Raw genomic sequence first — 118,589 nt, 5'->3', positions numbered from 1 at the left:
GATGCTTCCCACGCAGTCGTTTAGCGTACCCTACTAAGGTAGAAAAGCAGTGGAGCAGGTTCCGCCGTGTACATACAGTACACTACATACAAACGCGTGAACATGCGATGCACTAATTCTTTTTTTTTTTCCTCTTTTTTTCTCGAAGTCCATTATTGCGGAGATGCCCAAACAACTGACGTCCTCATGACCAGGGAATGACCGTCAAGAACACAATGATCATCTAGACACCCACTTGGGCGGCGACACATCCCTGCTCGACTCGAGCTCCGGGTCCGCCTTTCAACCCGATCTGCCCAGGCCTCAAAGCTCGGTGGCATCCTGGGAGTGGGCTGAAAGCGCGAGATGCGCCCAGCCAAATGCGAACGTGAACGTAGCTTGCGAGCTTGGTGCAAGGAAAACAATGAGAAACAAAAAGCAAGAACCGGAATACCCACCCTCTCCCATCATGGTTCGATGGGCCGGTCAAGCGTGCTCAATTGATTTGTCGGCCAAGAAGGTTGGCAAGCTTGGTGAGGAAACGGTACGGTGGGGTACTTGGCGGTACATGAGGTACCTTGGGTACGAAGGTATGGAGTAACCCAGGTACTCCGCATCGGGCTTTGGGGCGCGCAAAGGCCGACCGAACAGCGACCTGAGTAAGCTCTGTTCACAGGCCATTTCTGCTACCCCCATTAACCAGCAGTCCCTCGTCTGCAACCCAACGCTGCAGCGAAGCATCGCCCCTTCGGGGTCAAAGTAGTTCTTCGTTCAACCCGCACTCTTCGCGATGAGCAGGGACTATTCCGCCTTGATGGATGAGCAATTCTTTATCCGAAGCGACAGGCATAAAGCAGAATTGAAATTGATAATGCCTCCCACCACCCCCTCCTTTTGGTGATGATTCATGTGATAAAGCGAGACCAAGAATTGATTGTCGGACTCAGTGGCGGGCTGTTGCCGAATCCCGACTGATGAAATGATGAAAGAGGAGGGGCAGGGTTCAGGTTGGCAAAAATTAGAGCGAAAATGGGTTCGATATTGGAGGTCACAGGTAAAACTGGGGATCGAAAAGCTCGACCGACCCCACTTATTAGGCAATCCTGCGCGAGGAAGGTACCCGTATCGTGCAACGCTACTTTTTTTACCCCATCCTACTACTTTAGTGTAGTAGCGAAAAGGCCAGGACGTCATCGACCACTCAAAGAGCCAACACCGCATCGGAATTCCGCAGAGCCGACCGCTTCCACCCTGCGTCTTTCTCTCAGGCGAAACTTGCGATCTCTGGGCAACGGTCAGCAAACCACAGATCCGATGCCTGCAAACTGGACAATGTCGCCATTGCCAGGTCCCTTGTAATCCGCACTTACCTTTCCAACCTGGAGCAGGACCTAGCGTCCGATGCTCTCCGAATCGGGGCTACGTAACAAATATGATTATACGGAGGACAGAGGACCTGTCGCTGTTCGCCGAAAGCACGATGCACGCGACACCAACGGGGATATTCCGGATTTTGTCCGCTACCCGCAAAACCTTGCTCCGCGGAGTATTATACATACCTTGGTGCGGATATACCCCTGGTAGATGGCGCGCCCAAGGGTAGCAGGCTACTGGGGATGTCATGCGGACCGAGTTGATGCCGCCAAGTAAGTCCCTCACTGCGTATGAGAGATAAATCGCGTCAAAAGGCGCGAGGCATGTATAGTACTAGTACAGCGTAGCGTCCATCCGCACCGGTGCATCTCGCACACAGAATGGGGTGTACGGATAATCTCTAGTTATTCGGTTACGCAGTGCCGAGTTAAGGGCGCCCAGCAGCAGTTCAGGGCTGATGCGCCATGGCTTCCTTGGTCAAGGCGCTCTCATACGACATGCGGCGGATGTCGCTCACGATATAATTTATTCCGCTACGTATCCGGAAAATATGCTGTGCACCTCGCCTCGCCCACGTCGACATTGTTCGGCCCATGGATCCGCCTTAGTACCACGGCAGAAGCCCGATTGCGGTGCAGAACTTGGCACCTCCTTGCCGGCTTCTAGAAGGATTCGCGGGACACCCGCACCCACAATTGAGACGGGGCAAGGCTGAGGTGGGGAGGGTACCTGTACCTGCTCACAGTGTATGCAGTAGTAGGTTGTTTTAGAGAACTGGAAACCAGGATCCTTGGTTGTCTACGAGATACTACGACCGCATCGTCGGTGTGGGCAGCATCTTGCCCGGTTCTTCCCGTTCACTACTCCGTAAACACGCGCGATTTTTGGAACGCCGGCATGGAGGGATCATGCGCAGACAGCATCGTCTACGCAGGACGGCCTCGCGCAGTCGAACCAGCTGTTATCGGATCGAGCTGTCGAGCATTGGCACTACCTCTCGAGGGTCCAGTGCTTCGGTATGTGGCCCCAAACCGGCACACGATGCCGAGCGGGCGTCTCCACACATCGTCAGATTCGAGCATGGACAGAATATTATTCAGATGCCGGAGTTGCAAAATCATGCTGAAGAGCTAACTATCCTGATGGCAGCGCGGGAACTCCAACCTTCTCATCGGCCCCGAGTTGGCATTAACGTATGCTGTTTGCTCCAACTTGTCCCGCGTGCGGGACGATGGCGATGCCGAAAATTGGTTCTAGTCCAGGGTTGGTCTCGAACGTTAAGGGCTGGCGCGTGACGCCGAACAGCGAGACTCGATGTCACGGTTGGTCCCCGGATTCCACTTGGAGAGGTCTAACGTCGGCGATCGCAGGTTCGGCATCCTTTATTAAAGTTGAGGGCGGGCCGGATGTGGAGCCAGACCAATGAACCTCGTCCCGCGAACGCGGTTTGGGGCGCGAGTTCAATGGTACATACGCGGCTTGGGGCATCGGGCCCCCTTCCTGATGAATAGGGTTGATAAACCTTGAAAGAATGGGGAGAGGGGGAGAGGGCAAGGTTCGGCGCTTCCCTCGTGATAAGAAAGCTCAAGCCGGGATGCTAGTGGATGGCCTGGAGTGAGGTGAGATTGAAGGTTCAGGTTTTGACCTCGGCTGAGGTCACACCTTTTGCGGCCTTTTGCGGCCTTCTCGCAACTTTGGCGCAGCCTGGGAGTGATGGATGTGCGGCGCATGCCTGACCTTCAGAATTGGAAGGTCCAAGCGCTACTACACGTTGTCACCACTTTCCTCCCCAGTCCCTTCCCTACCCCTCCCTCCATGAGCGGCCGACTTTGAGATCGCGTTCATCCATCAGTTTGGTATTATTATTTTTTCTTTTCTTTTCTTTTCTTTTTTTTCTTTTTTTTTCACACAGCCGGAGACTCTTGAGAAATCAGCCAGCTCACAGAACGTCGCCAGAGATCTAGGAAGCTTTCTTGGAGGCGCACAACCTTTTTGAACTCCTTCCTGACCCGTCTTCATGCTCATGCAGAGGCAGTATGACCGATTGCATGACGAGGCCGCCCATTCCCGTGTGGCGCCTGCTAAATAGCGGTCGATCTTGAGGCGCATGTGTGGGTGGTATGTATGGAAGAAGGCTCAGGCGAGGCTGCCCGAGCTACCTGAATTGGACACGGGAGTGAGGCGTGCTCTTCGCGAAGCGCCCGCCAAGAGCTGTTGGTTGCGGGAAGGGTCACATGCGATGCTCTGTGAAGCTGGAGGACGCACTACAGAGATACTAATTTATCACGATTCCCTAGGGCCTCCGTGATGATGAAACACTGATTGTATCGCCGTTGCTCGAATAGCACCCGCACCGCACCGCAAGGGGGGCGGTCGCGGCGAGGATCTCGAAGCCGATATTTACAGAATTCTCTTGACGCAACATTTGCACAACTATCGAATATGAACCACCTGGCCGTGCCTCCTCATCTGCGGGTTGCCCACGGCGGCAGCATCCAACAACACGGCTGGTCGCCAGACACGACCACGCCCACGCCCACGCCCACCGGGTCTGACGAGTCAATCACGACAACAACACTCGACCTAGAAGCCACCTTGGCCGCCACCTCAACCCCCCTCTTTTCGACGGGCAGCCCCACGGGCAGTAGTCCCCAGGTCCGCCGTCCTTCAACACCACCGGAAGCCCCCGAGTACATCAACCACGAGATCGCCACCCTTCTCCGCAACCCGGCCGGGCTCTCCCCCAGCCAAATCGAATGGGGCTACGTCTACCTTCTTACAACCTCCCACGACGGCACGCCCCTCGTCAAGATCGGTTCTACCAAGGGCAGCCCGGACGCCCGCAAGCAGAAACACCGGTTGCAGTGCGGCGCCACCCTCGGCGACCTCGAGACCTTCGGCAACCCGCACGTCGTCTGCCGCTACCCCAGGCACGTCGAGCGGCTCGCCCACGCCGAGCTCCGGGACCGCCAATACCCCTTCGGCTGCGCCTGCGGCATCCGCAACCACCGCGAGTACTTCGCCGTCGACCCCCACGTTGCCCGGCGCGTCGTCGAGCGCTGGATCCGCTTCTGCGACCAGGAGCCGTGGCACTTCCCCGGTCGTGCTGCTTCTTCCCCCACCACGGACGGCGGTTTCCCCTGCGATCATGATCCCGCGGGCGGTCCGCGGTGGTGCCGGTCACCCGGCCGGTCACCTAGGCAGGGCGCGTGCCGCGGCAGGCTGGAGAGGGAGTGGGTGAACCGGCTGGAGCGGTATAAGGACCGGATCGCCGCGCCGACTCCTCAGGAAGACCTGGAGGCGAGGATGGAGCTGTGGGACGAATTCGTGGGCGCCGTGGCGTGGGACTGGGTCTGGGACGACGCCATGTGCGCGGGGGCGGCGCTGAGGCGGTACCGGCGGACCATTGGCATCGTGGTCCTCCTGGTCATCTGCGTGGTCTTGTGCCTGAGAGTGGGCAGGGGGCTCCTGGCGGGGCTGCCGATGGGCGCTCTCGTGCTCGTGCTTGCGGCCACCGCGGTGACGGTCTCGAAGGACCGCGGGTGGGGCGAGCCGCTGCGGCACCGGTTGCAGCGGCTCGGCTTCACCGGCTCGTTGGTCCTTCTCACCATTCTCGGCTTCTCGCTGGGCTGGGTCCGTTTCACCTGGATGCTGATGTGGATGCTAGTGGCTGACCTGCTCTCCTCGGTCCTGGAGCTTTTAGAGGCCAGGTGCGCGACTGTGGAGCATTTGCTGAGGCTCTTGAGAGCCAGTAGCCGGTCTCGGTCCCTCTAGCGCCCCCATCGTCATCAGCTTACGGTGCGCTGACATATCTTGCAAGGGTTGGTTTAGTGAATCAGCATGCGGTTGGGCGACAACACAGAAGTGGCGGGACAATTCCGAGCATCAAGGTAAGCTCTTTTACGGTCAAAGAATCTTCTGCTGTCCTTTTCTGTTTTCCTTTTTTTTTTCCGGAGCGTATCTTCATTCGGCTGAGTAACTTCTGAGTCGAAGTTGCTCGAAATGGGTCATGGGTATTGTTTGCCCTCTGTGTACATTATCTAGACATTATCTGGAAGCAACTTCGGGACCACGGGCCATCAGGGTGTATGTACAGGCAGCATGGTATAGACATTCAATACACTGTTTTCGCCAAGCTTAGGATGTGGTGTGTTAGATACAGGAATTGGGACTCCGTCCACCGAGGAAGTACTTGGAGCCTAAGGTAATGCCCATCAGTCACTTTGTTCCAGGGTTGTATCTACATATATATATATATATATATATTTGTGGTATTCCCATATAGCTGTACTGGATTCATAGCGTTGGTCACATGGTACGTACAGTTGGGTCATTGAGTTTGGGTACCTTTTTAGGGGAAAGGGGAAGGGTATTAACTATTATCTACAGTTTGGTGTGTATGTACATACATACACGCCAGCCGTATCAACACCTAAAAATACAAGCTCTCTTACACAGCGGAGGGAAGCAGGCCTCCCCCAACCTGGTAAAAATCAGGGTCTTGCCTCTCCTTCCACCCTTGTGTTCTTCCCATTGTTTTCCCCCTCACATGCCTATATACATGTCCGCTGGCCCCCTTTCCCCCTTTCCATCTTGCTGTTTGTTTTTTTTCGCGCCTCCTTCAAAAGAATTAGAAAGGCAAGCCACACCACACGAGATGAAAAAAAAAATGGAAAAAATTGAAAATGAAAAAGATACAACAAAGATGTTTGTGTGCCACAATAACCATGGAAGACAACCAACCCCTTTCCCTCTCGGTTGACCGCCTGCGTGCGTGCATGATGCCGGACATGATTCCCGGGGAAAAAAAGATGTGTCGTACTTGTGTGTGTTCATAAGGAACGTGAGAATCGGACTGGTTTCCCTGTCTTATATAAGGACGGGATGATATTATGAGAGAAAGGAGGGACCAGCTGGGGAATTATCCTCGGTTCCTTTACTTTAGAGAGCAAGGGCGAAGAAAGCAAGGGCGGCAGCCAGGCCGAAGCTGGCGGTGACGCGGCCGCTGCCAGCGACGACGACGGTGCTGTCGGTGGGGCGGGGCGAGCTGGTGAAGCTCGGGGTGGTGATGCCGGTGAAGGTGCCGTTGGCGGTGACGACGGCGCCGGGGCCGGCGGGGCTGCTGGAGCCCGAGTCACCGGCAGGCAGGGCGGAGGTGGTGACGGCAGGCGGGGCGGAGGTGACGGGGATGACGTCGACGTCGGACGAGCCCGAGGTGAAGCCGACCTGGGGCACCGTCAGGCTGGTGCTGACGGTGACGGTGGTGCTGGAGCTCGGGATGACCTCGCCGGCGTCGTTGGTGCAGGGGACGACGGTGGTGACGTCGACGGTGACGGTGGTGTAGACGGGCGCGACGGTGGGCGTGGCCGTCACGGTGATGTAGGTGGTGATGGTGGCGCCGGTCGCGATGGCCGGGTTCTGGCCGGCCCAGTTGCCGCAGATGCCCTGGAAGTAGGCGATGGCCTCGGCGATGATGGCGTCGCTCTCGCCGTGGGCGTAGAGGCAGTCGTACACGTTCTTGACGAAGGTGGCATCCGGGCAGTAGCAGGCGGCATCGGTGTTGTCGGAGCAGCCGACGCTGAAGAGGAACGTGTTCAGGCAGGACGGGACGATGGCCGGGCAGGGGAGGGTCTCGACGGGCGAGACGGAGCTGACCGCGCTGCTGACCGCGCTGCTGCTGCTGCTGCTGCTGTCGCCGCCGCCAGACACACGGGTGGACGTGGTGCCGGCACCGGGAACCGCCGAGGTAACGCCCGAGGGGACGACGCCCGACGGGGAGCCAGGGGTGGAGTCAGACGGGACGCCCGAGGGAGCCGAGGGAGCCGAGCCGGTGGGAGCAACGCCGCTGACGGTAGGCTGGCTCTCGACGGTGGTGCGAGTCTCGGTGACGGGGCAGACGGTGGTCGAGATGGCAATGGTGACGACCGTAGTGGAGACCGAGTTGGCCGGGCACTCCGCGGACTTCTCAGGCGCGCACGACGTGATGGTCTGGATGGAGGTGGTGAAGATGGTCGACGTGCTGTCGAAGCTGGTCGTGATGGTCTTGGTCACGGGAGGCACGATGACGATGCTGCTATCAGAGCTCTCGCTCGCCGGGGGGTTGACGATGCTGCTGCTGCTGCCCGTCTCCTCGCCGGGGGAAACACTGCTTGTGCTGGTGACCTCGGGGACGGAGACGGTGGTGCTGCTTCCCGGAACAACCTCAGTGCTCGTCTGGGCCGGGGGGGCGCCAGTCTCGGCGGTGGAGGTAGACGAAGCCTCGACCTCAGAGGTAGTAGTAGTAGTAGTGGCGTCGGCGGGAGGAGTGGAAGTGCCGGGAGTCTCGGTCGTCTTCGTCTTCGTCTTGGGAGGCTGGGTGCTGGAAGCGGTGCTGCAGTCGAAGGAGATGGTGGGCACCTGGATGCTGCAGCTGGGCTTCGGCTTGTTCGGCTGCGGGGGGTAGACGATGGTGACGTTCTTGGCACCACCGCACTGGGTGTTGTGGACGGTGGTACCCGACTTGCTGCAGGGGCTGCGGTGCTTGCAGATGGAACCGTCAGGCATGTCGTAGTGGAACTCGAGGTCGCAGTCGAACTCGGGCTTGACGTGGATGGAGCCTAGAGAGAACTTGTCGACGTTGGGGCCGCATCCGAACGAGGGCGACTGGCTCTTGTCCGAGTGGCATGTGCCGCCGATGGCCTTCTTGAAGGTGCGAGGAGCGAAGCGGCCCCTCTTCTCGCTGGCATCCTCGCACTTCCAGCCGCGGAAGTGGAAGCCGCCATAGTCGAAAAAGTCACCAAAATCCAAATCATCCCAGCTGAACCCGGGCTTCTGCTTGTCGGTGCATTGGTTGTCCGTGTTGGCCGGGCAGGTGAAGGGAGGGGCATGGATGAACTATATGCGCAGCGGCGGCGTCTAAGTGAGTGCCGATCAAGAGCAGCCGAGATGGGAAGGGAGAAAGTGGAAACTTACAGTAGCCGACACGCCAGCGGCGAGGGCCACGAAAGGGACAAATGTCTTCATGTCGTAGAAGTGTTGCTGCTGCTGCTGCTGCTGCTGCTCTGGACTGACGTGAAGATGAACGATAGACGGGGGCTACGTTGCTTCAAGAAAAAAAAGGGCCTGATATGGCCGTGGCCTTCTCGCCAACGAGAGTATGAACAATCAAGTGCGAAGAAAGAAGAGAACAGGGCAAAGAAACGAATGACTTTGCCTCAGTTGGCCGCACAAAGAACAAGACGAAGAAAGGAGGACAGCAAGGTTGAAGATGAGGCAAAAGGAAGATGCGAGAATAAGGGAGAAGGGGTTAGCAGTTATTGATATAGGCATAGCAACAACGTGGGCCCGGACATGCCATGCCACTTCGCCCTTGCAGGTCACTCGACATGGTGAGAGCCGAACAGAGGACGGTGGACCATGGCCGGCGGCCGGGGGGATCCAGGGTGACAAGGGGGGGAGGGGGGTGCGGGCGTGCGGTTTGCACACGCGCGAACATACAAATTACACTAATTAGTGTATGTACATACAGTACACACGATACTGTAAAAACATTCACTATAGTGTACGGACTATAGGGGAGCTAATGATGTGTCAATGTTTCTTTCGGCGGCGTCCCAAGGCACTGCCACCAAAGGCGTCCCGGAGGCCCAAAGAGCAGACTCGGCAGCCGACGGGCGTACCCGTCGCGGCAACGCTCGACATTGTAGGGTGTCATGTCTCGCAGAGTCAGATAGGGGAGTGGTTGTCGAGTCTCCTTTCTGCGGGCGGGCGCAGTTTGGGCACAACGGACTGAGTGGCGAGCACTGGGTTGACGATGTTTACGGATTACTGTGTCTCCGTCCTAGTAGCGTACTATGTACTCGTACACTATGTGCTTGGGCTTTCCTGATTCGGTGGCGCGCGGCTCTGGCAAGCGGCGTGTGTGGTTGGCTGACAGGATTGGCGGGTAAGGGGTAGTTATTTCGTCAGGGGTGCGCTCGAGATCTGGCCCAGTCGAGGCCGACCAGCACGCGGCCAACCGTTAGTTACTCCGTACTAGTACACAGTTGACGCCAAGCTTCGGAAAGTATTGTCTTAGCTCAGGGAGGCCATACACTATTGACCAGCAGATGGGTCAAATAAGCTTTGAAATGAGGGCCTGAATCGAGAGGCCTGTCCTTGGGAGGTGTCCTTTCGAAAAAAAAAAAAGAAAAAGAAAAAAAAAACCGGCCAATCCGTTGTGGCCATGGCCAGCCAAGGGAACTTGGACAATGTTGCAACTTCGTTATGCCAAGGGAATGTTTGTAATTTGTATGTTTCTGCAGAGCACGGATTAGTGTAGACTGGACGTCTGCGTACTGCAAGTAGTCGTATGTTCGGTACGTACTATATGTAGGTACATACATACCTGACACAGGTCTATACATACAGTATAACTACTGTTGTATCGCGTGTTGAAAGAACTAATCCGTCTAGTGTAGAATTTGCGTCGAGCGAGCGGTGTTGCTTTTGAAACAAACGGCGACATTGCTCAGCCACGCCGACGGCACTACCACACTGTTGTACGCTAGTGTGCTCGACGACTTTAGGGTGCGAGTGTAGTGTAGTGTAGTAGTGTACGCAGTAACAGTTTTGGCTCCTGCAGGAACCGAGTGTGCATCCTGCTACGGAGTAGTTACTGCCGAAAAGCGAGCATTGGCATGCTTGTTTGTTCCTGGATCTCGCGTGGGTCCCGAATGTACTGTACTAATAATGGCCGATGCCAAGCCTCGGGTTCAGTCATCCCTGCTGCCTGTCCCCTTCTGGGCCTTCCCCGCAGCGCAGGGAAAGGGAACGATTCCCAAAGAAAACAGAAGCATCGGAGCGAATTCCTCGAACCGTCAAGCGAACCCTACTGTGTACATCATGCGCTCATAGGTTCTCCCCGTGGTGTAAGTCCTGTTTTTTTAGTGTATAAGTAGCGCTTCTTGATGGATCAAAAGTGCATTCTTACCATAAAAGCCCCGCCACGTTTGGCTGGCTGCTTTGTCTCGTTTCTCTTCGAATATCAACCGGCGGCGCTTGGAGTGCCAGAGCCAGCTGAGAAAAGCAAGGACTCCCGCTTCCGCCGAGTCTAGACGTTTGGATGTTCGCGTTCCAGGCTGCGGTCCAGCGGCTGCCCGCTCGATCCAGTGTCGTGTTTCACATTGGTCTTTGCAACCGGCGCCTGGGAGCTTCATGTTTCAGGTGCGTGCGCGCCCAGAAGAGCGAGCCTTGGCGTTACACTAGGTACCGCCACAACCTTTACACAGTACACTACGGAGTAGGTGGGTCAATCAAGCGGCGGCTTCCAGTTCTGGCAATGGCAGCGACTCTTTGATCGAATTGATTCCTGGCCAAAGTGTTCCGGAATGCTTACAAGTTGGTTGAGGTTGACAACTCGGGTCAAAAAAGGCAAATGTCAACCAAAAGCACCACGGATGCGACGATGGCATGGGATAACACGCTGCTCGAACTTGGCCGGCCCGTGCCAAAAGTCCGCCACATCACACACACAGCAACGTATTCCATACCGTATGTACACGAATGCTACAGCATTACTGCACTGCAAAGTCCCCCTCTCCCCCCCTTTTTCTTTTTTCAAGAGTTTTCAAGCGCCTCTTTTGGCTTTAGCAACCTAACTCGCACTTGCCAAGCCTCAGACTGGGAAGTCTATCCACCTAGGATGTAAGTTTGTCCTTGTCAGTTTGCAAATACTGTACACACCAAACACAGCACAAAACTGTAGAGAAGACATGGCAGTTAATCCGTGCTTGCATACCAGATACTGTCTTCCGCACAGCACGCTTCGTGCTTGTGTGTAGCGTATGAGATTACACTTCCGCTTACACTCGAATTGTCGTCTCGTGTCAAGCCGAAAGAGATGAACCGTGATCCACACAGAACCGTTTTTAGCTCCACCTCGCTCTCCCTGACGGCACGAGCGGCAGACCTGGAACGCTCGAGATCTACGGAGAATTCTCCTAGTACTGTAAGCGAGTGCAGCTGTGGACCCACCCCGGATATGGGGCTGGCGAATCGCCACTGTCATCCTGATGATTTTCCTTTTTCGCCTGTCAGTAATCGGAAATCTGCAATGATCAGCGGAGCTTCTTTTTCAGCCTTTTTTTGACTTTTGACGACAACCGCCGCCTCTGCCGCCGGCCCACATTCGATATTTCTACACTATTGACGGGCCGCATTTTATTTGTCTGGAAACATGGAAATTGAAATAAACCAAACAAAGCTGCGCAAAAGCCGCCATTTTCAATAGCAGGTCTCAGATTGACTCGGGAGCAGGAAAAAGGAGGGAATTACCACCGTAACCGCTTGGCACAATCCTTTTGGCCGTTGCTTCCGCGATGGGACCGACAACCGAGCGCACAGATGCCGACTAAGCGGTTAAACATACGACTCAGTACTTCGTACAGTGGCCGTGTATGGATTACAAGTGGCGTGAGCCTGTACGGATTACACACAGTACATACGGAGTAGTGTAATCTGTTCCTTCGTACTAGTCCATCGATAGTCGGGGGCAGCGCGGACACGCCGGGGTGCGCTCGGGCTCCGGAAGCAACTCCACCATACCACTCGCTTGGCAAGCAATGCAACGCCCAGAACAGTCAAGACTCAGGGGCAGCAAGTTAAGTTACCCTCGTCTAGCAAGTGATGCAGCCATCAACCCATCCGGTGGGCAGCCGCTCCTCCCCGCCCTCGCCCCAGGGTTTCGGCTGTTGGTTAGTCTGATCTCAGCGAGCTCGTATCGTGATGCTGCGACACGCCGGCCCACGTCCTCAGATGCTCCGACCTCCACCACCACCACTGTCCTCTGCCAGATCTGCCGACATCGTGGCTGTGTCTCCTCCTTGTCATTTGTTTGGGGGGAAGAGGGCCCCGGGTTCCGGCAATCTGGGAGTTGTGTCCGGCCCACTCGGGATGCGGACACGACTCGCTCCGCCAGGAACATGTAGTTGTACGAGTAGTCCGTAGTGGTGCACCTGGCTACTCGGGAGAAGTTTCCCTGTCTTCCAGCTGCACTACGCTTAATGTTACGGCGTACACTTGTGTGTCCTGTTGGTCCTCCTCATGATCCACATTGCCCCGAAACGACATTATTACCACCGCACCAGCAAACGGCGAGGGGCCCCTTGCCGCCCAATCTCGAAATACAACATGCCTTCCAGACAGTTGAGACCACCTCCAGCGCCACAGTGTCTGAGAAGCCGCAAGCAACAAGTGACTTGAAACTTGCCAACAAACATCCCAACCGACGCGCTTTCGAAGAATATCTCCTTTTTTCCCCACCTCTCACGGGAAAAGCGGCGTGCCAAAGTAGCCACCCAATCGCCCATGGCCGTTGCTACATGCTAGTTAGTTCGTGGCCTAATACAATAGTCCCCGAATATTGATCCCTGGGTGGCACAGCGCCACGAAATGGTGAACCAACTCAATTGACACAAGTACTGCACGCCGTGGTAGGAATGAGGCGCACAGATGCAGTGTAAAAAATAAGGCAAGAGATGGTCCAGGAACCAATAACTAAGTTACTTAGATCCTCGTCCTCGGTCCCTGCAGAATATTGTTTACCAATTAATTGTAGGACCGCCGTGGTGTGTTGCACACAGGGGCACGGGTTACACACAGGCAGCTCTCTATATCTCTCTGCTTTCATCTTGTTTACTTTGTTCTTCTTTCTTTTGTTTTGAACCATGGTTGGCGGCATTAACTAGTAACTTGCCCACTCTTTCCCGCAAGTTGTCACAAAACACCGAGGGAGATCCGAATCTCGGACTTCAGGCCACACGACACAATCCACACGCCTGCGATTTCCCACTCTCAAAAAAAAGGCCGGGAACACTATCGTGTGGCCATCAATGCTCTTACGCAGTAGTCCTCTGGGGAACCAGTACAGCACCCGTCACCGCCCTTCACTCGGTTTTGAAGTCCCGCCCGGGTCCGCCCTCCCCCGCGGCCGAGTGGGTCCCTGTCGGTCCCCGGTAAGGACCCCCTCCGATCCGATCCTCCCGTGCATGCAAAACTCGGCCGACCCCACCGGCCGACCCGGCCCGGCCTCGACCCCGACCCATCCGTTCGATCGTTCGTTCGGCCACCTGCTGGCTGAGAAGGCTGCCCTGCCCGCCTTTGTCAACTTTGACGACTCTCACCAAAAAAAATTTCTTCCTGCCTATTTCGAGTAGGATTGGTGTCGATATTTAATACTGTCCCTGATCACTACTCCTTACGCCTCAACAAACAACGAACAGTCCTCAGTCCTCAGGAGTAAAAAGTACAGAGTAGAAGGCGTCTCTGGAGCAAAGCTGCCGTTCTTGCTGGGTTCTCGAGTAGGCCAGGGGAAATGTGCCCCGTTGAGTGCCCTTGTAGCTCTACGACCCCGTAGATCTTATAAGGCCGGAGAAACAAGCTGGCGCAGCTCCACTTCGAGACCCTCATCCGTGGGATATACTTCGCTTGCCAGGTGACGTGCTGAGATGCCATAACGGAGCTACAGGTTCGGATAGCCTCCCGACCTTGGGGCGATGAAGCATAGTAGTTAGTAGTGGTAGGCTACGATGGCTGGACAGGTGCAAACCATGCGTGCAATTTTATTATTAGGGCATGCAAGCGTGTGTGTATGTATATGTAGCCATCTACTTATGCACCTGCGCGCGACCTGCCGACCAGCTTTCCCCGAGTTAACACCCACCCTCCCTCCTCTCTCCTCCCCTCTCCTCCCCTCCCCTCTGTCCTCTCTCACACACACACGCAAAAAAAAAAAAAAAAAAAAAAAAAAAAAAAAAAAAGCTTACCCGCCCGCCTTCATCCGCCTGATCCTCTCCTCGGCCGCTCTCGCCCTGCGCTCCCGCTCCAGCCGCATCCTCTGCTCGGGCGTCAGGCCCCTGGCCTCCTCGGCCCTCCTCTCCTCTGCCGTCTTGGGCGGCCCGCCCAGGAGGCTGCCGCCGCCCTTGGACGACGAGGACGACGACGAGGACGACTTCTTGTTGTTGTTGTTGTTGGCGTCGGGGATCTTGGGGCCCTCGACCTTGAGGCGCTCCTCCTCGGCCCTCCGACGGAGCTGCTCGTCCCTCTCGAGCGCGCTGCGCTCCCGCTCGGCCCGCTGCTCGGCCTCCGCCCGCCGGAGCGGCGCCGGCACCCGCGCGGCGTCCCAGTCCCAGGCGGCCTCGCCCAGCTCGGCGCGGGCGACCCGGAAGGCGTCGCGCGTCGCGCGGTCGCCGGCCAGGTCGAACGGCGTCTTGCCCTCGGGGCTGAGCACCGTCGGGTCGGCCCCGGCGCGCGTGAGCAGGCCGGCGACGAGCGGGGCCGAGTTCTGCGCGGCGGCGAGGTGCAGCGGGGTCGGCGCGTGGCGGTTCTGCTGCGAGTCGGCCGGCTGGAAGACGAAGTCCGGCGGGAGGTTGTTGGTGGTGAGGTAGGAGAGGAGCGCGGGGAGCTTGGAGCGGCGGATCGTGGCTTGGAGTTGGGTGGTGTGGAAGATGGCGGCCTCTTCTTCGTCGCTACGTTTTCGGGTTGCCGGTTTGGCGTCGGCTTTCGGTTTGGAGGCTTTGTTGGATGTCTCACCCGCGGGCGCCGGGGGCGCTTCGGGCCGGATCTCTCTGACTTTGAGGCGCGTGAGTTCGATGAAGGAACGCATGAGCTCGCTCTGTGTTGCTCTTCGCGTGCTGAAGGGGAAGCCCCTGATGCGGGGGTCGTTGGGGCGGAGGACCTGGCCGTCGTACGGCCCGAACAAGGTCCGCCTGTTCGTGGCGCCCGTTGCCCGGATGAAGAGCAGATCCGAGGTATCGATCAGGGCTTTCCAATCCCTGAGCAGCCCCCGGACGTCATCGACGAGGGCCTGCTCGTTGTACCGGCGGAGTGAGGCGCCGGCGGAGTGCGCTGCCCCCTTGGCATTGTCGTTGGCGGACTGCGAGCCACCCTGCTTCCGCCGGGTTGTGTACCGGTGGAAGGTCTTGTGCGCCAGCACGACGGCCTCCCTATTGAGCGGCCCGGTAGAGCCGTGCTTGTTCTGCTTCGGGGCCAAGCAGACTACCATGGCGGCGAAGTGGCCGCCTCCCATCATGCAGAGAAAGATGTGTCTGCCATTGTAGGCTGGGGGCACCGAAGTCCCGTCCTTGGGAGCCTTGGGCATGGATATCGGCGGCAACTGTCTTTGCCGGATCGCCTCCACGATGGCATCCTCCTTGTCCAACTCCTCGGGCGTGAACATCGCGCGGTATATCCCAAAGTAGTGATGATCCGGCAACTTTGGCGAAGTGAACCAGAGTAACGGCGGCTTTCCCGTGCCCCTCCTTTTCGCCTTCGGCTCGTCATCTTGGTCCCCATCGTCTGGCCTGCGTTTCTCCGCCAGCGACGCTTGTTTTTTCAGCAGTGCCGAAAGCGTCGACTCCTTGCGGGATGACTCGTCGTCGTCGTCGTCGTCGTCGTCTTCGTTATCCGACGTCTCGGAACCCGATATGCTTACGTCGTTCTCTTCCACGAGCTTCTCGAACTCGGTCTCCGACACAGGCTTGAGACCGTTCATTTTCTGTTTGAGGTTGTAATAATGGAGGTCGGTCTTGAGGTGTTCCTTCTGCTCCTGGACGGTGACAAAGGCCATGCCACAGAGGGAGCAAGCCTGCGACCCGAGGACGTTTTCGGTACTACCGGCCGGGCTAGGGATCGGCTCCCCCGACGAGGTCGTCTTGGTGGGCGCATCGTCTTCGGCTAGGGCAGGCAGTCCCGCGTCCGGCTTGGGAGCGAGCGAATCGAGGATTTCTAGAGGCAAGTCAAAGAGATAGAGGGGCCGCCGCAGCAGCGCGTCTTGTGTCTTGTCCATTCTCACCCAGGCCGGCGCTATGCAAGAAAGTTTGGCGGCTAATCCGATTGCCAGGATGCTAGCACGACGAAGCAACGGTGCCTGCCCTGCTTTGGAGCCTTCGAGCACGATAGCGGGGTGGCGGGGTGCTTTATCAGGGTAGGTACGGAGTACTGTACAGCACCTAACTAACTAATCGCTTTGGCCGATTCGACTCATTCGGTCAGCCAGGGAACCTTAACACCCTAACCCTGTTCGAAAGCGCTCAGTGGGAGACACGGAGACGGTGGAGAGGAAGAGAGCGACAACATCGCATCATGCTGGCCGAGATTGCACTTCTGATGTCTCTCAAGTTTATATTTAAATTTTTTTCTTCAGGATGGGGAAGGTTTAAATTTTATAACATAGATATCTTGACACGTCTTCTCAAATCCTATATAGACATAACTCGAACTACTACGTCCTATCACTACGAATCGTAATACTCACACTCGCCTTTCCATCGACTGCTTCTGCACACATCGTAACAGGAGAGATAAGCCCAAACGGTCGTGCAAACGGTTTTCCAAAGTCAACACCAGAGTCATCCGCAGCCATGGGCTTCCGGGATGAACCCGATACGGGCTAGGCTGGAGAGGAGGTTAGGCTAGCTAAGGCGAGGCAAATTTCGGTGCCGGCTCACCATAGGTAGCCAGCAGCAGAAATACGATCCTCTTGCGCCTCCTTCGCCTCTGACGCCTAATGTTCTCTCTCCGGTGCCGAGGGCGCGTCGGTGCCATCCGAGGAGGCCACCACCTCTTAGGGCGGCGGACTGACGCTTCTCAGACCAGCCAGTTCTGCTGCCTCGTCCGGGTCCAGGTCGGAAATGGAGAAATGGCTGGTCATGCTGGGCTCGTCCTCGTTGATGACCAAGACAATCTTCAAGGGTGCGCCGTCGAGGATGACACCCACCAACTCTTTGTCGAGGGCGTTAGGATCTGGCTGTGGAAATGGCACCGGTTCATCGGTTGGAGAGTCTCGGGTTGGCTCAGCGGAGACGTCGAAGCTAGTCGATCTTAGCACCCGGTAATTTGCTGGTGCGGGTGCTTCGGGGATGCTGATGCCGTCGATGTCACTGGAGACAGGTCCGCAACCATCGCCGCGGGGTTTCTGGTTAGTTGTTTCGACTCCAGTCGGGCCATTATTATGACCAGTAGCCTCCTGCTGCTTGGCCGGCGCCGTCAAACTGCGAGACGGCGGCCCATCGAACGGGAGAGGAATCTGCTTGGCGCTATGACCCATTTCATGCCCGGTCTGCGACGGCGTTGGGGACGCCGGAGGGATACCCGATTGTCCTGGGTCAGTAGTTGTAGTTGTAGGCTCCTGCGTTTCCCCCGACTGGGGCATGATCCTTTGGGGAACCTCACCGCACAGCCTCGCAAGTGTCTCGGGGTGATGATACGGAGGCTTCCCTGTTTTGCGCGAAGCAGTAACCCTCGTAGCGGGTTCTTGCTCCTCGCCGTGTTCGGTTATCGAACTGAGCACATGGGCATGTGGGTAGGCCGACATGGGAGACGCTGCTTGTGGCTGTACGCGCACCACATGTTCAACAACAGGCTCGCGGGTCTCATGGCTAGCCGTCACGGTACTCCACCTGCCGGCCAGATCCAGCGTGACTGATCTGGCCTTCTCGAGCCTCCCGAAGCCAGTCCCGCCGTCTCTCGAACGGCTGTTGCGGCCATACCCGGTCAAGCGCAAGCAGTTCGCACCTAGGTCTGGCGAAGCCGTCGGTGACAGGCATGAGCCCCGCGAGAACCTCGCCGGGGACGGCTTGGGGAGAGACGCTGTATGAGAAGCCGTGGAGGGTCTTGTAAGCCCAGTAGTTCAGGATGGCATCCACGCTATTGGTGTCGTATCCTCTGTAGTGCTCGCGGCACTCGGGGCAGAACCAATACTTGAGCTTGGCCAGCTCACAGGGACGGCAGCTCCGGAGGGCTAGCTGGATGTTAGCACAAAAACCGCTGTATTCTAACTGCCTGACCAGGGCTCTCTGCCGACCACACTCAACCAGGTCTCCAACACCGGTGTGAGCACACACCGTGTAAACGTTCTTCTCAATGTAGCACATGCTGAATGGATGTGCTGATTTTGTTCCAGACCCGGGCTGTTGTTGTGTTGGCCAACCCTCCGGGATGTGAGAAGCCGTGGGCGACGAAGTCGGATGGAATGCGCAACGGAGATTGACGGAGGCAACTGATGAGGCCTGCGACTAGCAGCAGAATAAATACAAGCCATGCTGAATGCGTGTACTCGCAAAGTCATTGTAGTGTCTTATTGTCTGGACACACAAGGCTGTAATATAAGGGCCAAACAATGGCAAAGCGAGTCTTCGTTCGCCGGACAAAGAAGGGGAACATTGCACCACCAAAATAACCCTCAAGAGAACAACCTTCGAGGGAATTGAACCACTTGTGTCGTCTCCAGGACCCGCCACAGGAGCAAGATAATGGAGCTCGAAAAGAGCTACAAAGTTTTCGAGTTTGGCTTTGTCAGAGCCAGGTCAGTGACTTTTCCTTTTCTTCTTTTTTTTTCCTCTTTTTCTTCAAGCATGTGAACACTTAGGAGCTAGATGCGAACTGCGCAACGGTGATAATGCGCGGTGATGTTTTGTTGCGTTGGTGGAGCTCGAAGATCAAAGAATTGGAAAACCTAAAAGTTAGGTATGTACCAGTACTGTACAGTACAGCATTCCATTCTGTGTGAAGGTTGTGGAGGCCAGAAATCATTGAAAGCATGAGGTAATCATCCGTCAGCACTCTGGCAGGCCAGGCTCCACTTTGCCGTCGCCCGATCCTCGAATGGGTCACGATGTGGATGGATGTTCACTAAAGTAAGGCAAATATGGTCTGTAGAACTTAGTTTGAAATGCTTAGCATATCATGAATGATAATACCAATGAGTCCACCGACTGCTTCGTCCTTCTCCTAAGCTGGATTCTCTGTGATACAAAAAGCTCTCGAGCCTGGGCTCTCCTGAAAAAGAAGTGATGTCAAGAATCATCAACTGATCCCATTCAAGAAATAATAATAATAAAAAAACCTTAATCGACGAGAAACACTTATTACCCATCATCGCCGGACGGGCGTATGTACATGTCAAACTCAATAAGAACCGCCATGTCGAGCACGCTTCGCCACGCCAAAATCACACCGCACCGGTCTGCTGCCCGGGGCCACGCCAACCACGGCTGGCTCGACACCTACCACTCCTTCAGCTTCGCCAACTGGTACAACCCCAACTTCACCCAGTTCGGCTCGTTGCGGGTGCTCAACGAGGACCGGGTCAAGCCCAATTCGGGCTTCCCGACCCATCCGCACCGCGACTTTGAGATCTTTAGCTACATCCTCTCGGGCGAGCTGACGCACACTGATTCAACACAACAACATAAGAGGACGAAGAACAGCAGCAGCAGCCGCAGTGAACAAGGAGAACAGGAGGAGTCCGACCTCTTCTGCAGGGTCCGGCGGGGCGACATCCAGTTCACGACGGCCGGCACGGGTGTCACGCACGCCGAGTTCAACTACCACCGCGAGGAGCCGGTGCACTTTTTGCAGATCTGGGTCATCCCCTGGAAGCGCGGGCTGGCACCGCGGTACGACCGGGCCCGCTTCGCCGACGACGACAAGCGCAGGGGCTTCGTCCCGCTGCTGAGCCCGCTCCGGGGCGGCGTCGACGCGACACCCGCGCAGGAGCGCGCCGCCGAGCCCGTGATCCCGGGCACCATCGCCATCCACGCCGACTTCGTCATGGCGGCCGGCATCATCGCGCCGGGCGGCCGCTTCGAGTACACGGTGGGCGCCAACGCGACCGACGCGGCCAGGCGGAAGGTCTACGTGCATCTGCCCATGACCAAGGGCGGGAGAGCCAGGATCAGGCTGGACGGCAGGGAGGAGGATGAGGGGGGCGTGCTTGCTGAGGGAGACGGCGCCTTTGTTGAGGGAGTCAATGCCGGAGACAAGCTTGTCGTGGAGAGCGTGGGCGACGCCGAGGCCGAAGTCATCATTCTGGATACCGCTTAGGGCCTACTAAAAGCGTGAGGAAAATGAAAAAGAACAATTGTCGAAAGAGAACAAAAATACGTACCATATTGCTTGATAGTGTAGGAGCGAGCTCTGCATTAATAACATGCTGTCGTTGTTCCCTGCAGTCCGCCGCGGTCATCGCGACGAAACCCAAACCTTCCTCGCCTCGTCCCTCATGGGCCGATGGAAATGAAGGAAAATGTTAAAATTCCTGCAGAGAGGAAGATGTTCCAAAAATTCCCTGCCAGGTCGAAACCCAACAGGAGCGGTCAGGTTGTAGTTTTCAACTAGCAAAAACGTGATCTCGGACGAATCCTCACTGATACACGTAAAACCCCTGCACTCGGATGGGGAAAGAAAGAGAGAAAAAGTCGAAGTTCGTGGAAGATCGCCGGCGGTTTTTATAGACTTGCGCGTGGTCTGTGCACAACTGCAGTTGACCGGGCCCACTTTTCAGGCCCTCCACGTTCTGAGCCGCTTCAGGCACGAGAGGCTGCAGTGGCTTGTTGTCAACGGATTAGAGTGCTGCAGTGACCCAATCGGTACCTAGAACCCATCTGTGTGGCCTCGGTTCCAATCGCTGCATTGAATTCTCCTCCCCCTCAACCAAGTACGGCAACCACGGAGCGCTACATACATCGGGTTGACTAGACTCAATCCTTAATATCTGGTACCTAGAAAACCACTCTCGCCGAGATACTTTTGTCAACACTTAAAATGCCCAGGTTGCAACGAATGGTAGATCTTGCGCATATTCTGCAAGGCAACCTCTGGGAGGGGGACCACCCATTTCGCACTCGTGATGTCATTATACCGCTCGATGAACCCAGCTCTTGTAATCCGTAAACAATTTAGCAAGAGCAAAACTTCATCTTACTTGACCCAACGAAGGGTTGAAGCTTTCATTCACTGACGATCTTCACACTTCGTGTCTCAATTGATAACTAATAAACCTCATCATTCAAAATACACTGCCTGCTTGTTCATCGAGTCGCCCATAATGTCTCTATCGCGCCAGGTAAGTAGACTTTTTGTCACTGATCCTTTTATTTCTCTCTTCCTTTCTATTATGGAGGAGGTAAAAGGAAAAAAGAAAAGAAACAAAGGGGGAATGGGTGACGTCGAACCAGAGTTGTCTAACAAGTCCCGCCAGGTCGATCCGGAGGAGATCATTCAGCACTTCCAAGACCTGCGCACGCCCTCGACGAGCCCCAGCTCCCTAGGAGGAGGAAGAGGAGAACATCTGACCCCCTTCTCGACCCCCTACGCCAGCCAGCGCGACATCCCCAAGTACCAGATCCCGCAGGACGGCGCGCCGGGCGACACGGTGTACGAGATGATCAAGGACGAGCTGGACCTCGACGGCAGGCCGAACCTCAACCTGGCCAGCTTCGTCGACACGTACCTCGAGGGCAACGCGCAGCGGCTCATGGTCGAGAACCTGAGCAAGAACCTGGCCGACAACGACGAGTACCCGGCCATGCTGGCCATCTCGAACCGGTGCGTCTCCATCCTGGCGCACCTGTGGGGGGTGCGCAAGGGCGAGAGGGCCGTCGGCGCCCCCACCGTCGGCTCCTCCGAGGCCATCCACCTCGGCGGCCTGGCCATGAAGCGCCGCTGGCAGGAGCGGCGGCGGGCCCAGGGCAGGGACACGGCGCGCCCCAACATCGTCATGGGCGCCAACGCCCAGGTCGCCCTGCTCAAGTTCGCGAGGTACTTCGAGGTGGAGGAGCGGGTGCTGCCCGTGTCGGCCAAGAGCAGGTACTGCCTGGACCCGGACCTGGTCAGGGAGAACATCGACGAGAACACGATCGGCGTCTTTGTGATCCTGGGGAGCACGTACACGGGGCATTACGAGCCCGTCGAGGAGATCAGCCGGATCCTGGACCAGTTCCAGGAGAAGACCGGGGTCGACATCCCCATCCACGTGGACGCGGCCAGCGGTGGTTTCGTAGCCCCGTTTACCCACGCAGGGGCCGGCGGGCGGAAGTGGTGAGTTGGTTTTTTTTTTTTTTTTTTTTTTTTTTTTTTTTTTTTGGCGAGAGGAGATCATTCTTAGTCTGTCTGCTTACAACTAAATCGCAGGAACTTTGAGCTCCCCCGGGTAGTCTCCATCAACAGCTCAGGTCACAAGTATGGTCTAGTAACGGCCGGAGTCGGCTGGATCATCTGGCGCGACCAGTCCTACCTCTCCCGGGACCTCATCTTTGAGTTGCACTACCTCGGCGGGACCGAGGAGTCCTTCACCCTCAACTTCTCCCGCCCGGGCTCGCAGGTGATCGTGCAGTACTACAACCTCATCCACCTCGGCTTCTCGGGCTACCGCGAGATCATGGAGAACTGCCTGGCCAACGCCCGCATCCTCTCCCAGAGCCTCGAGGCCACCGGTTGGTACACCTGCATCAGCGAGATCCACCGGCCGTTGGCGCCGCCCAGCCCCGCCGCTGGGGCAGGGCCTGGGCCTCGGGGCCGCCGCCGTCGCGTCAAGGGGGCCGTCACGGGCCAACCCGCCGCGCCGGACGGGGAGGGGACGACGGGGACGACGACGACGACGACGACCGAGACGTCGGCGGGTTACGTCGCCGGGCTGCCCGTCGTCTCTTTCCGGCTGACGGACGAGTTCCGGCGCGAGTACCCGCACGTCCGGCAGGAGACCATCTCGCTCCTGCTGCGGGCGCGCCAGTGGATCGTGCCCAACTACGCGCTCCCGCCCGGCGAGGACGGCACCGAGATCCTGCGCGTCGTCGTCCGCGTCAGCATGAGCTTCGACCTGCTCGACCGCCTGGTGACCGACATCGTGCAGGTGACCGAGACGCTGATGGAGCGGGACGAGGTGGACCTGTCGGTGCTGCCCGCGCAGCACGTGGGCCCGCGGCCGCGGGTGAAGAAGCGGGAGGGGGAGAGGCTGAAGGACGTCGGGAGGGAGGCCGGGAAGAAGAGGATGACGGGCGGGATCCATCGGTCCGTCTGCTGAGCTCAGTCTATGCAATCATGGCTACTGCGATGAATAATGACATGCCCACATGGGTGCGGCCCCTAAGTGTTGGATATCGGGAGATGGGAACAAAAACCGAATTTGTCGCCGGAGAGGGTTGGACTTAAGGGGCCATACTCGGGCTAGAATATGACAACGTTACTTCACTCCTATTTGACATGCCTCACTCACATGGTAGTAGCAGCTTGACTCTTTTGTATGTGAGCTTGTTTCGAAAACAGCGGCTCCCTGGTAGTAGGAGGCAGCGCGCCGACCAAACCAAAAAAATGACACCAGCCGCAGCAGACACGCTAACGCACAAACAGAAAACATCATCATAAGTGATCGCACACACATTACGAGGACCTATCACCCGGAACCCCGAGAAACAGGTCAGAGCTTGGCCCCCTTGGCCCTCCTGGCTTCCCTCTCCTTGTCCCTTAGCAGCCGCCGCAGGATCTTGCCGCTCGGGCTCTTGGGGACGGCGTCGATGAACTCGATGCCGCCCTTGAGCCACTTGTAGTGCGCCTTGTGGTCCCGGACGTGCTTGATGATCTCGGCCGCCACCTCCTCCTTGTTACGCGACGCCATCGAGGCCGGCGTCACGACGAAGGCCTTGGGCACCTCGCCGTCGCGCTCGTCGGGCACCGCGATGACGGCGCAGTCGTCGACGGCCGGGTGGGTCAGCAGGTGGGCTTCCAGCTCGGCGGGAGCGACTTGGTGACCCTGTGGTTGAGCAAGGATGGTAATATTAGCCTTTGTTTCGCGTCTCTTGTTGCGGGGGGAAGGGGGGGGAAGACGGGAAATGAAATATGTCTGTCTGCCATACCTTGACCTTGATCAACTCCTTCAGGCGGTCGACGATGGTGATGTGCTCGTACCCGCTGTCCGCCTTGGTCACGATGACCTCGTCGCCGGTGCGAAGCCACCGCCCGTCCTCGTCCCAGATGAAAGCCTCGGCCGTAGCCTTCTCATTGTTTAGGTAGCCCAGCGTGACCGACGGGGACTGGACGAGCAGCTCGCCGGGCTTTCCGTACTCGGTGATCTCCTTGCCGTCTTGGTCAATGACCTTGGCCCGCGTGCCCGGTACCAGAGAGCCCGATGTACCGGGGCAGATGTCGTGCTCGCTGGTCGAGCAGACCACCGTTGACGACTCGGTCATGCCTGTGCGCGGGTCAGTCGACCTTTTCTCGTAGACGCTCGGCCAGAAGGGACGTTTAAGGGTCTAGACGTACCGTAACCCTGACCAAGGCGCCAGTTTGGATACAGCCGGACGACTTCTTCGGCCGTCTCCTTGCCCAGCGGTGCGGCCCCTGTAAAGATCATGCGCACGCTGCTGAGGTCGTACTTCTTGAGCAAGTCCTTGCTGCTCAACATGCGGACGACAATCGGGGGAACCTGGATCGTTTTAGCTGGAGAACGACGGGCCTGCAGGCATCGGCTGACTTACGAGAAGAAGATGGTTGATCTTGAACCGTTCGATGGCCCGGAGATACTCGGTGAGCTCGAACTTGGGCAGAACAATGACCTCGTCACCGCGCCACGTTGCCGAGTGCGCCACTACCACCAGACCGTAAATGTGGCTGAACGGAAGCAACCCAAGTGTCACCTGGGTATCGATGCCGAATTTCTTCCTAGAGACGTCCTCGAAGAGGCAGTACTGCATCGTGTTGGCGATGACGTTTCGATGCGAGATCATGACGGCTTTCTGTTCTTGGTCAGAAAAAAAAACAGAAAAGAGAAAAGGGCGGCAAGCATTAGCGGATTGTGAATGGCGAACTCACGGGTAAGCCAGAGGTGCCACTAGAATAACACAGGAAGGCCACCTGACGGGCGCCCTGTCCCTTGACCCATCTCAGGGGCTCGAGGTCCGGAAGGGACCGCCCTAGCTCAACCAGGTCATCGACCGTTTTGAAAGGAGGTTTCTGAGTTTGGTTGGGCAGATCCATGATGAAGACCTTGTCCTCGGGTATCCCCACTGCTTTGGCGGCCTGGAGAGCCGTCTCCAACACTGGGACGCAGGTAAAGAGGGCCTTGGCTCCCGAGGACCTGAGCTGGTGCGCCAGCTCGCTTGCTGAGTATGCAACATTGGCAGGCGTGGCGATGCCGGATAGGCGATGGACGGCATGCAGGACCGAAAGGTAGTCGATCTGTGAACACGCATTTATGTATATGTATGAGAATACCATTGCCTGCTAGCTTGTACCACCAGGGATCCTCACCGTGTTGAAGGAGAAAACAGCGATCACCTTGTCCCAGGGCGAGTCGGCATTGGGCTGCCAACCCATGATCTTAGACAAGGCCTTCGCAATCTCATCGGAACGCTGGTACGACTCGATGGCTGTGTATGTCTTGCCCGTGAGGCCGCAGGTGAAGGGATTCCGGCTCTTGGAAATTGGACGACGGCCGTAAATCTCGTTCCGCATGAATTCCCCAATCGTGACCGAGTCGGGCGGGTCTGTGTGAGTGGAAGTTAGCATATGAGTGAGCCGATCCAGACACTCAGACCTACCGAACGGGAGCTTCGGAACCCATGGCGGAGGATAGAAGACCATCTTGCTGAGGCTACTGTGTGCCGAAGTGCTTCAAAAGTTTTTGGAACGGTGTTCGAGCTTGGTTTCTCTCGCGCGATTGACGGGTTAAATCTCAGATCCAGAAGAGCGAGGAAAATGTAAGAACCTCAAAACGCTTGAAACAAGGTTTGCGCAAGGGCACACTGCTTGGCAAAAGGAAGTCACTGTGTTTTGGCGACCGAGGAATTGAACATTTCAAAAAGGTGGGAGGGTAAAACGGCGAGGGAACCCGAGTAATCCGTACTTGACACCTCCGGGAGACCAAGCCCCAATCTCACCGCCGTGCCGGCTCCCCCATACCCGTTGATCATGCTCTTTATGTACTCGGGTAGGGGTTAATGTACGTATCTAGTGTGTGGAGAGTGTGGATTCCACGTGGAATCCACACTACACCTCTTCCAGCATTATTAATCCTAGTGCGATACATGCCCCACAACTAACGCAAATCAGAAAAGTAGCCAAGAAGTCTAGGTACAACTAACACAATACAAATTTCTATAAGACAGAAGTATCAATACCCAGTTTCTCCCTCCGAGTTTTCAAGCCGTCGGGGCATTGAGCGTGCCAGGCACTGAAGAAACTCGGGGGGCACTGCCTCCCACGCCTCTAGAACAGCCAGTCGAAGCCCTGTAAGGCTCAGCGATTGAACATCGTAGCGATGTTTAAGCCAATCCTTCATCCAGTGCCATACATTATAAATAGGGCTCAAATCTGAGCTTCGAGCCGGCCACTATAGGACCTGGATTCCTATACTCGAAAGGATATCCCTTGCTAACTTGGCTGTCAACCTAGGGATTTTATCTGTAAGTACCTTTATATAGAAAATTATAAGGAGAGTGACATGGTGTGAGAATTGTGTAAGTGGCTTGCAAAAGAATTGAAAAAGTGGGGCAGGTATCGCACTAGGATTAATAATGCTGGAAGAGGTGTAGTGTAGAAAAACAAGCATCGCGAACAGCACATTGCAACAAGGGGGCCCCTCGACCAACCAAGCACGCTGGGGAAGAAGTGTACCAATCCAGGCGTGTGACCGCCTAGTGTGCTCCACTTCCCCACGCCTCCTCGGGCCAATTTGATGCCAAGCCAGATACCCCGCAGTCCCCAACTCCTCGACCGTGAGGGGGCTCAGCACGCTACCTCCCGAATCTCAATACCGGGTCCGCTTTCAACGACCATGGAGACGGTTTCATCCAATAGAGGAAGCCTGGAAACCTCGGCTTCTCGCCTGCTCGAGTCGTTCCGGGCCTGCTGGGCGTTCCTCGGCTATCAGCGAGCGAGGCCTGACTGAATTCCACACGCTTTGTGTATGGCGTTCGTTCCTTGTTGATTACGAATCTACCTGCCAATGAAAGTGGCTCCAAAAGGACTCGGCGTTGTCCCGCCCACCGACAAAGCTAATCAGCCCCTGAATGCCGTAAACAGACGACGTCGTCACACACGGATGACAGACCCGCCTCACCTCACCCTGCTTGTTTGCTTCTCCTGAGTCACTTTTCTGCAACTCACTTTGGCCGAGCACACATATAGCGCAGAGATATCAGATCGTCTTATACAACGGCAGAGGGCGCATACCATCAATCAGGCTGTTGGCTGACTCTACGGCGGCTAGAGGGTTGATGTGCGTGCTAAACCACATCTTTGTCACGCGTAACTTGCACCATCCTTCACATCACCGCAACTCAACTGAGCTGGATGGGGAGGAGGGCAGCTATCACTTTCCTTTCGTGAATACAATTCCATGTGGCAATGGCCCTCTTACTTGCTTCTTGTTGGGAGCCAACATCGAGGGGCATGCCTCTCAACCAACCCCAGACGGGTTTGGAGTCGTCGAGCTCTAATATCCTGCACATCCAGAGTTGTCTGGTCAGGGCTCATTCACCCACACGTGACCTTCTCACATGCCTCCCATTGCTGTATCGCATCAGTCTGCTGCAGCCTTCAGCATTCAGCATGCAGTGCTCTGTTTAGGGGGCCTGTGCGGTCCTTCAAGGCCTCTTGACTGTCGCACCTTCCTTGACACCCAACCATCACCAATCAATCAAAGGAGGAAGGCACCAAGTTGCAAACCATTCCATACCTAGGGAGTTTCGCTCGCTTGCCACCCGATCTCGTTTGCATCCAGATTCATCCACTATATTCCAACCCTTCGTGTCTCCAATCAACTAGTTCATCGCACTCTGGCATCCCTACTGGAGGTCACAAGGGGACCATCGGCCGACCCGATTACGCGTAATCCTCCAGCCATTCCACATCCAGGCTGTTGACTGAGAGTCCTTCTCCTCGTTCACCCTCTCTTACCAAGTCATTTGTCCTCTGAACTCTATCGGCCTCTCACCCCTTCACGATCGCGGCAAAGACGCACTTTGCGTACACAACTTCGGCAATTATCGAGTCATCCTAGGCTGCCGCGCACCCACCATCGCAATTCTGGTCATAACGTCGGTAACCTTAGCTGGCCTTTCTCATCATAAACCGAGGTTGTTTGGGACTGCCAGGAGAATAGGCTGCCCTACCGCCCGATAACGCTATTACTGGTTTGTATATCGAACGAGGGAAAATGACTGCAAACTCTAGCACAATTGGCCATCTCCGCAAACATTTGCGATGATCTCTTGGTTCCTGTGTCAAGGTAGCTCAGCTACTAACGTCTTCAACAGGGAGTTAGTCCTTCGTCAACCCCTTCTTCGCACGCTTTGATTCTCCCATGACAGTTACCGAGCTCCTCCAGCATCGTCTCGACAAGATCCCGGCACTTTCAGGCGCTCAAAGGTACGCTCGAATCTTCAACCAAGTCGATCTCCCGAACCAGGCAGTCCTAGGAAACCAATGCCTACTTCATTAATCTATATTGCCAGGGGCATTTCCATTTTCATGCCAATGATAAGCATCATGAGGCTCTCATATCGATCAGCCTAGGCGTTCTCTGCCCGGCTTCCGCTTTTCGGGACGAGGCATTAGGACAGTTCAGACGGCTGGTCAGACGGCGAGTGAAGGGGTCACACTGCAGATTCAAGCTCACTGCTTCTCAAACATAAGAGCAAACATTGCTTCCGCCTCTTTACTCTCCTCCTCTCCCCTGTCCACCCATCCAAGCATCTTCCATAAATTCTACCCTTCGCTCCCAGACTGCCTTCCCAGACCCTACAGAGATCAGCTACTTACCCATACGGGCATTTGATTTCTGCTGCTACCAAGCTCTTTCACAGCTCTCAACTGAATTGCCTCCCTATCTTCCCCCTTCGATTCATCGATTGCAGTTTTCGTTTGCCGTGAACCACTTTCTCGATACTACCTCCGAAGCTTCCTCCACTTGGACCTTGCTCCTCATCCTCTTAAGCAGTCACGGATTTGCATACTTGATTCAATACTCTCAGCTTCTTTCCTTCAATCAATGTCCTCCCCAATTCAGTAGGGGAAGCGGATACCCTTTCACGTTTGTCCTTCCCTTCACAATGAGAGTGGTGAAAACTCAAACCTTTCATGGCAAACTAATGATGACATAACTGACAATTTGCTCCTACATACACACAGTCACGGTTTGAAGCAACTTACATATATATATCTTGACGATTGAACCTCTAAGGAGCGTTCCTGGCCCTCACGACCGCGTCCCCAAGACCAGAAACAATCAGGTAAGCAACCATGATTGGGGGACCAGTCCTATGTTTAGCATCTTTCATCAGCAGCCGCGCGAGAGCCTTAAAAAGACAGAGAGATATTCGAAAATTGAATATCCGGAAACGTGCCTCTCTTCGCAGGGTCTAGATCAGAATTCGAAACTCAAGAGTTCTCAGTTTCATGTACCAACATGCTCTCTGCCTTGCACAGGACTCCAGTTTGCATACTGTTTTTCACATCTTTCAAAGCAGATAGCTTCCTAACAACGAAGATGCTTGATTGGATTGCTGACAAGTCGGTAGCTGAAACTATAGCACAAGGATATATATTACTCACAAAGCCTGCCGACATGAGTAACATCACCAACAAAGTGATTTCCCAGACGCTGTCCCCCGTGGACGTACCGCCAAAGACGTTCACCAGTTCAGACACTACGAAGAGGTCTGGTGACGGCGACAAGATTGACCTTATTGTTACGCTACGGACGTCTAGTCGATTGGCTGCCCAGCGCCTGAGAATTGCAACCAAGAGAGCCGCAGCGGACCTGGAAGACAGCACGTCGGCGAACCCCGAGAAACGTATCCGCCTTGATGCTAGCGAGGGCGGGGAGTCTTCAGAGTCTAATCTTGCACAACGTACTACGGACAGGAATGACGGCGACAAACCCAATGATTCCTCGAAACCCATCATCGGGTCTAGAACGGATGCCAGTGAAGAGGCATCTTTCACACAGCATCAAGTCATCCAACCCATATCCAATCGTTCACCGGCAGCGGGCAGGCCCTTGGTGTGGGCAAACGGACGTGGAAGTCTGTGCGAAGCACTGCCCTACTTTAGAGCGTTCAAAGGCAGTCTTCATTCGGCAGATCTGGTCTGCCAGGGGTTTCTGATAGACCAAGAAGCCGACCAGCGGGATGTCTTTGGTTCCCAAGTCATCATTTCCTCTGTGTAAGTCCGAGACAATTCCTCGATCAACTAACTAGCCTCTCATGTCTTCTTCGCATTATGCTTATCACCCTCCAAATTCAAGGGGCGGCGGTCGTACCAAAGACCCAGGCACAGGCAGCATGATACGGTCTAAGGATGCCTCCGATACTGCGAGCAACATCAAGGCAATCATGAATGCCTACCACAATAAGTCTCTTGTAGCAGTAATTGCCGGTAAGGCCCTTAAACTTCCAAAGAAGTTTCCATGAGTTTTTGCTTATTGACCTTTGCAGGTGAGGGTCATCCCTTGTATCCGTGCCAGCCACCATGTACCTACGCTGTCCTTGCATACTTCCACATCACCGACGTCTGGAAGGAGAAGCAGATTCCGATTGGGGGGAGTAAGGACGTCACGGTTTGGCGCATGCGCTTTGAGAAAGCCGATCTAACCGAGCCTTCCTGGTGGGTTCCCAAAGGCGAAGATGCCACAATGCCCGCCGCCTCTCTCAACACCGACGTGAAGGCACCAGTCGCAATCTGCAAGCAGTGCAACACTCCAAGTAAGGAGATTTTTACCGCTGGCTGGTTCTGCCTCAACCACAAGTGCGAGAACTACTTCGTGCTTCCAACAGGCATGGCTGTTGATGCAGCAAGCCTCGCATACAGTGACACGTTCCTCAATGAGCGGAGTCCTTTTATGGGCGCTATTCCCTCCGTGAAGCCCGCGGTCCACGACTTTGAAGGTTTTCACGGCACAGAACTTGCTCTACGCCGGGGGTTTGTGTGTCCAGATTGCGGTTGCTGCAATCGCCGTGTCTACTGGAACCGCTGGGTGTGCGAGAATAAGGAGTGCCAGTACGCCCGCGATGCACTCATGCTTCCGTATCCAGAGGCCCTGTTGAGGAAAGAGAACAAAGAGTTCGATGGCCGCATGCAGAGACGGAGTATCAGATACGGCGTTAACGAAAACACGCTTCACCAGGAGGACTATCTACATGACCCATTTGCGACCATCTACCAACGCGGCTATCTGCAGTTCTCCCAAACACTTACGCTTGGAGGGTTTGAAGTTCGCCAATACTTCCTTCCAAATTCCCAGGGTCGGATTCTGGGGTCGTTTAGCATCTTTTCGGCTAGCAAAGAGATCACCAGCAAGCCCAATGGCCCAGATGACCTCTTTAGGACACTTGAGCTCACCGACATTGGTCTTCGCCGGAACCCAGCTGCCGTGGTCGGCCGTAAGTGATTCACCTTTGAGATTCCCAAAGAGTACAAAAGTTAACGTATTACTCAGATAAGCTTGAGGGATACACCCGGCATTTCCAGCAGAACTTTGTAAGTCGCCTCTTTACTTTGTAAAAAGCGTCCTGCTGATCTGTATAGGGGGCAAGGTACAAGTTTGGCGTAACCGTTCAGTCGAAGGGCTTCTCTGAGGCACCCGATATAATCCTTCGCGCTCTTCAACGCCTCATCTGGGCAAAGCAGGTCGCAGTAGAGCATTCCAATGCCTTCATCAAAGCCCTGGATCCGAAACACGTTGGGAAGCACGCTGTCGTCTCTAACAGCGGGGATTTCAACGAACTGCTGGCCCTGGGATATATGGAGCAAGATAAGATCAATGTGAGTGTCTTGATATTTCTGGTACCTTTTTTCTTTCTCGGTTTCTCGATTGCTGACATGTTCAACACTAGTACCATGACGACGGCGAACGCGAGCTTGGTCCCGTCGTTGCAGCTCTTTCGCTGGGCTCCCCTTCGACTATGCGATTCCGGCCCAAGCGCAACACCCAGTTCTTCCTTCCTACGCAACAAGTACAAGGAAAGACTTGCTACAAGGAGGTACTAGAGGTCACCATGAAACATGGTGACATGATGGTCATGATCGGGACGGAGATCCAGAAGGTCTATGAGGTGAGTCCCAGGCACTTGAAAGCTGAGGCGTGATGCAACTGACAAGGCTCAGCACACCGTCGAGCCATACGGAAAGCGCCGCTTCTCACTGACCGCCCGATATATCGATCCGGAGAAGATGGAGTCGCAGGAAGACCGGGACGATGCCGCAGTAAAAGGCGCTATCCCCAAACACGCCCAGGCCTTTTCCTATGATGGCTTCTGAACCCCCTCACTCAATCCTTGTACCCTTAATTATCTTCACAGCATTGCTTCTTTCCATTTACGCTTTCATTTTCGACTGTCTTGTTTGCACATACAAGACTACGTTGCAAGGAGGATGCACATTTTGCAATTTGCTCAAAAGATCTGAACGTCATCTTATGTAGTCCACCCAATTACTAGACTCGATTTGGGGTCCCATTTACACTTATGCAGTTCTGGCAAAGGAGTATGGGGAACAAGGGGCACAAACAAAGCACGAAGCATTGGCCTGGGATGAGCATGGAGTCCTTGCTATAACTTGACTATGTGACTGTTTTACCGTCTGCATTTTTTTTGTTCGTTCTGCTAGCTTCGTGACGACGGAGTTGTATCAAGGGTAGATATGCGCTGAGCTAAGTGCAGTGCAAGCTTGCATACTGCTTGCGCCCAAAGGTGAGCGCTAGGTGACTTGCTGCTGCTATGTCTGGGCGAGTCGTGGTGGATTGTTCAAAGCACGTTCGCGTTCGAATCAGGAGAGCTACAGTTAATTAGGTTCGCCGGAAATGGATCGAATTGATTATACAGGAATGTACAGACACGCGCCCAAAGCTTGCGGAATGCCGTGGCGTGGTGGTGGAGCGTGGCGTGGCGATGAATCAGTTGTCGGCCTCGTCTGCCCGTCAAGTTCCAACTCAGCTGGTGCTCGTATTGGAGGAGGAGGACGCCTTCCCGGTGCCCGAGACAAGCAGGACCACGCTTCCCAGCTGACGTCGCAGGTCCTCCCTGTCAACATCATGCGTGTCGTCCACCTCGCCCCACTGCTGGGTCTGCCAGTCGACCTCGAGGCTCACCGCGCGCGCGGCCTCCTCGACGCCGAACCGCTCGTCGGACGTCTCCCCAGGCTGTTGTTGCTCGGCGGCCGCCGCCGGCGGAGAGCGGGACTCCCGGGCGCCGGCGCCCTCCTCGCTCCACTCGGCCACCAGCCGGGCGGCGGCCAGCAGGCTCTTTCCGGCGAGGGTGGCGCGCTCGAGACCGGCCAGCTCGAAGGGCGAGAGGGCGAGGATCCAGCCCTGGACGACCTCGCGGGTGCCGGGGGGCTGCTGGCGCGGGAGGATGGAGTCGCCGTCGAGGACGGGCACGATGGAGATGCCCGGCCAGAGGCGGGCGGTCAGGTAGCGCACCGTCGAGGCGTAGGCGCGCTCCTGGGCGGCGCGGAGCGAGGCGCTGCCGTCGTCTCGGCCCTCCTCCTCCTCCGGGGGCGGGGAGAAGCAGAGGAGCGAGTCGGTGTCGAGGTAGCGGAGCACGGTGGCGGCGATGCCGGCGCGCAGCGAGGGGTCGGCGGCGATGTCGAGGGCGCGGCAGGTCAGCGACGTCAGCGGGATCAGGTGCTGCTTGGTCGCCTGCTGCGCCGACGTCAGCCCGTCCCACTCGATCGCGAGCGCGTGCGCCAGGTCCGGCTTGGAGGCGGGCAGCCGGATGACGGCCTTGGTGGTCGGGTGCCGGAGCGGGCGGGAGTCGAGGTGGATCTCGAGGGCGCCTGTTTTTTTGTTTTTGTTGTTGTTGTTATTATTGTTGTTGTTTTTGTGAGTATTCTGCTTTTCCATCCATCCATCCACACACACACACACACACACACATACACACACACACACCAGATTTGATTTGGGGGAACAAGGTTTTTTTTTTGTTGTAATAACGTACCATTGACCTCTCTCACATAAACATCCTTCCAGAACCGGCGCTTGAGCGTCCTGGGCTTCTCGTTCTGGTTCTGGTTCTGGCGCGAGACCCTGACGTCGCCGGCGTGCCTGAGCAGCTCGGCCTGGCGCTTCCTCCGTGCCAGCCGTTCCTGACGCTCGGCCTGCTCCTCGGCGGCTAGCTCGGGGCTGGGCTGCGGCGGCTCGGGCGGCGGGCCGGTGCCGTATACCGGGACGACCTTGGCGGGCTGCGCCGGGTGGGTGTGGATCGCGCGTGCGGCCGCGCATGTGGTGGCAGTGATTCGGCGACGACTGCTCCGGACTGCTGCTGCTGCTGCTGCTCCTGCTGCTGCTCCGGCTGCTGCTCCGGCTGCTGCTCCGGCCGTTACTCCTGTTCCCGCAGCTGCGACGGCGGGACGCAGAGGGAGGAGGAGACATAATCTCGTCGCGGGCGCCATTATTTCGAAGCCTCCGACCGTGGAGGTCAGGCGCGGTAGGGAGAAAAACTCGGAACTAAAAAAGAAATCCAGGTGCCTGGTATGCGCGCCGCGAGACGGGATACATCCATACATCAACACGATGCGCGGGAGAAATTTTGGGGCTGATCCCGTGATGAATAGTTTCACACAGGGATGAAGCAACTTTCTGGCCGCCGCAAAAAGTTCTCGGCCTTTGGGGCGGAGGAGCAGGGGTGAAGAAGCGCTAACCAAGGGTAACTAGCTCTTTCGTGCTGCGGGTGCAATTTCGCCGATTGGAGGGCGTGTGGCTGACGTCACTGCTGGTGCTCTCTCAATCCGGGGTCTCAAGAAAATCCGTTGTTTCCTCACATCGCAATGAATAATCTAATGTCTGTTTCAAGAGACTTCACACTGCGGAGTATGTGTACCGTGCATGAAATCACTTCTCCTTGAGGGAACGTCAGAGATTGGAACAGGAAAATCCATGCATCTATTCTCTCTCTGGCCAGTGAGTGTAGTCCACGAGATTTTATCTTCCCCTATGTGTCATAAGGGCCTGCCGGACCATCTCTAAAGCAGAAGAAGGATCGGAGTGCTACGGATTACCGAGTGCGGAGTAGCGTATGAACAAAGAACAAAAAAAATGAAGAACCCTCTAGTTGGGTAAAGGGAAAGAGCGAAAGAACTCTCCTCGAGGCCTCACACCACCGGCACATTATTACCAACTTCAGAGGCCCCGACCGTAATATCCAGTTCCAGTGTATATATATGCTAAACAATATCCCCAACTCTCAAAACCCCCTCGCCGCCCAGAAACGTAGTATATACTACAGCCAAGCAACCGCCCGCCGCCCAATCTGGCAATTTTGCTGAGACAGAACACAACCTCCCACCCCCCCCCCCCTCTTCCCCCCCAAACCGGGCTGAGAATTACACCCTTCTAACAACCGCTCTTCTGCTGCGAGTTTGGGCGTGGAAGGGTGGGCAGAGCAAACCTTAGTACGGCGGCCTGGTGACCGCTCCCAGCCCTTGCCCTCCCGCCTCTCCCTCCCCAACGCGCGCATCGATGCCCCTCAGCAGCGCATCCAGGTCCATCCTGGGCACCGGCGGCGCCCTGTCGTCGGCCGATGCCCAGGAACCCGACAGCGCGCGGTGCTCGCCGCCGCCGCCGCCACCCCCTCTGCTCTTGACGCTCCGCCTGGACGTCGACGGACGACGCAGCGTGGCCGCGCGGTCCTGCTGTGCTGCTGTCTTGGTCGACGCCGACCGCCCGACTCTCTCCACCCCTACCAGGCCCGTCGGGAGGGGCGGCACGGGAGGGACGTCGTCGTCTCCGCCGCCACTCTCGGAGTTCCCGTTACCAAGTCTCCCGTCTTCATCGTCATCCCTGCCAACTTCTTGCGTCTTGCGTTCGCGGGAAACGGGTCGCTGTTGGCGCTGTTGGCCTAGTCGGTCTGTTGCGCCAAGCTGCTGCTCCTCCTGCCCGAAGTCGTTTCCGTCGCCGTGGCCGTTGCCGGGAAGGGTGGCTGGGTTGAACGAGAGCTCGCTCGGGGTCATGTCGTAGCTGACGAGGCTGTCGCTGCTCGAGTCGTCGTGCTGGAAGCTGGGCCCGCCGTGCATCGTCGGCGGCGGCGGCGGCTGCAGGTGGCCGGAGAGGACGAGCTTGAGCCGCTCGACCGAGGCGACGACTTGTTCCTTGGCCTCGCCGTTGCCTGCCGGTGCCGGTATGCGGTGGCCGCCGCTGCGGAGGCTTGCCTTGCCAGCCGCGTCCCCTGCCGGCGAGGTGGACGGGCGCAGGTTTGCCCGGCTGCCCTGGGGCGATGACCTGTCCGCTCGGGCGTTGTACCCGTTCGGCGCCAGCCCGCCGCTCTGAGTGTTGAGCCGGTTGGTGCCCGTGGTCCCCGACCGGGACCCGTTGAGGGATTCGGATTTGCTGGCCGTCTGCACGGCGGCCAGCACGGCATCGCGGCTCCATTCGCTCAGCATCTGCTCGCGGAAGCTGGCGGGTATCTCCTGGTCCGTCTCGACGTTCGGCATGTTGTTGGTCGCGGCCGAGCCCATGACGGGGTGCGAGAAGCCCCGGCCGGGACTAGCGGCCGGACTCTGCGACGGAGAAACGGTCTGCTCCTGATACGCCGCGCACAGGCACTCCACCAGGCCCAGCCGCTCGTCGAAGGGGAGCAGCGCTTCCGATTCGATCTCCTCCGTAGGCAGCCTCGGTTGACGCCCGACCGTGCCCGGCGTCCCCATCAGGTCGATGAGAGGCGGCGGCATGCTGATGCCCTCGACCCAGAAGTTCTTGCTGCGGCGCCGGACAATCTCGTTATGAATCGCCCTGCCGATGACGGAGCCCTCAAAGTCGAACTTCTCGGTCAGGATCCAAAAGTACCCATGCACGAGACTGCCCAGCCGGACTTTGTGGATGGGCGTTTCGGCGTCCTGGATGTCCTCCTGGAGCCGGAAGATCATGGGGAGACCATAGCCGACGGCGTTGATGCCGAGCTTGTCGACGAGCTTGGCCAGCAAGACGTGGAGGAGCAGCATGTCGTTCTCGTAGTCGATATACTGGATCGCGTTGTCGTAGATGGACAGGTGGAGAAGCTGCAGGAAGTGCGATCGGGTCGCCTTGGCGGGCTTCTCGCGGGCCGAGGCGCTCGACACGGCCCGCTTCGCAAGGGAGGCGCCCGGCTCGCGGTGCTTGGGCATCGGCCGGGCCGTCTCGTCCCTGGCCCTCGAGTCGGCTGAGGTCGTCTCGCGGTCCAGCCATGTGACGACGGCGTCGGCATAGGCCTTGCGCACGAGGCCGTCGGGGTCCCGCAGCAGCCAATGCGTGCCGTCCCAGACCCGGATAGGAACGCGGCTCCTCGACAAGCCGACGTTCCCGCTCATCTTGGTCCGCGGATTGGCTACCAGGAGAACCGATTTGATGGCCCTCAGCGCGGCAATCTTGGCCACGGTAAGGCCGAAGAGAGAGTCGTCGTGGTGATGCTCGTCCGCGAGGGCGTTGACGGACGACTGGGGCGTGTCCGTCTTGTCGCCGGGGGGCGAGCCGGAGGAGCTGCTGGACCTGGACGGCCTCAGCTTCTGCAGGAGGAGGGAGATCATGTCGAAGATCTGGTCGGCGTAGTAAACATGGGTTGCCAGGTCCCCGATGCACTCCTGCAGCCGGAACAGGAGATTCTTGCGCTGGGCTGCGGCCTGCTCCGCCGTGCCGCTGAGCTGCAGCCCGGCCAGATAGCGGGGATCGGGCTCGCCCGGAACGTGCGGCTCGGTCCGCAGACTGTCCGGGTCTCCCGGCATCTGCACGAGCTTCCTGATGTGGCCGACGAGCTGGAGGAGGACGTCCATCACGCTGAGGCCGATCAGGTTGATATCCGATCGCAGAAGGGCGCCGATCATGGCCGTCAGGACGACGTGCTGGCGCAGGGTGTCGTCGGTGAGGGGGTGCTGGGTGAGCGCGTCCATGGCGGTGATGAGGATGGTGAAGCGGTCGGCCACGGGAGCCCATCGGGCGACCAGGAGGAACATCTTGATGGCCCAGCCGCTGTCTCTCCCGTCCGAATCCGTCTTGACGACGTCCTCCTGCTGGGTCACGCGCTCCTGTATGAACTTGAGCAGGGCAACGGTGGCGGCATGGACCTGGGACCGGTTGGTGGCGACGAAGATCTGCCTCAAGCACTCCATCGCCAGCACGCCCGTGTTCTCCTCGGCCAGCTTGTCCATGTCGACGGCGGTGTCGGCGAGCGCGATCGGGTTCGCGTCGGACTCGCTCTCGGCCGTCTGCACCGTGGCGACGCTCGTGCGCCTCCTCAGCAGCGTCGTCCCGCCCAGCTTCTCTCCCATCTCGGCTCGCTGGTGCAGGACGTCGAGGAAGTCCTCGTTGTCGGTCCACAGGTTCTCGAGGATCACGGGGACGGTCAGGTCGTACTGCTGCGTCATGGCAGAGGAGAGGGCGTCGGACGAGGCAATGCTCTTGATGGCCTTGAGCCCCGTGTTCCTCCACCGAAGGGCTATCGGCTTGCTGGGTTCCAGCCTTCCGGGGAAGGCGCGCGTCGAGGCGAGGGAGGCATACTGCTGGACGACGTCTAGGTACTGGCGTTGGTAGGCCTGGTCGGCCACGAGCGAGGTCGGGTCATGGTGGGAGCAGAAGGCCTCGAAGGTGGGGATGGACGATTCCACCATGGTGATGTCGCGGGACTTGAGGATCTGCTCGAGGATTTGCAGGACGCATGAGGCAAACAGAAGGAGGTCTTTGGGCGTCTTTTCGATCAGTGCCGTCAGGATCTGCAGCGTGACCTGGACGTTTCTGCCCAGTTGCCGAGCGAGTTAGCCCGTGGGGGGAAGGAAAGCCTAAGGGAGGTTGGGGAGCGTTAAGCCCAAGCACTGCCTGCCTACCCGATCCGTTGGCGATAAACATCGCTGGCCGTCTTCTTGCCGAGGAAGCTGCCGACTTTCTGGATCTTGGACCGGCGCGACTGCGCGTAGAACAAGAGGTAGCTGAGCTCGCTCGAATTGGGTTTGACGTCAACAGCACCCTTAGTGGTCCGCGGGTAACACTTCAGGACGAGCACCTGGTGCTTGGGGCGGCATTTTTGCTGAATGGCGTTCATGATGGCGGGCGAGCGGACGGCGGGCGAGCGGACGGGGGCGCCGGGTCGTGTGCTCGTGCAAGGTCCGGAGGGCGTCACGAGGACGGCGAAAGTCGAAGATTGAACGATTCGGCAATTTTGGGAGCCTCGGGATCACGGTGCTGCAAACGCGATGGCTCGGAGACGGTCCCTGGATGGTGCGCCCCAGCTCAAAGGTCCAGTCGTCATCGGAGAGCCCCTGGTGTGGAAGACGTGGTTCAAGTGCTGACGGCAAATGCCATGGGAAATTGCGGCGCGATAACTACCTGGCGTTGGTCTGGGCTGGGCTGACATGGGGGGAGGGGGTACGTAAATTAACAGCTTGGCTGCGCAACCTTGGCAAGAAGCCTCGGCGGTTTCCATACTAGTGAAGGCCAAGGCCAACACCACTAAACAAGTTACCTTATCCATACGGATTACGGAGCACATACTCCGTACATTTATGTATGTACATAGTAACATACCACAGTAGGTAACGTTATTCGGAAACCAGTATTTACTTAACAGACATACGGATACGCCGTGCCCCGTATTGTTTTTGCACCAGACGGCGCCGAACAAATTATGCCGCACGGTTCTGAAGACATCGGATCCTGTAGCGATGATGATGGAGAACGTACAAACCGAATGAGGAAAATGACCGCATGCCAATCTCGGAGGGTTTCGGGGCCAGACCTCATGAGCTCGACAGCGGAGTTACAGACACATGCGGGGAGATGGGGCGTGACGCACGAGCAAACGGCCAACTGCTTGCCGCGTTGGTTTCGAGATTCCAAATCTCAAGGAGATTGTAAAACCCAGAACTGCGCCCGTTACTCTCGTTGCCCATGCAGGGGTTGGGCGCATATACGGGGTACGTCCGTACCCTGCGGCGCTGTCAGTCTAGGCCCCCAATCGCGAAGTTGTGAACCAAGAACGACAACATTTCAAGCGCACAAATGTCTCAAGCGCTCATTATACACCTAGCGCATGCGCGCAACTCAACGCTCAGTGTGGATATATGGTGGAAAATGAATGTATATTGTACGCAGTACGAATACAGTAGTACATATTGCGTGAAATATGTTCCGTCTATCAGCATCTCGTGCCCACGGCCTTCCCCGGCGTCTTGGGTCAGATGTTCGGGTTCCGTGGGGGAAGATCAAACGGGATTCCAGAAACTTTCTGTGCTTCGGGCTCTCCGTGCCTTTTGTGTCGTAGCGACGTACGGAGTACGGATTACTCTCAGGAGGAATGGGAAATTAGTTGATCGGTGTTGGACCAATCAGGAGAGACAGGAGCAGGCTGCCTCGATCCGCAAATCTCACCGGGGTTTAAGGAGGTGATGATGATGACGACGACGAGGCAGATTAAGAATGCCGGGACTGCGAAGATGCACTTGCTGCGAGTCTGCCATCGACTTCTGGTAATAACCATCAAATCCTTGTGCGACGCGCACACGTGGATCACCCCGAGAGAGAGAGAGAGAGCGAGAGAGTGGCGAACCATGCCAAGCCCCTCAGCTCCATTCCCGTATCCGTCGCGAATCGGCAGCGCACCTATGAGATCGCTGGTTGCAACTGAATGCGGCAACTGAAGCGCATTGCGGGCTGCCACTGCCCGCCCCGCGGTGGAGGTCGGCCTTGGGTCCCGCCGTGATGACAGCGGCCCGGTGCCCTACACTACACACCACACTACACTACGCTCCACTAGTTGCCCCCGACAGGAACCGGGCGCGTGGGTCCCAGGGCTGTGAGCGGCCATCCGCAGCACCAACGCAAAAATAAGGCAGCAAGGAAACTTGGGGATGCCTGGCTGGTGCCAATCGACAACGATCCCGAGGAATACGGACAATGCTTGACGTCGCAAGCAAGCAGCGATCCCCGAATGAGCTCCATCAGCAACAGAGACAATGCGACAGCGACAGCACCACGAGGTACCCGATGCCAACCTCGAATGACGTGAATATAAATGTCGAAGGTTGTCCCTGACCTGGAGTTAAAATGCGAAAATGGGGGGAACAAGTCGACGAGCGCACTGCGACGACCTCTTGAGCGTTTAATTGATTGGTTGTTTTGGCCGTGCGCTTCTTCATTCATTCCTTTGCCAGGTTTCTCCCTCTTCAACATGTCACCTCCTCGTGGTCTCGTCTCCGCTCTTCAGCTCCTCTCTTCGGTCCTCGCCGTCGCCGCCGGGCTGACGCCCTCTCTCCGGTCGGATATCGAGCACTCGTCGCATCCGCGCTGCAAGGCGGTGCCGGGCTCGCCGGGCTGGCCGTCCACCCGAGAATGGAACCGTCTAAATGAGTCGATTGCCGGAAGACTGCTGCGCCCGACTCCTCCAGGAGCTGTCTGCCATTCCGGACAAGGAGACGGCGAGTCCCCCGAATGCGCCGCCGTCCGTGAGCAGTGGTCGACCTACGAGTTCCACCAGGCCGACCCAGTCTCGGTCGACTGGAACAACTGGGCCAACGACACCTGCCTTCCATTCCCAGGTGCTCCATGCAGCGGTCAAGGATATCCTGTCTTCGTTATAAACGCCACAGAAGCTCGCCATGTCCAGCTCGGCGTTCAGTTTGGTGAGCACGACATTCCGACGGGCGCCTTTCTCCCCGCAGCCCGGACCTGGCACGTACTGACCGTTGGCTCCGATGCCTTATTATTACCTCCTTAGCCAAGAAGCACAACATCAGGCTGGTTGTCAAGAGCACCGGCCACGACTATGTCGGCCGCTCGGTTGCCCCCAACTCGCTCTCCATCTGGACCCACTACATGAGAGACATCAAGACTCACAAGTCGTTCCGCCCGAAGCGCTGCAAAGCCACCATTGACAGCACCGCCGTCACGGTCGGTGCCGGCACGCAGATGTGGGATCTGTACAACGCCCTCGACCTCTTGAACCAGACCGTCGTCGGTGGCGGCTCGAAGACCGTCTCCGTGGGCGGCTACGTGACAGGCGCCGGTCACGGTCTGCTGTCTCCGACCTACGGCCTGGCCGCCGACCAGGTCCTCGAAATGGAGCTCGTGACTCCCAACGGGGACATTGTCACGGCCAACGAGTGCCAGAACGAGGACCTCTTCTGGGCCATGCGCGGCGTGAGTGGTTTCTTCCCCCCCCTTCCCCTCTGTCTTTTTTTTTTTTTTTTTAAAAAAAAATATCTACTTCGGTGTAGTTGTATTATATACATATAATACACATATACATACATACATACATACATACATACACACGGTGCTCACATCCCAAATCTCAGGGCGGCGGCTCGACCTTTGGCGTCCTGACTTCGGTCACCATGAAAACCTTCGCCACCCCCAGGATCGAGGCGGCAACCGTCATGCTCATGACCACCGACGTCGCCCAACCGCGCCCCATCTTCGACATGGTCGCCTACGTCCTCAGCCAGTTCCCCTCCCTCGCCGACCGGGGCCTGTCCGGCTACAGCTACGTCATCCGAGAGACTCCCAATCCGCTCGACAACGGCACGACCAGCGTCGGCGGCATCGTCTTCGCGGGCGTCGTGCAGAACTCGTCCCCGGAGGGGATGCGCAAGCTCTGGGACCCCGTCCTCGCCCGCGTCAACGCCACCTGGCCGGGCCGGTTCGTACACATCTACGAGCCGAGCTCCTACCCGACCTTCCTCTCCTGGTTCTCGGAGCACTTCGACTCCGACGAGGCCGGCCACGACGTCATCCTCGGCTCGCGCCTCCTCGACCGCGCCGCCCTCACCGCCAACCTGACCGCCCTCTCGGCCGCCTACGACCGCTTCACCGCCGGCGCCACCTCCACCGCCTACCTGGTCTCCGGCAGGGGCGTGCACCACGCCCGCCCGCGCGGCCCCCGCGGCAACGCCGTGCTCCCCGCCTGGCGCTCCGCCTACGTCCACGCCACCCTAGGCGAGGGCTTCCCCCCGCTCAACGCGACCGCCGCCGCCGCCGCCAAGGAGCGCGTGCGCGAGCGCGTCGCGGCGCTGAGGGAGCTGGCGCCCCGGATGGGCGCCTACGTCAACGAGGTGCGTCCTCCCCAGCCTCCCCCTCTTCCCACTCCACACTTTCTCCTCGCACCCTCATCTATTGTGTGTCTTCACTGACACGTGGCCGACCGCGCCGGCTGCAGGCCAACCCCGAAGAACCCAACTGGCAAAAGGAGTTTTGGGGCTCCAACTACAAGCGACTGTATGTGTTGCTCTACTTTCTCTTTTTTTTTTCCTTTTCTTTTTTTCTCTTTTCGCTTCTCTTTTCTTCTCTGGCCTGTGGAACTGCAACCATGAGATGACCTCCTGCTGACCCCTGAGCCACAAAAAAAAAAAAAAAAAATTATGACAGCCATGCCATCAAGCGCGCCGTTGACCCAGACGACGTTCTCTGGTGTACCCCCTGCGTGGGCAACGAGCGCTGGGAGCAGGTGGGCGACCGCCTCTGCCGCGTTGAGAGATCCCATTAGAACAATCATCTGCACAGCTAAGCTCGGGCTTCATTTGTGTTCCCTCTCTTGGCGAAATTGGCCCATCATCTCTTCCCCAGGAGGTAGTGAGGGGAGAGCTTTTTGGATTGGATAGTCTGTAATCATGAAAATAGACGGACACCGAATAATCAGAATGATCAACATGTTGTTTGGCAACAAGGACCGACCATACATACGTCCCATGCTCACCTGATGCTACTGTGAGGCTCATGGTCGGTCATATTCATTTTTTGCTGCAAAAGTTCTCGGCCGGTGTTCATATCTAAGCTTCTTCATGTCTCCCTGGACCTAACACATGCAATTCTGTTTCTCCGTTGGAGTCCTGTCTTCCTCGCCACTTCATTCCAACCCTCTCCCTTAGCGCCACACTTCCCAACCATCCCGACGTTAATTAACTCCTTTCCCCGAGGGCACCCAAACTGTCTCGAAAGTTAATAATTTTATTCTCACATTCAGACAAAAGCGGAACCCTCATCGCCCCAACCCCTCTTCTCACATTCCGCACCCTCTTCCAGAACCTGTGCGATTCCCGGGGGACCACTATATCCCCAGCGCTCCCCCTTTGGCCCATCGCCGTTAAGCCCAGATCCAAACCCAACCCTTGACCCGGACCCGGAACCCAGACCAACAAGATTTCCGCCAAACTGCCTCCGCACAGCCTCCGTCAACCCAGGGCTTGACAGCACACTGGCACTCCCGCTTCCAGACGCCACCGGATTGGTGGCAACGTCAGCATCACCAGCATTCGGCCTCCAGATCCGTAGCGGCTCAGGCCGCAACTTGCTCCTAGGCGGTATGGGTGGAGGAGACGGCGGCGACGGCGGGGGCAAGCGTGTTGGGCTCTCATTCTCAACGAGCAGATTGCTGGAGGCGATATTGGTCCCGCCCAAAGAGTGAGATGTGAAACGCCGTTTGATAGACCCGGTGTGCCGGAGAGGTGAAGGAAAGGGATTGGTGATGATGTTTGGTTGAACTTGACTGAGCGGTGCTGTGTTTGTCCACGCTGTTTGGCGTTCGGTGGCAGACTGGTAGAAGACGTCGTCCTCTCCGTTGTAGGTCTCGCTGCTCTTGTGGTCGCAGTCGTTGTCATCATTGATCTGGGCCAGCTCGCGGACGTGGCCGCTGACGGATGCGAACTGCTTTGTGGCGGTCCTGGAGACCTCCCGGGGCTGGATGAGTCGTGTCTTGGATGGCCTCAACGGAGATACGGCAGGGTCGAATCTGTCGAAGTTGGCTGATAGCAGTGTTTTCCACCCCACTGAACTGGCTGTTGACGCTTCGCGGCGTCCGCCTAGGCGGGACATGGGTGGTGCACCCAGGGAGCTCTTTCGTCTGCCCGCATCCACCTCCTTTGCGGGTCCACTCTCGCCCTCGTCCGAGGAATACGCACTCTCGGAGTAGACGAGGTCCTTGGCCGAGTCGGAGTCGGTTTCCGGCAGGTGGTGGACATCACTCGCGTAGCGAATCTCCGTGCCCTTCTCCGATTCTTGATCTGCCGCGGCTCTCTGCTGAGCCCAGGCGTCCTGCTCTTCCTGTATTGACTTTCTAAGCGCACGCCGGTACGGGCTTCCTGTTCTGAAGAGGTGCGAGCCAGGACTGCCGACATTGCTCGTCCGCCAACCTGAACATGCTTCCCCTCGCCCCAGAGTAGCGCTGTTTCCCGCTATCAGGAGATCCTCATCGTGGGACACCGCCGTGTATTCATGCTCCTGGAAGACACGCTTGACTGTTGCAGGCGTTCCAGTGGAATGTCTTTCAGCCTTCTTGTCCGTCACCAACGTAGGGTTTTCGAGGATACCGCTCGCAGGCTGTTCCTCCAGTCCTTCCCTGGTGTCATTCGTCGCCTGCATCCGCTTAACGAGGGCCGAGTAAATCCGCTGGCTGTCCACCTTCTGTTGAGGAGGAGCATGGCCTTCAGCAGTCCCGTCGGGCGGTCGAAAAGTTTCCGAGCCAAGCACTCGTCTCCGGAGGGAGGGCGAGGGGACATGTGCGTCATTCTCCCCAATAACGGAGAGGCGCTGCTTTTCCCACTCTCTCCACTGCTGCTGCTCCTGGCTCGTGAGCGTGCTGGGCCCGGAATGTGCCCAGCTGGTCAGTGACGACGAGCTGCCTGATACTTTGCGATCATCTCGCCCGCTCTTTAGACTATCCACGCTCGCCTTTCTGGAATGAACAAGCTCGGCCGGTACATGCAAAAAGGGGGCCTTGGCTGGAGGGCTGCGTATATGTTCTCGAGATCCTTCAGCTGATCCTTCGACGCTGGTGCATGGCGTCTGACTGTGGGTGACAACATGAGTCCTTCGTGCCTCAATGTGTTGGCATGGGATCGAGGGCGTCTCTCCCTCCGGCTTGGAGGTTAGAAACAAGCTCTTCAACTTGACTCTGAGAGACCTCGAGACATGTCTAGCTCTGGATTTCAGAGTAATCGATTGTTGCGGGCATTGCTGGGACTCGAGGGTTGCTGCCCCAAAATCTTCAGTTGAGCTGCTGCCGCGAAGAGACTTGGGCATTGTAGGGTCTGAACGGCGGCTCATGGAACCGATAAATGTAGATGACTTGTGCTTGGGTTGTGGCGTGCGTCCTTCGGCACCAGAGAATCCATCCTCGGGGACATCGGGTAAGCCGGAGGGAACCGAACCTGACGCACTCCCATCTCGGTTGAGACTAAATCTGGACCGGGACCTCCGGGTGGTCAAAAAGCTCATTGACTTCGGAGCCTTCAATGTCTGGACTTCTCGTGACGAATTATCGTGGTTGGGCTCCGAATGGAACAATCTGCGCGAAGTTGATGCATAAAACGGCCTGGTTCTCAGGGATATGCTGGTTAGAGGCTGCCCAGAGCTTTCATGGCAACTTCGCACCCCCGGAAGATCTGTGAGCATGGATCTGGACCTATGCAGGCGGCGGTATGAGGACGGGGCAGAGGCTATGTCGTCTTCAGGAGTATATGATTCTTGGGCGGCACTGAGGGAATCAAGGTAGCTCGCCGCGATCGGGAAAACGTGAATTGGAGGCGATACTCTCCTGGGCAGACCGAGTGCCTCTGTGTTCGACTTCCCCTCGCTACTATTTCGGTTGCTGACCTTTTGGCTCTCCTGTGTGTTCATTGCGCCCCGGCTCCTACCGGTAGGGCTGCATGACTTGGGGGCGTCCCGACTCGTCGCCAGTGTTGAACAAGGCCCTATAAACCGAACACTCTGACGACGAGGGAGGCCTTGCGCCTCATTCCGAGCAGAGTCTTTCCAATCGGGAGCGGTAAGTCCCGAAAGTGGGCGTTGAGGAGACGACTGGGGAGTCATGGGGAAGAGCGGCGGTTCTGCCATGATACGGCTCTGGGCTCTGACGTAGGCCTCCTAAGCCGCAATATGAGCATCCCGTTGTGCCAGCGCCGGGTCGTGATGCTCAAGGACAACCCCCTGCGTTGACAAGGTGGACTTGCGGCGTTTGAGGTTTGTCCTCGACTTGAGGCTGGGCCGACGCAGCATTGAAACGGTGGAACAAGGCGGTGCCCGCGTAACGGTGCAGTCGCACCGAAACAGCGACGCGGTAACAGTTTGTCAGGGAGAGGAGACTAATCAACAGTAAAACTGTGTAGCTAAACCTATGCCAAGAGAGATGAGATGCACAGGTTCGTGGCACAATGTGGGTTCCGCGGATACGACAGAGGACGAAAGACCCTAGGCCAAACGGGAGCGGGGGAGAGGAGAGCGAGATAGATGGAAGCCATCATGGAGAAACAAGGGCCGAGTACACAGGGGGACCGGGGGCGAGAGAGGGAAGGGAAGGGAAGGGAAGGGAAGGGGAGGGGGAGGGGGCCCGCGGGTTCCTAGGGAAAGCACAACTGGATCAGAGCTGCCGCGGAGAACACGAGCGGAAGGAGCAGAATGGACCACGGCCAGCCGCATTTCGAGAGACGGGCAGAGTGGACGGCCTGATTGATGCGAGGCCGTCAGTGGACGAATGAGAACTGATCAATGATGGAGCTGAACGAACGCGACTACCCTCAAATGCAAACCAAGCCAGACAATCTTGCGTCCGTCCGAATCCCATGTTACCCATCCAGTACAAGGAACACCCACCGTGTCGATGTATGCCCGTCCAATAGACCAAGAAAAGCAGAGACGAAAAAAAAAACAATCCCTATCCCCTAATCCCAGACCAAAATACGCATCTCAGGCTGCACGCTCACAACGCCGATGGCATGTCTAAGGCTTAGGCAGCGATGTCCTCAAGAAACTCCTTGAGTTCCTCATCGACCAGCTCGTGAATCTTCTCAGAGAACTTCTCGGCCTTGTCCGCAAACGACGAGACGCCCTTGACAACCTTGCCAGAGATGACCTCAAAATCGTGCTCGATAAGCTTCTCAAGCTCAGAGACCGAGGCGCCAATGTCAACCTTGTCAGTCGTGGTCTTCTTCTTGGCCTTGTAGCCGCCAGCCTCGACGATGGCGGTATAGTTGTTGCAGCCACCGCCGTTCCAGGCGAGCAGATTGGGCGTCTCGTCGGGGATGTCAGTAAGGGCATCCTGGGTGGCGATCTTGAGCAAGTTCGACTTCATCTTCTCAGGGGTGATGGGAGCGACCGAGTACTCCGAATCGGTGGCGGGCTGGAGCGAGAGATAGTAGGCCAGCAGACCAGCAATATGGGGGGAGGCCATCGAGGTGCCAGAGATGGTGTTGGTGGCATACTTGCTGCCGATCCAGGTGGAGAGGATGCTCAGGCCGGGGGCGAAGATGTCGGTGCACTTGCCGTAGTTGGAGAAGTAGGCACGGCTGTCGTCAATAGCCGAGGCACCAACCGTGACAGCCTTCTCGGCCGCAGCAGGCGAGTAGTTGCAGGCATCGGCGTTGTCGTTGCCGGCGGCGACGGCGAAGTGGATACCGACAGAGACAGCAGCGTTCACAGTGTCATCGAGGGCCCTGGTCTTGCCGCCTCCAAGCGACATGTTGGCGACGGAACCCTTGAAGCCCTTGCGCTTGCCATCCTTGGCAGCCTGCACCTGCTCCAGATGGGACTTGGCAGCCCATTCGACACCGGCAACGACATCAGCCATGGTGCCGGAGCCGTTGGAGCGCAGAACCTTGACGGCATAGACATTCGCCTTCTTGGCGACGCCGTACTTCTTGCCAGCGATGGTGCCGGAGCAGTGGGTTCCGTGGCCGTTGCCGTCAACATCAGCATCGCCTGCGGGGATGGTCTTGCCCCATTTGGCGCGACCCTCGAAGTCGACGTGCTCAATGTTGGTACCGGTGTCGATGACGTACGCGTCAACGCCCTCACCGCCCTCGGCGGCATACAGATACTTGTTGAACGTCGAGAAGCCGAGCGTATCTCGGTGCGAGATACGGGCCAAGCCCCAAGGAGCGGCCTTCTCAAGCTCGCCATCGCATGTTTCCTCGGTGACACGCATCGTGTGGACAATGCTGTCGCGCTCAATGTACTCCACCTGTCGCCCGTGTGGATCAGCATGTGGAAAGAGCCCAATCGCCCTGGAGTCAACTTACATCGGGGTGCCTCCGGACTTGCTCGATGGTTTCGTCATCAAAATGGCCAGAGTAGCCAAGGAACTCTTGGCCAATCTTGTAGGTGTGCTTGAGGCCATGGAAGACGTCGTCAAGCAGCGGCACCTGGCCGCGCTTCTTCAAGTCTTGACGAACTTTCTCGCGCGAGGTATGGATGTCTTGGATCCAGGCATGGTGGGCGGAGGCCGAGCTCTCATCCACATGCTTCTTGAACTTGATGATATACGAGTTGGGGACGACCTCGGCATTCGACGAGGAGAGAATGGGGGCATGCTCGCCGTTGATGGTCTCGGTCTTGAAGCTCGGCGCTGCCGAAACGCAGGCTGCGAGCGAGAATGCGACGAGGCCTCTCATGGTGAACGAAAGAGAGGCGAAGCCGTAAAAATTGCGACTTCGAGAAACTCGGGGGATAAAAAGCAAGTCTGTCACCTCTTCCCTTGATTCGGCGAACAGGAAGAGGAAGATGGTTTGATGAAGGAAGAAGAGAGGAGCAGCGAGCGTGGGAGAGGACCGGAGCTGCTTTAACGGAAGGCGCAGCTGGCAGTTGCCTCAGACCAATGCTGGTTTGGCCCGCTTTCACCTAATGCGGACTAGTCAAGGCGGGGCATCCAATCACGTATGAGCCTGCTCCGGGCGTGTTGTCTCTGGGGAAGGGAGATAACGGGTGGACCAGCGCTTATCGGACAGTCACCAGGCCGCTGATAGCCTGATACCGCCATCACCAAGTGCAGTGGGCGAAGTGCAAGACTCCTCAGTTGCGAAGCTCCATAAGATAGGTAGGCAGGCAGCGTGCAGCATACGTAAACGATTCTTATTTCCGGCAGAAGTTGCGCACCAAAGCGTCTATTGTACGGTGAAACAAAGGCGTCGCACGCAGATGCCGCGGCGAGGCTGACTGTCCGGGATCTGCGGCCAGTTGAGCTCCCACCGCTTTCGGACCCCCGGCTGTTACCTACTGGGAGTTACTGGGTACATGACTTGGTCCCGTCCACACCGCGTACCAGACGGTTGGCTGCCTTGGCTTGCCCTGGGCTCGGCTGCCCTGCATTCTCCACTGGCTTGCACTGGCAGACCAGGTCGTAAAAGCTCGGTTGGAGGTGCAGTTCCGGGGGAGCGAGGCAGCGATTTCCTCTGTTGGCTCAATGCAGCCGGAACTTGATAAGCTGTCAAACATCTTGACCCGCTGTCCGCTGTTGACTGCTTGCACGTTGAGGTCAGATCTGATTCCGGGCACGTCACCGCCAAGCCAAGTAGTGCAAGGGCGGGGCGTCATCTCCACCCCTGCCAACCCGCCGCTCCCTGTCAGGGACGGATGATGGGTCACGAGCGACGAAGCTGTGCAAGGGGTCGCATCGCATTGTCCGTCTGACTCGACCGTGATCCCAGCAGACCCTGGATTCCGCGAGTGGACGGAGTACCAGTGCGAGTATCCGTCAAAAACATTGCGCACTGCACTTTGTGCATAAATAATTATTGCACAGCGTAGTAGTTCCTCCATCGGGCAAAAGGTGATTCGTTGAACAGCCTATCGGTGTCATATTCACCAGGCGGAATATCAGCTGTCAGCTGTTGCAATATTATAGGTCATACTGGACCTCCGGAGCAACACTCGCTCCAAATCGATCGACTGAGAGATGATTCATTCGGCTATGCGAAACCAGCCCCCTTTGGTTGCCCACCTTAGTCTCGGGCGCAAAAGTCGAGACTACTTTAATAACCCGCGGACTGTAACCAAGTTGCCAGGTCAGGTTCGTGGAGCATATCCTTGATGCCACAGATCTTGTGAAAACATTATCCGTCGTATTCTCTATCTAGGGTATCCACGACGTTTGCTTAAAAGAAAAAAGCCTAGACAATAACAATGCCGCAGCATTTTCAATGATGTTGGTAGATATGCTGGGGACAATGCGTGGTAGTGTGTCAGGTTCGAAGAGCGTTGGGAGCATACGAGGAAATAGGAATGGTCGAGTTTTGTAAACATCGATCGTTGTAACCAACATGTCTCCTTTTTGAAGTCAATGCTAGGAAGTTGTTGGGCGATCGAGCCGATGCTGTGCTCCATGATTCTAGGGAGTTGCCCGAACGCGATCTGTAATACTTACGCGTAAGGGCAAGCAACTAAATATGTTTCGAGAGAACACTTTCTGGAATTGACAAGAGTCAACGGATGCGAGGATAAGAGTTCATAGATCGTTTCAGTCCATGCAAGAAACAACATTCAGACCATTTGTATAGTGCCCCCCTTATCACTGGCATTACTTTGACCATGACAGGTCTGACCATCAAGGTAGCCATCCATTCGGCTTGCTCGCTTTTTCTCCGACTCTCCATTAGTCTTCAGAGGTACACAGGGTTAGGGTTTTGTATGACCGCGGGGAGCTGCAAGGCAGCAGCTAGCTTGGCGTGCATAGGATGCTTTGGTGAACATAACATATTCCGCAGAACTGGAGTACAAGAAGAGCCCGCTGACTGAAGGATCGTGACAGCAAGCAGGTCGATTCGAGCGTGTGTGCGTACTGCGCAAATTCACTACCCGACACCCCACACGGCTCTATCGGCAACAATTTGCAGAAACCCCATCGAGCAGCCAGATCCTGCAGCCTTGAGCTGCTGTGCTGTTGGCCCAGTCGCTGCCTTCCAGACCCGCGACAGGCCTCGCTTGGCTGTCCGTGGCAGTCGATGAGTCGATGACGAACTTGCCAGCTCCCGAACCTAGGCCCTCGATGGGTTCTGGGGATTCCACCGACTCCGAATCATAGCCATCTAATCCAATCCATCGGCAGACTGGCGAAATCGAGCGCCGACGCACCAACCCAGAATGCTGCCCTTACGATCGCGCCGCTATCGAGCGTCGACATCGGCCTCTACCCTCCAAACCTCCAAGGCCGCCGAGGTGCTTCAGGCACTCCTTGAACGCCTGTCTGGCACGGTGCGGTCTGCACCAGAGGGCTCGTACCCCCAAATTGAGGAATTGGTGGACCGGACTCGCCAGGTTCATCAGCACATCGCCGCCGCCGCGCCGCCCTCCTCACCACAGGACGACTTCCGCCATCTTCGCGGTTTCCAGACTCTGCTCGACGTTCTGCGGTCCTTTTCTGGTTTCTACAATCCGCATAAGCGCAGGGAGGATGAGAGGAGGGCGATATTTGACTTGTTACATGTCGTGTTGGCGACACTCTCTGCCGCCTTCCGCGGCCACCCGGGCAACAGGCGATACTTTCGGGACAGGGTAGATGGCGGTGGCTGGGAAGCCCTGGAGCAGACCATCGCCAGCATCGGTGTGGGAGGCGGCGACTCGGATCTCTGGACCAACTGCCAGCTGTTCGGGAAGCTGCTCTCCTTCGCCCTGGACGACCAGCGCTTAGACGAGCTATGTCGCTCGGTGTCCGCTTGGACGGATACCGACGAACTCCCGGAGCCGCTGGACGGCACTCGCCGGGAGGCAGAGGATTCCATAGAAGGACCATCATCGCCGAAACACGACACCGCGCCGAGCCTAGAAGCCATCGAGAAGAGGGTGGGCGAGATCGTTGGTCCCAACACCGTTCTTCGGAATGCCGAAATCATCCGGGCCGTTGTTGCCTTCTGGGAATCGATACCAAGAGGACCGGGTGTCGGGACAAGTCGTGCATCGATCTTAGTCTTGTCAACACTGTCAAACCTGGCATCCGTCTCGCTCTTCAACCTCGAGGCTCTGCATGGGGCGGGTGTTCTGTCCAGGCTGCTGCGCTTACTTTTTGCTCAGGACAGCGTTCTCACGACGCTTGAGATGGAGAAAGCACTGCCGCTTTGCAAATCTCTGATGCAACTTGGCATTGGCCAGCTAGCAGACGCGCAGTTCTTGCTGAGCTGCCGGGACCCCGCCACTTCCGAGTTCTGTCTAAGCATGACAGAGAAGTACGCCGGCCCCCCCTTTATCCAGTTCGACCTCTCTCTACATGGCCACTCGTCCATAGAGCTTGCGAATCTTGGCAGGTCATTCCCGCCACAGACAGCTCCCGGGTACACTTTTACTGCCTGGATCCGGATCGATAAGTTTGACCCGAGCTCCCACACAACCCTCTTCGGGGTCTTTGACGCTACCCAGACCTGTTTCCTTCTGGCCTACCTTGAAAAGGACACCAAGAACTTCATCCTCCAGACATCAGTCACGTCCTCGCGCCCCAGTGTGAGGTTCAAGTCGGTTGTGTTCAAGGAGCACCAATGGTACCATATTGCCCTAGTTCACCGCAGGCCCAAGACCATGGTTGCGAGTAAGGCAAGCCTTTACGTCAATGGGGAGTTCGCCGAGCAGCTCCGCGCTGCCTACCCAAGCCTTCCCCCGGCCCCGCCTACCAACGCCAGCACGGAGAGCTTTGTTTCTTTTTCGTCAAGCAGTAGCAAGACAAACCCTGTGCAGGGCTTCTTGGGGACGCCGCGCGGGCTCGCAGCACAGCTCGGCCCCGGACTTGTTCATTCCAAATGGTCTCTGGCTTCGGCGCACTTGTTCGAGGATGTCCTCAGCGATGACCTGCTCGCCGTCTACTTTCGTCTGGGACCACGGTATCAGGGAAATTTTCAGGATTGTCTCGGTGGCTTCCAGACTTACGAGGCCTCGGCTGCCCTCGGGCTCCGAAATGAGGTGTTTCATCCGGGCAAGGACGAGAACTCGGACATTCTAAAGGCCATCAGGGATAAAGCGAGCAGCATCGTACCGGAGCATCGGGTGCTGCTCAGTCACTTTCCGCGGGCTGTCTTTTCGGCGGATGGGAAGTTCATGGATTCTCTGCTCTTTCGTTCGCTGTGTAAGAGCTCGGCCAGCAGCCTCTTCCACTCGACCGTCAAGAGCGGATCAGCGGTGGCCGTCAACGGAGCTGTGCCCTGCATCAACGATGCCCTGATCAGGTTGAACGGCATCTCACTTCTCACGGGCGACCCAGTTGCTGCTAACCCCTATCATTTTGATGACAACCTTTGGAGGCTTGGAGGCTTCACGCCTGTGGCCCTCAAGCTCGTCGAGCGGTCGTCCACAGACGATGAACTGCTCCGCTCCGTCGAGCTCATGTTCCATTGCATCAGCAACAGCTGGAGGAACAGCGAGGCCATGGAAAGAGACAAGGGTTACGCCATTCTGAGCATGCTGCTTCGCGCTAAACTTGGCTTTGGCGTACCGGGCTCGGACACCCAGTCGCAGGCATGGCGGCTTCCGTTGACTAACGAGGCAAGGGACCGGTTGAGTTTCCAGCTGCTCAGTTTGATACTCCAATTTGTTGGCTACAAGCACGCAAACCCGATCGAGTCCTTCATCATTAACCCGCTGGCCTACCGGGTTTTGCTGATCGACCCCGACACATGGCGGAGGTCGTCACCCCTGACCCAGGAGCTATACTACAAACAATTTGTAACTTTTGCGGTCAAGAGCAAGCATCACCAGTTCAATAGCCGCCGGCTCCTCCGAATGCGTAAGTTCCAGTTCTGTGTACTCTCCTCCGGGGTATGGTAAGCTCACCCGTTTTGGGTAGGGATCATTAAGAGGCTTTTGGATGCGCTGAAGGCCGAGACGGTCTCGGAAGAAATCATGCCTCACTTCATGGCTTCTTTTGAGAGCCTTGTGAAATGCAATTACAATGCCGAGGTTCATCGCTCCATTGCTCTTTTCATCACCTACGCCTTCCACACCGCGCCTGGCTCTCTGCCGCGGACCCCGAAGCCGGCATCCACAAGCGGTCGAACCGCCGCCTCTAGCCTCGGCGTCTCGCGGAGGCCCACGACAGAGAGCGGCCGTCCTTCCTCTGTGGCGGGCTCGAGAATGCTCACCAAGAAGGAGGTGGGCATCAGGATCCTGGAGATGTACACCCGGCTCCTGTGTGACAAGTCCGGCCTGGCCAACATTCGGAAGTTTGCCAAAACCGTGACTAACAAGGTGACATACGGAGTTGGCCCGAAGAAGAAGAAAGAATACGTGCTGACTTCCGGGCAGTGGCTTCTCTATCTGCTCGCAGAGAACGACCCGGAAATCGTGGTTCTTGGCTGCAAGATCCTGGCTCGCCTGCTTGTCACACAGCCATCCGGCTACACGGCCAAGTTTGCTAGCAAAACTGGCGGTTTCTGGATCATGGCCCATCGCTTGAAGCAATGGTGGGACATTGCGACTCTCTGGCCGATCCTGTTCAGCATCCTGTTCGGCTATGACGTGGCCAATATCGACTTTGACAAATCCTTTGATTTCTTCAGCCTTCTGGAGATTTTCGGCGACAGCCGCGTCGTGTTTCCGGATCTCTTGCCCGTCATAACTGCTATGCTGCAGCAAGGTCTGCGAGACATTCTCAGATATCAAGATGACCCAGATTCCCCCTCCCGCGACCCCAACGCAACAGTTAGTTCCCGAGAGAGTCTCAGTGCTGTTCAGACGAGGCCCAGAGCGCGCTCCATGGAACTGCGCCAGGCGCTCGAGCCAAGGAGTGAGTAAGCCCGTCCCATCTCACATACAGTCTACTGACGCCGTTCTCAGGAACGCAGTTGCCTGACAAGGAGAGAGTCACAGCGAACGCTGCAGTCCTTCAGACTGTTGTTCGTTTCTTGTCTGATATGCACAACCGTTCAGTCAATTTCAGGGACTTCGCACTCTCTTCGGACTACGTTCGACACCTTTGTGCCGCCCTGTATCCAATCGTCGTCAGTTCCGACCCGGTCACTGCTGAGACGGAATTAAACTCCAAAGACACGCTCAACTTTGAGGGAGGCGATGTCATCATCAAACCGGTCCCTGGCTCTTCGTCGACTGCGATTCCAATCATCAAAACGGCTAATTCGGCGCCGTCGGATACCCAGCCAGCATCTCAAAGCCCAGGTCGAGGCACCCCTCTCCGCCGACCGTCATCGTTCATCCTGGTCACGTCCCAATCGCCGCCCTCTGCCCCAGCTCCCGCGCGTCTGAGTCTCGCCATGTCTCCGACGAAGAAACCCACGACTAGGAGTCCCAGCAATGCTGTCTTGGAAGGCGTTCTGGAGCTTATCATTAGCGTGTTCATCGACCAGATAATAGTTAGGAAGGAGTTCCACGGATTCGGCCTTCTCTCAAAAGTCCCCCCAGGTTTCCAGGAGCACCGTGCCTACTTTGAGACATACATTTTGCGGAATGTCATTACGCACCTGCAGAATACCATCCAGCTTGACCAGAAGGTACTCACAGAACCCAAGACGCTGCAGAACTTGGCGCGTTTGAACCTCCACATTGCGGAGGCCGTGTTCGAGGGGTCGTTCATGAATGGAGCTGAAACAATGATCAACTTCACGGGAACATTGCTGGAATATCTCCAGCGGCCTGATGTCTCGTCGCTCAAGAGCGTCCGATTGTGCAGTTCTGCTGTTGCGACGATTCGCTCGACCTTCCTGAAATGCACGCTGCTCAGACTCTCAGACATGGGCGACCCCGAAACGAAGGATTCTGAAGCTCAGTCTACCATGGACCAGCTCCTCTACTGGCAGGCGGTCCTGCTCGGTTGTTTGTCGATGGAGGACGATTACATGAAACTTCTCTGGTATCAACTTTACAACAAACTCGTCGGATCCCGACAAAACATCCGCCTCGTCGCTGCAATGCTCTGGCGAATCATGCTTGTTCAGAAGCCTGAAGAGTCGGCAGAGATCTTTCGGCAAATCATGACAGCGGATCAGCGGCCGCTGGCTCGAGGCTTTGAGAAACTGACCGAGCTGGATGACGCTGCGTTCCTGGAGTGGGTGGACCAACATCGCCCGTCGCTCGATGTCCTCTTTTTGGGTGGCATGTCTAAGTCCTGGGAGGACTTTGTCGGTGCCGAGAATCATCGCACAGCGGAGGCTTCCAAGCTGAGGTTGAAGAACAGGAAGGAAAAGTTGAAGCAATGGCACACCGAATCGCTGGAGAGGGACAATATCCTCCTTCGGCACGAGATGGCCAACAGCGCGTGGATGAAGAGCATCTACTTCACGGAGCATTTCAAGCATCAGAGGCTCCTGCAAGATTTGCAGGACGACAATGCCTTCCTTGCCTCGACCTTTGCCAAGATGGAGCGCGACCTATCTCGGCCAGGCGCCGTATTCAGCCAGCCACAGACCATCAAGTGGCAGTTGGACCGAACCGAGGGAAGGAATCGCATGCGCCTCAGACTTCTTCCCCAGTATCCTAGTCCGCAGCAGCAGGATTTCCAACCCAAGAAGAACAATGGCGCTGCAGGGAACTCAAGAGCCACTGTGAATCCCGGTAACCCCTCAACGACACAGGGAACCCGACCCACGACACCAGCACCCGCCCAGTCCACGGACGTCGAGGCTGGTGTCAGTGTAAATAATCCCGACATTTCGGCAGATGCCGATCCGGTTTCCGGAGACGCAGACCAACAGAGCGTTGCGCCGGAAGAAGACTTCGAACTGGTGGATGACCCTAACGAGCCCGAAGGTGATGATACCTTTGAGGACAAGAACAGGAAGGTAATGAGGCGGCTCCAGCAGGGAGATTCTGTCCTGAATGTGTTCAACATCTCGCGAATCATTGGCCTCGATGCCTCTGAGGGTATCCTGATCGTCGGAAAGGAGGCCCTCTACATCATGGACAATCTCTTCCAGAGCGCAGACGGAGAGATTATCAACGTCTGGCAAGCCCCGCCTGAGGAACGCGATCCATTTTCCATCATCATCACCGGCGGCAAGCCCGGCGAGAGGCGACCAAATCAGGGTCGCACCGACCAGGAGTCGCGCAGTTGGAAATGGCAGGATGTGCTCAGCATATCGAAGCGGCGGTTCCTGTTCCGCGATGTCGCCATTGAGATCTTCTTCACCGACGGCCGAAGCTACCTCCTGACCGCTATAAACCCAGCCATGCGGGATGAGGTCTATTCGAGGCTGACAGCCATGACGCCGCACACCAACAACCCGAGTCTGCTGCCAAACCCGGAGGATGTCTGGCGCCTCGAAAGCCTTAGGTTCACCGAAGAGGCCCCGCAGACGCTTGGTGCTAAATTTGGCAGCATCTTCCAGTCGTCAGCATGGAACCCCATGATGAAGCGATGGCAGAGGGGGGAGATATCCAATTTCCACTACCTCATGCTCGTGAACACCATGGCAGGCCGGACGTTCAATGACCTTACCCAATACCCCATCTTTCCTTGGGTCCTGGCAGACTACACCAGCGAGGAGCTCGACCTCAACAATCCGGCCTCGTTCAGGGACTTGTCGAAGCCGATGGGAGCGCAGTCGCCAGGTCGTGCAGCCGACTTTGCTATGAGATATAAGAGTCTTGCCGAGATCGGCGAAACACCGTTCCATTACGGGACGCATTATTCGTCTGCGATGATCGTCTCGTCGTACCTCATCCGGCTCCCGCCGTTTGTGCAGTCCTTCGTCCTGCTGCAAGGGGGCACGTTTGACCACCCTGACCGATTGTTCTTCTCCATCGAGGGCGCTTGGAATTCGGCCTCCCGCGACAATGGCTCGGACGTGCGCGAGCTGATTCCGGAGTTCTTCTACCTTCCGGACTTCCTGACCAACATCAACGGCTACAATTTTGGTGTCCGGCAGGGAGACGGAGGCAGAGTGGATAATGTCATTTTGCCGCCGTGGGCCAAGGGCGACCCTAAAATCTTCATCGCGAAGAACCGCGAAGCACTGGAGAGCCCGTACGTCAGTCAGCGGTTGCATCAATGGATCGATCTCGTCTTCGGCTACAAGCAGCGCGGGGAGCAGGCCGTGGAAAACCTGAACGTCTTCCATCCTCTGTCGTACAAGGGCGCCAGAGACCTTGATAACATCACGGATCCTCAGGAACGGGCTATCACCACGGGGATCATCCACAACTTTGGACAAACTCCGCACCAGGTCTTCACGAAGCCTCATCCACCAAGGGAGTACGACCGATGTCCGATTAAGCGGCTGGACACATCTGTCGGAGCTCTGACCAGGGTGTCTTACCCACTGCTAGGTGCGACCCGGCGGCACTCACATGTGTTTTTTTTTTTTTTTTTTTTTTTTGCGTTGTAAAGACCTACTGACAAGTCACAGAGAGCCGTGAGCGAGTGGCTTCGCTTACCTATGTGCCCAAGCTCGATCGCCTTCTCTGCGCGTCACCGTTCCGCCTCAACCTCCCTCCACACTACGATAAATTCCTCGAATGGGGCTACACCGACAACAGTGTGCGCTTCTTCCTGAGCGATAATAGAAAGGTAAGTCCTCTGGCCGCTCTTGAGGTTCGTGACCCATCTAACACGTCGGAGCCCGCTGGTCTCTTTGAGAACCTACACATCGGCCAAATCTCGACGCTCATCTTCGCCGACTCCAAGACCCTCATCACGGCCGGTGAGGACTGCGTCGTCTCCGTTTACACGGTCCAGTCCTCCCCAAGCAAACCGCTCGTCGACCTGCAACTCCGCTCCTCCCTTTTCGGGCACAAGACCCCGGTCACGCACATGGCCGTGTCCAAGGCGTTCAGCACGATCCTGACCGTCTCCCAGGACGGCGTTGCCTTCCTCTGGGATCTCAACCGGCTCGAGTTCATCCGCAAGCTGCCGCTGGTCCGGCCGGGCGTCGAGTGCGCCAAGATCAACGACGTGACGGGCGACGTGATGTTGTGCGCGGGCCAGCACGTGCTGCTGTACACGCTCAACGGCGAGCTCATCCTTGACCAGAACGTCTGCGCGGGGACTCACGAGGCGGCGGCCGAGGACTACGTGCACTCGTGCGCCTTCTACGAAGGGTCCGGCGGGAACGAGTGGCTGGAGAACCAGCTCGTCTTCACGGGCCACAAGAGGGGGGTAGTGAACGTGTGGCGCAAGACGGTGGGCCCGAGGTCGGGCCGGTGGATGCTCGAGTTCATGCGCCGGCTGGACCACGTCAATCTCAAGAGCGAGACGGGCGCCAACATCGAGGCGGCTATCACGTGCATCGCGCCGTTGCCGGGGCTGGTGTACACTGGGGATGATGATGGCCGGGTGGTGAGTTTCTTTCTCCGACTCTTGCTTTCTTCTGTTTTGTAGGTATGACGGGAAGTTGCTAACTTGGTGACAGTGGGAATGGAACTTGGTTCAGCGTGATAGGTAAAACGACGGAACGAGAGGCGGGGATCATAGAGTTTAGGCATCGGCCCAAAGATAGAGGATGAGGAGGGTTGAAAGAAGAGTTAAAAAAAAGGAGAAGGGGGTAAAATGGTTGCATATAGAATGAGGGAATGCATGGCTCTACCTCTTTCCCTCAATGGCTACGCGGAGTCTTGGTCGGGGGTGGTTGATAAACAGCATGGATGCGGATGTCGTTTTATTTCATCCCTTGGTCGAACAGCGTTAGGTAAAGGTAGAACTGGATGCATTTTTTGTCTCTCATGGACGTGCCTTCTTTGTGGCAGCCTCCGAGTCCACGTCCGTGTTAACCTATACACGCGTCCCCTCTCTCTCTCTTTTACCCCCCTGCCGCTCCTGATGCCGTTATGTACAGATTTTCCAGCCGCCTTCTACCGTCTCGGTTGTGCGCATACACACGCGCAAGCTCGAGCTTGACCACCTATTTCGTCTCCTGACCACACTTCGAAACACCGACTCTGGCTCCCCCTTCTTAATTTAATCCTTCTCGGTGTCATCGTCATATCCGGTCAACGTCTTCCTTGGCCCGGTGGGTACTGTCAAAGCCAGAAGATGGAAGATCTCCATGTTAGCACATCTCTTTTCTTTCCATTTGTTGCCTTAACACAGCATCATTTCCCCAATTCTCCAACTCTCTCCATCTTCGTCCCTGCCAGCTAGCTGGTCGGGTGGAAAGAAAAACGTACCCGGATAAGTCAGGGGGATGGGAGCGGCGTCCTCGTCGCCCAGGGCGCGGCGGATGGGCGGGACGACGGCGAGGGTCACGGGGCCCAGGGCGCCGATGACGACGGACCAGAAGAAGGCGGGGCGCTCGCGAGCGGCCCAGCGCCAGTAGCGGAGGGGGCCGGCCCAGAAGCGCGGGGCTGCGCCGTTCATTGTCTCTTGCGTCCTCTTGTGTTTTCTTCGGGGCTGACAGGGAGGGGCGACGGACAGTGGATGGGTGGTTCCGTCGGAGGGTAACCTGGGGAAGATGGGGATCTGGAGTGAGTGGTTAGATTCCTCAAGTAGACGACAAAAACGGTCGTTTGTTTGTTCGGAACGAAATTGTGGAGACGAGATCGGGTCGAGGGATAACGTTATGGAGAGGGCGATATTTGGTGGTTCTGGCGATCCGATGGGGGGCGTATGTACCTTGTGTTGTTCAATTGGCCAGCACACCAGACGGAGCGCGAGGCAGTTCGTCCTCGTTGACGTCGGATGTTGGTGAGCACGGAGCTTGGCTGGGTGGATTGGATTTCGAGGGTCTCGCGACTTTGCGGCGAAACTGCGGCTAATCTTGGGCGATGGGCTTCCACTCAGGAACCTCCGGAAGCTTGCTGAGTCCGGGACAGGGCGCTAGTTACCTGAATTGGAGGCCGAGTGGGTCCCTTCCAGCTGGGACCCTGGCTCGCCCTTTTGGCAAGGCTACGTATGCCGAATCACTCAATGTGAGTCCCAATCCGCTTTGCTGGAGCTGTTCGCGGGACGAGGCAAGCTTCCGTGGCATGAACTCGAACGACTCCGAGTTTGCGCCCGTCGATTCCACTCGCTGCCCACTCACACACCGCGGTTGCTTAGGAGTGGGATAGCACCTCAAGCCAGCAGCAGCAGCTCACCATGCGGTCGCTCCTTTCCTTCGTCGTCGCCTTTGTCTTCGCGGCCGTGGTCTCGGCCGTCAGCACATCTGGCAACAGGTTGCTGGCCATCCTGGACGATGTCGCCGATAAGGACAATTACTCCAAGTTCCTGGGCGATCTGGAGAGTACGTGATGATTTGGAGTTGGAGATGAGGAGTTGGAGATGATTGAAGAAACGAACTTCAACGGCATTCGTTGGCTGACAATTGGCAGGCAGAGGATTCCAGATCTCTTTTGAAACCCCCAAGAGCGAATCGTTGGCCCTGTTCCACCTCGGCGAGCGATCCTATGACCACATCCTCCTGTTCCCGACCAGGACAAAGGGTAAGGGTGTTATAACTTCGCTACCCCAATATGTTGCTTTGTTTGTTTAATAATGGCTGGCACCTCGCGGCTGACAATCGTCAAGGCCTCGGCCCCAACTTGACCCCCAACATCCTCGTCGACTTCATGAACGCCAAGGGCAACATCCTCGTGGCCCTCAGCTCCGGGGTCGCGGCCCCGAGCTCGCTCGTCTCCCTGCTCTCCGAACTCGACATCCAGCTCCCCGCCGACCGCACCGGCCTGGTGGTGGACCACTTCAGCTACGACGCCTCGAGCGCTCCCGACGCCCACGACGTGCTCGTCCTGCCGCCCCCGCACCCCACCCGGCCGGACGTCAAGGACTTCTTCGGCGCCGGCGCCGGCCGGGACGAGGTCCTCGCCTTCCCGCGCGGCGTGGGCGCCGCCCTCGGCCAGAGCGCGCTCCTCACCCCCGTCGTCCGCGCCCCGCGCACCGCCTACAGCTACAACCCCAAGGAGCAGGCCGAGGTGGTGGACGACCTCTTCGCGGCCGGCGAGCAGCTCGCCCTCGTCTCGGCCTTCCAGGCCCGCAACTCGGCGCGCTTCACCCTGGTCGGCTCCGCCGAGATGCTGCAGGACAAGTGGTTCGACGCCGAGGTCACCAAGGCGGGCGGCAACAAGGCGGCTAAGACGTTCAACCGCGAGTTCGCCAAGCGCGTCAGCGGGTGGACGTTCAACGAGATTGGCGTGCTGCGGGTCAACTGGATCGAGCACCACCTCGACGAGGCGGGGGCGGCGGCCAACGAATCTAACCCCAAGATCTACCGCATCAAGAACGACGTGGTAAGTTATTTTTTTTTTTTTTTGATCTACTCCTCCGCTTCATACTAATCACGCAAGTTACCAACCAACAGAAATACACAATCTCTCTCTCCGAATACGCTTGGGACACCTGGACGGCCTTCTCCCTCCCATCGAATGACGCACTCCAGCTGGAATTCTCCATGCTGTCACCCTTCCACCGCCTCCCGCTCGCCCTCGATGCGCCCCAGTCCTCGGACTCGGCGTCGGCCTACAGCGTGTCCTTCAAGCTGCCGGACCAGCACGGCATTTTCAACTTCAAGGTCAACTACAAGAGGCCGTTCCTGTCCAATGTCGAGGAGAAGAATACCGTGTCGGTGCGACACATCGCCCACAATGAGTGGCCGCGCAGCTATGTCATCAGCGGCGCCTGGCCGTGGATTGCCGGCATCGGAGTGACCGTGACTGGTTGGCTGGCTTTCTGTGCCTTGTGGTTGTACAGCGCGCCTGTGGGAGGGCCTCGGGAGACCAAAAAGACGCAGTGAGTGAGGGGTGGGGATGTGGCAGGCCAGAATGTATGCTGTGACGGGTGCTAGACGGTGGCGGTTGTTGTTTTCGTCTCATGTGGCTGTGGTTTCGTTCTGTATACAATATACACCGTACCGGATGGCAGGCGTAAAATATCGGTTCTCCTTAAAAAGCTATGAATAAACGGATGGCTCCAGATCTTTCCCGCCCGGTCGTGTAAAGTGAGATGAAATCATCGACAAAGGTTGATCGTGCTCATGATAAACACTGTTCCTATTTGCATTTCGTGTGCCCTCGTTCCATACGGAGAGAATGAAGAGCGAAAAAGGAAGTCAGGAGATGAGGAATAGAGGCAAAACAGGAAAGGCAAACCGAAGGGACGAGATGAAACCAAAACAGGAGCAATGCCCTCAGATCAGCTCTCTTATGTTCCCACTGACAACCCGACAGGCAAGCCTACCGCAGTAGGTAAGCCAGATCCCGTCTGCTGCCTGCAAATTTGGCTTTTTGGACCTTCCGTCATCACCGGGCATGCTCTCGTTCTTGTTTCGGTTTGCCTCTTGGTGCCAACGGAGGACAACCAAGGGTATAAAACCACACCCATATTGCTTCCCCGTCCACTCTCCCCAGCGACTTCTCCCCACCCGCTCAACGACTGACCCATTCCAAGCAAGCCCGGAAACCCCTGGCGTTTCCCTGACTCGCTGCTCCGATTGAAAACTACTTATATAGACATTAACCGTCATCAGTGCTGCACTGTCACGCCGAGACACCTTCTCTCCTCTCCTCCTCCTCCTCGCCTGCCTGCCTGGCTGACCGGCTGCACGCTCCGCTGGAGAAGCGGTACGGAGTCAGCAGTGCAACAGGAAGAGGTGGGAAGGGAGAGAGAGAGAGGGCCGCTCCAGCGCCGGAGCACCTCCGCATCTGAGGATTGTCGTCATGGCAGGGAGAAAGGGAAGGGAAACCGCGCCGCTTGGTATGGGCCCGGCATCGAAAAGAAAAATGGGGTGTGGAAGAAAGGAGATGGTGTGGGAGTGGCGGCCTCTCTTGCAAGAGTTCGGGGAATGAGTGTACCAAGAGAACGTCTTGGCTGCTCAGATATCCATTCTTGTTGGCCTCAGCCCCATCCGCGTCGCGTGACGGGATGAGTTGGCTTTGGAAGTGTGTTCATCATTGCAGCGTTTAGGTTGTTTGTTGTTCTTGATGTTGCAGCGGGCGCGCCGTCGGTGGCCGGATATCACTTGATATCAAGCAAGCGCTAGCAGAGCTGACGGACCGGGCGCCTGGGGTTCAGCGCGGAAGCCGCCTTAGGTGCCGACCTTGCGGCATCACTAAAGGAAACTAACGAGGGGGAAAGTGTGCCAGGTCAGGTCGAGCAGTGAATGGTTTTACGGCCACGATGAGTCTAGAATTAAGACTGCTGGCAAAGACAATAGCCGTCGAGGGGATGAATGAATGAGGGATGGAGTGGGATCGATGGCTGTCATCGAACTGGCGATGGCGACGTTGCTTGCGGAGAGGGTTCGATGGCGAAGAGGGGGAACGCGAACGCGCTGGGCGCTGCTGAGCCGCGTTTTGACCGAGCGAAGCGACCGTTATTACCAGGTAATGTATGTATGTACATACAGATTCCATACGGATATGTATGCATGTAACTACTGTACTGCGCCGCGGGGGGCTTGCTCGCCAGGCGGAGCTTGTGCCACACTGGGCTGCGGACGGCGCTGCAAAACGTCCCAAGTGCAACTCCCTACTTTGCATCGCGTATGTACAGCACAAGTATGTACGATATATAAAATGAGGTATGTACAATATATAAAATGAGGTATGTACAATATATAAAATGAGGTATGTACAATATATAAAATGAGGTATGTACAATATATAAAATGAGGTAGATAAAGTAGCTGCGGGGTTCAGCTTCAACTGTCTCTCTTCAGCTTGCTAGTCTGTTCTTGGCGATCTTCTCGTTCAACGTTCTTCCTAGCTCAGGCTCCCTATATGATTTGATCGTCTCGTTTAGCTTCGTCAACATGCCGAACTTTGTCTCTTTCTCTTTGTGATCAGGTGGATGACATGGATAACGTATCTGGGAGCTCTCAGACACCATCCCAAGATCTACCATTTGGGCTTGAAAGCATCAAACGCGATAGTATAAGCGCGGAGCTGGTTCGTCTATGCTCGGACATCATCCCACGACTGCCCCCGCGAGCAGTGGTCCTGGGGAGGAGACATCCGCACGTAGACGAAGAGTCAGCTATCAGGGTAGACGTTTCGGGATAAGAACCATTCATCCATTACCGATATCTCAGCCAGCACAATCCATGATGCAAAGCCCATCCGGAGTGGAAAGAGTCAAGGATCACTATGCCCGATCGTTCTTTGGCAGGATTGCCCCAAACACCCCCTGTACCTTTCTTTGTGTGGGACGACCGGGGAAATGTCGAATCGTTCAAGTCAAGCTCAAGGACGGCGATGACGACGCAGCCATTTTCGAGAAAATGAGGAAGATTTGGTATAATAAGCTGAGAACACGGCTACCTTTCCGCCGGGTCTCCAGAGTAGAGGAGGTGACGGTAGGTGATATTCGATACCAAACCATTTTCTGCGACTGCTAACCCGACTTTCAATCCCAGTTTCGCTTTTGTGGTCTTGAGGATCCGGAAGAAGGAGTTGTGTTTGTTGGGACGTACGACATCTTGAATGTCGGGCAACTGCGTCAAAGGCTTAACGAACAGGCTGAAGAGCGTCAGAAGCCCGTGTCCGAGTTGCTGGACGATTGTTACCAGTGTTACAAGGATGCAGCAAGTGGGGATTGTGTGCATTCGGATACTAGTAGATGCCCCGGCTGGGATTTCCCCTATCGCGACTGCGACTTTCAAGGACTTGACAGGCTACTTTACCGCCTACGAAACCTTGACCTTCTGCCTTTCACACGGAGTACTCCGTATGGAGGTCGGATCCCGTCGAGCCTCCAGCGGAATAGCTTACTATAGTATGTACATGGTACCCGTACAAGCATTCAAAGTGGGGCCAAGGCTCTAGTACGTGTATTGATTGGAGAGCGTGCGCACCTAACTACCGGTACCTAAGGTACCCACTAGTGTTGAGATGGTGGGCCGAACTTTGGAGAAGCCATAGCTTCCCTTTGGCACGATTTCCATATCAGGACCAACAACCTTCGTCATCACCCTCAGCCCTCACGCGCAGAGCACCGCCTAACCTCCAAGCTACTCGCGCACGCCGCCCTACCTCTGAGGATAACCACCACCCCGGGGACTTACTTGTGTGTGTTGTCGTCCACCGACATACCCAGTCAAAATGGTACGCCACCCAGCAAAACCCTCCAAAAAATCGAATTACGGAGCGAGCGCAGTACAGTACAGTACCCTAACCTAGAAGGGGTGTGGGCGGGGGGGTTGATGAAACAGCCCCCCTCCCGCCTCCGTTTAAATAACAGGCGCGCAACTCGGAAAAGGCCCAGTCGATGCTCTTCCGCTTCCGCGAGGCGCAGGCGGCGGACCTGGGCATCATCGACGCGGGGCGGACGCGGCGGCCGCGGAACATCACGGAGCAGGACAGCATCCCGGCGTGCGAGAAGTGGCGGGGACAGGTGCTCAAGGAGATTTCGCGCAAGGTGTCGCGCATCCAGGACCCGGCGCTGTCCGACTACCAGATCCGCGACCTCAACGACGAGATCAACAAGCTGATGCGCGAGAAGCACATGTGGGAGGTGCAGATCCGCAACCTGGGCGGGCCCAACTACATGCGCGCCGGCGGCAAGGTCTACGACGAGGCCGGCCGCGAGATCCCGGGCGGGGGCAAGGGGTACCGCTACTTCGGCCGCGCCCGCGACCTCCCCGGCGTCAAGGAGCTCTTCGAGGCCGCCGCCAAGGCCCGCCAGGAGGAGGAGAAGCCGCTCGAGGAGCGCGCCGACCTCCGCCGCCAGGTCGACGCCGCCTACTACGCCTACGCCCCCGGCGAGGAGGACGACGAGCTGCTCGCCTACGAGCGCGCCAGGGAGAAGATGGCCTTCGACGCGCTGGCCAAGGCTGGCCCGGCCGAGACGCCGCCCGGGTGGGAGCCGTTGCCGGGGGATACGGGAGACGGGAGAGTGTGGGAATTGCCTACGTTGGATGAGGTCCAGCAGGAACTGATCGAGAGGAGGAGGAGGAGGCTGCTCGACCAGTTATAGCCCCCCCGGGTGCTGCTGTCAGTCTTCCCGTTCGAGCACACTTTGTTTTTTTTTTTTTTTTTTAAAAAAAAAAATAGGCGTTGGTTTGGCGTTTCAAGGCGCAACGGGGAAAACAAAGTCACGACTGGGATTATATATGGCTCTTTCTTTGGGGTGGAATGCCCGTCTTCTCGGAATACCCCCTTTCTAAGGCGATTATTGCTCGGCAGAATGATGATGATGCTGCTACTCATTGCTTGAAACCGCCAGTCCCCCAGTCTATGTATTATGCGATTTGTTAAACAGGAGTGTGTCAGAAATTTCACAAAGACAGCCCGGAATGCGCAACCCAATGTCGGCGCCCAGAACGTATTCCCTCGAACCAAGCAGGGGACCTGTCTCGTGGAGATAACCCAAAAATATAACGCCCCATATACCATAGCCTAGCAGTCCTTTGGCCAGTTCTTCTCGATCCACCCAGTCATCAATCCGGTCAACGTTCCTTCGATGTAGGGTTGAACGTCCTTTTGGCTATACTCGCCGCCGAGGAGTCTCAGAGCCATCAGCACCCACGGGGTGATAAAGTCCAGAAAGACGAGGTCTACCGTCTCGGGCTCTCCGTCCGTCGGGAATTCCACCTCTGCCTGAACGCAGTTGGGAACGACGTAGAAGTTGACGGGTGCATGTACGGTATCGTCGCCGTCGCTTCCGATATCATCCTTAGTGGTGTAACCCTCGGTCAGACGAGGTCGCTTCTCAGCGCTGCCCCCGAGTGGCTTCTGCCCGAAGGCGTCCGCATACGCATCAGCCGCGGGGCTTTCATGGACGATGTCTTCATGAATGACAAGCTGCTCCGGGATCGCCATGAACCGGTTGTCCATCGGGCCCGACTCCATGATCTTGCCCGCGCTATTCAGCAGTTTGATGACCTTCCGGGCGATGCGATACGGCACGTTGGGGATATACGTAAAAGCGCTGAGGAACGGCGAGACGATGTAGGTAGTGTCCCGAGTGAAGGGGCCCTTGAAGATATCAAAGCGGATGGCGCCCGTGTTGAGGATAACCAGACGTGGGACATCTCCTCTGCTGGAATTGACAGCCACGTCTGGGAGAACCTCGTTCTCGAGCCAGCTGTAGATGCTATCTTTCCCCGGGTAAGGCGATCGAGACATCCACAAGGTCTTCGGAGCGCACCCAAACGTCTGATCAAGCTTGAGCTCGTCACGAGCCTTGGTGATCATGGCCGAGACGTTGCGGCCATGCTCGGTGGGGAAGGTGCTCTCGTTGAGGCCGGTGTGGTAATGCAGACCCACGAGGTTGTTGTCGATGTACCTGCGGTGGAAGGAGAAATCGGCGTCCTCGGAGTGCGCCGTGCGCTCCAGCTCGCCGTCGACGGACATCCACCCGATCGTCTCAAAGTACCTCCCGCTGGCCACCGCAAAGGACCGCGAGTCGTAAGCGGTGGCATCCCGGACATGGACATGGCCACCAAAGAAGAGAATGGGAGCCAGCGGGTTCTGCTTGCGGATCGCCCTAAAGATGGTCCTGAACTCGGGCATGTGCACCCCGACATGGCCGATCACGACGAAAACATCTGCTTCTTCACGAATGGCGTCCTGGAACCACTGCTCCTGGACCGTCTCCTCGACCGGCTGGACGACCGTGTTGTTGGCGTTGCCGGTGAAATCGAAGAGGAAGCCGAAGGCGACGACATCCAGCTTTTGGTTCTTGGTCTGAAACTTGCGATACCTCTGCGCCATCGGCATCCTCTCGCCAGACTCGGGGTCTACGTAGTCGAGATTGGACGCAATGTAATTCTGCCTGAAGTTGGGCACGGTGCGCTGGTGCTCGCGGTCGGCAGTCGAGGCGACGTAGAGCTCGTGGTTGCCCGTGCATATGAGGTCGACAGCCTGCTCCCGGTAGATGTCGTAATAGTACTTTCCTTTCGGATCGGACGCATCATACAGCCCGTTGCCCTCGACGCGGTCGCCCGTGTCGACCAGCAGGAGGTCGACGCCGTCCCTGTCGGCCTTCGCACGCATGTGCTCGGCGAAGGAGACATAGTCGCCCCAGTCGGCCGAGTACTGAGGTTCTTGCAAATGACCCGCATGCCAGCCATGCGTGTCTGTCCTGTATGTTGTTGTTGTTATTATTGTTGTTGTTGTTGCGCAAATGAGCGAGGGATGTTCAGAGATGTTCAGAGCAGAGCTCAGAAAATGATGGGTGGCTTTACTTACGTATGTAGAAAATTGAGTTTACCCCATACAAGATCCCGCATCGGCGCAGGCACCGGCTGCGCTGCACCGGGCTGCGCTGCACCAACCGTCCGAGCAAGCGCAGCAAACGCGCTGCCAATGACGGCAGCTTTCTGTAACATCGCGTCGGGTTTGAACTAGTCCCAACCAAGGAACGTCAATTCTTGTACGGTATCCTCGCCCTCCTACAGCTGGCCGTGGCTTTTTCAAGACCCAGGCGATGAGCTTATCGAGCGTTCCGTGTCTTCGAGACTGTCATCGAGTTGCTGACTCTTGATTCCCGTCCTCCGGTGGTTTGGCGGGCTGGCACATGAGCCCCTGCACATGCTCCCGCCCGAGACCCTCGGTTCTGATCAGCAACAGGGGCCCTGGCCGGGTGACCTTCCCGTAGTACTCTGTAATCCGTATAGTGCACGGATACGTACTGGCTCGGGGCACCAGGCTTTCTTGGCACCAACAGCACCGAACACCGTCCTGTAACGATAAGGCACCATTTGCTCGATGATGGCGGCTAACATTCTTTTATAGATAGCCTGCTCTGCCCTGGGAAGCAACAGGCCCCCCAGAATCCTATGTAAGTCTACTGTGGTAAGACAGCCGTTTCGCTAACCAGAAATGAAGAGGTGAGATTTTGAAATAGCCTCATCAGGTAAGAGTCCGCGATTCCACTCGCGCTTGGTGATTGACGACGTGGTGAACGTGAATGCATCACCGGCCAGTGAGCAAACAGCCATCGCTTACCAACATGTCAACCTAGTTGGTCATGGAGAGGCGTCTGCGACAGATTTAACAGGGTGCCGCAATTTGGGGGATGGAAAGGCAATGGCCTTGTTAACGCGCACACAATCATCCGCCCGGGCCATTCCATTGGCCATCTCCTCGCGCCATTTCCCACCTTCTAGGTCTTCGTTTCATACAATGAATGCCGCGGGCGGCCGGAACGCGAGAGGAGGAACTCCTCGGTGCAAAGAAGATGGGTACTCGGCAAACATAGCATACACTACACTAGTTCCCGGGGCCTCCGGCGAATCGATACGGGTATGGGACCACTCCAAAAGTCCACAACCACTGGGAGAAACACCTACTATGTAGGTACCGCGGTACAGAACCCCCACCCGGTGTTTCCTCCCTCCAAGAATGGATGGTTCCTGCAGCAGATGCGGTGGAGTAAACTGCCCTTGCCTTGTCTTGCTCGTTCCTGCCGAGACCCGCAAAACCGTTCCAAGCTGGGAAACACAGAGCTGGACGGAGCCTTCCGTGGAGCCGGATCTGATCGCTGGGTGCCAGGCCAGATCGAACCTACTCTCAGCGAGCAAGTACTAGTACTGTGTAGTGTACAGTACATAGGCAGTACTTCAATACCATATTAGGTTTCTGGCCTCGGGGTACACGAGCCTAGGTCCCGCCAAAGACTTTCGAGTTGAGGTAACTGTTACGGCAGCCGAGGGTAAAAGGAGCAGCCGGGGCGTATCTCGTGCGGCCCATAGTTCTGAGGGTCAGGTCTTCCTGCAGGCTCAGCCCCGTTTTCGTGGGGAGCACAAGATACCCACTCCCAGAATCTGACGGAACACACGCCAAGCTTGACGTGGATGTGTGAGAGGTGGTGCCAAGGCCCTGCCGCAACCCCGCATAACCCCCTCCCATTACGACACTTTGGAGCACTTTTTGGAGCGCTTTGGGAGGGCTGAGCCGAGGAGCGGTCCGTGGCACGCAACCACGAGAGGATGGCTGGGCAGCCAGTAGTTAGTTCTACGGATTTGAACGCCCGCAGCGGCCGGACGGCTGCTGGCTCGTCCCGTTCTCGAAGCCAACCGGCCCTGCAGTTCGTTATACTACTTTCCTAATAATACGCAGATCCCCTTGCATCCCACACCTCATCTTTCTTCTTTAAGAAGTTGACCACGAGAGCAAGGGACAGTCACCTTACCCGCTCTTCGCAGCTTTTCGTCGACCCGAGCTCGAGTCCGCTAGACCGTCTGATATCCAGCTTTCCAACGGTGCGGAGCTGGCTTGGGTTGACCTTGTTGCCCGTTGCTTCTTCTTCAGAGCTTCCTTCCCCGCCTCGTGATTGCGCTTAGATGCCCACAACTTAGAACCCAGGTGGCTGTAGTACATTACACTCCTGCCGTCACTCTTTGAACCGTATCTCTTTTGGTTCTTTCGTCGTCTTCCCAAATCACACCATCTGGTGCGGTATCATGGCCGAAGCCACTATGGCTACCTCCATTGCAGACGAAGGCCCGGGGCTCGCACGGGAGTCCTTCAGTGCAGAGGACTTCGAGACAGCCTCGGTGCGCTCAATCCGCTCGGCAGCTCCTTCATACAGTAAGTCTTATATATATATATATATATATAATATATATATATATATATATATATATATATATATATATAATATATATATATATATATATATATATATATATATATATACAGCTGCTACCCCTCCCCAATGGTCGTTGAATGCTGACATAACCGCTCCCTTCCAGCGTCTGACGCCCCCTCATACCACACAATCAACCCTCATCCCGAGCCACTCCCTCCCTACTCACCACCAGCCCGCCCCAACCCGACGCCAGCGACGGCGTCGAGGCCAACACCGGCCCCACGGAACGGCAGTGTCTCCTCCCTCCTCGACCTCGAACCCTTCCAATCCTCCACTACTTCCAGCTCCAGCTCCAGCTCCAGCACCGCGTCGTCCTCCAACTCGTCAACGCCGCGCCGATACGGCCTGCCTCCGGTCCCGCCGGGGCCTCCCCGGCCGCCGCCCGCCGAGCTGCCCTCGCTCGCCCACTTCCGCACGCCTACGTGGTCCTCGGCCGGCGGCGGCGCCTCCAACCCGACGGCGCGCATCTACCAGAACGTGGCGCTGCGGCGGGCGAGCGCGGCGAGCAGCAGCAGCGACAACAGCAGCAGCAGAAACGGCAGGGGTAGCCACCTGGAAAGGGCGATGCTGCGGCGCGTCATGCTGGAGAGGATCGACGAGGAGGAGCGCAACAGCTTGAACCGGGTGCGGCCGCTCGAGGACCCGTACCTGGTCGGGGAGGAGGCGGCGGCCCGGGCTCGGGCCGAGCGGCTGGCGCGGGAGAGGAACCTCGGGGACGAGATTCTGATCAGGGAGGACCGGAGGTGGGATTGGTTCCTGGGTAAGTCATTCCGTCGTGTTCTCGTATTTTTTTCTTCTCCCCCCCCTCTTTTCTCATCCCTTTAGTTTTTTCCTCCTTTTTTTGGCCTCGTGCTTGTTTCTGCGTAGGAGCAAGAAAGGATCAGTGGCTAATTGTTTTCACTCAGCACAAATGAGAGACCGCGAGGAGCGTGAGCGGAACTGGAAGCGGTTCCGGAAGGATATCGAAAAGCGAACAAACAGCAGGCTCCCGTTCCGCATTGGCGCGCGTTTCTGAAAGAGACGGAACACGCTTCCTCCTTCGACGCATTGTTTGATGGTTAGGCGTTGTCGGCTTCAGGTTGCCATGGTTCGCATTGCCTTGCTATTTCTCGCTCCTTTTTCCTCCTCGAGGGTTCTGTCCTAGTCATAGGCTCATTATCTTCTTGCATTGGGAGGGTATTTGCTCTTCGCAGTGTTTGGCGTCGGGTACCCGGTTAGCATCGCCAGATTGCCGTATTGGCATTCCGGTTCGAGTTTGCATGGGTTGGTTGAAGGAGCTTTTTTTTCCGAGTCGGATCTCGAGGGAATGTTGGATACTACTTCGCAAGTCACATGGTTCGGCTTTGCCTCACTCGTGTCTATGGGATCAGCAGTATGCATTGGGCACTTACATGCAGCAGCCCTCATCGTCGTTTAGATCTGGCAGGCCTTAATGATGGAAAATTTGGCAAAGAGAAGCGGCGTGTTCAAGGGGTAAAAGTAGGTTTCGGATGTGAAGTCCGAATTCCCGGCGTGCCTGCCTGAATCATAACCTCCCATGAGTCAAGTACACATCCGTCAACGCCAGACCAAATGCTTTCTAAATGACACCCCCGTCAGCAGACTCGCGACTTGTATACAGGTTTTGCACACAACTTCTGGCAAACCATAACCGGCCCCATTCCCTTTAACCCTTGCTCTTGGTGTTGAGAATCAGGGCAACAATGAGTCTGCGGATTTGTCAGTGAATGTTGCCGTGTTGTTATTCTAGTCAGGTTTGATCTCACCCATAGAGCCCCAGAACTTCGCCGAAAATAAGAATCAAAACCATGCCGACGAACACCCTGGACTGCTGCATGTACGACCTGACGCCTTTGTCGCCGACAATGCCAATGCAGTATCCAGCTGCGAGGCCTGTCAGGCCAACCGAGAGCCCGCAAGCAAGATGCATAAATCCACTGATTTGGATGTCAGCGTATCAGGAATGGAGCTTCGTTTCGATGCGGGAGGCGCACTTGAAGAGACTATAGTTGGATCCGCCCAGCGCCGGCGGGTTAAGGTCCTGGGCAATGAGGACGGAGATGACAAGGGAGTAGACGGCAATGATACCGGACATGACGACGGGGATCAGGCACTGTCGAGAGCCGGTCAGCGGGGGGTCATCCCACATTGAATAAACCTACGTAGCCTTCAGCTTCTTCCTACCTTCATAATCAGGTCCGGCCGAAAAGTGCCCACACCCGCAATACCAATGCCAGACTTTGCGGTGCCATAAGCTGCGCCCATGCCTACATGATCGGTCCCGGGTCAGCTGCTCGTCGCTTTCGTCGGAGGGGTCCAGGTTCGCTCGGGAAGGGGGTTCTCGCGCGCACATCCAAAAATCATGGCCGCCGCAATGCCGCTCTAAAATTTAAAACTTCTAGTCAGCAGCTGTCGCTGGTAGTCACGTCCTTCCCTCCCCGCGTCCACGGTAGGATACAGATGCTGCAATAGGGACAATAGTCCACTTACCATGCCGACAAACGGCGCGAACTTGGGACTATAAACGGAATCCGCCATGGTGTAGAGCCGTGCAGACCTTGTAAAGAAGAAGGGAATGAAGTCGATGTCAGCGCAGTCGGGTTGCTGCGCAGATGATGCGAGGCTACACCGTAATAGCGGGTTCGGCAACAGCAACAACGGCCGCAGCTCAGCGTTGCGAATGCGCCAAGACATCCAACTGGAAGCCAACGGCTCTGAAGGTCACGTGATTTATTGGTAGCGTACTATTCTACTACGCGTATTCCATGTTGCCGTGCCACAGACTCTGCGTGCTTGGTCGTCGATCCCCCGTCAGAATCCGGCCCAGGATCCAAATCGCAGTGCGGAAGATGGTATTGATCCTCGGCGTTGCCTTACAACTACACAGTACGGAGGCGTTTTCCACGGAGAGTTCCCACCCACACACAGCTGAGAATTACCTGGCACCTCCGGTACAGGTATTTACACTAGGCGCACGCAAGTTCGCAGTGCAAGGTATTTGGTACGGTTCCCGTAACTAGTACGGATACTGCGTAGGTCATGCACTAATTGAACCAGCTAAACCTAGCTTCACATGGTTTCGCTGAAACTTCGGCAGTTGCTCTCGTTAGGCGAATTGATCGCACTGTGCAGCCCCGAAGCAACTTCGACTTGAAGCCCGTGTAATCCGTACACTACCTACCAGAGCAGATGCACACTGACAAATGCACCTATGCTTTCGATCTCTCCCCAGGCAGACAAGAAAGCCTGGAAATGTCAGAAACAAGTCGCGTCTGAAACTTAGGATGTTTCTTCCCTGCCTCTTGTGCCGTCTGACCCCGGTTCGCACCTGAGGACTCCAACTGTCCTTGACCCGGGCCGATCCAGGGGAAGCACAGCTGCGCCACAGCCCGTTACCCTCGCTAACAGGGTAAGGTACGTACTGTACATACACAGTAACTCGATAGACATCAGCAATGCGAAATGTTAAGCGAACACTGTACGGAGTAGGGTCGGTCACCAAAAAGCATGCTTGCGGAGCTGATCTCGTTGTATCCGCAGTGTAGTCCGTACTCGCAGGATAGTAGGTGCTCTTCGGGCGCTGGGCGTTTGGCAAAAAGATTGGCCACCAATCCACAACCTTCACGGTTAGGCTGATAGCGATAGTGACATCGCACCCTCCACACCACTGACGCTCGAATCATTTTCTCCTTTTCGACAAACAGCCAACAAATAGCCCACCCGGCGTCTTCCATTGCCGAATGAGGCCTTGTTCCGGGTTTTCGGGTCCCCTGCTCGAAGCTTACCACCAGATAACTTGGCCGTTGCGGGTGCCGGTGCCTTTGGCGGCTTCTCCCAGCCAAGAGCCGCCAAAAAATTGTTGTTAGGGGGTCAAGCGAGCCAAGACCTAACGTCACCCCCGGACGCGGAACCATCCTCGAGCAACGTCTTCTGCTCCGCTCCATCCATCATCCCGAGCGCTGCCAACGACAGGGAACAACGGCACCGCCCGTTGCGGCCTCCGACGCGCTCCTTGATCATCTTTTCTTCCCATCTCCCTTGTTGTCGGGCCCATTTTCTATACCTGGAGCACGATTGCGGGCGAGTGCAGGCTGAAAGGCAGTTGGCGAGCCGCTGGCTCTTGGAATCAACGAGTAAGTTGGCTCCCTAACTCCACCTCCGAATTCGATTCCCACCCACCCCTGGCGCTCTCCTCTGCCCGTCTCTGGCCGTCGACCGCTGCCGCTTGGATCGGGACAAGCGAGAGAGCATCGGGGAAGGAAAGATAAAAGACAAGAAGGCAGTTCATCCCGTTACTGACACAAGACCGCTTCGAGCAGCAGCAGCAGCAGCAGCAGCAGCAGCAGCAGCCATGGCCGACTACCAGCGCGACCGGATGCCGCCGCCGAGGCAGCCGCCCCAGCAACAACGAGTCCAGCCGTACGGAAGCGATTACCAGCGCGATGCCGCTTTTTCCAACATCTTTGGCGCCGCTCCTCCTCCCGGCCGCTCGCAGACCATGACCTCGTCCGTGGCGCCGCCTCAGTTCAACCAGGATGGGCGTACCAATACAATGTCGTCGACCGTATCGGACATGCATCGATCGCCACCCCCGCGGCCGGTGCCGGGCGGTGACCATCAGTTCCTCCCTCCTCGCCCGCGCCCCGACGGCAGCGGCCAGGGTTACGGTTATTATCAAGGCCAGCAGCGCTCGGCATCGGGCGGCCAGCAAGTCCCCTCTCCCCAGTATCTCCAGCAGCAACAGCAGGCGCGCCGCCCGTACCCCGGCGGCCCGGCCGTTCAGCAGCACGCGCCACCCCGATTCGACCCTCGAAGAGGCCCGCCACCGCCCCAAGGCTACTACGACAACGGTGCTCAACCCACTCCGGCCCAGCGCTTCTACCAGGACGGAAGGCCCGCGCCCGCCATGAACACAGATCCATACCGGTCCCAGTCTCTGGCTAACTACCCGAGACCTCAGATGTACCAGCAATCTCCGCCTCAACCGTACCTGCCCCAGCCGGCTCCGGCCAACGCCTTCCGAAATGCCCAGTACAACCAGCACTCTGCCCGAACAACAGCGCAGGGCCGGATTGTTCCCGAGAGACACATGGAAGACCGGTCCATGACCATGACTGGATATCCTTCGCACGACCGAGATGCGCACCAGACCATGAGCGGACGCGTGATTCCCAACCGGCGCCCGGTCGGCATGGCGCCCTCACGTCCAGATTTTTCGAGCAGCCATGGATCGTCAAACCCCGGATTCCCTGCGGGATACGGACCGCCCGGCTCTCAGACAAGGACTACCAGCATGGGCTCGTCAGTCGGCAAGGACAGCAACAGGTCCATGTCGATGGCCTCTACAATAGCGCCGCCCCCCTCGGTAGCACCCAGTGACAAGTCGGACGCGCAGACTCTTGTGCAACAACGCACGTCGATGACCAATTCGATCAACGGTGAACGCCCGCCCACTGCCAAGATCAGGCCGCCCATCGTCTATCCCGCCCTGCTTTCCCGCGTCGCCGAATGCTTCCGCCAGAAGATCGTCACGGGCGACCGCACCAAGAACGAGCTCACGTACAAGAATGCCTTTAGCGGCGCCGAGGCCGTCGACGTTCTCTCGTACATCATCCGGACTACCGACAGGAACCTGGCGCTGCTCCTCGGTCGGGCTCTAGATGCGCAGAAATTTTTTCACGACGTCACGTACGAGCACCGGTTGCGCGACTCTACATATGAAATGTACCAGTTCCGGGAAACCATGACGGATGATCCCGAGGAGAAGCCTGCTGTCAATGGCGTCTTTGTTTTGCTTACTGAGTGCTACTCCCCGACGTGCACAAGGGATCAGCTCTGCTACTCCATTGCCTGCCCGCGGCGACTAGAGCAGGTGTCGAGGTTGAACCTCAAGATGGGTCCTGGTCTCAAGGGTGCGGGGAATGCGACGATGCATGACGATGATATGGACCAGACAGACGAGCAGAAGCTCTGGATCAACAGCGTGCCCAAGGAGATTGCCGACAGCATAGGCGACCGGGAAAAGAAGAGGCAGGAGATCATCTCGGAGATCTGCTACACGGAACGCGATTTCGTCAAGGATCTCGAATACCTCAGGGACTTTTGGATCTACCCACTGCGCGGCAAGATCAACGGCCTCTCGCCAATACCGCCACAGAGGAGGGAGAGGGTCGTCCGGACCATATTCACCAACATTATCGACGCCCCGAGCATCCACGGCGTGAGCTCGAGATTCGCGAGGGCCTTGACGGAGCGGCAACAGAAGACACCAGTGGTGAGGAATGTGGGCGACATCTTCCTGGAGTTCGTGCCGCAGTTTGAGCCCTTCATCCTGTACGGTTCCAAGCAGCTCGAGGGTAAATTCGAGTTTGAGAACGAACGAGCCATCAATAAGGATTTCGCCCGATTCGTGGATGAAGTCGAGCGGCGGCGGGAGTCCCGGAAGCTCGAGCTCAACGGTTACCTGACCAAGCCGACGACCCGATTGGCCAGGTACCCGTTGCTCCTCGAAAACGTGCTCAAATATACGGAGCCCGACAACCCGGACAAGGAGGACCTTCCGAAGGTCCTGACCATGATTAGGGACTTGCTAGGACGGGTCAACGAGGAATCCGGCAAGGCCGAAAATCGCTTCAACCTGCGCCGTCTCCACGAGCAGCTCAAGTTCCGCCCGAACGAGAGGGTGGACCTGAAGCTCACAGAGGAAGGCCGAGAACTGGTGTTCAAGAGCCAGTTCAAGAAGTCGCCAACGGAGAATCCGGACATTACCGCGTTCCTGTTTGATCATGCGGTGCTGCTTGTGCGCATCAAGCAGGTGGGCAAGACAGAGGAGGTGAAGGCGTACCGAAGGGTGAGTTTTTCGGGTGGAAATATATATCCGGGGAAGACAAAATTGTTGTGATGCTGACGAACAACAGCCTATTCCGCTCGAGTTGCTCTCAATCAAGGAGATGGAAGAAGTGATACCCCAGTCGGGCGTGAAGCGCTCCTCGTCGGGAATCCTCCCTGCCTTGCGCAACACGGGGACGGAAGCAAAGAAGGGCGAGGGCTGGCCGATCACGTTCCGGCACCTCGGTAAGAACGGCTACGAGCTGACGCTCTACGCATCCAACCAGTCGGGCCGGCAGAAGTGGCTCGAGGTGATCGACAATGCCCAACAGAAGCTCAGGGCTCGTGCCGACTTCCTGAATACGACGGTTATCACATCGGGCTTCTTCGCTGGCACGAATAAGGTTAACTGCGTGGCACCATTCGGTAAGCTTTCTGCGACACTGGCTCCCAGATGACGTTTATTTTACTGACTGTGTGCTATTTGCAGATGGCGGTCGTAAACTCATCTACGGAACCGACAACGGCATCTACGTGTCGGACCGCAGGTCAAAGGAGAACTCGACGCCCAAGCGTGTCATTGACGTGCCGAGCGTGACGCAGGTCGACGTTCTCGAGGAGTATCAACTGCTGCTTGTGCTCTCGAACCGGTCGCTCTTGTCGTACCAGCTTAGCGCCCTGGATCCCAACGAGCCGATCTCGTCGAAGCGTGCCAAGAAGATCCAGAGCCACTGCAACTTCTTCAAGACGGGCATCTGCCTCGGCCGGCACTTGGTCTGCTGCGTCAAGAGCTCCGCGCTGTCGACGACCATCAAGGTCTACGAGCCGAATGATGCCATGTCCCGGACCAAGAAGCAAAAGGGTCTCAGCAAGATGTTCAATGCCGGGCAGGACGAGCTCAAGCCGTTCAAGGAGTTCTACATCCCGACCGAATCCAGCTCGGTGCACTTCCTCAAGTCCAAGCTCTGCGTCGCGTGCGCCCGCGGGTTCGAGGTGGTCTCTCTCGAGACGCTCGAGACGCAGTCCCTCCTTGACCAGGCGGACACGTCGCTCGACTTTGTCGCGCGCAAGGAGGGCGTCAAGCCGATCCACATCGAGCGGCTCAACGGCGAGTTCCTGCTCAACTACTCCGAGTTCTCCTTCTTTGTCAACCGGAACGGGTGGCGGGCGAGACCCGAGTGGCGGCTCGACTGGGAAGGCACGCCGCAGGCGTTCGCCCTGTCGTATCCCTGGATCCTGGCGTTCGAGCCCAACTTCATCGAGCTCAGGCATATCGAGAACCTGGCGGTGCATATTGTGCCACACAGGAACATTCGCATGCTGCATAGCAGCACGCATGAGGTGAGTTACAGAGAGAGAGGCAGGCCACACAAGGCCTCGGGGGAGCACAGGACTAATCATTGCTGGTACAGATTCTGTTTGCATATGAAGATGAGCGCGGTGAAGATGTCGTCGAGGCCCTTGACTTCTGGAAGAGCCAGCGAAAGTCGGAGTTGTATCAGGGCGGTGCCACCAACCCAAGTTCACCACCCGGTAGCTCGCAGGGTCCGTCGCGGCTGGGTACCGGGCAATGATTCTGAGCATTGTGCCGGACGTGGGCCGTCAAGAGGAGTGCGGCAAAGCCCGAAGTGCTGGGCACGCGGGACAGTGGCAAGAGGAAAGAGGAGGAGGCGGGGAGCGGCATAGCACCTGTTCCTGAAAAGGGAAAAAGGGGGGGGGGGGGAGGGGGGAGTGAGAGACGAGCTCGGCGTGGGGTCGAGGCGGTCGAGGCGGTTGAGGGACGACGAAGCGGGCCCGGGCTGACAGGGCTTGGTCCGTCAATGGGCCAGCGCGAGGTGCGAGAGAGAGGTAAAGGCTCATCCACGGAGTCGCTGTTTCTGGTTTGTCCCAGCACACTCTGCGTTACATGCAACAGAGGAAGTTGTTCGGTTTTGGTGTGGGGCGTCTTTACAAGTTCTGCAATCTACCTGCTGCGCCTTTTCTCGTAATTTTATTTTCTCCTCTTGTCGTTTCTTTTCAAGATTTCGGGATCATATCTTTGCTTCTGCTCTTGGTTCTCTAGCACGGCGGAATGGAGAAGGATCCTGTGTATTATTCTAGATCCCTTTCGCAGCGGGCTTGCCTGACGGGGGTAGAAGCTTGGGTGGCTCGAGGAGGAGGAAAATGTGGCTGAGATGGGTCAATTTGGGATTGATACCGTAGATCTTTGATGGCAATGGACTTTAATCCTGCAAGTTAAGCGCCATGTGCCATGTTGCTGGCCGTTTGAACTTGGGACGAGAAAGTGGATCGCTGAGCAGTTTGCCTCCTTTACGGACCGTACTGTGCGCAGCACTGGTTTCTACCCGGCACCTCAGGGTCAGGTAGGCCGAACCAACCTCGAGGCGGGCCCTCTGGGGACAGGAATTCCGGGGGCTGCACTGTAGTAATCCGTACATACCGACGGCTACTGTAGGGGGTGCCAACCCCTTGAACCCCCTGAAGCTTTAGCGATCGGATAGCGGCAACTTGGGAGAACCGCCCGCCTGTGCTGCGGCGACTTGGCGGCTTGGCTAAAGTATCCTAGCGGGGTCACGACCGCCGCTTGCGCGTCGTCGGTTCATCAATTCCCATTTCCCTTCCCTCCTCCACTTCCGATAAGCCCCGCGAACCTCTTTACAACCAACTTTTCTCTCTCCGCCTTTTTAGCCATCGATTGCAGCAACGTCGAACGAACGAAAACGGTGCGACATTCCATCAGTGTAGTTGTTCGTTCACAAAACCGGACCATAGCGGAGTAAAAGCGGTTCGAGAAGCAGTCGCCATGTCTGAGGCTCGGCAGCGGGTCATCGAGACCAACCGGTCTCTTCGTTTGATCAAGAATGCAAGCTGAGCTCCTCCGGGTCTACGTAGCATGATTGTCCCGTCGGCGCCCTTCTTCTAATCATCTCGGCCGCCAGGAACTCGAATCCCTCCTCGAAAAGGGCGTCATAAGCGATTCCGCCTTCGACTCGATCAACGCCCTCCTCCCGGCCGAGTCCCCCCTCTCGGGCCCGGGACCCCGAAGCAACAACCCGACCCCGGCGCCGCCCGCCGACTCCCCGGCATCGACGGCGGCGCCGCCCTCGTACGCTCAGTCCACCGCCTCCCCGCCATCCCTCCCCGCGCGCAACAACTCTGCCGCGCCGCCGCAGAAGCAGCAGCAGCAGCAGCAGCAACCGCCGCCACCGCCACCGCAGCCCGAGAAGCCCGTGCTGGTCTACGCCCGGGCGCTCTACCGCTACACGGCCGGCGACGCGCGCGACTGCTCCTTCGAGCGCGATGACCGCCTCGCCGTGCACGAGTACATGAACGCCGACTGGTGGCTCGGCAAGAACCTGCGGACCGGCCAGGAGGGCATCTTCCCGCGCAACTACGTCGTCGTCGTCGAGGAGGCCCACCAGAAGGCCGCCGCCCAGCCGCCACCCGCGCCGGTCGCGTCGTCGTACCAGCAGCCGCAGTACGCCGCGCCCGCCTCCGCCTCCGGGTATCCCGTCTCGCCCGTCCCCGTGCACGGGTACTCGGCCGCGCCGCCGCCGGGGCAGCAGCAGCAGGGGGAGGAGAGCGGCGGGGGGAGCAAGCTGGGCGAGCACGGCAAGAAGTTTGGCAAGAAGCTGGGGAACGCGGCCATCTTTGGTGCGGGCGCGACCATCGGCAGCAATATCGTGAACTCGATCTTTTAAAAGGAGGGGGGGGTTCTCTTTGTTCTTTGTGTCTTGTTGTTTCTGTTCTGGTTGTTGTACGGATAGGAAAGGCCTGTTCGAAATCATTCGGGGGGTTTTGGAAAGCTTGGTCGAGGATTTGAGGGTTTTTTTTACGTTGGCTGGAATAGGAGGTCCTCGTCGTTTTTTTGGGGGGGTGTGTAGTAGCAAGCTCTCCTTTAACGCTTGATGCCGCACAGCGTGCTTGTCACCGGCTTCTTCTTCTTCTTCTCGAGCAGTCGGTTTCAGAGCCGCATCCTGTAACACGCACTCCGCAGCCGCACGCCTCACTACACTCGGAATGTTTTGTTGTCTTTGCTATCGGAGTCATGGTTCAAAACACGCTAGGTCGTCCGCAGTACATATACTACATACACTCTGTACGCACTGCGTATGGGCAGTATCCCTTACGTGGGACAAACCAGTCTGCCCCGTGCTCTATCTAGCACGAATCTAGAAGAAGGGGCAGGTGTCTGATCATGTCCCCATCCTGTCTCCAACTAATCTTGTAATGTACATACTATATGTATCTACATAGGGTATACCTGCAGTTCGTTCGTTAAGCAGTCTGCCAAAGTCTGGCCGTTAAAACCAGGGGACACCCGAACGGAGGAGCCATGGACCCATCCGGGGTAGCGTCGTATCGACGGCCGACACACCGCGACCCCGAACATCACCGAGACCAAGTGGGCCTTTGCCCCGGGGGGAGGACGCCAGCAGTGCGTTGACGGGGCCAGTATCATCTTGGCAGCCGTCATTCCCATGCTCCGCTGTTAAACCGTTTTAGTCACATGGTGGGAACGGCAATCGAAAGATTCTTTGGGTCTATTCTGTATATCTCGATGACATGGCCCGATGAGGAGACGGGGGGATTTAATTAGTGTAGTGGTATCGTGCGTTCCTAGCTCCAAGTTAAAGCCGCCGACGCCATGCTAGGAGGAGAGCTTCATCCCCGAGCGAAACGCGTTTCCCGAAACAAAGCCATCCCCTCCCCGTCCCCTCGTTCCTTCGTATCTCTTTCCTAGTCCCGACATCGAAAGGAGACAACCAGATGCCCCCCCGAGGAGAAGGACCATGGATGGGGCCCAGCGTGATGCATGCAGTAAAACGCTCGTAGAAAAGATGTTGCGGAAACGGTAACTGTCCGACCTCAAAACTCCACGCTCCCCCAGATCACGCTCAAAAAAAAACCCTGCCTGGAAATTCGACGCCCCTCGTTCCACGCCGCAGCTGCAAAGCCGCGGGGGGGTGGGGGAGAAATGTCCGCAGATGAAGCCCGAAGGAAAGAGTAACAAGTCGGAAAACATGAAAGCAGACATGGCTTCACGCCCGTAGAACAGCGTGGGGAAGAAGAATGGTGCATAAGGGAGGAGGAAGATTAAAGGAAACGAAAGAAGGAAGAGAGAAGATGAGATTGAAGAAAAAAGGCTAAAAGAGAAGAGAGCAGAAGAGAAGAGAAGAGAACAGGAATTGAAAAAATGGAACGGTGAGTGATTACGCGCAACCCACTTCCACGGCCATGCGGCGAGGCTCCTCCTCCTCCTCCTCCTCCTCCTCCTCGTCCGGCCAGGGGGTGACGGGCATGGGGGCGAACCTGCGGCGGTGGCGGGCCTCGAGCTCGGCGCGGAGGACCTCGGCGGCGAGGAGCCAGCGGCGGGCGAGGCGGGCGCGGCGGTCGGCGAGGGTGCGCAGGAGGGCGTCCTCCTCGTTGGCGAAGCGGACCGCGAGGTCCTCGACCTCCTCGGCGCGGCGGTCGGCCAGCGCCTCGCGCTCCCGCTCGTGCCGCCCCACCAGCTCCTCCATGCTCCTGGCCTGCTTCTCGCGCAGGCCGTTGATCTGCGACCGGTGCCGCCGCTCCATGCCGTCGCGCAGGCTGTACTGCTGCCGCAGCTGCTCCAGGTCGCGCTCCGTGACCTTGCGCTGGGGCATGCTGCGACGGCTGCTGCTGCTGCTGCTGCTGCCGGCGTCTGGTGGGGGCGCCGCCTGGGTTTGGTGGGCTTGGTGTTGTTGTTCTTGTGGCGATGGTGGCGATGGTGATGATGGTGATGATGGTGATGAAGGTAATGATGATGATGATGGTGGTGCTGTTGGTGGTGATGGATGTGGTGATTGTGGTGATTGTGGTGATGATAATGACGGGGATGATTCGTCGTTGCCGTCGTTGCCGTCGTTGCCGGAGGCCGCGATCTTGCCTGCGCAGTAGTCTTCCATGTGGCGGAGCTTGATCTGGACCCTCTTCCGCTTCTCTTCCAGGCTGGCCTGCAGCTCGATCTCGGCCATGACCTGGAGGTCCTCGAGGTGCTGCTCCGTCTTGGCGTGCCGCTCGCGCATGCGGTCCATCAGGTCCGAGAACTTGTCGGCCAGGGCGACCTTCCTGCGCTGCTGCCGCGCCCGCAGGGCCTCCTTCACCCTCCGCTCGTAGGCTCCGAACCGGGCCCTCTCGGCCTCCTGCTCCGCCCTGAGCGCCCGGAACTCGGGGCTCTCGCGCGTCCGCCTCTCGGCGTCCTCCTTCTCCCTCTCCTCGGCCTCGGCCTCCCTCTGGCGCGCCTCCTTCTCGGCCTCGAGCTCGGCCCGCCGGGCCTCCTCCTCCACGCGGCGGCGCTCCATCTCCTCCTCGCCGTTGCAGAAGTTGGGGCAGCCGACGGCAGGGTCCCAGACGGCGCCGCAGATGTAGCAGAACTGCGCCTTGCACCGGCACGTGATGTGGGTGCACCCCTGGGCCAGCTCGACCAGGGACCGGCACTTGTAGCAGCGGCGCCAGCCGGACCGCTCGCCCATGCGGAGCACCGCGTCGCTTTCCTTGTCCTCGGGGCAGTCCTGGCCCAGCTGGTGGGCGCTGCGCTTGCACATGGTGCAGACGCGCGTCTGGCACGACTGGCAGAGCGTCTCGAACGGGTGCTTGGTGTCGGGCTTGCTCGCGGGCGGGATGAACTCGCCGCACGAAGTGTTTGGGCAGAAGACGCGCGCCTCCCAGGGCGTGCTGTACTGCACCACCGCCTTGAGGAAGAGCTGCTGCTTCTCCCTCGGGAGGACCGTCTTGATGATGGCGGCGGGGATCGGCTGGGTGCAACACCGCGGCGGCATCTTGGACTCGTCCAGCATGGACTGCTCGACCATGATGGTAAGGCAGTCGCGGCAGTAGCAATGACCGCAAGGTATCGTGTGCAGGGCCGTGTTGCCGACAAGGAAGTCCTCGCGACAGCAAATACAAGGCCTTTTGAGAAACGAGGGAAAACAAAGGAAAAAAAAATGGAGGTCAGACACCCGCGTTGAAATCTATGGGGGGCCTAAGTCTCTTTCTGTTGGATAACTCACATTGGCTGATCCGGGCTCGGCTTTCTCCTCCTCAACCTGGCCGTGATGCTGCGAGTGATACCCCTGACACCCTTCTTCCCGCTCGGTTTCGCAGCGATGCCCCCGGCCGGCTCCGATTTCTGGAACTTTGACTGTTCGAGCGCGGGATCGACCTGGCTGATGTACCTCTCGTACTGGGAGAAGCTGAGGCTCCTCGACCGCCTTCTCGTTGCCGTTGCTTCCCTTGTCATTGTTGTTTCCCTTGTTATTGTTGCTGTTGCTGGTGTACCGGGACTCGCCGCCCCACGGTCCGAGATCTGCAGCGTCGCGGAACAATCTGCGCTGCCGCCGTCCGAGCCCGTCGAGGCCGCGCTGTTCTGCTGCTGCTGCTGCACGCCGGGCGCCCGCGGCTCGTGCGAGCGCTCTTGCGGATCCGGAAACGGAAACGCTGACGCGGGCAGCTCGATGCGCAGGGCGGCGGCCTTGGACACCAACTCGTGCTCGATGTCGGCCTCGGTCGCGCCGTCGGACCGGGCCAGGACCTCGCGGACGTAGTCGGCATCTGCGAGTTCGGGCAGCTGGAGCTTCCAACCTGCGACCGGCTCGTCCAGGAGCAGCGAGGGCCGGGCCATGGGACTCATGGTCGAGGCGCCTCTGTGGCCGTCTTGGAGGAGCTTGTGCGTGCCACCGTCTCGGGAGACATGACCTAGAAGAACCAGGTGCGATGGCGTGGGGGAGCGGGCGCGGGCGCGGACGGTGTTGTAAGGCATGTAAATCGTATCGTTATCGGGCACGATCGCCCGTCACAAAGGTGGGCAGGGGGGCAGGGGGTAGTCGCCCAACCAGAGTCTTGGCTGATCTTGTGATCTCGCCAAGGCGGCACTTGGTTACCACAGTAGTAGTGAGCTTGTTCTGTGGCGCTCCACCAGCGACGCGACCTAGTGTAAGTGTAATTCGTAATGTCGCAGGTGTTGCATGTACAGTACAGTACGGTAGTGTCCCGTTTCGTCCACCCAAAGAGCTGCCTCTCTCAGGACAATGGAGAAGCAAGAAGAACGAGACGAAAAAGCGGTCGTGCAAACAGGGAACGAAAGCAACGAGGGGCTCTCGGATCGCAAGTCGCAGATTCCACCACACGGTCCGTTCTTGGCAGAGTTCCGAACGATAGTTTTCTGGACGCTCGATCCTCGATCGTAGCACTTCGTAGCAGTCGTGCAAGCAAAGAAGACCCTGCGTCCTAGGAGGAGACAGAACGGCCAGGTTTAGGAGAATTATGTCGACAGATGGTGCGGAGCGAAGTGCCGACCGAGCTCCTACTTGTAGTCATGGGATGGGTGTGTATGTAGGTCCAAACTTGATAGAGTGTAATCCGTATGTATGTACTGCGGTAGTGTGTACTCTGTATGTCCTGTATCCCGTACGGACACACACACACACACACAACGCAGGGCAAGCAAGGGAGGGTGCCTGGCAGTGTTTGGTGCCCAGCGCCACCCCTCCTCAACTTGCGGCCCTGCCGTTTGCCGTTTGCGCCCCCCAACCTGCCGCGCTGGATTTGTACTGTGTAGTGTAGTGTATAGTAGGGCACCGATAGTTAGCCCGCCATGCAGTGGGCGCGGTAAGGCCCTTGATCCACTGATCCACTGATCCGCTGATCCACTGATCCACAAAGGGTCGGGAAGGACAGCCGAGATCCGGATCAGTGCGGACCCTACTGTACTCTGCAGTGTAGATCCCCACCGCCTGGGCCTAGAATCAGGGAGCACGGTATCGTCTAGCAGCGGGACTGCACATCCCAGTGTTATCCGTAGCATGAGCGCAGGTGATTGGAGACACCGAGACACCCAGATCATACCCGCTAAAAAGAGCGATCCCGCCGTGATCCTGCCGGTGTGCAAGTGACCTCGTAGTGTACTGTGTAATCCGTCTTAACTATCCGTAGTTAGTGGACGACTTTGACGATCGGCCGTGGCTGCAGACGCGCCCCCCTGGCTCTCGTCCCGCCGCAGTTGGCAGGCTTGCAGGACGACCCGGAACGTCGGAGTTTTGGGGAAGGACCAATGTGACGGGTTGCGATTTCGGGTGAGCGATTGTCGCATGCGCCACTCTTGATTGCTCCAAGTGGGATTACGATCTCCAAAATTACAGATCGGGTCGGACCTGGGGAGCGCATGAGCTTCAGGTTTGTCTCAGACCTAAGCCCTTTCCCAGAGCCCAGCGTACAGCCGCTGCCTCTCTCTCACACACATCGACCCTTGCTTCTGCTTCTTCTGCTTCAATGCAGGACGTTGCCGTCAGCCCGGTAGGAGTCGTCAGGTCTCCTTTTGATTTGCGTCATATCGGCCCTGCTTCGCAACCGCTCACCCGCTCAGACGCGGACATATTCCGCCGAGAGCTGTCTGTGCGCTCTCACTCCAGTCGTATGTACTGCGCTAGATCCTGCGTGACCGAGGGTTTTCGGGGAGTAGGAGGGGGAGAAGGGGAGGGGGTTGGATTTGTTGCCAATCTTTTTCTCGTTGGACTGTTTTGGCGCCCCGTCTACTTCTCCGCGGCTTGCACTTCTCTCAACCCGACAAACGGGCTTCGGCCTCCTGAAACAAATCATGCAAAATGCCTCGTTTCGTAGGAAAAAGAAAGAAAAAGAAGCAACAGGGGCCGTCCCAACAAGGCGGTCGGCCGGGAACACTGAACCCTGTCAAACAAGCTCCCACCTCGCCAGCCATCCCACACTCTCGCCCGCGTTCCTCACGATGCAGAGCTTGCCTTCCCTAGCCCCTGCCTCCCGCATCGCCTCCAATGCCCTCGCTGCCGAGATGGAGCCGATCGCCGTGCCCTTGCCCTCGCTCAGGCTGAACGCGCCCGTGGTCACGAAGCCAAGCAGATCCCCCTCGTCTGGGCATAGAGGATGGTGCCCGCCAATGTCGAGCTCGTTGGGAGCCGGCTTGGGGTAAGGAAGTTCCGTCTCGACGATGGATTGCGCCAGGAGCCTCTTGCGCGTTTCCATGTCGACCCCCAAGGGCATCCGTGGGGGCGCCGTCAATCGCGATCGGCTGCCCTGACCCCTGTCGATTGGCTGGGGCAGTTTCCTCAGCCACTGATCTCTCAGATCTCGAGGAAGGGTGCGCGAGCTAGTAGTGGTCGGGGTGGGATCCGTGGCGAGCACTTCGGCATCCGCAGAAGGCTCGGCGACCCTCGAACCCCGAGAAGGTAATCGGTAGATTCTGGCGCAGGTGTTTGCGACACCTCTCGCGACAAAGGTTAGATTGACTGTGATGATAGAGTTCGCCGGCGGCGTCTCCGAGTTGGGTGACCTGAGCAGCGAGGTAAAAGAGGCCTTGGGCAGGCACTGGATCAGCCCTGAGGGCGCTGGCGCTCCTAGAGGCTCTGAAACTTCGGTCTCTTCCGACCGGTCCGGAGCGTCAATGTCCATCATCTCGGCCCCATCCGCGATCGACGGCCCGGTGGCTTGGCGATCCGGGGGTTCCTCTGCGGAGGAGCTCCCAAACAAGTGTTCGAAATCGCACGCGAACCCATTTCCGATCTCGCCTTTGCGGCCAGCACCGAGGTCCAATGACTTCCACTCGACCCTCTTGCCTTTCGGGCGGCGATCCCACTCCTGTTTTTGTTTGGCCCGCTGCTCCAGCTCCCAGTTGCGCCCGGCGTCGGTCGCGGGAAAGTCGGCGGGGAACCACGGGGCTCCGTGCTCAAACGCGATTTGTCTCTGCTCGTCCAGGCCGCCGAGCCGAGGGTTGCCGCCGGTCGAGAGGGGATAGTGCATGAGGGCATACCAGAGCGGCATGATGCACTTCCACGGTGCCAGTAACGTCCATGTGCCTTGCGCCTGTCCGCCGGTGGAAGGTCTCGAGGCCAGCAGCACGACCGGGATTGGGGGATCGGCCGGAGTGACGCGGAGGGGTTCTCCCGGCGCGTTCGCCCCCTTTCGGCGGTTGATGGCTTTCTGAGAGGGCAGTCTCGAAGCCCGAAATCGAGAGTCACGGCTGAAGATGCCGAACGGTTTCAATCCTTCTTCGACCGGCCATCGGGTGAGTGTCTCGACGAGAGAACCGTCTCCGCCCCCGGCTGGGAGGTCGACTCTCTTTGGGGGATACGCCAACCGAGGGTCTTTCACAGAGAAGGCGAGGAGCGCATCCTCAGGGAGCGAGGCAGGGTTCGTGACGCCGGCGAGGGACTTGAAGACTTGGCCGTGACGCTCCTCACCGTCCGACCCGTCGTGGTATGGCTGGAGAATGCCCAACAGCGCCTCGGTAGACCCGGGACCGATCAGCTCAATGCTGCCAATTTCGAAACGCAAATCCTCAATGTAGAGCTGCGGTGTCTGCATCTTGACGAGTTTCCGGAGCTCCTGGAACAGCTCGAGAAAGCAGGACGGATGCGTACGGATGAACAGTTGCCTTTGCGAATTCGCGCTGCGGGTGGAAGTCGTCACATCGTCACCCTGAGCAGGTGCTTGGGGGTTCCAGATGATGGTCGCGGGCCCGATGTCACGCCTCGACCCTTCTTTGGTCTGCCTGCTGAGGATGCCCGTCCACTTCCGAACTCCAGCCCTCCACTTCTGGCCCCGGGCGCCCCAGAGTCCCTCCCCGGTCAGGCCCAAGGCTTTCAGAACCCGCTCGACGCCTTCGGCCGCGCCGTACAGGCCGATCGTGCTCATATAGCTCATATCCCACGCCACCACCCCTTTCTGGCCCGCGGCACGATGCGTCGGCCTGTAGCATTTCTCTGTGGGGGTGAGGGGAATTGCGAAGCGCCACAGCGGCTTGCTCGGCTCCGTCATCCTTGCCCGCTTCGCGTGCCAGAGGTGCGTCGGCAACCATGTCTTGTTGATCTGCCTCTTTCTGAACTTGGAGTCCGGCTTGGGGGGCTCGTTCAGCGTGTTGCGCCGGATCTTCGGCCTCGCCGCCCTGGTGTCCACGGTCGGCTTCGGTTCCACCCCGCCTGTATCAATTCCCTCGGCGGCTGCCCTCTCGCGCATCTTCTTCCGTTTCCTCTCTGCCAGCTTCGCGAGCTTCTTGGCCGTCTCGGCGCGAATCCGGGCTCGGGTCGTGCGGGGGCGTCGCTTTCTGGCCTCGACGGTGGGCGTGTTGTCCTCAATCATCTCTCTTCTTGCCCTCTCGCGCAGCCTCTTCGGCACCCTCTTGGCGTTGTGGCTCGCCGTCCTCCGCCTCATGGCGCGCGGTACCTGCTGGAACACGCGGGTTGCATTGGCGGCCTTGCACTTGCGCATGCTCTCCTCGAGCGCATTGATCTCGAACTCGCGGGCATTGAGAAATTTTTGCAGGTCAAGTTTGCCATCCTCGAGGGCGGCATCCGACGGCTGCGTGCGGATGTTGCGGGCATCTTGGAACTTGACGCGCTTCGCCGAGCGCGCCGTCGTCGGTGTCGATCGTCCATCTTGTTGTCGAGACCCGTCTCTGGACTGCGCCGGCGCGTCCTTTCGCTTCTTCATGTCCGTCCCCTTCTCCGGGGGCAAGGATCGATTCTTGTCCATGTGAAGAGCATGGGTTCGGGCACTGCGCCGGCTTGTTTTGCGTGCTGGAAGGGGAGGCCTTGTTCTGAAAGAGTAAACCTGTGAGTGGCAGATCGAGGGTCCCGAGTCAATTCCTGACCCCAGAATTTTGAAGCTCTTATCTCCCCCAAATGTTCATCTTATCGGCTGCCCCACTAGCGATCGCTGAGGTGCCGTGCAGGGGGTTGTGGTGTCCCCCGCCTCTTGTCCCTGCAAATGCTCTACTAATAACAGGTAACTAACTTTTAGTGAACAATTAGTGCTTGAATTTGCGGGGCCAACCGCTGTGGCCTGGGGAGTGCCCCTGGAATTATGACAAAACCCCCACTGGTGCTAGACAAGCTTTCGCCCCCCGTTTTCATAACTACGTGCCTGTTGCTGCCCGGCGCTGACGCTACACCGCACTAACCTACCAACCGAAGTTACTGACTGAAAGCACCAGCACCTGCTGCTCCCAACAAAGTAACTAGTACGTACAGTACCTTGCATACACTCAACCACTTTGTAACCCTTGAATCGACCAAGGAACATCAGCAGCGTTCTTGGCAGCCGACGTCAGCCCTTCCTCCTTCTCTCCACACCTCGAGCAAACTGTAACAGGAACAAGGAACCAAGTCAGAAAACGGCCGTTCACCCGCAGCATCCAAGGTGGTCCCGGTTTGCCGGCCGGGGGAATGAGCTTCCCCTGGTGTTCGCGCTCGCGATAGGTCATTGATAACGACCCAAACCGAACATGGCATCCCTCAGTAAGCTCAACACCCACCCACTCCGCCCCCCCTTCCCTTCTCTTCTCTTATCCCTCTTCACATGCTCGCTGTTCCAGATCTGCCGCTTGTTTGTCTCAGCCGCCGTCGCCAGTCCTTCTTGCCTATTCTTCTCTTCCTTGAACCTCTCACTCTGCCGAATGCATTTTCCCCCGTTCAAAACCAACACCATGCTCTTCTTGTTTTGCAGGCGCATCCAAGTTCTTGCCGTGCACTGAAGGAAGCGGCTTTTTGTTGTCACGATGGGGGCTGGCAACTCCGAACGCGCCTAGATCCAACTCCTCATCGCCTCGACGTGCCCGGTCCCTTACCGGCATCCCTTTGAAAGCTCCTGAGCTAATATGCGGTTCTTTCCCATAGTCAACAAGGCTCGAAAGGTTGGGACACTCCCCCTCTGTTTCGACGTGCCAACCTCCGGTGATCGAAAGCTGACGAAGTGATCAATATACAGCCGAAATTCGATGTTCACATCAAGGCAAGTATGGCAGTCAAATTGTTCTTTTTTTTAAAGAAGAAAAAAAATATCCCCACGCCCACCACTCCTTCGCTAACTGAACCCGCGCAGATATCTGACCTCAACAATGTGCCGCTTGTGTCGGGGGTGTCCATGGTCAAGTGGCACCTCCCACATAGCATACACGGGGAGCATCGCGGACGGACGCAAAAGTGCCCCATTGTGAACCACAGGGTCGAGTACAACTACTCCAAGATCGTCTCGGTCCGCATCGGCATCGACCGCAACGACAGCCTGAACGAGTGCCCCATCGAGTTCGAGGTCGTGCAGGAGTTCAGCGCCGGCGGCGTCTCGGGCGCCGCGGGGCGAGACGAGAAGATCACCCTCGGCACCGTCCGCCTCAACCTCAGCGAGTATGTCGAGGAGAGCGAGGCGGTGTTGCGCGACGGCCGCACGGCCAACGCCATCAAGGAGGCTCTCATGTCGCCCGTTCAAAAGTCGTCGACCCACCGCCGCCAGCGCAGCTCCCTGAGCAACGCCGGCCTCCCGGAGACCGATCCGAGCCCTCGGTCGTCGCGCGACGAGGAACCCCCGGAGGGCGAGATCCAGGACGGCGTCGTGCGGCGCTACCTGATGCAGGACAGCAAGATCAACTCGACGCTCAAGATCAGCATCCTGATGGTGCAGGTCGACGGCGAGCGCAACTACGTCGCGCCGCCGCCCAAGTCCGCCCCCGTCTTTGGCGGCATCGCCGGGTTCGTCGCCGGCGACGCCTTCGAGCCCGTCGACGTCGGCGCCGCCACCACCCCGGGCCACCCGCCCTCGTCCTTCACCGGCAAGTCGCGCGACGCCTTCGAGGTCCAGGACATGTACCGCCGCGCCCTGGCCGCCAGCTGGGCGAGCCAGCCCGGCGAGCTGTCGGCCGACCAGTGCATCGAGAACATCTTCAGCGGCGGCGAGGGCTTCGAGCCGCCTCCGGCCGCCCCCTCCTCCTCCTCCCACGCGCGGAGCCACTCGCGCCGCCACACCGCCATCGCCGGGCATGGCACCGGCGCCGGCGGCGGCGGCGGCAGCGGGACTTCGGGGATGGACGGCGACACCTCTCCCAACCCGGGAGGAGGAGGAGGAGGAGGAGGAGGGAGGAGAAGGAGAAGGAGGGGAGGGGGAGGGGGAGTGGGCGGCCGGGGGCGCTACCCGCCGCAAGAGGACAGCGGCTCGGTGTCGGACGACGAAGGGGAGGAGAGCGGCGGCGACGTGATGGGCACCCTCCGGCCGCGCGACGTCGCCCGGCTGCAGCGGCACCACCTGCGCGAGCAGAGCGTCGCGAGCGACCGGAGCGCGGCCACGGTGCTCGTGGTCGGCGGCGGCGGCGGCGGCAGTGGAGTCCGGGATCTCGGCCGCGAGTCGAGCCGCGGCATCGGGCTCCCCCCCAGCGGCCCGCTCCGCGAGCCGTTCCCGTCCTTCCACCGCCGCGAGGAGAGCAAGATCACGCACGCCGGCGGGGGCCTGCGCAGCCGGAGCTCGAGCCTCGTCAGCGTGGCCACGGCGACCACGCTCGGCAGCGACAGGGAGAGGGGGAGGGAAGGGTTCAAGCGCGCCAAGGAGGTGGACGAGTTCGAGGTACGGGAGGACTTGGTTGCTTGGACCGTTCCGGGATCTCGATATTAGATGGAGATGTGGTTTGGCAGAGGAGCGGGTTTTATTTTTCTTCTTGTAGTTCTCTTGGGTATATTTCTATGAGCCAAGTTCGCAGTTGTTGATGGTTCTTCCGTGGATATGAGCATTCATAATACTCGGAAGAAGCTTGCCCCCAAGGCGCATGTGCATTTATTTACATACGCCACCTACATCTCGTTCTATGACATGCTGTCGGACTTTGAGGAGTCATCGTATAATCCACCGTTCCTGCGCATTGCACCCCCCATCACTGTCTCTTACCCTCTCGCCGCCTCAGGGATGAGTCTAAATCTCCCATTATCCAAAACGAGCAAATGCGATATGGCATAGGAACCCAAAGACGAAAAGTTCCTTACCATCATCTGAATTCACACTAGAGCTGTTTGTCGCGTCTTCCCAACGGATGTCTAAAGGGGGAGAATTGGGCGGGGGAGAGACCAGCTTTCGATCCGGTACCGCCATCAGAAGTTGTGCGGCACCGAAGCGGATAAGGCAATGCGAGTGAAAACGGGCCGGAGAAAGATTGCGGACAACGAGGTGCGAGCATCAGTCGTATAGGTAAGAGTGTCTATCGGAGCAGGCAAATCATAACCAGCCATGATGATGTTCCTTTGGAAACCAGCACGCCCCAGCCAAAGCAAGGGGGATGCATCACGCTTCCCCTAGAGTCTATGCGACAGCCTACCGCCGTACCCTTGGTCTAAGGAATGCCTCCTAAGCACTCGCCAGTGTCCCACGAACGGCGCCCTTGCCGCCAACCTCCCGCGCTGTTACGATAACCGACAAATCCGAGTTCACCGTGATCGAGACCTCCACCTTGCCGCCCTTCTTCACCCCCTTGACGGCCGCCTCGGCGAGGGTAGACCCGATCTTCCAGACCTTCTCCCGCTTCTCCTCCTCTTCCTCTTCCTCATCCGAGAAATCGCTGTCGTCTTCGTCGCTGTCGTCGGCGTCCTCGACCTTGGCCTTCTTGTTGTCGTCGCCGTCGCCGTCCTCCTTGGGCTTCGGCTTCGGCTCCGGCTGCGTCACCTTGATGTGCGTGTTGCCCTCGACAACCTTGACCAGGACGTCGCCACCGTTGGGCGCGGAGAGGTGGACCGTCCGCCGAGCCGGCACGGCAGTGTCGGGAGGGACGATGGGCACGAACACGTCCTCGCCGGCCTCGTTGACCGAGACGACGCCGATGGCGTTGAAGACGTGGGGAACCGTGGTGACGGCGGCGTGGGTCGACTGCTCGATGTCCTCGGCCTCGTAGTCCCGGATTAGGCTGGCCTGCAGGGCGGCGCCGCGGGCCTCGGCTTCTGAGGGGTTGACGGCGGTCGGCTCGGTCGAGGGCGCCAATATCCTCGTGCTCTGGGGGAAGATGTAGCGAAGGTTGGCAGCGATGCGCGGGGTGTGCGAGGTACCGCCGACCAGCATCACCTCGTCCACGTCCAGCACGTCCAGGCCGGCCTTCTTGACCGCCGACTCCACCAGGCGGTTGATGCCCTCGAATACGGTCCTCCCGATCGTCTCGTACCGCAGGCGGTTGATGGTGCTGGCGAAGTCAATGCCGTTCAACAGACTCTCGACGCTGAAGCTGGCGTTGGTGCCCAGGCTGAGCGCCCTCTTGGTGGCTTCGGCCTCGAGCTTCAGCTTGGCCAGGCTCTTGGCGTTCTCGCGCGGATCCCCGGCCCCGGAGTTCTTCTTCATGAACTCCTTGGCAAAGTGATCCACCAGCACCTTGTCCAGCGCAAAGCCGGCGAACTCGTAGTCGTGAACCGTCGCGAGCACGGTGTACATGCCGCCGCGGCTGGCGACGACGGCGACGTCGGACCGGGTGCCGCCCAGATCCGCGACCACGATGATCTTGTCCTGAATCTTGGCCTCGGGGCGCCCATCGTAGGCGAGGATCGCGGCAATGGGTTCGCTGACGAGCTGCAGGACCTCGAGGTCGGCGGCGGCGGCAGCCTCGATCAGGGCGGCTTTTTGCTTGTCGGTAAAGTTGGTCGGGACCGTGATGACAGCCGAGGTGACCTTTCTCCCAAGATACTCCGACGCAGAGCCGACCAGGCGCCGGAGGTAGCGGGTGGCGACCTCGGAAACCGACAGTGTCGACGGGGCCTCCTCTTCTCCGTCCTTGTCCTTGACCGTGAACGAGACTGTCTCACCCGTTTCTTGCGGGTGGGCAGAGGCGTGGTTGTGAGTAGGGTCGATCGACTTGAACTCCTTCCCTAGGAAATCGCGGAAGTAGGCGATCGTGTTCTTGGGGTTCCTGACGAGGAAGTTCTTGGCCTGCTGACCGTAGTACTCGTCGCCCTCGACGTACGACAGAATCGTGGGGATTTGGCGGTCTAGAAAGGGGACTGATCAGTATGCGACCAGGCTGACGGCATTGCCGAGGCTCCTCACCTCCATCCTCGTTCGCAATGACCTCGGCCTTGTCGTCGACAACATGGGCGATGGAGCTGTTGGAGTTGCCGAAGGTGATGCCGATGACGGTACGCTCGCTTGGCTCAACGCCAGGCTTAGCCGCTGTGTCACTCATTTTTTTCCCTCTCTAAATGCGAAGTACGTCGAAGGAAGTGAGCGGAAGGGCGAGGGAAGGGTCGTCGATCCAAAGGTAAACGGGCAGTTTTGAATGTATTTGGTGGTGGGGTTACCAAAAATTTCGGATTTGGGCCGCTGTTTAAGACGAGTCCCTGCTGCTTGGCAAGCTGGGCTGAATGCCCCACAATCAAGTACTGCGTAAAAGTCGCTGTACTCCGTAGGTACACTTAAAAGGTTATCAACTATTGTCCTTCACACAGACGAACTTCACTTTTAGGCAAATGATGTGCTCTCTCCTGAAGAGGTAGTACTGTGGCGCGCATGATCATGCAGGGCTTAGAGTCGTGTTCTCAGCAAGTTTTTTTTACCCTGCATGGACTTCAATGACCCCTTCAATGACCCCTCGGTCCCTGTTGCACTTGTGTGGTAATGTAGAGTACATACATACAGTACCTGATCGTGACTACAACAGTACTGCATCGTACCTTAGTGTATTCACCTACCCCTGTAAGCCCCACCATTGGTGGCTGCTAATAAACGTCAATTGCCGGCCGCAAACAAGGCTGCCTTTTACACTGGAACAAATTCTAGAACGACCACCATATCGAGCCTCGAGAACCTCACTGTCGCAACCTACCTACCTATTCAGCATATATTTGCGTCTAAACCGTTTCTACCTCGTAGAGCTCCCCAGGAACGCACGCAAACAGCATGGCGGCCACCGAACGCCCCGTCGTCCTCCCAGGCGAGACGATCGACCCTTCTCTGATCCCTTCCGACCCCAAGAAGGCCCTCCGCCTGGGCCCAGGGCTTCGACACATCCCTCCCACCGACATCGTCCCGACAGTGGCCGGACAACTCATGACCAACCCAGTCAAGAACTCCATGTGGATTGAGTACAACTCCAACCGCGTAAGCCCCCTCTCCCTTCTCCCGCTTCTCCTCCTCTCCTCCAGCTCCAAAACCAACTGTTGTTCCCCGTACTGTTTCTTTTTTTTTTGCACCGACGAAACTAACCAACCAAAAAAAAATAAAATAAAATAAAAAAATAACAGTACATCCCCGCCCCCAACGACATCGTGCTCGCCCAGGTCCTCCGCTCGACGACCGACTTCTACCTCTGCACCCTCTCCCCGCACACGGCGCCGGCGACGCTGCCGCACCTGGCCTTCGAGTCGGCGACCAAGAAGACGCGGCCGGTGCTGGCGCCCGGCCAGCTCGTCTACGCGCGCGTGACGGTCGCCAACAAGCACATGGACCCGGAGCTCGAGTGCGTCAACTCGTCGACGGGCAAGGCGGAGGGGCTCGGCCCCGTCACGGGGCCCGGGTGCGTCTTCGACGTCAGCCTCGGCTTCGCGCGGCGCCTGCTGATGGCGCGGAGCCGGGAGGACGGCGGGATCGCCGTCCTCGAGATGCTGGGCGGGGAGGAGGGCGGCGGGCTGGCGTTCGAGACGGCGGTGGGCAGGAACGGCAAGGTCTGGGTGGGCAGCGAGAGCGCGCGGACGGTGGTGCTGGTGGGGAGGGCGCTGCAGGAGACGGATCGCGCGCGGCTGGGCATCGAAGGGCAGCGCAGGCTGGTCAAGAAGTTGGTTAGGGAGATGAGGTGAGGAAGGGGAGGGCCTGTTTCGAGCGTTCGACGTTCGACGTTCGACGTTCGAGGGTACGATGGATGAGCACGGCCGTATACTCTGACCTCCTCACGGCCTTTTTTTTCTCCCCGGTCGCGGGAGAGACGTGGGCAGATGGACGACGTGCCAGCCGAAGTGCCGAGGCACTCAGCTCACTCACTCACATACCTCGTGCCAGGGGGGGTTGTTGAGCCGTTATCTGTCTGGAGAGGCACCCGACGCCACATCCCAGAGGGCGGAAGGTCGCTATTTCTCTGGAAGCACGTGTCCCCTATTTGGGAAGTCAAAGCCTTCATGGGGGGAGTTGTAACCGTGTTATTGTTCGGACAGCTCGGACGGACAGCTCCCCTTACAAGGTCTGCAATCGCAAGACGCTAATAAGCGCTGGTCTAAAACCGCGCTGAAGAAGCTACAATGAATATATAATTCCATACAGAGAATTACCGCCGTTGAATATGCTCCCAGCAAATGGCCCGGCCCGCTAATTTTCCTTTCCTGGCGACTTAAAAAAAAAAAAAAAAAACCTGCGATCGCTCTGGTGCGTTTTGCCTCGGCGCGTCTGGGCTGTGTCCCGGGCACCGGCAAAATGACTCTCGCGATGGCCCATGCCCCGTGCTGCCTGGCACGCAGGACACTTTAAGGCCGGTTTGGCCGGGCCTGGCAAGTCCAGCCTAGCCGGGTACCTCCTCGTCACGGGTCTTTCCAAGATACCGTGACCTTGGGCATAGAAGGAATGGGCTTCTGGGTCCCGTGCCGCTGTCCTATGGGCACTAACTCGAATAACATGCATGGATGGAGAACTGCTGCAGGACGAAATCCGCCTAGCACTAGCCCCCCTCCCGACTGTGGCTGTTCATGGCCCATCCATTACAACATCGTCGCCTAGATAATCTTCATCCGTCGCGTTCTGCGGATCGACCGAGTGTTTCTTCAACATGTGTCGCTTCCAGTTGTCCTTCCTAGGGAAAGACTTTGTGCCCTGCCTCGAATAGTCGCACCCAGGTTCGGTGCAGTAGAACCTTCGGGTTTTGTGATGCTTGTCATTGACATGTCGCCGCAGATGTGTCACTGTACCAAACCTCCGTCCGCACCCTGGATGCTGGCAGGGGAACGGCCGGTCATGATACCGTCGGTGATGATTGAACTGATGGTACGAGCTCTTCACGGCGCCGCACACATCGCAGACGAAACCGCCCGGTGGCCGGGCCGGGGAGCGACCTGGCGATGGCACGGGAGAGAGACCCGGAGACGGAGCTGGCGAAAGACCAGGGCTTGGCGACAAACCGGCTGAATGACCTGGTGATGGCATTAGATGGCTGTTGACGGTTGCCCCGGCTTCGGCCTGTGGAGACGGAGAGGTCGTATACGGCGTTAGTCTAGTGTCGGGTGTGTCCAAAATCGACGGCCCCGTGGATGGCGGTGGTGTCGAGTAATCAGAGGTAGTAGTGAGCGTGTTGGCGTTGTAATCGGACGTAACCACCGTAGTCACCGCGCTCGCGTTGTACTCGGAAGTAGCCAGAGAGTTGGTGTTGTTGAGGTATCCAGTGGTTTCCTCGCCAATCTGCGTTTCGTGTTCCGCTACCGTCTGTGGAGGGGACTGATACGGCGACTGATATTGAACCTCCAACTGGGACTGGAATTGCGGCTTCGCGTCGTTGCCGAACGTTTGACCGGCGAATCCATCTGTGGGCACAGACACAAGGGATGCCGGCTCGAGCACCGGAGCCGCCGGCGGCTGCGGCGAGTTCTGGATCATGCGCATCTCGTGCTCCAGCATCCATGCGCTTTCGGCTGAATTGGTCGGCTTCATCATCTCCATCGGGTTCCCGCTCGGGACGGTGCCGGTGTACTGGAGGGATGGTGGGCTGGGAAGATCGGACACGATGGTTGGAAGCGGAAAGCTGTCGGTGCGTTGCAGAGATCCGCCGGGACCCTTGCCCTGGAGAGACGTGCTCTGGGTGTTTAGAACGCCAGGTGTCACTGTCGCGTCGCTATCTGACGAGGTAGTGTATACTCCCTCTGTGATGGGGCCCGTTCCCATGGACGGAGCAACTCCCGCTCCGGTCACAGGAATCTGGCCACCTGGGAAGCTGGATCCGGCGGGGGCAAAGCCTAAAGGAAGCGAAGACGGGGCAATGCTAGCCGAGGTTGGAATGGGCGCAGACTGCTGGTAAGTGTCGGGCAGGTCAATACCCAAGTTCGGATCGTGGTAGTAGTCCCAAGCCAGGCCTGGAGTCTCCACGTCGATTTCGAGGCCGGATGGTGTTTGCGAGAGTTCAGGTTGCTGTGAGAGATAGTCGTTGGTGGAAACAGAAGGCGAGCGCGCTCCGTCGGTGCCGGCTTGTGTGGACCGCTTGCTGTCTCGGCGATGGTGAGAAGAACGGCGACGGTGGATCAAGCCGCGGAGGGATTCCTTGAGGTGGGGGAAGTGGCCGTGCTCGGGGGAACCAGAGGGGCGATCGATGGACTCGGGCTCCTCTGTTATGCCGACAGCGGTGATACCGGTGAGCTCACGGCTAGGCGGGCCGTGTGAGTCACCAAAGCTGGCCTCGCGGGTGCTCTCGCAACTGACGGTGCCCCTCGATGCGTCGCGGGACGACTTGGACGTGAGCTCGACAGGCGACCGGGCGAGGGCGGGGGCGGCAACGGTCGAGGGCGAGACTGCGCGCTCGTCGACGCGAGAAGACGGATCGGTCGGCGACGCAGGAGATGATGATACAGGCGACGGAAGGCCGTGACCAACAGTGACAGCCTGTGGTAGGGCTGACTGAGACTTCTGATTCAGGTCCGCCGGTTGTGGGACATGGTGAGCGGTGGCGCTCTCGGGACCGGACCCTGAGGATCTTTTGTAGGAAATGTCGTCCACTTCTTGGGGATTGAGACTGGGCCGTCCGGGGCGCTGCCCCATCTCGGCGAGGCCGGGATCATCATGGCGGGTGAGCCGTCGGCGTCTGGCACGGACAATGAAGGGGAAGACGCAGAAGGCGATGAGGAGGGCGCCGACGACGGACCCGACCACAGCCCCAGCGATGCCGCCGGGTGAGAGCGAAGTGGATCTAGGAACGAGCATGGACCGAGCGGGCGGCCGCACAGCCAAAGCTGCTGCGGTGCGCTGCTGGAACTGGTGCATCAATTGAGAGTGAGAAATCTGGTTTTCTGCCGGGCTTTACTCCGTAGGGGAAACGATAATAATCAAGCGTGGTTCAGGGTGCTTGAACAAGGGGCGGCCCCAGCCACGGTGTGATGGGCCGCGAGTGGTGGTCGGGGTGAGGCTGTGCCAGCACCCTGCTGCTTAGCGCAATTCGCGCGCTGGAGGCCCCAGAGAGCCCGCGACTGGAGCGTAGCTCCAGTGAAGAGCGGAATCTGGCTCTCTGGCGACGGAAGAAAAAAAGAGATCCAAGGGGGAAAAAAAATATAGAGAAGGCAACTTCTGCGGGAGAGGGCGCGACTATCTCCAGCTGGTGCTAGAGAGCAATAGTTGTGGCGGGGAGGAAAGGATCCATGACGAGTTGACAGTATTGAAGAGCTGTGTGCTGTGTGATGAACTGGACAAGACCTGAGATGCCCTGAGATGAGCGGGAATTGAGTGACAGGAGAGGGAGGCCTGAGTGGATGCAAGTCGGGTCCGGTTTCCAGGCCTGGCACCCTGGGAGTGGCAGCCTGCGAAAGCCTGATAACTAACTGCACCAGGCAGACTCGTTACGGTAGGCGCATGCCCCCGTTCGGCGGGTTGCATTGTCACGGCCAGTTTCGCAGGCGAAAGCTAGGTTTCCATCTTCTTGCTGCCATCAGGCTACGAGTAAGGAGTACGGAGTACTAGGCAAAATCACCAACGTACCAGATTGCCGTGCCGAGAGGTCGTTGGGAGGTTGGATGCTCAAGCGCCCTACAGGACCAGGATGGTGGAGGTACCATCTGTACTAGTATGTATGTACTGTGCAGTACTGCAGTAGGATGCACTGTACCCCCTCCCTTACCACGCAAGAAGGAGCACAGTGCAGCAGGAGCCGCGAAGGAGGGGCGGCCTCAATAAGCGGTACACGGTCTAATAACTCAAATTGGTGGCCTGTTTCAGCCGCCCCCAATTGGCCCCACGTTGCGCCTTCTCTACAAAGTATGCCCCATTCGAGCTTGACATCGGAGGACAACGAACATCCAAGCAACAAGGTTGAAATCGAGTCGGCCAAGTTGCTTGGTACACGCACAGGTGTTTCGTGCCGCTTGGAAGAATGGAGATGAACGTGGCGACTTGTGTTACCGCCCGTGTAAGCACACCACACTTACTGCGTACAACTACACTACTGCGTAGCACTACATAGTTAGACACCCGACGTTCTTCCCCGCGCCAAGCAACTCCAGCCTTATTCTCCCCACAGCGCAAGCATACACTAGCATACAAGCGAAGGAATATTACACATAAGTATCCGTACACACCTACCTACACTACCGCTACACACAATGCTCGATACTTTGTCAGCCGCCAAAAGCAGCCAAGAAGACGCGGCGCCCAGTCAGCCCTTCGGCCCAGAGTCCCCGCATCCAACAGACGAAGCGGGGAAACCGTTCTAGCCATTCCGTCCGAACATACACTACTTGTCACTAATCGTCTCGTCTTGACCTGTTATCCAGCCTTCGCTTGGTTACAAACCCCTAATGGTTCTGGGTCGTGTTTCCAATTTGAGCTCCTGTTGGCCCTACTAGTACTTAGGCGGATGAGGATGGGTCACATCCAACGTGCGCCGCGTTTGAGAGTATGCAAAGCTGCACCAACTACAGAAAGGCCAAGGTACGGAATTATGCAGCAAAGCATAAGCGCAGGCAAAAAAACAACGTCCACCCCTCGAAAAACCAACAGCGACTCGAGCTTGGTTGTATCAACAGCATAGCACCTTCAAATGCCCTTCGAAAGACGCTGACCAGCACGTTGTGGCTCGGCATGGCCCATGGTGAGCTGGCAAAAGACACCGCTGTCCCTCATAGCATGGTATGTACGTACGTACATACATACCTTACACATCTCTGTGGCTGGACAGTACATACAGCATACATTCCTTGCGTTAGTGTACTGTGTATATATACATCGGAGGAGGCGACTGCTCCAAACCGGGAGTGGATGGGCTGATGGGCAATCGAATGATGAAAAGACCATGACGCACTTCGGCTCGGCGATTGCCCTACACGAGCGCATTGCAATTCCAGCAGAATTCACTCGAAAGGCGTGCTAACGCGTTGGAATCGCGGGGGGTCAAGCGACCAATCAGTTCTTCTCACGCTGATGGCGATGACGAGTCGCATGCGTATTGAAGCATCCGCCCATTCCGGGCCTAACTGTTCCTCCATCTCTAAATACTTCTCCGGCGGTCGTTGAAAACGGCAGCTGTAAAGTAACTTCTGCCCATGTGTCTCTCCACTGCATGAGTCTGTTCTTCAGGATCTGTCTCCCCCCCAGAGAGAGAAAAACAAGCTAGCTACTGAAGCTGTTAGGCTACTTAGTTAGACCTGAAGCAGACGGCGAAAATATGAGATCGGTCTTGTTCTTAGTTGCAGCTACCGCTGCCGCCCTCGCCACTCGCGACGATGCCAAAAGGGATCAGATTGTCCTCATCGAAAACCAGGACAGTACAGCGGACGCAAACGCAGTTCAAGCTTGGTGGGATGCGTTCCCCAATCCAGGCAGTCTCCTGTCCTCCGTCGAGGAACGCATAACCAAGAGCATCCGGGGCAGCAAACTTGACAACTTCCTCTCCTTGGCCGACTCCGACTCGGACGATGAGGATGAGGGCGAAGAGGGCAACCCTCATTTGCCCCACGGCGGCCACGGGGACGACCACAGACACGAGGACAAGACCATCTATGAGCTGATCAAGGACAGCCAGCATGCCTCCAAGTTCGCCAAGCTCCTCGAGGAGCATGGCGAGATCAAGCAGCTGCTGGATGACGAGGAGCACAACTACACCCTGTTCGTCCCGACCGACCGCGCCCTTGACCGTATCCACGGCGGCCATCACGGCCACCACGGCCACCACGGCCACCACGGCGACGACGGTGGCAATGACGACGACGGCGACCGCAAACATCGCCATGAGAAGCCCAGTAAGGAGTTCATCCTCGCCTTCCTCAAATACCACATCGTCCCGGGCCTCTACCCGGCCCACCGCATCCAAACGAGCCGCACCCTGCCTTCCGAGCTCCACCCCGCGGCCCTCGACGGCGCCTCCACCCGTCGTCACAAGCAGCACCACCCGCAGCGCATCCGCGCCTTCACCGTCCCCATCGTCCACCTCACCCGGCTCAACTTCCAGACGCGCCTCGTCGGCCCGGAATTCCACGCCAAGAACGGCATCCTCCGGGCGGTCGACTTCCCCCTGATCCCCCCGCCCTCCCAGACGACCGTCGTCCGCCTCCTGCCGGGCCAGTTCAGCACGCTGGCGCTGGCGCTCGAGACGACGGGGCTCGGCGGGGAGCTGGACCGGCTGGAGCGCCGCGGCGGCGGCACGCTGTTCGCGCCGACGAACCGCGCCTGGGCCGCCCTGGGGCCGCGCCTCAACGCCTTCCTGTTCTCGGACCCCGGGCGCAGGTACCTGCGGGCGCTGCTGCGCTATCACGTCGTGGTGAACGAGACGCTCTACTCGGACGCCTACTATCGCGGCGGCGGGGAGCACGACCACGACGACGACGACGGAGAGGACGGCGATGGGGCGGCGCGGGTCGGCGATGCCGGACGTGGTTATTTGCATGTCGACCTGCCGAGCCTGCTACACGGGGCGCCGATCAGCGTGGATATCAGGACCTGGAAGGAGTTCGTGTCGATCGTGGTGAACGGGTTCGCCAGGGTGGATGTGAGAGACGTGGTCGCGGATGACGGCGTCGTGCAGGTGGTTAGGCAGGTCCTGATCCCGCCGCACAAGCACCGTGGTGCTCACGGTGACGTTGGTGACGAGAATGAGGGTAAGAGTAAGAGGGAGATGAGCGTCGAGGAGCTGAAGGCTCGGCTGGAGCCCTATTTGGAAACGCCGGAAACGACCAGCGGCCGGGACAATATGGGAGATCTCTAAGTTGTACTAAGTTGTAAGGTTCATAGTTGCTCAAGGGTAAAACCCCTGTGTTGTTGTCGAAGGAGTCGGAAAGGCTGCTGCTGTCCGGCATGTACGTTAGTGAGCGAAGTAGCTCCCTACGAAATCACTAGTTGGATCCGCCACTTCTTACCCGGTCCGCATCGGGCATCTTCCACCTTTTCACCTTCCACACGTGATGTTTATCGTCCTTAACCGAATTCCCATTCCGTCACGGGATGGTTGCATTCACAACCCTACCCTCCTCATCAACATCCACCGCCGCCCACCTTTGCTCTCTGCTCCTCCTCTCTCTCCACTCCAAGCTATCACCGTCGCGCTTCTCGTACACTCCGAGCTCGTCTAGTAACACCTCCACGACCCAAGCATACGAGACATCCATGATATTCATCCCGGGATTCGCCATCAGCGCTGCGCTGTCTGCCCTTGTCCTGGGCACGCGGGTACATAGCAGGTGGAGATCAAGCATCTGAGAGAAGACCAGCCCGAAGGAGGGCTTGTTCCTCCTGGCAGAAGAAGCAGCGGCAGACGTGCTGGCTTCCTGCTGTGCTCCCGCGGCGAGCACGGTCTGCGTGGCTGGAGGAGGAGGAGGGGGGGGAGGGTTAAAGATCGAGCGGAGTGTGGAGTCGAGGTGTTTTGACGGCGGCCGGGGTGTGTCTCTTGATGGCGCGGTGAGTGTAGTGTCGTCGGCGTGGGGAGGTTGTGGAAAGGCGGCAGGCGAGGTTGTAGAGTTGAGGAATATGAACAGGGGCGCGCCGTGGGCTGAGGAGCGGGTGAGGGCGTGGAGGCGGGAGGCGAGGAGGAGCATCATATTGTGGGCGGTGTCCTTGTCGCGGCCGGTGAAGAGGGCGTTGAGGAGGGTGGAAGTATGGGTGACGAGGATAATGTCGGGGAGTGTCGGTGACGGTGACCTGGCCTCTACTGGCGTGCTTTCGGGTTGTGGTGATGGTTTTGAGGAGGGCGCCTCCGAAGACGAGAGACCGCCGTCGTCCTCGCTGTTTGGGATTTCGCTTCTCTTCCCGGTTTGTGTCGGCCGGGGTGATTCGCCGTCTCTCACAAGCACGGTATCCTCCAGCTCCTCAAGCACCTCCCACAGTCCCTCGATGTCAAACACCCTGGAAATGGAGATCCTCTCAAGGCATGCCTGTAATTCAGCTTGGAAATTCTGCCAGCCGCCTTGGACTTTCATCAGCTGTCCGACAAGGGCGTTCCTGAGCTTCGGCAAGAGAACCGTTGCCGACAATGTCGTCACAACCATTGCCCTTGCTGTCGACTTAGAAGCCAACAAATGCGCAACCGTTTGCAGACCGATCTACCTCGATCAACCGAGGTCAACACATGCACGTTCAGACGCACGTACGTCCCTCTTCTCAAGCGGGAAAGAAACGCACCAGCAATCCAATCTCTTCCTCTCCATCCTCCTCGGCACTGACGCCCACCACAGACCCGCGCTCGAATCCGCCCAGCAGGACGTACTCGTCCAGCTCGCGGCAGCCGGTCATCAGGTTCCCGTTGGCGGCGAGCCCTTCCTTCCGGGCGATCTCGCGGTCCAGCAGAAGCGAGGCGGGCAGCGGCTGCTCGATGGGGAAGTGCGAGCTGGCCTGGGAGAAGGGAAACGCTGCGGCCATGGGATCGTCATCTACGATTGGGGCGGTGCGCAGCGCTCGTGTGCGCGTGTCTGTAGCCTATTACCAGTCTAGGACCCTACGGTATGCAAAGTGACCGGGTCGGTGGATGTTGAGGCTCTAGGAGTGGTGAGGGCTTGGTTGATTTTCGCGGCCGGCAAATCCAGGTCGGGCTATGGGGAAGACCTAGCCAAGGTCGACGAGTCTTTTTCGGTGACGTCGGAATTTTCTGCGTTGTCAGAGGTATGTATCTCGTTGATGTTTGTTGACATGCATGACCTTAATCGCCATATCAGTCCCGATCTGGTACTGCACATACCTCGGTGAGTTCAATACGTTCTCAGTGTGTTAGGTTCCGGGTTGCTTACCGACCCGTTGCTGGGGTTCCTACGCTCGACACCTCAGGCAGTGCATCGTCATGTCATTGCCCAAATGGGAGGAACCATTTCTGGCTGCCTAAGGAACTATTTGCGAGGTTGAAACATATCGCGAACACACAAGTCGGATATTCAGACCCAGAATGTTTTGACGACTTCGTTGCTTGATGCCAAGAACGACGATCGATGTATCAAGCGACTTGAAGCCCACACACAGCACACCAGCTCTCCTCTGCTGAACTCCACAATCAATGATGTTAGCATTGCACAGTGGAATAATGTTCTTGTTCATTACAATACTCAATTTAACTTGCCAATGAAAGCGACGCCGCGAGCCTAGCTCGCTGAAAGGGCAAGACCCAAAACAACCCAATGACAAGAAACGGTTGTGTAGGGAACCTCGCCAGTCCTTCAAAGTCCTCCAAGAAAAAAAAAAAAAAAAAGGCCCACCTCGTCCAAGCCCACCGAAATAGCAAGAGTTTTGTGATGTACATGAGCTACCGTTAAGAAGGAAACCGCTGCCCCTCATACCGTCTGGTGCCCATGGGTATTATTTGGCAAAGTCTTGGATCTGCTGCCATCCCGTTGCTATTCGTTCTCGCGCCGCACCATTGCGAGTCAAACATAATAATAAGAGGGGAAGAACAAACGAGGAAAAAAAAAAAAAAAAAAAACACCACAACCTGTAACCGTGGTCTTGAAATGTATACTACAGTACTGTCCCAACACAGCATGCGTTCGTGAAGGCCCAGTCTTAGGGTTCTCACATGGGCCGGAGGCCCAAGACTTCCCGCATCTTGTACTCTCTTCGTTGCCTGCTGAGGATATTTGGCGCGTAAGGGGAGGTAACCACAGGGAAACATCCAACAGTGGCTAGTGTCGAATGGGCGCCGCAGTAACCGCAATCATCGCGAGTGGAATAAGAGAGGGATCGAATCCCAGCCTTTCGCCGGCCTCGCTATAAAATATGAAGCGGCTCCTCTAAGCCGCTGTTCCAGGGGGGGGAATCAGTTCCGCACTACCCGCGGCAGGATTCGGGCGTTGACGTCTTCCCTTCAGGCTCTTCATCCGGCCCAGGATTCCGCTCGCCTTGGGTTGAACATCCTCGCCCCCGGTGGCATCAGTCGTCGACCTGCGCTCAAGACCAGGCCCGCTCCTGGGGCTGGAAGGAGAAGGTTTGCTTCCATTCGTAACCGTCTTGCGCACCGTAAACTCGTCCTCGCCCTTTCCGGATCCGAAATCCGAAAAGAAAGGGCTGCGCTCTGACGCCGAAGCAGAGGCCGGCCCACTGTTGGAAGGTGACCGACGTGAGCCGAAGTCTGTCTCAGGATTAGTGAGCCTACCGGAGGACTGAAAGTCGCGATTCCCCCGGTTGATGTTGCGAATACGGTGCGCGAGGGATTTCTTGCGTTGAAGACCCTCGTTCTGAGCCTCAAGAGCTCGCTCTTCCTCGCGTTTCTGGATTGCCGTCCGAGCTGCCGGGGTCCCCTCCAGGAAGGTCGATGTACCAAGGCCGAGCGATTGGTCGCCGTGGAGTATGGTGCCGCGGCTGAGAGGATCAAACACGGGCATTTCCTTGTGTGAGGACGAAAACTCGGAACCATCCTTGCCACTTCGAGACCACTCCTTGAAAGCCTCATCATCTTGGTTCCCCATGAATGTGGAATGGTCTGGCCGGGTATTCAACGGCCCAGCCCCGCCAATTGTGTTGTTCAGTGAACCCTCGGGGAAGGCTTGCATTGGCGCACGCCGACTGCCTTGTCGATTTCGGTGAGGGTTCAGGGCGTCAAAGGGGCCGTCGTGGTGGAAGACTGGAAGAAGCGAAAGTCAGCAGACTAAGAAACATGAGGGCGGAAACGGGGCGATGCCGCCACCTACTTCCGGTCCCATAGATGCTGGTCGCATCTAGCTGGTCAATAATGTCAAGTTTGCGGCTGACAGGCTTCTTGTCCCTGTTCTCACGGTGCCGGCGCTCGCGCTCGCGGCGTCTTAAATCGCGCTGCCTCCGCTCCTCCTCTGTCATGTTGGCGTCGATGATTGACGAATCCGAATTCCTGCGAGGTCGCCTCTCCTGGCGCCGTTGAGGCGAGCGGGAGGGGTCCGGACGGCCGTCTTTCTCTTGCATCTTCCGGGCGCGGAGTGCCTCCTCCTGTGACCGCGTAGGACGATGGTTCGGCGGAGGTGGCCTCCGATTGGGCGCCGGCGCACCGTCCCGGTGTGAAGGCGGAGGCGGAGGACCACGGCGTCCTGGGGGTGGCGGCGGCTTCGCGGCGCTTGGGCGCGGCGGTGCATCGTTTGTGGCGGTTGAATCCTCGAGCGTCAATGAACCCTGCCCAAACCATGGTCAGCCGCCCATGTCCTGAGGATGCTCAAACAGAAGAGAATGGCGAAAAGAAAAGAACAAGAAGCAACAAGGGAAGGTCAAGCAGCGGAAAGTGTGGCAATTCAGTACGTACAAAGATCTCCTCGGCCGTGAGAGACGGCCTTTTATCCGACGACATGGTCTCCGACGCCGATCGGAGGTTCGAGAAACTGGACCTGCTCGTAATCGCGGGATCGAGGAACGGGTTACGCGAGAGGGGTCGCGGCGGCGGGTCGTCAAAAGGAGAAGCTGGGCTGGGCGATACAGCGCGATTGCGGAAAGGATTGTTTGAAGAAAGGTTCAATGACAACCCGGCAGATCGCTGGTCTAAATGGGAAACAACCCTCAGCAGGTTAGCAATCAGGTCGGGAGCGATGAAAAGGTTCGGCCGTTTGCAGCATGCATGCAAATGACGACGCTGATAGCAACATGAAACAACAATCTCCTTAACATGACACAACTGGCTCAAACGAAGGAGCGAACCGGTGGGCATGCCCAGGCGCCAAAACGGCCCCTTGGACGCAAGAACAAGGAACGAGGTTGCGACCGACCAGGCTCTGCTGCTTGGATCGACCCTGACCGCTCGCTCCTTGCGTTTCCCGCCATTGCGAGGCAGCGCAGCGGGGTCGCTTTGCAGCGGAGAATCGCAAAGTGGTTCTGTAAAAAAAGGGGGGGGATAGAAAAATTAGGTTGGGCTGCGCTCACCTTGCCGCGAGTCTTCCATGATGGGCAGCGGGTTGCGAACCTGATGAACGAAGGGTTATTTGCTGTGTTTCCAGAAATTGGCTGGTGGCAGGCCGCTGCTTGCGTGTTACTTCGGGTTGATGCTGCCGTGTGCGACCGTGTCAAAACGCCTGGATCGAATTCCTTTGACCGGGGCAGGCGTCATACCAGTGGGGATAAGGGGCGTTTCTTCAGACAGCGGGTCGTTGCCGTCGTGGGTCCGTCTCAAACGCGCTGTTCTTTCCTGGCGGCGAAGAAAATGGTTTGCTTGTCGATGAACTCGACCGGCCTGAGGTACAGTAATTATCAGCTTGCTCGGTGCAACCGCGCCGGTCGAGATAGGACGAAGGATGTCGTGGGTCTTCGTAGTAGCGCGGATGTCTTTGATTTGAGCTCGTGAGGCTGCAGAATCGAGTACGGGCTGGAAAGCCAACTACCAGAAACCCGCCGGACAAAGGTAGTGGGTATCGCCTAACTTCGCGCACCAGTACCCTTTTACACAGGCGACTATCTTTCGAGCTCGCGAGCGCAGTGCCGCCAGGGTGTAACTTCGTGGTCGGTTTAAGTAGGATCAGAAGCGGTTTCGCTCTCGCCCGCGTGTGCTGCTTTTGTGGGGGAGAGGGCAGGCTGGTTGAGCGGCTGCCGACACGATGGGGTTTTTAGGGGTCCCGTCCTGAGAATGAGGGTAAAGTCTCTGGAGAGCGACCTGGACGGATCGGCATCAAGTGTCGCGATTTACGCTGAATGATGGCAGGGTCAACAAGAGGGCACTGCTCGTTCTCCTGTGCCACAGGCCAACTGGAGACGGAAGAAAGACCAGAATTGCGACCGGCAATGAAAGCAGTTCCAGATTTGGACCCTGCGCTCCTTGGTAGCGCCTGTGGACCAGTGGAGTTCGGGGATCCGACGCCGAGAAGCCAGCGGTGTGCGGGCGTGGCGGGGAGTGCCCGGCTTCGGATGATCAGAGCGAGGGACCGAGTGGAAGAATGGCTCCGAGGATGTTGCCACAAGAACTGATGCAAGCTGTTGGCTAGACACACGTTTTATGACACGACGGACAAGAGTGGCTCTTGTTGAAGTTGCAAGTTTGTTGAGGAGGCAAGCCAAGGCAATAAATGGACTGCATGAGCAAACCCGATGTTCCCCAGCTCTTTCTCTAACCAATGTGGAGTGGATCACACCCTATTCCTGTTTGGGTTTGCCTCCATGCTCGGCTGGGTTTAGTCCGATTTCAGTTAGCCACTTTGATTGCCCCTGACCAGATGTCCTGCAGGAACTTCCCGATCAGTCTTACCACCTCACCACAAATGGAGGCGTAATACTCCGTACGGTCCCTCGTAAGTAGTTCACTGATCTCAGCATTGCGCTTGACTAAGGTACGGAGTAGAGTATGTGCGTCATTAAGAGATGGACTGCTGGATCATTGACAGCGAGATGAACTTTCATGACGGGGTTGTCGAGCAGGCGGCATGAGCAGCCGACGGCACTTTTATTCCCGGGTGGTTCCTTCCCTTAACTAAAGTAGTGTAGTTGGCTGATGAAGATCCCACCCTCGTGAGCGCTACCTTTGGTCGCATCGCGCAAACGCACGCAGGTCCTCGGCACCAGGAGCGGCGGCGATTTTGTGCCTGGCCCATCTCCCAAGTTACGAAGTCGGCGGGCTACGAGACATCACTCTCCTTGTTGCCGCTGGATTGCCAAGACGGCAAGGAAATGGTGTGTTTGTAGACTTGGTACCTCTCCTCCATACCTCACGCCTCTACCTCGCAGGACGCGCTCGAGTAAGTCAGCCAGTCTTCACATGCAGGAATGCATCGTCTTCCTACCAAATACTCAGTGATTTGCATGATCGTGGGCTCGACACTACTTCGTACGGTACTTGCATACAAGATGATTCCATGATTCCCACGTCAGCGTCTGCACAGTAGAGCGAACCATGTGGGCATCTCCTACTGTGTCGGTACAAGCAAGGTACCGGTTCGGTGCCCAGAAACCTAATGCCCGGCCGTCGGCAGCCTCCTGCGGTACTTGCAAACGTACCAACTAGTTACCTTACTCCCTGGTAAGATCTCCACAATTTCTGTTCGTCTGGTGAACGACGACCCGCGAGCGCTTCGCCCCGCAAACAGGGCGTTGTGCGTAAGGTATTCGACTTACTCTGGTAGGTGGAGATCCAGGCACACTAACAAGCAGCTACTGGGGTCGATGTGTTTCCCAACAATCGTCGCCCACCCGCTCTGAGGACACGATCAAGCGAAGGAGACCCTAGTTGTCACACTGAAATCAGGGAAGAATGCGAAAAGGGGGGCCTGAGTTCGATGCCGTTGCCCCGCCTTCCAGATGCAGCAGGCGGTGGGGTCACCCTGGAAATTTGGTTGCGAACCGCTCATCGAAGAGAACGGATCGGACTGCGTAATACTCCGTACTGCGAATGTTATGTCCATATATCGCACATACAACGAGATCAGCCATACCAAGTAGTTTTACACTTGTAACGTCATGCTTATGTCAGGATCGTTCGTTCAAGGTCGACATAACGCGTCCTCTTAGTGATATCTTGATCGTACCGGGGTCTTTTCGAGGAATGCTGCGACCTCCTGTTGAGTTCTGCTGTCCAGTTTTTCTATATAAATAGCTCCGCTGTGTTTGAGGCAGGTCCGTCGGCGTTGTGCCCCTGGCAGCGGACAGGGGCCCGCTCTACCAATAGACGAGAAAACTAGCACCTACCTTGGGCCGGCACGATTTATCGCTTTACTTGGCAATGGAAGACACGCGGGCGGTGAATAGCGATGGCTTCGTGGCACCAGCAGCTGGAAGGATGCGGAAGTTAACTCCGTAGGATGTGTTCTCATATGGATATGCACGCGGGTGTCTACCGAGTTGACGCCCGGTCGGTGGTCAGCAACCACACCGACGGACTCTCTGCCCGGCTAACTAGCCAGCTCGGGGACGCTGAGGCCAACAACACCACTGCTTAGACGGACTCGGCCGAGATGAGCTTAAAAGCACTTACAACCTCTGAGTTTCCCATCTCATGAGGCCGAAGTATCTAGAACGCTATTTAGGGGAAGTGTAGGGCTGGCACCATAACCAATCCATTGGCTAATTATTGTTCAGAAGGCAATTGAAATGCAGCTGCTATTTGTACCGCATTTCGGTCAAGGAAGGTCTTACAAGCAGTCATGTGCCGATAAAAGGCAACGCAGCCGACACTACTTGGAAAGCAGGTAAACGTGATGGCTGGCCTGCTATAGCCATTGTGGGGTCGGTGTTGAGGATGCCCTCGTCGCCAGCCATAATTCCATTAGAGCCTTCGAGTCAGAGTGGTGGCGGGTCTGGTAGGCTTGCTGTGCCAGCGCCCGTCGCCGTAGCTGTTCAATTCAAAGAAACCAACACACGATCGTAACCAAGGATGTAAATTTGAGTCATGTAATAGGCAAGCATTTTGTATCTCACCCTGCGAACATCCGAAGCCCTTCGAGTCCCGATGGTTGATAGCTTCATGGTGCGACCCATTTGGCGGGTTTGAACCGGAGGGCCGCCGCTGCGGAAAGAGCTGGCTTGCAGAGCCGGGTCAGGCGGCAAGTAAGGCGCCGTGGCGCGCGCTCTTTTTTTCGCGCACAGGCAGTGGAAGCTCCCCAAGATCTAGAACTTCGGCTTTGCCGCCTCACGCCCTTTGCGTGGAGCTTCATTCAATGCATTTTTGGCCCCTTTTCCTTTTGTCTGTGCCCGCTTATTAGACACAATCCTGCTTCCGAAATCTGGAATGGTGCCGTGCGGCGTAAACTTCTAAGCCCGGCGACAACACTGTATTACACAGTGTGCACCTGATGGCCCGCCTCGTCGCAAATCGCGAAGCTACAAACGATGCGTAAGAGTAGGGTAAGCGAGGTATCGCCTGCTCCAGATGTCAGAACACTTCTCGGAGGGCGGCCAATAAATATTGCCTAAGTTGATTCCACCAATATATGAAATGCGTATAGAGTGTACCAGACAGCTTGTTCTGTCATTTTGCATCGTGAAAGCGGCATAAGAGCTGGGTTAGGTGGGCAATTTTTGGAGTCTAGCCTCAACGTTGCGTCTTCCCATGGCGGAAGAGGGGCTGGTTTGATGCATGCCTGTTTGCTAGAAGGGGCTTGGGGTTCTTTTGGCAGGGACAATGCTGCCCTGCTGTGTTTCTGCGAGGTTGCGTGTCTGCACGCATGGGAGCCACGCCTTTGGCGGACAAGCAGCGCCAAAGCGCCCTGTGAGCCTCGTGACAACAGCAGGGGCAGCCAAAACATGTATCCGCATGTTCCGATCAATTCCTATAAAGTCCGCCACATTGCAAAATCAGCTCAGGATGGTGTGCGTTGGCACGGCTGGTCCGGATTGAGAACTGGACCGCTGGCTCGAAGAGCACCTGAGGACAGGGAGGGGCTGAAGCAAGGAGCGCGCCAGCGACCAGCTTCGCCTGCTGGATTGGGCACCCTCTGCCTGATATGCAGCAGGGTTGCCTCCAGCCTGAAGACCAGGATGTGGCCACTTCGCACTGTACGAGCGGCGCCCTTTAAGCGCATGCGCACTGTGGAACACTTTCCTTGGCCACGGCAACGTGAGGTCGACGACTGGGTGCTTGCCGCCCCCCCCTGCACGCATTTCTGGCTCGCGCCCTCTGCCCACACAGCCCAGGTTCCATTGTGCCTCAAAGTCGGGTTGGCGGCCCAAGACCCCCATTCTCACCAGTTCCCCTTCTCTCCTACTTTCCCTTCAAGTTCACTGTAAAACCTATCGTTCTCCGCCTTTCGCAACCACAAGAGCGAAGCAGGCTTACTCCGAAGGTAAAGTAGCACCCCGTTAATTTATGATCATTTTTTATTGGAAGTTTTGATTTCGTCTAATCTTCACCGTAGGTTGTCTGACCTTTTGCAGCGGGATTCCGGTTCTCGTTGCCACTCTCCGGTCGGCATTTTAAATCCTCACCGACCGTTCTTGGGCAGCTTTCCCATTTTCACACACACATCACATCGAAAAAAAAAACATTTTGCAGGTAAGACCATCAGTCTACACGTTTCTTTTATTTGCCAAAAAGTCATATTTTCGTGTGCAATCAAGACCTGAACGCCGAGGACGCAGTACCTCGGCGAGGCGAGGAGCTTGCAGTCACCGCCGCTCGGCTTTCGCCGCTCGAGCTCGAGGCGACATTTTGCCGTCATTCTATTTCAAACACGGCTTTCGCTGGTTTAGATTCATAACAAGGCTGACAATTTCCGCTCCAAGCAACTTCCACCTTTGATCTACGAATCAACGACGCGAGCCACGATCAGGGATATCAGAGACCAACGAAATCAATCCGGCAAGATGACGACGATGGTACGAACCCCTAATCATCATACTTGATACCTACTTGTACCACGCATCGTTGTTGATGCTGCCTTGACAACATCACACCCGCTTCGCATCATGATACGCGATGGAGGTGGTGACTGGCGGTGTGACGGCGAACCTCGCGTAGTTCCGTGATGTCTCGACTTACTAACGAATGGAAACACAGGATTTGCGCGTCGGGAACAAGTACCGGATCGGTCGCAAGATCGGTTCGGGCTCGTTTGGTGATATCTATCTCGGAACCAACATCATTTCTGGCGAGGAGATTGCCATCAAGCTTGAGAGTGTGAAGGCGAAGCACCCTCAGCTCGAGTATGAGGCTCGCGTCTACAAGTCGCTCGCTGGCGGCGTTGGCATCCCGTTTGTTCGGTGGTTCGGCACCGAGTGCGACTATAACGCTATGGTCCTTGATCTCCTCGGTCCTAGCTTGGAGGACCTGTTCAACTTCTGCAACCGCAAGTTCTCGCTGAAGACGGTTTTGCTACTCGCCGATCAGTTGATCTCTCGAATCGAATACATCCACGCGAAGTCGTTCATTCACCGCGATATCAAGCCCGACAACTTCCTCATGGGTATCGGCAAGCGGGGCAACCAAGTCAACGTCATCGACTTTGGTCTTGCCAAGAAGTACCGCGACCCTAAAACGCACTTCCACATTCCGTACAGAGAGAACAAGAACCTGACGGGCACGGCTCGCTATGCTTCCATCAACACCCACCTCGGTGTTGAGCAGTCTCGTCGCGACGACATGGAGTCGCTGGGTTACGTGATGCTCTACTTCTGCCGTGGCTCGCTCCCTTGGCAGGGCCTGAAGGCTGCCACCAAGAAGCAGAAGTACGACCGCATCATGGAGAAGAAGATGACGACCCCCACCGACGTGCTCTGCCGTGGTTTCCCCAACGAGTTCGCCATCTACCTGAACTACACCCGGTCGCTCCGCTTCGACGACAAGCCTGACTACAGCTACCTGCGCAAGATCTTCCGCGACCTCTTTGTCCGCGAGGGCTTCCAGTACGACTACGTCTTCGACTGGACCGTCTACAAGTACCAGAAGAATGCGCAGGCCATCCAGCAGGCTGCCGGCAACGCTACCAACCAGCCTGCTCAGGGCGATCCCAAAGACGCCCAGGCTGCCCGCAAGGATGCGCAGCAGGCGCTGCCTCGCGGAACCCGGAAGCAGATCACCGGCGAGACTCCGGACACCAACCGCGCCGTTGGCGGAAGCGACAGGATGTGAGTGACTTACCAAGCCTAGCCCAAAGCATTCCTCGTAAGGAATCATATTTCCTTCGTGTTTGGTGTGCTCATTGACGCTGGCCGGAGGAACAATGCTGACATGGCATGCTGACGCTCAGTTTGCGATAATAGGCTGCGCTCAGCTGCAAAGGCTCAGGGCGCTGGCTATGCTTCCAAACAGTACCGGCCCATGGACTGAAACACAGAACGGCGATTGGCTGCACGGCTCCTTTTGGGCTGTTTGAGTTCCGTTTTCTTGTTGACTGGCTGGGCGCGGACCCTTTGGCGGGTTTTCGCCACGATCATCCGGGCTCTGCGCAGAAGCACTTGTGCTCTGCCGCGACTGGATCAGCATCGATATACACGACCCCCCAGTACCAGCATACCGGGACTGCTTTTTTACCCCCGAATTTTCCTTCGACATCTCATCGGTTCATGGCCTTTATTTTGCTCGGACGACCTCTGGCCCGGCGTGTTGTCGGATGGTTCTGGCTTTGGCCAGCCTCCTGACTCGCTGTCCGGATCAGGATCTACCGAACGGCATGTCCGGCACTCTGATCGGCTCGGGGTGCCGTCTAGGGGGAAGGGGCAGCCGTCGTTTGCGGCAGCGTTACGTCAAGCAGCGTTGCAGGGTTGAGAGCAATGGTCAACTATGAGAAGAGTCTTTGATGCGATGTCGACTGTACGGAGCAGTCGCCTTGGGGTCTCGTCGCTGGAACCTTGCAAATTGCACCTTACACAGGACGCTCTGCTCATATCCCCCTTGTGCTTGTTTTTTTTTCTTTCGGTTTTTTTATTTATTTTTATTTTGCGGTCTTGCATTTTTCCTTTTCCGTTCACTGCATTTTGTCGCCGCACCGGGATTCGCTTGTGGGGAGGCAACAGGGGACGAAGCGATTCCTGGGATGAACGGCGATGATAATTGTCAGTCTTGATCACCAGGTTATGGCGCCAAAGACGGATACTGGTCTTTAATAAGGAAGAATGAGGTGCCATAAGGTGGGGGACCGGTTGCCGGAACGTACGGGGCACTACGACTGCTATTCGACATTGGGTGAGCCGTTAAGTTGGGGTTGGCTGATGGTAGAAGGCGACTTGGAGGGCGGGCTCTTCTGGTGGCAGCCCGAAAGCATGGTACCCAGCCATCCGATGATT

At 57.4% G+C, this 118,589-nt stretch overlaps 33 protein-coding genes across 33 annotated transcripts; 15 read left to right on the top strand and 18 right to left on the bottom strand.

Moving 5' to 3' along the window:
• Positions 1–3,512: 3,512 nt before the first annotated feature.
• MYCTH_2313963 (uncharacterized protein) lies at positions 3,513–4,685 on the top strand (the record flags this gene model as incomplete). The annotated part of the gene is made up of 1 exon (XM_003659985.1): positions 3,513–4,685. A coding segment is annotated over exon 1 (799 nt), but the record flags the coding sequence as incomplete, so codon positions are not given.
• Positions 4,686–5,627: 942 nt separating this feature from the next.
• Positions 5,628–8,864, bottom strand: MYCTH_2297802 (uncharacterized protein). The gene is made up of 3 exons (XM_003659984.1): positions 8,305–8,864; positions 6,294–8,226; positions 5,628–5,972 (listed from the first exon to the last, which is right to left on the bottom strand). Exons 1-2 carry the CDS (start codon positions 8,353–8,355, stop codon positions 6,295–6,297), a joined length of 1,983 nt encoding a protein of 660 aa, XP_003660032.1. The 5' UTR covers positions 8,356–8,864; the 3' UTR covers positions 5,628–5,972; position 6,294.
• Positions 8,865–13,977: 5,113 nt separating this feature from the next.
• Positions 13,978–16,745, bottom strand: MYCTH_2297796 (uncharacterized protein). The gene has a single exon (XM_003659983.1). The coding sequence runs from the start codon at positions 16,154–16,156 to the stop codon at positions 14,132–14,134; it is 2,025 nt and encodes a 674-aa protein (XP_003660031.1). The 5' UTR covers positions 16,157–16,745; the 3' UTR covers positions 13,978–14,131.
• Positions 16,746–16,933: 188 nt separating this feature from the next.
• MYCTH_92165 (uncharacterized protein) lies at positions 16,934–18,242 on the bottom strand (the record flags this gene model as incomplete). The annotated part of the gene is made up of 3 exons (XM_003659982.1): positions 16,934–17,843; positions 17,884–18,113; positions 18,213–18,242. 3 exons carry the CDS (start codon positions 18,240–18,242, stop codon positions 16,934–16,936), a joined length of 1,170 nt encoding a protein of 389 aa, XP_003660030.1.
• A 606-nt stretch (positions 18,243–18,848) lies between these two features.
• On the top strand, positions 18,849–20,368 carry MYCTH_2297794 (uncharacterized protein). Its single transcript, XM_003659981.1, has 2 exons — positions 18,849–20,196; positions 20,258–20,368. The coding sequence occupies exon 1, from the start codon at positions 19,291–19,293 to the stop codon at positions 20,191–20,193; it is 903 nt and encodes a 300-aa protein (XP_003660029.1). The 5' UTR covers positions 18,849–19,290; the 3' UTR covers positions 20,194–20,196; positions 20,258–20,368.
• Positions 20,369–21,106: 738 nt separating this feature from the next.
• Positions 21,107–23,170, top strand: MYCTH_77970 (glutamate decarboxylase; the record flags this gene model as incomplete). The annotated part of the gene is made up of 3 exons (XM_003659980.1): positions 21,107–21,214; positions 21,350–22,188; positions 22,282–23,170. The coding sequence occupies exons 1-3, from the start codon at positions 21,197–21,199 to the stop codon at positions 23,168–23,170; spliced, it is 1,746 nt and encodes a 581-aa protein (XP_003660028.1). The 5' UTR covers positions 21,107–21,196.
• Positions 23,171–23,537: 367 nt separating this feature from the next.
• On the bottom strand, positions 23,538–25,814 carry MYCTH_2297791 (uncharacterized protein). The gene is made up of 7 exons (XM_003659979.1): positions 25,683–25,814; positions 25,393–25,628; positions 24,955–25,320; positions 24,621–24,878; positions 24,406–24,568; positions 24,000–24,334; positions 23,538–23,896 (listed from the first exon to the last, which is right to left on the bottom strand). The coding sequence occupies exons 1-7, from the start codon at positions 25,723–25,725 to the stop codon at positions 23,564–23,566; spliced, it is 1,734 nt and encodes a 577-aa protein (XP_003660027.1). The 5' UTR covers positions 25,726–25,814; the 3' UTR covers positions 23,538–23,563.
• A 3,896-nt stretch (positions 25,815–29,710) lies between these two features.
• Positions 29,711–32,403, top strand: MYCTH_100011 (uncharacterized protein; the record flags this gene model as incomplete). The annotated part of the gene is made up of 9 exons (XM_003659978.1): positions 29,711–29,802; positions 29,854–30,309; positions 30,392–30,512; positions 30,665–31,350; positions 31,411–31,526; positions 31,583–31,623; positions 31,672–31,908; positions 31,980–32,198; positions 32,251–32,403. The coding sequence occupies 9 exons, from the start codon at positions 29,711–29,713 to the stop codon at positions 32,401–32,403; spliced, it is 2,121 nt and encodes a 706-aa protein (XP_003660026.1).
• A 267-nt stretch (positions 32,404–32,670) lies between these two features.
• MYCTH_2297787 (uncharacterized protein) lies at positions 32,671–34,726 on the bottom strand. Its single transcript, XM_003659977.1, has one exon. It carries the CDS (start codon positions 33,983–33,985, stop codon positions 33,074–33,076), a length of 912 nt encoding a protein of 303 aa, XP_003660025.1. The 5' UTR covers positions 33,986–34,726; the 3' UTR covers positions 32,671–33,073.
• Positions 34,727–35,436: 710 nt separating this feature from the next.
• On the bottom strand, positions 35,437–39,427 carry MYCTH_2297783 (uncharacterized protein). The gene is made up of 2 exons (XM_003659976.1): positions 38,932–39,427; positions 35,437–38,842 (listed from the first exon to the last, which is right to left on the bottom strand). Exons 1-2 carry the CDS (start codon positions 39,144–39,146, stop codon positions 35,533–35,535), a joined length of 3,525 nt encoding a protein of 1,174 aa, XP_003660024.1. The 5' UTR covers positions 39,147–39,427; the 3' UTR covers positions 35,437–35,532.
• Positions 39,428–40,858: 1,431 nt separating this feature from the next.
• Positions 40,859–43,249, top strand: MYCTH_2297782 (uncharacterized protein). Its single transcript, XM_003659975.1, has 3 exons — positions 40,859–41,721; positions 41,817–42,238; positions 42,397–43,249. The coding sequence occupies exons 1-3, from the start codon at positions 41,271–41,273 to the stop codon at positions 43,228–43,230; spliced, it is 1,707 nt and encodes a 568-aa protein (XP_003660023.1). The 5' UTR covers positions 40,859–41,270; the 3' UTR covers positions 43,231–43,249.
• A 687-nt stretch (positions 43,250–43,936) lies between these two features.
• Positions 43,937–47,086, bottom strand: MYCTH_2297781 (uncharacterized protein). The gene has a single exon (XM_003659974.1). The coding sequence runs from the start codon at positions 46,112–46,114 to the stop codon at positions 44,057–44,059; it is 2,058 nt and encodes a 685-aa protein (XP_003660022.1). The 5' UTR covers positions 46,115–47,086; the 3' UTR covers positions 43,937–44,056.
• Positions 47,087–47,692: 606 nt separating this feature from the next.
• Positions 47,693–49,597, bottom strand: MYCTH_2297779 (serine protease). The gene is made up of 2 exons (XM_003659973.1): positions 49,108–49,597; positions 47,693–49,049 (listed from the first exon to the last, which is right to left on the bottom strand). The coding sequence occupies exons 1-2, from the start codon at positions 49,477–49,479 to the stop codon at positions 47,817–47,819; spliced, it is 1,605 nt and encodes a 534-aa protein (XP_003660021.1). The 5' UTR covers positions 49,480–49,597; the 3' UTR covers positions 47,693–47,816.
• Positions 49,598–51,943: 2,346 nt separating this feature from the next.
• On the top strand, positions 51,944–60,174 carry MYCTH_2123684 (uncharacterized protein; the record flags this gene model as incomplete). Its single annotated transcript, XM_003659972.1, has 7 exons — positions 51,944–54,566; positions 54,627–55,027; positions 55,085–55,565; positions 55,616–59,059; positions 59,140–59,300; positions 59,352–60,068; positions 60,142–60,174. The coding sequence occupies 7 exons, from the start codon at positions 51,944–51,946 to the stop codon at positions 60,172–60,174; spliced, it is 7,860 nt and encodes a 2,619-aa protein (XP_003660020.1).
• A 178-nt stretch (positions 60,175–60,352) lies between these two features.
• Positions 60,353–61,396, bottom strand: MYCTH_2313956 (uncharacterized protein). Its single transcript, XM_003659971.1, has 3 exons — positions 61,341–61,396; positions 60,896–61,187; positions 60,353–60,745 (listed from the first exon to the last, which is right to left on the bottom strand). The coding sequence occupies exons 2-3, from the start codon at positions 61,083–61,085 to the stop codon at positions 60,687–60,689; spliced, it is 249 nt and encodes an 82-aa protein (XP_003660019.1). The 5' UTR covers positions 61,086–61,187; positions 61,341–61,396; the 3' UTR covers positions 60,353–60,686.
• A 102-nt stretch (positions 61,397–61,498) lies between these two features.
• On the top strand, positions 61,499–63,675 carry MYCTH_2297768 (uncharacterized protein). The gene is made up of 4 exons (XM_003659970.1): positions 61,499–61,950; positions 62,039–62,149; positions 62,235–62,950; positions 63,022–63,675. Exons 1-4 carry the CDS (start codon positions 61,806–61,808, stop codon positions 63,451–63,453), a joined length of 1,404 nt encoding a protein of 467 aa, XP_003660018.1. The 5' UTR covers positions 61,499–61,805; the 3' UTR covers positions 63,454–63,675.
• A 1,601-nt stretch (positions 63,676–65,276) lies between these two features.
• On the bottom strand, positions 65,277–66,487 carry MYCTH_2297764 (uncharacterized protein). The gene is made up of 2 exons (XM_003659969.1): positions 66,073–66,487; positions 65,277–66,012 (listed from the first exon to the last, which is right to left on the bottom strand). The coding sequence occupies exons 1-2, from the start codon at positions 66,259–66,261 to the stop codon at positions 65,974–65,976; spliced, it is 228 nt and encodes a 75-aa protein (XP_003660017.1). The 5' UTR covers positions 66,262–66,487; the 3' UTR covers positions 65,277–65,973.
• Positions 66,488–66,560: 73 nt separating this feature from the next.
• Positions 66,561–67,672, top strand: MYCTH_2297763 (uncharacterized protein). The gene is made up of 2 exons (XM_003659968.1): positions 66,561–66,760; positions 66,897–67,672. Exons 1-2 carry the CDS (start codon positions 66,758–66,760, stop codon positions 67,629–67,631), a joined length of 738 nt encoding a protein of 245 aa, XP_003660016.1. The 5' UTR covers positions 66,561–66,757; the 3' UTR covers positions 67,632–67,672.
• Position 67,673: 1 nt separating this feature from the next.
• On the bottom strand, positions 67,674–70,229 carry MYCTH_2297761 (uncharacterized protein). Its single transcript, XM_003659967.1, has 2 exons — positions 69,848–70,229; positions 67,674–69,740 (listed from the first exon to the last, which is right to left on the bottom strand). The coding sequence occupies exons 1-2, from the start codon at positions 69,985–69,987 to the stop codon at positions 68,054–68,056; spliced, it is 1,827 nt and encodes a 608-aa protein (XP_003660015.1). The 5' UTR covers positions 69,988–70,229; the 3' UTR covers positions 67,674–68,053.
• Positions 70,230–71,914: 1,685 nt separating this feature from the next.
• Positions 71,915–73,336, top strand: MYCTH_2297760 (uncharacterized protein). Its single transcript, XM_003659966.1, has 3 exons — positions 71,915–72,190; positions 72,355–73,011; positions 73,157–73,336. Exons 1-3 carry the CDS (start codon positions 72,079–72,081, stop codon positions 73,264–73,266), a joined length of 879 nt encoding a protein of 292 aa, XP_003660014.1. The 5' UTR covers positions 71,915–72,078; the 3' UTR covers positions 73,267–73,336.
• A 451-nt stretch (positions 73,337–73,787) lies between these two features.
• Positions 73,788–74,976, bottom strand: MYCTH_2297754 (uncharacterized protein). Its single transcript, XM_003659965.1, has 6 exons — positions 74,742–74,976; positions 74,603–74,633; positions 74,436–74,518; positions 74,246–74,364; positions 74,018–74,188; positions 73,788–73,960 (listed from the first exon to the last, which is right to left on the bottom strand). The coding sequence occupies exons 1-6, from the start codon at positions 74,787–74,789 to the stop codon at positions 73,918–73,920; spliced, it is 495 nt and encodes a 164-aa protein (XP_003660013.1). The 5' UTR covers positions 74,790–74,976; the 3' UTR covers positions 73,788–73,917.
• A 1,322-nt stretch (positions 74,977–76,298) lies between these two features.
• MYCTH_2297751 (uncharacterized protein) lies at positions 76,299–80,667 on the top strand. The gene is made up of 5 exons (XM_003659964.1): positions 76,299–76,384; positions 76,586–79,101; positions 79,169–79,505; positions 79,570–80,420; positions 80,492–80,667. The coding sequence occupies exons 2-5, from the start codon at positions 76,603–76,605 to the stop codon at positions 80,651–80,653; spliced, it is 3,849 nt and encodes a 1,282-aa protein (XP_003660012.1). The 5' UTR covers positions 76,299–76,384; positions 76,586–76,602; the 3' UTR covers positions 80,654–80,667.
• A 1,108-nt stretch (positions 80,668–81,775) lies between these two features.
• MYCTH_2313954 (uncharacterized protein) lies at positions 81,776–83,171 on the top strand. Its single transcript, XM_003659963.1, has 2 exons — positions 81,776–81,940; positions 82,017–83,171. Exons 1-2 carry the CDS (start codon positions 81,883–81,885, stop codon positions 82,778–82,780), a joined length of 822 nt encoding a protein of 273 aa, XP_003660011.1. The 5' UTR covers positions 81,776–81,882; the 3' UTR covers positions 82,781–83,171.
• Positions 83,172–84,204: 1,033 nt separating this feature from the next.
• On the bottom strand, positions 84,205–86,956 carry MYCTH_2297743 (uncharacterized protein). Its single transcript, XM_003659962.1, has 2 exons — positions 86,114–86,956; positions 84,205–86,012 (listed from the first exon to the last, which is right to left on the bottom strand). Exons 1-2 carry the CDS (start codon positions 86,731–86,733, stop codon positions 84,293–84,295), a joined length of 2,340 nt encoding a protein of 779 aa, XP_003660010.1. The 5' UTR covers positions 86,734–86,956; the 3' UTR covers positions 84,205–84,292.
• Positions 86,957–88,753: 1,797 nt separating this feature from the next.
• Positions 88,754–91,997, bottom strand: MYCTH_2297740 (uncharacterized protein). Its single transcript, XM_003659961.1, has 2 exons — positions 91,880–91,997; positions 88,754–91,681 (listed from the first exon to the last, which is right to left on the bottom strand). The coding sequence occupies exon 2, from the start codon at positions 91,599–91,601 to the stop codon at positions 88,788–88,790; it is 2,814 nt and encodes a 937-aa protein (XP_003660009.1). The 5' UTR covers positions 91,602–91,681; positions 91,880–91,997; the 3' UTR covers positions 88,754–88,787.
• Positions 91,998–92,377: 380 nt separating this feature from the next.
• MYCTH_2297737 (uncharacterized protein) lies at positions 92,378–94,696 on the top strand. The gene is made up of 3 exons (XM_003659960.1): positions 92,378–92,760; positions 92,835–92,858; positions 92,949–94,696. The coding sequence occupies exons 1-3, from the start codon at positions 92,725–92,727 to the stop codon at positions 94,503–94,505; spliced, it is 1,617 nt and encodes a 538-aa protein (XP_003660008.1). The 5' UTR covers positions 92,378–92,724; the 3' UTR covers positions 94,506–94,696.
• Positions 94,697–95,017: 321 nt separating this feature from the next.
• Positions 95,018–97,116, bottom strand: MYCTH_64380 (uncharacterized protein). Its single transcript, XM_003659959.1, has 2 exons — positions 96,906–97,116; positions 95,018–96,847 (listed from the first exon to the last, which is right to left on the bottom strand). The coding sequence occupies exons 1-2, from the start codon at positions 97,039–97,041 to the stop codon at positions 95,229–95,231; spliced, it is 1,755 nt and encodes a 584-aa protein (XP_003660007.1). The 5' UTR covers positions 97,042–97,116; the 3' UTR covers positions 95,018–95,228.
• Positions 97,117–97,754: 638 nt separating this feature from the next.
• On the top strand, positions 97,755–98,650 carry MYCTH_2115531 (uncharacterized protein; the record flags this gene model as incomplete). The annotated part of the gene is made up of 2 exons (XM_003659958.1): positions 97,755–97,955; positions 98,099–98,650. The coding sequence occupies 2 exons, from the start codon at positions 97,755–97,757 to the stop codon at positions 98,648–98,650; spliced, it is 753 nt and encodes a 250-aa protein (XP_003660006.1).
• A 539-nt stretch (positions 98,651–99,189) lies between these two features.
• MYCTH_2297730 (uncharacterized protein) lies at positions 99,190–101,929 on the bottom strand. Its single transcript, XM_003659957.1, has one exon. It carries the CDS (start codon positions 101,799–101,801, stop codon positions 99,525–99,527), a length of 2,277 nt encoding a protein of 758 aa, XP_003660005.1. The 5' UTR covers positions 101,802–101,929; the 3' UTR covers positions 99,190–99,524.
• Positions 101,930–104,190: 2,261 nt separating this feature from the next.
• Positions 104,191–105,726, top strand: MYCTH_41366 (fasciclin domain protein; the record flags this gene model as incomplete). Its single annotated transcript, XM_003659956.1, has 1 exon — positions 104,191–105,726. The coding sequence occupies one exon, from the start codon at positions 104,191–104,193 to the stop codon at positions 105,724–105,726; it is 1,536 nt and encodes a 511-aa protein (XP_003660004.1).
• A 114-nt stretch (positions 105,727–105,840) lies between these two features.
• Positions 105,841–107,703, bottom strand: MYCTH_2297728 (uncharacterized protein). The gene is made up of 2 exons (XM_003659955.1): positions 107,136–107,703; positions 105,841–107,056 (listed from the first exon to the last, which is right to left on the bottom strand). The coding sequence occupies exons 1-2, from the start codon at positions 107,370–107,372 to the stop codon at positions 105,956–105,958; spliced, it is 1,338 nt and encodes a 445-aa protein (XP_003660003.1). The 5' UTR covers positions 107,373–107,703; the 3' UTR covers positions 105,841–105,955.
• A 702-nt stretch (positions 107,704–108,405) lies between these two features.
• MYCTH_2297723 (uncharacterized protein) lies at positions 108,406–111,209 on the bottom strand. Its single transcript, XM_003659954.1, has 4 exons — positions 110,814–111,209; positions 110,203–110,435; positions 109,625–110,075; positions 108,406–109,557 (listed from the first exon to the last, which is right to left on the bottom strand). Exons 1-4 carry the CDS (start codon positions 110,830–110,832, stop codon positions 108,728–108,730), a joined length of 1,533 nt encoding a protein of 510 aa, XP_003660002.1. The 5' UTR covers positions 110,833–111,209; the 3' UTR covers positions 108,406–108,727.
• A 4,628-nt stretch (positions 111,210–115,837) lies between these two features.
• MYCTH_2297718 (uncharacterized protein) lies at positions 115,838–117,504 on the top strand. Its single transcript, XM_003659953.1, has 3 exons — positions 115,838–115,860; positions 116,091–116,183; positions 116,365–117,504. Exons 2-3 carry the CDS (start codon positions 116,172–116,174, stop codon positions 117,433–117,435), a joined length of 1,083 nt encoding a protein of 360 aa, XP_003660001.1. The 5' UTR covers positions 115,838–115,860; positions 116,091–116,171; the 3' UTR covers positions 117,436–117,504.
• Positions 117,505–118,589: the final 1,085 nt, after the last annotated feature.

This window comes from Thermothelomyces thermophilus, chromosome 1 (assembly GCF_000226095.1).
Source record: "Thermothelomyces thermophilus ATCC 42464 chromosome 1, complete sequence".
Taxonomy (NCBI): Eukaryota; Fungi; Ascomycota; class Sordariomycetes; order Sordariales; family Chaetomiaceae; genus Thermothelomyces; species Thermothelomyces thermophilus.
Note: the sequence above shows the minus strand (reverse complement) of the source record. Positions and strands in the feature narration are given on the sequence as shown.

Bases quoted from the DNA above. Each gene is read 5' to 3' on its own strand.
- MYCTH_2297802 (XM_003659984.1), bottom strand. From the start codon at position 8,355: ATGAAGACATTTGTCCCTTTCGTGGCCCTCGCCGCTGGCGTGTCGGCT. The intron at 8,227-8,304 runs GTAAGTTTCCAC...CTGCGCATATAG, and splicing joins CCGCTGGCGTGTCGGCTACT to TTCATCCATGCCCCTCCCTT.
- MYCTH_2297796 (XM_003659983.1), bottom strand. From the start codon at position 16,156: ATGGACAAGACACAAGACGCGCTGCTGCGGCGGCCCCTCTATCTCTTT.
- MYCTH_2297794 (XM_003659981.1), top strand. From the start codon at position 19,291: ATGTCGAGCACGCTTCGCCACGCCAAAATCACACCGCACCGGTCTGCT.
- MYCTH_2297791 (XM_003659979.1), bottom strand. From the start codon at position 25,725: ATGGTCTTCTATCCTCCGCCATGGGTTCCGAAGCTCCCGTTCG. The intron at 24,569-24,620 runs GTAAGTCAGCCG...AAAACGATCCAG, and splicing joins AGATCAACCATCTTCTTCTC to GTTCCCCCGATTGTCGTCCG. The intron at 23,897-23,999 runs GTATGGCAGACA...GCTCAACCACAG, and splicing joins AGGAGTTGATCAAGGTCAAG to GGTCACCAAGTCGCTCCCGC.
- MYCTH_2297787 (XM_003659977.1), bottom strand. From the start codon at position 33,985: ATGGAAAAGCAGAATACTCACAAAAACAACAACAATAATAACAACAAC.
- MYCTH_2297783 (XM_003659976.1), bottom strand. From the start codon at position 39,146: ATGAACGCCATTCAGCAAAAATGCCGCCCCAAGCACCAGGTGCTCGTC. The intron at 38,843-38,931 runs GTAGGCAGGCAG...GCAACTGGGCAG, and splicing joins GTTTATCGCCAACGGATCGG to AAACGTCCAGGTCACGCTGC.
- MYCTH_2297782 (XM_003659975.1), top strand. From the start codon at position 41,271: ATGTCACCTCCTCGTGGTCTCGTCTCCGCTCTTCAGCTCCTCTCTTCG. The intron at 41,722-41,816 runs GTGAGCACGACA...TTACCTCCTTAG, and splicing joins CCAGCTCGGCGTTCAGTTTG to CCAAGAAGCACAACATCAGG. The intron at 42,239-42,396 runs GTGAGTGGTTTC...CCCAAATCTCAG, and splicing joins TCTTCTGGGCCATGCGCGGC to GGCGGCGGCTCGACCTTTGG.
- MYCTH_2297781 (XM_003659974.1), bottom strand. From the start codon at position 46,114: ATGCCCAAGTCTCTTCGCGGCAGCAGCTCAACTGAAGATTTTGGGGCA.
- MYCTH_2297779 (XM_003659973.1), bottom strand. From the start codon at position 49,479: ATGAGAGGCCTCGTCGCATTCTCGCTCGCAGCCTGCGTTTCGGCAGCG. The intron at 49,050-49,107 runs GTAAGTTGACTC...CACGGGCGACAG, and splicing joins AAGTCCGGAGGCACCCCGAT to GTGGAGTACATTGAGCGCGA.
- MYCTH_2313956 (XM_003659971.1), bottom strand. From the start codon at position 61,085: ATGAACGGCGCAGCCCCGCGCTTCTGGGCCGGCCCCCTCCGCTACTGG. The intron at 60,746-60,895 runs GTACGTTTTTCT...TGGCTTTGACAG, and splicing joins CATCCCCCTGACTTATCCGG to TACCCACCGGGCCAAGGAAG.
- MYCTH_2297768 (XM_003659970.1), top strand. From the start codon at position 61,806: ATGCGGTCGCTCCTTTCCTTCGTCGTCGCCTTTGTCTTCGCGGCCGTG. The intron at 62,150-62,234 runs GTAAGGGTGTTA...ACAATCGTCAAG, and splicing joins GTTCCCGACCAGGACAAAGG to GCCTCGGCCCCAACTTGACC. The intron at 62,951-63,021 runs GTAAGTTATTTT...ACCAACCAACAG, and splicing joins ACCGCATCAAGAACGACGTG to AAATACACAATCTCTCTCTC.
- MYCTH_2297764 (XM_003659969.1), bottom strand. From the start codon at position 66,261: ATGCACACAATCCCCACTTGCTGCATCCTTGTAACACTGGTAACAATC. The intron at 66,013-66,072 runs CTGGGATTGAAA...AATATCACCTAC, and splicing joins TCAAGACCACAAAAGCGAAA to CGTCACCTCCTCTACTCTGG.
- MYCTH_2297761 (XM_003659967.1), bottom strand. From the start codon at position 69,987: ATGTTACAGAAAGCTGCCGTCATTGGCAGCGCGTTTGCTGCGCTTGCT. The intron at 69,741-69,847 runs GTAAGTAAAGCC...AACAACATACAG, and splicing joins AAACTCAATTTTCTACATAC to GACAGACACGCATGGCTGGC.
- MYCTH_2297760 (XM_003659966.1), top strand. From the start codon at position 72,079: ATGGCTACCTCCATTGCAGACGAAGGCCCGGGGCTCGCACGGGAGTCC. The intron at 72,191-72,354 runs GTAAGTCTTATA...GCTCCCTTCCAG, and splicing joins CTCGGCAGCTCCTTCATACA to CGTCTGACGCCCCCTCATAC. The intron at 73,012-73,156 runs GTAAGTCATTCC...GTTTTCACTCAG, and splicing joins GAGGTGGGATTGGTTCCTGG to CACAAATGAGAGACCGCGAG.
- MYCTH_2297754 (XM_003659965.1), bottom strand. From the start codon at position 74,789: ATGGCGGATTCCGTTTATAGTCCCAAGTTCGCGCCGTTTGTCGGCATG. The intron at 74,519-74,602 runs GTGCGCGCGAGA...CCGATCATGTAG, and splicing joins GGCGGCCATGATTTTTGGAT to GCATGGGCGCAGCTTATGGC. The intron at 74,365-74,435 runs GTAGGAAGAAGC...GGCTCTCGACAG, and splicing joins GGCCGGACCTGATTATGAAG to TGCCTGATCCCCGTCGTCAT.
- MYCTH_2297751 (XM_003659964.1), top strand. From the start codon at position 76,603: ATGGCCGACTACCAGCGCGACCGGATGCCGCCGCCGAGGCAGCCGCCC. The intron at 79,102-79,168 runs GTGAGTTTTTCG...GACGAACAACAG, and splicing joins AGGTGAAGGCGTACCGAAGG to CCTATTCCGCTCGAGTTGCT. The intron at 80,421-80,491 runs GTGAGTTACAGA...TTGCTGGTACAG, and splicing joins TGCATAGCAGCACGCATGAG to ATTCTGTTTGCATATGAAGA.
- MYCTH_2313954 (XM_003659963.1), top strand. From the start codon at position 81,883: ATGTCTGAGGCTCGGCAGCGGGTCATCGAGACCAACCGGTCTCTTCGT. The intron at 81,941-82,016 runs ATGCAAGCTGAG...ATCTCGGCCGCC, and splicing joins GTCTCTTCGTTTGATCAAGA to AGGAACTCGAATCCCTCCTC.
- MYCTH_2297743 (XM_003659962.1), bottom strand. From the start codon at position 86,733: ATGAGTCCCATGGCCCGGCCCTCGCTGCTCCTGGACGAGCCGGTCGCA. The intron at 86,013-86,113 runs GTGAGTTATCCA...GTTTCTCAAAAG, and splicing joins CCGAGCCCGGATCAGCCAAT to GCCTTGTATTTGCTGTCGCG.
- MYCTH_2297740 (XM_003659961.1), bottom strand. From the start codon at position 91,601: ATGGACAAGAATCGATCCTTGCCCCCGGAGAAGGGGACGGACATGAAG.
- MYCTH_2297737 (XM_003659960.1), top strand. From the start codon at position 92,725: ATGCGGTTCTTTCCCATAGTCAACAAGGCTCGAAAG. The intron at 92,761-92,834 runs GTTGGGACACTC...ATCAATATACAG, and splicing joins TAGTCAACAAGGCTCGAAAG to CCGAAATTCGATGTTCACAT. The intron at 92,859-92,948 runs GCAAGTATGGCA...GAACCCGCGCAG, and splicing joins AATTCGATGTTCACATCAAG to ATATCTGACCTCAACAATGT.
- MYCTH_64380 (XM_003659959.1), bottom strand. From the start codon at position 97,041: ATGAGTGACACAGCGGCTAAGCCTGGCGTTGAGCCAAGCGAGCGTACC. The intron at 96,848-96,905 runs GTGAGGAGCCTC...TCCCCTTTCTAG, and splicing joins CATTGCGAACGAGGATGGAG to ACCGCCAAATCCCCACGATT.
- MYCTH_2297730 (XM_003659957.1), bottom strand. From the start codon at position 101,801: ATGCACCAGTTCCAGCAGCGCACCGCAGCAGCTTTGGCTGTGCGGCCG.
- MYCTH_2297728 (XM_003659955.1), bottom strand. From the start codon at position 107,372: ATGGCCGCAGCGTTTCCCTTCTCCCAGGCCAGCTCGCACTTCCCCATC. The intron at 107,057-107,135 runs GTGCGTTTCTTT...TGATCGAGGTAG, and splicing joins AGGAAGAGATTGGATTGCTG to ATCGGTCTGCAAACGGTTGC.
- MYCTH_2297723 (XM_003659954.1), bottom strand. The intron at 110,076-110,202 runs GTACGTACTGAA...TGGTTTGGGCAG, and splicing joins TCACGGCCGAGGAGATCTTT to GGTTCATTGACGCTCGAGGA. The intron at 109,558-109,624 runs GTAGGTGGCGGC...CGCTTCTTCCAG, and splicing joins CAGCATCTATGGGACCGGAA to TCTTCCACCACGACGGCCCC.